This window comes from Argiope bruennichi, chromosome 11 (assembly GCF_947563725.1).
Source record: "Argiope bruennichi chromosome 11, qqArgBrue1.1, whole genome shotgun sequence".
Classification (NCBI taxonomy): Eukaryota; Metazoa; Arthropoda; class Arachnida; order Araneae; family Araneidae; genus Argiope; species Argiope bruennichi.
The window spans coordinates 81,487,745-81,631,923 of NC_079161.1; the positions used below are offsets into that span (position 1 = coordinate 81,487,745).

Sequence of the window (144,179 nt, forward strand, 5' to 3'; positions counted from 1 at the left end):
ATCTCTAAGATTTAACCAAATATCCAACAAAAGAAAAACAGCAGAAAATTTATGGGTTTCATGCATTAATTTAAATTCGAAAGTATAAATATATCAGATATTGGAAGGTCATTAAAATGATCCTGTATTCTCTGCAATGTAAAATTAGTATGTAAGTTATACTGTTTTTTATAAAGTAAAAATTTCTTCATAACAATTTTTATCAGACAGTTTTTTTTTATTTTATAATTATCACTTATAAAAGCAAATGAGGATAAAAATCAAAGAAAGTTTTTATACAAGACAATCATAAACGTATCATATTGTTGGAGGCAAATATCGTTTGCAAATTTTTTCTCCAATTTTTTTTTAACGAAATACTTCGGCAAAAAATTTCAGTGTAAAACTATTTCTCTAGCATCGATTTAAAGCTATTTGTTAGAATCTTTTTCCTTGAAGAAATACTTTATTTGCTTTCAAATAAATGCATGTTAGTGAGTTGTAGTTTGGCAGCCATGAAGCACTAAATAAATTACTGTCAATAGATTTTTGTTATCTTACTATATCATGATGTATCTGAGCATTATATTTCGCATTAACTGAATATTTGTTTTAAACTGCTGTGTGATTGTTATTTGTTATTGCTTCAAAATAAAATAAGGGCACTGCAAATAAAAATGCATATTAAGAATTCTTATTTATTGATTCTTATTATTCACATGTGAACAGGATGAGTCAAAACGTAATTAGCAAAACAAAATTCGATATATGGTTTTATCCTTATAATAATGAAAGATCTACCTCAAATTTTGAGCTAAATCTTTCAACGAGCATATTGTCTGCCAGTCTACCCATGGGTACATAAGAATTCAAAAATTAAATGGCATAGACCGAAAAAAAAATTGATAAAAGGACTTGATCCAAAATTGAAGTCAATATTAAATTCTGGATTCAAGTAAGCTGCAGGAAAAAGTACAAAATATATACTCGATTCTTTTTGCTACACTGAGACGTTTAATGTAAAGCACACAATATTGCTCAAATGTACGAGAAATTAAAAATTATTACTGAAAATACCTATTAATATCATATTTATAATTACAACCGAAAATAACAGAAATATTTTTGGCTATACTCAGAAATTAAATGGAAAAAACACTGCCTTGTTAAAATTTATGAGAAATTCAAAATTATAGCAGAAAATAACTGTATTAATATTATATTTTAGTCACTATGAATACTTGTTATCGCTTTCTTTCTCATTTATTATTTTTGCTTGTAAAAAATTAAAAATAGATGAAATTTAGAAATACTTCATTTTTAATTTTTAGGGGAGATTCATTAGTCTTTTAATTAATTATTCATTTGTTTGAGAACATGTTATTATATAAATTCCATTCCATATTAAAACTGAAAATATATAGAAAAATATACCACTTCTGCGATCCAAATGGCATGACGGTCCTGAAATGGTTGTAAATTCCTGTGAGTTGTACAGTGAATGGTTCAGTAACGGATGGCAACACTTTATTCTACACAAAAACACGATGCACATGTAATAAAGCACAGATGAAGCGGACACAAATAATTGGTAATACACAGAGATATTGGTAATAAATAATTATAACAAAAAAGAGGGATCAAAGAGAAATCGCAGGAAATGAACACTTAAAAAAGAGATATTGTTATTAATATTTACTCAGGTTTCTTAACTCAACTGACTCACTCCAACCTTCCGCCTTTTTTTATAAATTCCGTGATAAAGCATCGAAAGTTCTAGAAAAAACGCTGGAACTCGAACTCTGATAGTGTTATTATGAGATTCTCAGATATACTGGATCTTTAACTTTTATCGCCAAATTCGCCACCAAGTCGACAAAGGGTCATGGCTAGAGACATTGATTTGGCATCCATTCAACAGTCATATATTGATCATTTCCGGATCTGAAGATCCTCCACGCTTTTGTGCATGCGTTCATTTAGACAAAATGGCAGTGAGAGGAAAGAAGAAAGGAGGAAATGATTACATTTAATAATAAAGTAAACTAGAACTTAGGAGATGCATCAATTGCGGATAACTTGTAATATTGTCAACAAAAGCAAAGATACTAATTTACACGAACGAACTTCTAAAACAGTTTTTATTCGACAGACCCCCGCCCCGGGGGGGAGCACCTCAAAATGAGGATGAGATGCTTCCGGCATGGTGGTTGGATTTCGCCATCCTGGAGGGTACACAAATAGGTGGGGGATCTGACTCCTCCCATCGATGACGGGACGTACTTCCTTCGGGGAGGGTTGTACCGTGGCCGGTGATGGCCCTTAGGACTCAACTATACTTCCCGCCAGTGTTGCGGCGATCCGGTCATTTAGCCTTATGGTTTAAATCCGTGTACCTTCGTGGCGGGGCGGAGAGTCTGATGGTTGACTTACTATAAGGGACATACATGTTAATTTGCGGTTAATAAATATACGTTAAGTTATGTTAAATTATACTTTAAATTGTAGCATACGTTAAATTATGTAAAGTTATGGAATACGTTAAATTATAATGAATAAATAATACGCTCATCCTTTCGCGTTTCACCCTTTAGCGAGGTGGAATCATCGGAAATTAATAGTTTCAAGATAACAAAATGAATAGTATGTAATATCTGTTACATACTGTTACTATATCTGTAAAATTATCTTCTTTATCAGGATGCTCGTTGAACTAGGTAGGTGATATTACAAATTTGTTCAAATCAGAAAGGAAAATATTTATTTCATCTTCATGTATTCACTCATTTGGTTAATGGGACACAAATTGCAAAATATGACAGTTCTTTTTTAGTTGCTGATATATTATCGTAATAATATTTATAACTTTCCTTTCATATTATCTTTAAATTACGGCATGCGTGATAAAGAAATCGTTGATTCAACGTACCCAATTTGGTATACAATTTTAAATACATAGTTATTTCTTAAATAGTAGATCCATATTAAAAAAGGGTTAATAATTTAATCGTATTTTAACTATAAATTTAATCAAAATTTTGATATTTTCCCTCGACAACTTAAAAGCACATCACGACAATTATTCTTGCTCCGTTTAAAATTCAAAAGATAAGTTTTTCAGTGATTTAGTCAATTTTATTTCCGTACAATATTTCATTGCAATTTTAATAAGTTTTTAAAAATGTTTTCAATGTATTTTACCTTTTCCGTATTAGTTTTGATATCTTCACTCACACATATTACAGCGATATAAAATGCTTTTCTTAGTAGATTCTTTATCATTTCTCTAAAATTAAGAGCAAATTAAAAAAGAAAAGAAAAGATAGACGTATCAAACCAAAAATATTAATAAAAATAGAAGTATCAAGCCTGAAGCATTATCATGTTACAGTATTTTGCACAAGAAGCCGGAGTCTTCTTTAATTTTTTAGTAGCAAACGATATCGACCCACAACACAAAATAATGTATGATATGTTAATAAATGTTCATAAATATCAAAAAGAAATTAATAGAACAAATAACAAACATAATTTTAATATGAAAACAAAAACAATTTCTTTACAAAAAAAAAAAAAACTTTTGAAATAACAAGGCTAACTGAGTCATACTTCTGATTTGTTCTTTCATACACATTATAAGCTAATGTCCTTCATATGATTGACAACTCCTAATAATGTTCTTAAATTCTGATTATATATTATATCTACGAAATGCGGAAATCAAAATTATTTTTCTTGCTTTGTAAACAAAGGCAAAATTCCAATGTTATTTTCCCTAAACAAGGAAATAATATTCTCTAATAATATAAATAACCAGCATGAAGCAGTGCCTAATTAAGCCTTCCATAGGCAATTATGAAGTGCAAATCTCGGTCCTGTTTTCTCCATCAAACCTTCAAAATTAAATACGTTTTTATAGATATTTATTTAATTTTTAGATAGGCAATTTAAGTTAATAAACTTAGACAAGATAAAATATCAAAAACTTGATATTTTCTAAAAATGAATTTCTGTATATCGAGTATTAAAAAACTTACAATTTTACAAAACTTACAATCAACAAGTAATTTTAATCAAAATAATAAAAAAAATTAACTAAACTTTCTTACACATAATATAAATAATATCAAATTCTAAAAACAGACATTTAAAAAAAAATTTAGAATTTTTTTAGCATTTTTTAGAATTATAAAATAACATAAAATTTGCAGCTGGTAATTATTTAAGAATGTTTCTAAAATAATGTTTCAACATTATTTTCAGCAATTCTTAGTTTTAATTAGAATACGCTCGATTCATGGCCTTTATATTTAAATGAAAAAATAAAATAAAATCTCAAAATGTCTCAAAAAAAAAAAAAGACTTGAGGGCTTGAAGCTCCCTAATGTCGTGGGATCTACACGTAAATGCCTACTTTACGTATTTAATAATCAAGCCTTGCATGTAGATTCTCTCGAAACTTCATTACAGTTTTAAGTAGCTTATAAACACGGCGTTACACGAGATAAAAATATTTTCATATCTAATATTTTTAAATACAAATACTTTTGTATAAAATATTATAGTAAGCAACTTCTGTTCATCGACTGAGGGTTTTTTTTTCCAAAATGAAAATATTAATTAATTGAACCAAACTATTTTTTAAAACAACTGACTGCTAACTTTTCTAAGCAAAGCTCTACACTCTTTTCAATTACAATTTTGTTTATTTTTTACTTTAGCAAGAAATGCAGATAAAGATAATTAGAGGTTGAAAGCTGTCAATTTTTTAATATAATTCAATAAAATTTATAATTCTTTTAAAACAAATTAAGAATGTTACTAAAAATATTTTTAAAAAATAACATAGAAATGACAAAAAAATTACTATAAAGTACTTTAAAATCGCAGCGTTGCCTAGCAACGGAGTGTTTTTTTTTTCAAATTCGTTTGCATCTATTTAATTATTTATAAAAGTTCAAAAAAGCACTGCACTGAAATTAGATGCTATCAATTAAAAGGAAAAAAGTCAAATTTAAATTGATACAAAAAATATTTTATGTCGAATAATTTGACTCAAATTTACTGCGGAAAAAACAGAATTTCAATTTATTTCTGATTAACTGAGTGTTTAATAAACTTTTACACTTTCAAGTTGATAATATTCTTTCTCTTGTCTTAAATAAAAGTGCGCTAAGTTTGTTACTATTTATATATAATTTGTTACATATACGTATATCATAATGAATTTTGTTAATGCAAATAAGAATAACTGTAATTTAATGACCAGAAAATAGAACGCAATTAAAACAAAAAATCTGCTAGTTTTTAATATACAAATACATGTGTGTTTTTCATAAAATAAATGAAAACGAAAAAATCCTTGTTATCTATACTTATAATAAAGCTCAATGTGTGTGTGTGTGTGTGTGTGTGTGTGTGTGTGTGTGTGTGTGTGTGTGTGTGTGTGTGTGTGTGTGTGTGTGTTGGCGATCTACAGGCCAGACCGTTTGACATACAGCTACCAAATTTGGTACATGTATACCTTGGAGGTTGGGAATGTGCACCTGGGGTTCCTTTTTTCGAATTTTTAATTAGAATTTTAATTATTAATTAAAAACTAACTTTCCCGCCAAAAAAATCTTCCATTTTCCCCACCGCCAAACGAGAAACGCTTCAGTATTTTTTTCTCCCAACAGTAATGAGGCTAGGGTTAAAATTTTTCGGCGGATTATTTGAATCAATTCTGTTTATTTTCTTAATGTTTGATGCATTTAAAATTAAACATTGTTAATGAATCGATCTTTCAGATTCATTCTGAAGTACTTTTGAATTAAAATAAAACAGCATAAAGGAAATTAAAAATTTCTAATCCGCATAGCGTTACCCCAACTGGCGTAGAAAAAATCACGTATTTGTGTTACGTAACCGGCGAAGAAAATTCACGCATGCGCATTCTGTTCTGATTGTTGCCATGACAACCGTTATCAATGGATGATTTAAATTATTTTTGGGTTAGTTGCATGCTTTTGTAAGTAAATTGTATTTATATTAGTTATATATTTTTTGTATATTCTTATAGTTTTAAGTACATCGTTTTTTAAGTAGTTTTTTTAAAACCTGTTTTCAACCGTTTATTTTAAACGATTCCTTTTATTTTCTTAGTGTTTGATGCATTTAAATTTAAACATTGTTAATTAATCAATCTGCTCATAATGAATCTAAGAAAATTTTGTTGACCAACTCTTGAGATATTACATAAATTAAGAAAGATATTCTTTAGTGCCCATAAAGTTTAAACGCTGAGTGACTCTATTTTCAGTAATCAGATTATAAAAAAAAATGCTTTGTTTCAGTAAAAAATATTATTATATTAATTGAAGATTAATCATTTCCACTTTAATTTAAAGCATAAATTCTACGGGTGCTAACAGAAAATGAGAGAGATACATATTACGTTATGACTGAAGGCCTTTATAATATTATGAATGAATTATATGATAATCAAAATTTGAAGTTTTAAAATATTTTGATAAAGAAGCTATTAAAGTAGAAATTGCATAAAATATTTAATTATTAAAATTTTAACGAACATTAAGATTGGCGAACCGGCTGGTCGCCAAAGGCGGCTAGTAAACACATATAGAGTGGTTATTACACAATTTTTCAAATATAGGCTGTAACTTATTATATCATTCTAGAAAACGGAATATAATTTTAGATGCAGAGATTTTTAAAAATACGCTCAAACGGGATGCGTAAAACAGCAGTCAGATTTTAAAGTTTTAAATACGGTGGTAAAATGTCAAATTACAACGCCTTCTTTTAAAGCAGATTCAAGAAAGTAGAGTAATAGGTATTATAGGAATAAATACCTATTGAAGTGGTTCTTAAGACATGACTTCAAGAACGTTACTTCTTCAACTCTCCAATCGATCGCCTCCTTTCATTTAAAAAAATATATAAATTTTGTGATTTATCTGTTGCTAAAATAAGCGCACTTTGTATTAATAACTTGAGCTATAACAATAATAACCAATGGTATTTCTAAAACTTTCTTACATATACTCTAGGAGCCGCGGTGGCTTGGTGATAAGTTCTCGGCTTCAGAACGGAGGGTTTCAGGTTCGAGACCCGATTCCACCGAAGAACCGTCGTGTAAGGGGGTCTGTTGCACTTTAAATCCGTCCTGACCAAACGTCCTACCGCTGGTGTGGAGAGGGGGTGCCAGCTCAGATGTCGTCATCTGACCTTTATTCAAAATTACGAGGTCCGCCCCAAAATAGCCCTAGTGTTGCTTCAAAAACGGGACGTTAATATAACTAAACTAAACTACATATATTCTAATAAAGATGATATCTCAGAAAACGCCTTGCATGGCACTGGCATAGATATCAACTTTTGTCACAAATTTAGCATTTTTACTGAATCTATCGAGTCATCCTTGGCGAGTTTTTTGGCGATTAACTCCTGGTATGTGGTTAATAATATCTGGAAATCGGATTTGTGATTTAGGCAAGATTTTCTGAATTGATTGAAACAGACATAAAACTGCACTTATAATCACATAATGCAATACCGAATTTGATAGCTTGAAGTCACTGTGTTTTTAAATTATCGTGCTTATATGTTTCTGAATGTACTGACCGACAAACAGTCAACCTGTTGCTATACCCGTTGATAACACCTATAGTGTAGACGGGTGTCTACATATTGGAAAATTAAATCTGTGTACGGAATCTTACCTATCAGGCTCTCTTCTTTTTGTAGTTATTATTTTAACTTATATTCGAATAGCCGGACTGACGGACTTTCTCTGAACATAATTTGTTCAAAATTAATAGAAATCTGCAAATTTGGTGTAAAGACAGTATACCAAATTTCAACTGTCTAACTTAAAGGTTCTGTCTGTGACAAAGAGTTATCTTTGTCACAGACAGAAAAACGAAAAACATATTTTCCAAAAATGTGTTTTTCGAACTCGGAGAAGTCTAAAACCTGAAGATTCGACAAAATCTCGAGTTCAAATTTTTCAACGATTATTATATTTTCTCTATGTTACGCATATGAGAAAATAATAATATGACAGGTAATTGACAGATAACAGGTAATAATAATATAACAAATAATTGATTATTTGCACTAATGGGACATTTAAACCGATTCTTATAAATATAAACCGTGATTAATATGAGTAAATTGTCAGTTATTATTAATAACTGAATTCATTACTTTCACCAAAACACATGTTAATATGATAGAACAATTTTGCAATAATAAAATAACTCGAGTTGTTTTGATCACTCTTAAACAAATGAAGAATTCATTGTGGCAGTGGGATTGAGTAAAAATCTTGGTGAATATAGTGAATAGATGGCCATTCCAGTTCCAATGGAAAGTGGGAACGCCAATGAAATTTTTTATTTCTCTTTATTCCTTCTCGCCACCCTGGAGAGTACACAAATAGGTGGGGGATCTGACTCCTCCCATCGATGACGGGACGTACTTCCTTCGGGGAAGGTTTTTCCGTGGCCGGTGATGGTCCTTAGTACTGAACCATAGTTGCCGCCAGGGTTGCTGTTGCGGCGGTCCGGTCGTTCAGTTTTATGGTTTAAATCCGTCTGCCCGGAGAGTCAAATGTATGACTTCCCTTTATTCTTGTTGCGAATAAAGATAGAAAACCAATTAAAATTTCCTTGCTGTCACCTCATCATAATGAACAACTTTTATATCCAAAATTATTCCTATTACTGCGGTAGCGTAGAATTTTGAAACTGAAAATTTGATTTCCGCCTTTATAATCTGACTGCTTTTAACTTAATATATCAAATATGACTTAATTATATCACATTTGGCAAGGGATTTTGTGACTACAAATGTAATTTTGTATCAAATTTTTGTTTCAATCAATTAAGAAATACGTGTCTCAATCGCCAATTGGATTTTTGGACGCTTGCCAGGGATTAATTGTTAAATAATTCGCCAAGGATGACACGATAGATTCAGTAGAAATGCTGAATTTAAGCCAAAAATTAATATTTATTGTACGCTAATATATTATAAGGCGTTTTCTGGCATAACAAATTTATTAGAAAGTATGCGGGAACGTCCTGTAATGTCCTGTAAATGTAATCTTCATAACGAAATGCTATAAATTAAGTTAGAGTAATACCTGCACTATCATGGCACAGAATACGAAAAAAACGCAGAAACCATAAAAAAAGGACAAAAGAACAAGAGAAAAGCAAAGCATTTTATTGTGTTCTATAAAATCTCCGCTTGTGTATAAAATATTTTTACCTCCAACAGCAAAATGCTTCAATTTATTATCTTTATAGTGAGTGTGTTGTGATTTTCTAAGGAACTGCCCGGTTTTAAATACACTAGTTTTAATTTACACAAACACAGCTACGCTACAAAATTTGCAAACACACACAGACAATTAGGCTAAAGAAAACCGTACGGTGGAGGGATTCCACCGTTTCCAACCGAAAGCATTTGGCGTTAGCGCAAGGGTTGCGCATAGGGAAAAAGTCGACCTCAGGATGCAGGTCTCCCGTTCAACTGCTTGTCTTCTGTAAAACGCCACAAGAGGGCGCTCACTGCTCAAAGGGAAAAAGAGGTGCTACATCTTGAAATTTAATGAAACGTCTATTCTTCTATATGTAGTTTCTATTTCTATATCTTCTATTCCGGAATTCTATATGTAATTAAATTGATTGACAAAAAAATTTATACAATAAGTTAAATAAATTATTTTACGTCGCTCTCAATCACAAACTTTTTTTTAATGAGCAGTGCAGCCTCGCTTAATGATCATAATTCATTCTCCAATCTTACTCGTAAATCGAAACAATATTTTTTCCATAGGAATCCTTCTGACCGTGGTTCAAAATGACGAGGTCCGTCCCAAAATAGCCCTAGTGTTGCTTCAAACGGGACGTTAATATTACCAAACCAAACCAATCCATTGGAATCCACGTTAAATAGGATTGTTGGGATTCCTGGCGTAACCCTAATTACATGTAACCCTTTAGCGCATGCACGCTAACGACAGCAGGAAAAAATTTCCCATGATCCCATAGAATAACAAATGTAAGCGGAGATTTGAGTTTGGGTTGATGGTTGTGTGTTTTATAAAGAATGAGTGCACTTAAAATGAAATATATGTAAATATTTGTATATAATTATCTGTGCCTGTGTCCTCGTCCTGCAATTAAAAGTAATGATAAAATTGAGAATACTTGGATTAATGATTTCGATGTTTATGTGGCCTAATTCACCTTGGAATACCTCGATTCTATCTCATTTAGAAGATCCCGGAATGACAAGGTAAAAGTGAATTTTTTTTACATTTCGAAAATTTTGAATTTGGGGCCCAGAAATCCCAAAACGAATAATTGTTCGGTTCCACACAGAAAATTATAATTTAATTGTTCGTTTCAGTATCCTAAGACTACTACTTTTCGACGACTCTATAGTGAATAGCTTATAAGCCAGTTAACAGCTACGCTCCCCGAGCAGTTGCTTTTGTATCGTGGTCATGTTACTGGGCTGCGAACCACAAGGTCCCAGGTTCTATCCTCGCCCATACCAATCCGCTACAACTCTATCTCACTAAGGATTATTCTATCTCCAGAAAAATGACTTATTTCCGAAATTTTCCGTCATTCTTTGACCTTGATTTCCACCCTGTTAGAAACTTTTTCGCTCAATTTTTTTCTCACGTATATGTGAGTGTCGTTTCTGATTGTATTATTTTATTTTAATTCAAAATTTATTTATTTTATTTTCGAGAGTAATCCTTTTTTAGTTTATTGTTTAATGTAAACATCTTCACCCTTTATCTTTCCTCTGAACCTTATTTTGAGGAAATGAAACTCATCCTAAAGCTTGCGCAAAAACGCGGAGAGTTTTAGAATTCATTGGCAAACAATATATAATTTATTATTTACTAGCCGCCTTCGGTGATCAGCTGGTTCACCAATCTTAATGCTCGTCAAAATTTTAATAATTAAATATTTTATGTAACCCCTATTTTAATAGGTTCTTCATCAAAATATTTTAAAGCTACAAATTTTGATAGTCATATAATTCATTCATAATATTATAAAGGCCTTCAACCATAACGTAATATGTATCTCTCTCATTTTCTTTTAGCTCCCGTAGAATTTATGCTTTAAATTAAAGTGGAAATGGTTAAATTGCAATTAATATAAGGAAATATTTTACTGAAACGAAGCATTTTTTTTAAATATGAGTACTGAAAACCGAGTCGCTGAGTATTTAAACTAATCCTTATGGGCACTAAAGAATATCTTTCTTAATTTATGTAATATCTCAAGAAGTTTTTTACAACATTTTCTCAGAACAGATCAATTAATTAACAATGTTTAGTTTTAAATGCATGAAACTCTAAGAAAATAAACAGAATCGTTTAAAATAATCGGTCGAAAGTAGATTAAGCCTTCATAACGTCCGTATCCGTTGTCAAAAATCAGAACACAATGCGCATGCGTGAATTTTCAACGCCAGTTACGGTAACACAAATGCGTGAATTTTTCTACGCCAGCTGGGGCAACGCTATGCAGATTATAAATTTTTAATTTCCTTTATTCTGTTTTATTTTAAATCAAAAGTACTTCAGAATGAATCTGAACGATCGATTCATTAACAACGTTTAATTTTAAATGCATCAAACATTAAGAAAATAAACAGAATCGTTTGAAATAATCGGCCGAAAAATGTTAAGCCTAGCCTCATTACTGTTGGGAAAAAAAACTGAAGCCTTACTCATTTGGTGGTGGGGAAAATGAAAAGATTTTTTGGTGGGAAAGTTAGTTTTTAATTAATAGTTAAAATTCTAATTAAAAATTCAAAAAAGGAACCCCAGGTGCACATTCCCGACCTCTAAGGTATACATGTACCAAATTTGGTAGCTGTAGATCAAATGGTCTGGCCTGTAGAGCTCCAACACACACACACACACACATTGAGCTTTATATAAGTATAGATAGATAATATGTGCTTTTTCTAGTTGCCTAAAGGCACTTTTTTTGCCAGATTTTAAAATTTGGCGAAAATGAGAAACAGCATTATCGCTAAATGAATTTGTAAATGCATAGCTGCTGCTTTGTTAGGGTGATGTTTCTAAACATACGATGCAATAATTTCCCATGCATTCAGAATCTTCCTTATTTCCACTGTAAAGTAGTTTCTCTGACTAGTCTGTTTTCTCCTCCACCCCTGACCAAATCTCATTCCCAACTTTTTCTGTGACACAAAATGCAGCTCCATAAACTTTTCAGTAGTCCTGACTATATCCTTCAACCAACTCATCCAAGTCGTTGTTATCCACCTCTAGTCGCATAATCTTTGCTATAATCAAAATTTCATCGATTAAGGCTCCAGATGCTATGCTCATCCACTTGGTGTTCGAGAACACTTCTATGAGGGAATAAGGATTCTCTTCAAACAAAGATTCAATAGAGACTCATATCTAAGTCAGCCCCGCATGACGTCACAATGACGCTATATCAGTCCTTCTGCAAAACATCGCTCGTTAAAAGAGTATTTTTAGATTTTGTTTGCTCATTATGGGGGGAGGGGGGCTGTAATCTATCTGCTGCAGACATAATAACTAGAGATTGTTAGAGACGTTTTGCGCATTATACGAATCATACGTTATGAGAGATATTCATTAAAATACTCGAGGTATAACTGTGCCATTGCTGGAAAAGGAACGCCCTTTATTATGATTAAGAACGAAGATATTTCTACTTACAGATGTGAGCACTACAATGTTGCCAGCATATCTTTTGCACATTTTAAAATGTAATACTCATAATTTAGTTTTAATGAAGTAAAAAGCATCCATTATCGATATATTTAAAAAAAATTCTAAAGAAACTAAATCAACAAAAATTAGCAGAACGAAATAGCTCACTCAAGAAAGTTTTAAGGGCTGTTTGTTCCAACAGATGGCAGCTCAAAAAAGCTGCAAATTTCATTTTCAAAATATGGTTAAACTCCTCCGTTTTCAAAATTAAAGCAGAACTAATCATACATTTAAAAAATATTGTATTACAGATGTCAGCACTACAATGTTGCCAGCATATCTTTTCTACATTTTAAAATGTAATACTCATAATTTAGTTTTAATGAAGTAAAAAGCATCAATTATCGATATGTTTAAAAAAAATTCTAAAGAAACTAAATCAACAAAAATTAGCAGAATGAAATAGCTCACTCAAGAAAGTTTTAAGGGCTGTTTGTTCCAACAGATGGCAGCACAAAAAAGCTGCAAATTTCATTTTCAAAATATGGTTAAACTCCTCCGTTTTCAAAATTAAAGCAGAACTAATCATATATTTAAAAAATATTGTATAAACTAGTTCAACAAATGTTGCGAACTGGTAAGGAAGAACAAAAATAAACTTAATGAACATTTTACTGAAATGAAAATGTTACTGTTTTACAAATTCAAACACTGTTTCTTTTTGTACATAATTTAATAATTCTTAATTCTGATAGAAATGTCCCATTTTTTTCTACTTATTTGACATCAACCGAATTTGAATTATTGTAAAAAATCTGCAATAGCATAAAAATATTTATGCCATTTCTTCTTGCTACTCCATTTAATCTCTTTGCATTACCTCATTCTTATTTATTGCGTATTATATTGTTTTATTTTATGTGATTTTTATTTTTTAGAATTTAAATTTCTTTTTACTCAGATAAATTTAAAATCTTTTTTTTAGTTCTTAAAACTGTGTTTAATTATATCTTTTATGCCATGGACGCGTGTCTCACATTTTGTAAAGATTTATCAAAATATCGTGCACATTTCTTATTTAATAATTAATCTTTAAAATGTTTATATATATGAGGTAATAGTCTTTATTCAGTAATACATTTGGAAAATTGCCTAAGTATTTAATAAAAAAATTTTCTATGATGTGTTGCTAAGTTTACATACTGCATCATCACAAGTTAAGTATGTATAAATATTATATTCTTTATTGTGGAAATTAAATAGACTTTTTAATATTTGCATCAGTGGGGAAAAAATGTGATTATTTGTATAAATAAAAGGTATTCGACTCTTACTATGTAATTAAAAATTTCATATATTTATATATTCATCTGTAAAAAATGTCGTTGTGCAGCAGGTTGAAAAATGTTATTAAGGTACATTGACCCCCTCTTGGGGCTTTCAACCGCACATTTTGGAACTCAAGTTTTTCAATATACTATAGAAAAAAATATTAATTAAAAAAAGAAATATTAACCAGGGAAAGTGATTTCCCAGAACTTTCCCGCTTGCACTCTAATAAAGGTGTTATACATGAGAACTCATTGCATAGAATTGCCGTGCAATAGTTATGAAATATTAACCTTTGGCTTAAATTTAGTATTTTTTTACTGAATCTGTCGTGTCATCCATGGCGATTAATCCCTCACATATGGTTAAAATTATCCAAAAATTTAATTTGTGTTTTAGACACATTTCTCTAGGCTGATTGAAGCAAAGATTGAACACAAAACTGCACTTGTAGTAATGAAATCATTTACCAAATTTTATATATTTAAATCATTACGTCTTTGACTTATCTCTTTTACATGCTTTTGAAAGTACTGACAGACAGATATTCGATCCCTTATCGGATTTGTTTCAGAATTTGATAGGTGTCTACACAATAGATGTTAAATCTGTGTACCAAATCTTATCTGCCTAGCTCTTTTGTGTTTGTATTTATCGTGGGACTTATATTCAAACAGTCGAGCTGACTGTTTGAATATAAGTCAACAGTCAGTCAGTTTGAATTCAAAAATTCAACTTGTTCCGTATGGATTTTGCACAAAATTTGAGATAAATCTACAAACCATAAAGACCATATACGAAATTTTAACCATCTTGCCGAAAGTGTTTTTGAGTTATATTTGTCACAGACAGACAAACGGACATTTTCTAGAAATGTGTTTTTCAAACTCAAGGAAAGTTAGTCAAAATCTAAAGTTCGAATTTTTTGACGATTACTATACCTTCTCAATACTATGCATACGAGGAAACAAAAAGTAGCATGAAAAATTTAATAAATACTTGAAAAATAAAGAGGAGAAATACTGTGCAACGGCAGTGAAGAGGGTAAGTTTGAGAGCTCCAGAGAACCAATCAGAAGAGGGATACTATAGAAAAGTCATCTGGGCCAATCAGGAGATGGTAAAGTTGCTGGAGAGGAGCCAAATGGAGCTGGAAAAGGGAAGCAAGACGAAAATAAGGAAAATCGAGGAAAAGGAAGAAATTATGGATACGTCAAATAGATTCGAGTTACTAAATCAAATTCAGGAAAACCAAGAAAAAATCATAAACAGACCAGCAGCCATAAATTTGAAACTAACAAGTAATTACAACATAATTTTACAGGAAATCCATAGAAAATTCCCCCAAACCGAAAATAAGCTGATAAGAAACATGATAGCAATTAACCCAGCAACAGAAAATGAAAGATCCCAAATCATCGAATTCCTAATAGAAAAGAAAGAAGAATTTGTACTATCTGAAAATCAAGATGAAAGACCAATAAAAGTCATCCTGAAAGGCCTCCCAATTAATACAGAAAAAGAAGAAATTATAAAAGAATTAGAAGAAAGAAATTACAAGGTAATCAGAATATCCCAGCTAAGAAACTTCAAGTTGCAATCCCTCTACCCAATATTCCTCCTAGAAATAAAGAAGACCGAAATTGCCCGAAAAATATTTAACGAAAAATCCCTTCTTCATCTCAGAATCAAAATAGAAAGCTACAGAAGAAAAACGACTGCTACCATGTGCTACAACTGTGCTGGCTTCTTCCATGCAGCAAGAAATTGCAGAATGACACCGAAATGCATCAGATGTGGTGGTACCCACGCAACCAGGGACTGTAACATCACTGTAAAAATCAAAGATACAGTGTGTGTAAACTGCAACGAAACTGGACACACAGCTGCCTGGAAAGGATGCTCCAAATTCCCCAAACTTACAACATCCAACGGAAGAATCTCATACGCAGAAATAACCAAGAAAAACCAAGCAAAACAAGACCCAAAACCCATCTCCCCACCCAGCAAACAGAACACGGAGCCTACTTTGACGGCTAATGAAGAAATCCCATCACTCCAAGAAACCATGCAAATAATAAGAGAACTTAAAGAAATACTTCAGAAATTCCCCAAATTAATGGAAGCAGTTAAACTCGCAAGGAAAACTAATGATAAAGAAGAGAAAAAGCTGATTATTCTAAATGCGTTGATCGGCTAAGTCCCTTCAGAAGACAAGACATTCCACAGCAATAACCCAGCTCTTTGATTGGTCCCCCAGGTACAATAGTTTATCCGGTTCAGGACCCTCTTCAAGACCAAGTGCTCCATGCTTCGCCCTCTCCTACTCCCTTGACCGTCTGCTTTGCTATTGGCTGTAACTTCACACCCACTCTCCCTCATCTGCCATGCGAGTCTTCCTCCGTCGACTCTGCTTCATTTCCTCTTCTACCTTGCCAGGCTTCAGTTCTCACTTGCAACGGGAGAGGACGGTCCTTCGGACCGCTCCTCTCCAAGTAAAAGTCAATGCCATTTCAGAATGGCGTTTTCTCCACTTCACGCCATTTACAGGAGATAGCTTCTGTTGGAAGCGGGCTCTCCTTAACCTCCTCCATCTTTCGAAGCAAGACAAAGCTTTCTCAAAAAAAAAAAAAAAAACTAAAATTAGTTTGGGAGGCTTGACATGTATTTAAATCTAGCGAATTACATATTCATTCTGGAAATTTTGAAGAATTAGTCTTTAAATGCGTTATAATCAAATGCATGTTGTGTATAACAAGTTTGTTGAGACTCTACCTGAATTTCATTTCATTCAGTCGTTTCTCCGCTAATAAGATTCAAAGATGTGGGATCGTAATGTGAAATAATTCACTCGTTATTAATCTGACTCCATTTTATTATCTATCTAAATTACAATTCTATTTACATGCTATATTTATATTTAGTTGCCATATACAAAAACATACATTGGTTTCGCGCGCAGTTAATTCTGATTTTAGAGTTGTAAAAGCAAGTTATAGCTCTAGTATGATTAAAGTTAAAATTAGTTTTTAGCCAAAGGCGCTCGTAACATCCTCCCACCTTTTGATTTTTAAATTAGGAGGTTACAAAATCAAAATTAACAAAATATTGCATTCAAAATATTTAGAAATCAAAACATGAAATGCACATATTTGAAAAGTACATAATAAAGTTTAAAAGTTAGTTAAAACGTGAAGGTTTAACCACTCTTCTTCCACTTCTAGTTTTTGTTTCATAGTTGTTATTTTCCGAGCTTGGGATTTCGATTTCTTCATACGAAGCAACCGGTTCGTTTTTTCTCGCACCCACAGGATCGTCATTGTCTAATTCCAAGGGGTATAAACGTTGCACTGGACGCACAAGTTCCCCACTCGCTGTTTTTAGCTTCACTACTCGGATGCAGCCATCTTTCCCAGGAAACACTTCGATTACCAATCCCAAAGGCCAGTCTAGTCGCTTTTTGATATCACTTTCAATTATAACAATATCTCCCACTTGCACTTGTCTAGATTCCTTTCCTTTTGGCTTCTTCTGGATTAACAAGCTTAGATATTCTTTTCGAAATCTTTTCCTCAAGTCCTCTCGTAATTTTTGTTGATACTGATATCGTTTGGAGATATTTACTTTATCCAAAGTATCCAAATCGGGAACTCCTACCTTTGTAGTCTCTTGAATGAACATTGAGGGAGTCAGTGGAATTAAATCATTCGGATCTTCCGATAGATAATTCAAAGGTCTAGAATTGATGTTGGCTTCTACGTCACAAAGAATAGTGAACATTTCTTCGTAATGAAGCGATGCCTTTCCTAAAACTCTTCTTAAAAGCTTCTTCACCATCTTAATCATGCTCTCAAAAAATCCGCCCCACCAAGCAGCTGTTGGGGGGTTAAATTTCCACTGAATTCTTAAGACGGAGGCGTCATTGACAATCTTGTCCCAATCAAGAGAACCCATCAAATTATTTGTTCCAGTAAAATTTGTTCCGTTATCGCTGTATATAGTCCTAGGTCGCCCTCGTCTTGCGACGAATCTTCTAAAACCTAGAAGGAATCCATTAGTTGAAAGACTCTGTATTAATTCCAAATGAATGGCCCTATATACAGCGCAAGTAAAAAGCAAGATCCAGGCCTTTTTCCCATCCTTTAAATGAAGCGGCCCTGCTAAATCCACTCCAGTGACTTCGAATATCAAGGCTTCCCGTACACGATCTTCCGGTAGGGGCGCAGGAATTGATTCAATTTTCTTGCTCGTATATCTTTTGCATCTTATACACCTTGAGAGCACTTTCTGGACAGTTTTTCGGCCCTGCAGAATCCAAAATTTTTGACGGATATCTGTTAGGACAACTTGAACTCCAGCATGGGAAGAGATCAAATGATGTTCGAAAATCAATCTCTCCACTAATGGGTGCTTACAAGGCAATACTAGAGGGTATCTAAAATTTTCTTCATCATCTCGTCTAGTAATTTTAGTTTTCAATCTAATTAGTCCATCAGAATCATTAAACACACAGAGTGATTTAAGTTTTGATCTTGCATCTTCGTTATTAAAGGTTTCTTGTTGCACGATTTGTATCACCTTTCTTTCGGCGGCATCTAGTTCTGCAACAGTTAAAAGATCTTTCATCTTGTTAATTGGATTTCGGCAATTTTGTACAAATCGTAGCATCCATGCTATCATTCGCACAATTTTGGAATATCTTGAGAACTTGTACAAATACCAGGATTTATTCAGATCTGTAGAGTTGACTAAAGTTACGACCCTCTTTTTCCTTTCCCGGAAAACCTCTTCAAAATTGTATTCAGAGTCTGTCGCTGGCCATTCTTCTTCTGGAAGTTTCAACCACTGTGGACCCTCCCACCATCTCGATTTCAAAAATCCTTGGATTGAACAACCACGGGAAGGGAGATCAGCAGGATTGCAAGTGCCTGGGAGATGCTTCCAAGCATCCTTTGAAGAAAGACTTCTTATTTCTTCTACTCTGTTATTCACGAACGTACCCCAATGATCTTCTTTTTGAATCCAATGAAGAGCAACAGAAGAATCTGTCCAATAAAAAGTAGGTACGTCTCTCAAAGACATAGAATTTTTAATATCTGAAGTTAACCTAGCTCCAATGCAGCATGCTAGTAATTCTAGACGAGGTATTGTAATAACCTTTAAAGGTGCTACTCTACTTTTTGCCTCTATAAAATATATTTTGACTTCCTCTCCCAAGGTATTTCTCAAAAATACGACAGTACTGTATGCAACTTTGCTGGCATCACAAAAGGTATGAAGACTTAGTCCTTCGGTGCAGCCATTGATCTTTACACATCTAGGGATCTTAACTTCAGACAGCAATTTCAAATCAACAATCAAAGTTTTGAATTTTTTCTGAATGTCATCTGGTAGAATTTCATCCCACCCTAAGTTTCTTTTCCAAATATTTTGCACTAAGAGTTTTAAACATATTGTCACAGGACATAAAAATCCAAGTGGATCAAATATCTTTTGAGACGTTGACAGAATATTTCTTTTACTGCAAACATCAAAATTAAATTCTGTATTTTGTAAATCACAGAAAAAGAAATCTTCATTTGTATTCCATAACAGTCCAAGTACTGAGGTTGGAACAGTTGGCTCGTCCCGACTTAGGTCCCTTGTATATTCCCAACCTCGAAGATCAAAACAAGCCTTGGAAAGCAACAGCTTTGCTTCTTGAATGAATCGGGTAAGATCATCTTCATTGCGCACGGATGTCACACAGTTATCTACATAAAAGGAATTCTTCAATATTTCGGAGGTTTCAGGAAAGCACTGTTTACTTTCCTCTAGATGATTCATCAAAACCGCTGCCAAGAGGAAAGGACTACAAGTGAGGCCAAAAACAAGACGGCGGTGACGAAGTATCTCAAATTTTCTTGTTTCGTAATCTTTCCACCAAAGAAATCGCAAAACATCTTGATCCTCTTTTGCAATTGAGATTTGAAGAAAGGCTTTTTTAATATCAGAAATTACCCCAATGTTATTTTGTCTGAATTTTCTTAAAATGGGTGGAATTTGCTCTATTAAATTTGGTCCCTTTTCCAGACAGTCATTTAAGGACGGAACTTTCTTAACTCGACAAGAAGCGTCAAACACTGGACGTACTTTGGTTGATGAGTTTTCCTTAAAAACACCTCGGTGCGGCAAATAATAACTTGGATTTCCCTCCTCCATTTTGGGCACTTTCTCTATTATATTTTCCTCAAGCCATTCTTCAAAAACAGCCTCATATTCTGCATATTTCTTTTCATCTTTTAACTTTTGTGAAGTACGGATACAACGTTGTTCAGCTGTGGATCTATTGTCTTGTAGAATTTCTTTTGCTTCTATCCAAGGTAGCTTAACTATGTATCTGCCATTTTCATCTCTATCCACTGTTTTCATAAAATGATCCATTGCGTTTCTTTTCATTTCTTCTTTAGATTTAGTTTCAACTGGATCCATAATACCTAAAGTTTCTAATTTCCAAAGATCAGAGATAGAGCTATTTTGTATTAGCATTGAAGTCACCAGTTGAGCGGAAGTATTTTCCTCTTTTCCTCCAAAAACTTTACCCATGATCAGCCAGCCTAATTTTGTTTCATATGCTACTAATCCACATTTCAGAGCATATATATTTCCTGAGAATAACTGTCCGCAAAAGTCAGCTCCTATCAGCAATTCAATGTTCGGACAATCTTTGCCTTGATCAGAGAGTATTATATTCTTTTTCTTCAACTCCTTTTGCCAATTTCCTTTGTGGATCCGAGGTATTTTTCCGCATATAATTGGTTGATCGAGGACTTGCATATCGTAAGTGAATCCCGAATTCAAATTCTGAAGGGTTATTTCATATAGTCCATGATCTTGTTTTTCTAACGTAGATCCACCAAATACCGAATGTATGATATTTTTAACTTCAATGGGCCTCAGATTCATTTCTTTAATTGTTTTCTCTAATAAGTATGATCGCTGCGAACCACTGTCAATAAGAGCTCGTACTCTGCGTGTTTTTCCTTCTGCTTTAATATTAACTTGCAATGTTTGAAGGAGAACTTCTTCAGCAGCACACTGATTGGATAAATTGACATTTAGATTCTCTTCCACCTCAGCTGTTTTGACTTTTGGTTTGTTTGTTGGCAGATCTGGACACATCAAAGTCCAATGCCTCTTATTACAAAGCAGGCACTGTACATTTGACTTGCAAATTCTTGACCTATGGCCAGGCTTTAAACAAGTGAAGCAGCATTTTTTATTTTTCAAAATCTTTTGTTTCTTTTCAAAATCAAATTTTTTGGCATTGTAACATTCTTTGCTTTCGTGAGGGTTTTCACAAAAAACGCAGATGGTATTATGTTTTCTTTTTTCTGTACCTCCTGAAAACAAATCTGTAGCAGTAGCCACAGAATCAGAATTCCTCTCATTACACACCTTAGGTGCAAATCCTGATTTCGCTAAGCGAATTCTTTCCTCACCTTCTATTTCTGTTTTCAGAAAGAGTAATAAGTTTTTCAGTTTTTCTGAATAAGCATTGCTTTCCGGGTCATGATTTGCTATTATAATTGGATTACGCAGCCATACCCTGAATATATCTTCAGGTATGCAGGATTCCACCAGGGGGAAAAGCATTGCTGAATACTTGTCTGATGTTAAACCAATTGATTCTAGAGCTCTTAAGTAAGTTTCTAATTTATCATAAATTTGCGACGTGCTTAATTTCCTTTTAGCTTCTGAAGCATTTATTATAACTAATTTTAGTAGCTCACGAACGTAGTATTCAATAAGCAACTCATCCTTTCCGAAACGCGATTTTAAACTTTCTATTGCCTTGCAATAATTCGCATTTGTTGGAGGATAACTGTCTATAATTTCCCGAGCTCTAGTTCCTTCACTTACACATTGGATCAAATATTGAAATTTGTCTTCATTTTCTAATTTATCATCATCATGAATACGCTTAAATTGACTCCAGAAAGCCAGCCAATTCTTAATTTCACCGTTAAATTTAACGAGTTCTATTTTAGGTAACTTAAGTTTTCGTTTAATTCTAGGAGAAACAGAACCAACGCTTTCCTTTTCAGCGTAAGAAAGTTTAGTCAAATATATGTCCACATTTACTTTCGCTTCAATCATTTTTGTGCTGTATTCTTCGATTTTCATATACTCATCTTCATACTTTTCGGTATCAGAATTTTCCAGAAGAAAACTACATATTTCATTATCTAATTTGGCCAAATCCGAATAAATTCGTTCCAAATTGCCGAAAAGTGATTTAATCTCTTTTTCCTGAGGTTCATCGACCTTTAATCTTTCAATTAAAACATTATACGTTTTCGTAAAGTTAGATCTAATAGGTGATCGCTTCTTAACGGACATCTCCATTTTCATTTCACTACTTAATTCTTATTGCAAATAAAAACAGACGTACCGTATTTTTAGCAATCACGTCCGGGTTCACCACAATGTTGAGACTCTACCTGAATTTCATTTCATTCAGTCGTTTCTCCGCTAATAAGATTCAAAGATGTGGGATCGTAATGTGAAATAATCCACTCGTTATTAATCTGACTCCATTTTATTATCTATCTAAATTACAATTCTATTTACATGCTATATTTATATTTAGTTGCCATATACAAAAACATACATTGGTTTCGCGCGCAGTTAATTCTGATTTTAGAGTTGTAAAAGCAAGTTATAGCTCTAGTATGATTAAAGTTAAAATTAGTTTTTAGCCAAAGGCGCTCGTAACAAAGTTAGTGTTATGTATGACGCGTTAATATTTACAATATTCAAATCATAGATTGTTTCAGGAAATTTAAGAACTATTAGTATTATGATTTAACGCGAATACTTTCTTCTTTGGGAAAAAAAAAGCTTGGGAATTTTTTTTTATGTTGTTGAAAATATGCTTTTTATTTTTACTGGCATTAAATATTTTGAAAGCATGCCAAATGTTTCAGAAAAACTGCATCTTTAAATAGGAAGGCTTTTAATTTTAATTCAATGCTATATAACGCTAGAAAAAATATATAGTTCTGACTCTCTTGTGTGTTCGTCCTCCTAAGTAAAATGGGCACACTCGGTGAATAAAATCTTTTTAATAATGTTCAGAAGCATTGGAAATAAACGAAGCTGAGGGAACGTGGGCATTTTTTCTTTTTACACATTTACGAGCTGGAAGTTTCTTTTAATTTGATGATGCCTCCACAACTGTGGAAAAGCGGGTAAAAGTAGGCTGACCCTCTTCAATTTATGTCCGAGAGAAATGAGGTGTCTATATCACTCTCACTTCAACTCCCATTGGACAAATAGCACTAACCGTTGCCAACTGTTCAGGACAGGGTTAAGAAAAATATTTAGGAATAAAGATTAAGAACACAATTTTAAAGGATAAGAGCAAATATTAAGAACAAAAATTTAAACTATAAGAACAAAGGGCAATGCGAATTGTTGAAAAATAGCTAAAACTGAAACTGCTTTAGAAGAGGTAAGAGTCTTATTATTTTACCAGATTTGTTGTATTTATTATTTTCTTATAAATATCTTTTTTAACTATTTCTAAGATCTGGAAACATAAATTAATAATAAATGCTCATGATAAAATAGAAATGTGCATTTAATGTATTTGAATATCGTGAACATTTTAATTATGAATATCATTTCAATTTGAATTCGATATCGAAGCAGTTATAAAATACTCGTATATACGCCGTGAAAATTTCTTGTCTAATATAACAATTTTAACAGTAGGAAATAATAAGATTTTACTCTTTCCTACACGATCATTAAAACAATTACTGCAATTTTGGTATAAATTGATGAAACATTTATTCATTAATCGTACATTTGATACATATTAACTCTTTCTCTTTTTAATAAGTTAAATTCCATGAATCTTTTAAAACGGTTATTTTAGTGATAAGTTTAATAACCAGAGCAGAACAGATTGTTAATATGATAATAATGAACTTACATTGGCATGAAATATTGTGTTTGGTAATTATATCATTTAAAACTTTATAAGTGAAAGCTTTATTAACTTATATTAAATTTAAGTTTTAAATTTTAAGCTTTAAAATTATGTTTGCCATTTGTTAAATTTATAACTTACAAATTTTTTCGGTGTTAAAATTATCACCAAAATAACACGTTAATTCTTTTTATTAGTTTTCGTCAGGTAATGATAGCAGTAGTTTATTTTAAACATTCTATTTTATTTTAAATCTTCTTGAATTGATAGCTCTATGGTGCTCATCTTTCCTTAAATCCTTATCAGATTTCATACTGGAAGTTAGGAAAAACTTCTAAGATGTTGAAACCGAAGCCAGATTATTGATAATAAAAAATAAAAAGAAATTAGAAAAAGGAAGAGAAAGTACCACTTTGATGAAAAGAAAGGAGAAGCTTGCTTCGACGAAAAACAATCTTTCATAATTAATATTCATAATGTAAGAATATGTGATATTCTTATTTCAGAAATTTCTCAAAGGAACACTATATATAACAGTATTTAAAATAATTTTCAAATCTTTTTTGACGGCAACTTAGAAGAAAACGCTTTTGACATTTGCATAACGAACTTAATGACAAAAATACAAAAATATCATTTCAAAGATGAAGTACAGCATTTTATTAAATATGGAAAAAGCGAAAAAAATTTCAAACCCACCTGATATCCATAAATTGATTGTGGATGGCCTACAAACATTTCCTAACGTAGAAACAATTTTAAGAATTTTCCTCTCCATGCCAATTTGCAATGCAAGACGAGAATGATCATTTTCAGTTTTAAAACGCGTCAAGAACTATTTACGAAATACAGTGAGTCAACCGCATTTAAATGAGATTTTATCATTATTCCTTAAAAATGAGGTAATGCAAAAATTAGATTATGAAAAACTTATCGCCAAAATCTTCAAATTAAAAGCAAGAAAAGTGGTATTTTTAATTTTTTATGGCTTTCAATACTTGTTTTTCTGAATTTGTAGAAATTTTCTTTTCTTTATTTTTGACGTCTATTTCTTTTATTACTATTTATCATTTTAATACTACTTAATATATATTTTGTCCTTCCTAGAAAAATATAATTTCTTATTATTATTTTGCATTATAATTTTAATACAAGCCTATAGTGTGTGTGTGTTGTGATTTTCTAAGGAACTGCCACATTTTAAATACACTATTTTTAATTTCCACAAACAGAGCTACACTACAAAATTTACAAACACTTATTATTACAGACACACGTAGAAAATTAGGTTAAAGAAAACAGTATGGTGGAGAGATTCCACGGTTTCCAGCCGAAAGCATTCGGCGTTAGTGCAAGGGGTGCGCATAGGTAAAAAGTCGACATCAGGATGCAGGTCTGCCGTTCAACTGCTTGTCTTCTGTAAAACTCCACAAGGGGGCGTTCTCTGCTCAAGGGGAAAAAAGAGGTGCTACAAGCCTAATTTTACTTTCTGTATCAGAAAATATATGAATAAACTGAATTAGAATATCAGTGCATTTTGTGATATATTTTTGATTCGTTATATTATTTTGGAGCAAAATACATTTTTTTTATAACTTATATCATAACTTTTTAAGAACAGGACTTTTAAGAAGGAAATGTTTTTAATGGTTTGTTTTGTAGAGCTACAACTAGATAATATTTTTAAGAACTATTTTAAAATTTCTCAAAGTATTATTTTTAAAAAATCTTAAAAGAGATAATTTTATATATTTTCTTTTATTATTATTTACTTTGTCAGTAGAAAGTATCACTCAAGCCTTCAGTCAAAGAATGTTGGCACTGTTTATACCAATTCAAAGCTTTGAAGAAATGTAAATCAGAATATTTTTTCCTATTTAGTGATTCGGGATGCGCGAAGGGATAGAACATGGGACCTTGTGGTTAGCAGTCGAGTAACTAAACCATTTTACCAAAACAGCTGTTCGGGTAGAAGCGCTGTTACTGGCTTATATGCTATTCACCACACCTAATAGTTGTTGAATAAAATGTTCGTTTTATCCTTTCATGTCAATTTTTTTTTATATAAAAAGGAGAAACTTTTTTCATCTATTTGTTATACACATATAATGTAGGAATTGTTAAAAAGTAAGCGCAAAGTTAAAATTAAAAGCTAAAATAAGTTTAATTCATATTATAAATAGAATTTACCTAGAAGGGAGCCTCAAAATAATTTAGCGACTGTGACCTCATGTTGTCGAAATCCGCCACTGACTAGAATGGAGACAGATATCAATAGTATAAGAAAGATTTGAAGGTGATTTGTACAGGGTTGCATCAGTCCTTGAGGCTGTTATCTGTGATTTAGTGGGAAAATTCCACTGAGATTTCACAGTGTATTAGGATTAAGTAGTCTTTGTTTTTCCACAGCTACATAAATTTCTGCAAGAATTCCAGCAAGTGTAAAACTAGTAGAATGTTAAGAATTTACTGAGTTGACTGTAGAGATAGGATGATTCTCTGTCAGAAGAGACAATTTCTTTCCTTTCCGTTATGACTCTAAACATGAACTGTTAAATTATTATTGCATTTCATGTTTACTCAATAATTTAGTTGATAGTGAAGATTGCGGTCTGGGTGAAATGGCTTGAAGACACTTGTTGTCTTTTATGTGGTTTATTGGTAACATCAGCAACAAAAGGCACATGACGCCATAGTGTAGTAGGCCTAGAGAACTACACATAAAATTTCTCGAGAGACAGAGAGCCGAGATCACACTCCCCCTAGTACAGGAGTCAAGTTCGCTTCTGCTGGAAAAAAAGTATACTAAACAACAGGGAGACCACGTGATACATGATTGACATCTAGCTCCGCCCAGGAAGATCACGTGGTTAACTGAATTCTTAACATGAACGGACGTTCCAGACATCAGTCCATGTTTGGAGTGGGAAGGAACAAAGTTCACAATCGTAGTAAAGACAGAAAAAAAAAATCACTAAATAAATGTTGTTTGAATGCTTTGTCCATTATTAGTGAGAATAGTGTGCAAGAAATTATCTTAGACAAATAAAGTAAATATATGGGAGTATGTTAGATAAACCAGGTCAAACGTTCAAATAAGAGCTCTAAAGAATACCTCTGCTCACTTCGAGTATCAGAACCCACGAAAAATCAAGTGGGATTGTGCAGAAAATTCAGTTCATATTATTAATGACGTATGATGGATATATAAGTAATGTTATATAAATATTTTGGGTATCTTTAGTCAAAATGAAAAAATAGCCAAAAATCTGTTTTATTTTTTTTTAATATGAAAAGTGTCTATGAAACTTAAATTGATCATCAATTCTTACTTCAAGGCAAAAAAATGAAATTTATATTGTAGTGAAAGCTTATAAGCCAGTTAACAGCTACACTACCTGAGTAAATGCTTTTGTATCGTGGTCCTGTTACTGGGCTGCGAACCACAAGGTCCCAGGTCCTATCCTCGCTCATCGCAAATCCGCCACATTAGTGATCTCGGACGATGATCCTTCAACCTTCGTACAACTGTTGTGGCGCCAACCACCCACAGCAAACAAAAGTCGTCAGATTCATTTGACGCAGCAACCCAAAGTCGTCAGACTCACTTGACGCAGCAACAGCATCAGCAACCACTCATCTACACACGCTCGCCATAACGCTTGGCGCTACTCAAATGGATACAGGCGCATTAGAATCAACAGCTAATACATCACCACTGAACAGCCATATCGTTCGTCTCACCTCCGACTCACTGGAGGGAGAGTCTGCAGTGAAAGCTTATAAGCCAGTTAACAGCTACGCTACCTGAGCAATTGCTTTTGTATCGTGGTCATGTTACTGGGCTGCGAACCACAAGCTCGCAGGTTCTATCCTCGCTGATACTAATTCGACACAATATCTACATATATATAAATCTCCACATTGTATTGTACAATGTTGCTAGTATTTTTTAATTTAGCTTTTGTTTAAATTAATGAAAAAATTACTATCAGTGTTTGGAACAAAATGGTCTTAAATTTAATGAGATTGCAAGATAAATTAAATTTACGGTTTATATTATGTTTATATGTTGAAAAAACAATTAGTAGTTCAGAAACAGTAAAGTTATCATATGACTGAAGTTGAATAATGTATAAATTCGTCTAGACAAAAAGCAATTTCGGGAATATCTTTCTGAACAACTTACAATATCTCCAACTGTCAAAATTTGAAAAAAAATCTGAATATTCTAATTAGAATACCTAGAGTCTTGAGTCTTGGTTGATAAAACCCAGAGAATTATTTTTTAAGTTCAAAGAATGCAAAATTTATAAATTTATGAAATGATGATTAATGAAGAACGCAGAAGGTCTTGAGTACAAACAAGTGTAAACATTTCTGTTTTGATAATGTCTTGAAGAAGACAGCATTAGTTAGATAATAGCAGAATTTTAATGTTAACAATCAAAAAATAAATATTTTATTTAATATTCAGATACAGAGGACTGAACAAAGAATTTTTTTTTTTGATGATAATAAAAATAAATCAAACAATCACAATATATATAGTCAATTTCAGTTATATTTATTTGCTTATTGGTAAATAAAGTAAGGTAAAACTTTTCTTTTTTTTTAATTTATTTTTAAATAATGAAATGCCTCTAACAGGAAGTCTAGTAAAAGATCGTATTTTTAAATAGAAAATTTTATATTAGTATTAAGAAAATTAAGTTTCATAAAAAAAACTATTATAATTTTTTTAAATTTTGTAATCTTAATTATGGAAGATTTGCACTGTACCTTCGCGCAATTTGAATGTTGACTGTTCATGAATGATACACATATTTCGTATAAAGATATCAACTCTAAAATGGTCACAAATATTGTCATTCTCCTTCAAATTTATCAGAATTATTTTGTATATATCTTCAAGATAATAACTGTTTGCTCGTTCGAATTCTTTTTTAAATATATTACTTTCAAGAAATTTTTATTATGAAATGTTAATGTACTCTTCCATACAATAAATAACCTTTAGGATACAATAAATAACCTTTATTTTAATGTTGTTTAAATTGATTGCATAATTATTCGTTTGGTTTAAATAATTATTTCTGTGAAAATTCACTCATTTTTAGTCACAATTTTGACTGATTTTAGATTATACTATTAACAGCTTGCAACTTTTTAAAAATTGTTTTAAATATACAGATTCAATCAATTACGTATAAAATTGCTAAATATTCTGATAATTTACCATAAATAAAAAATGTGTAACAATTTAATAACCAAAAAAATTTTTTTTTAACTCAGCAGCAAAATCCAAATACAACAGTTTAGAAAATACACATGGAAACGTTACAGATATACCGATTCTCAATGAAACTTCAGAAGACATGCAGAATCGTCGATGACATATGGCCTTTACATCACGAGAATTGATCCCATTGAACAATTTCTTTTTTCAGAAATAAAATGTCAGTCAAAAATTTTAAAAATTAATAAATTAATTAAAAATTTAATTTAATTTTACATCATTTCATATCAATACAAAAATTAGTGTTTCTATTGCAGAAAACTGAGAAAATTTATAAATCCCCTGCTTTATAATCAATAAAATCAGTGAAACAATTCCAAGAAAAGCTGAAACATTTTCATGGAATCATCGTTAGACATCGGTACAATTTATCCATTGTGCATAGACAGAGCCGGCCTTCTGTACGAAGGGGCCGGGGGGCCATTTGGGACCCGCTCATGATCCTAGATTACAGTTGACAGCTTTCTCCAGTTGTTATAGCCAGCTATAAACAGTGTAGGTTAGTCATTTCCTCTTCTTTTGGAAAACAACAAAACAAAGAATGGCGTCTTTGAATAAATTAACCAGCTGCGAAGTTGAGTTTCATTATTTGGTATTTTTTTTATAGTAGTATGTAGTGGGAAATGATCTATCTTCAGCATTTTTAGCAAACACTCCTTTGTGTGTACAGGTCCAATTTTAACACAAAACATTCTAAATTTATCAGTTATAATACTTGGCCATAAACCAGGAACATTTATACTTTCTTCATCATATTTGTTATTGTCATTTTCGTCATTATTTTCTGATTCAGTCACATTTGTATAAACACACGATTCTTCAACAAATTTCACCGTTTCAACATTTTCATTGCTAGACTGTGCACTTTGCGCAGAACATTCTTCCGCAATTGAAGTTTGAATTGTAATTTCTGAAATCGAAGCAATTTCTTTACCAGAATTAACTTCGAAACCAAGAAAACAGATCTAGTTGTGACTTGTTGAAATTTAGTTTTTCTTCTTTTTCCTTTTCTGATAATTTTCTTTTTAGACACTCAGAGGGATATTTCTTTGGCGTGTACATGGTTATATCTAACAGTATTAAACAGTTTATAGAATGAATGATCAAATTATTATATGCTATACTATAAGCTATTACCTAGTAGAATAGGTAAGTGATCGTAAATCGACTTTCCTTATATTACCAATATTTTGCACACTTGCACAAGACTATAATATATACTATAAACTTCGTACATTTCAAAATCCGTCGGCATCTCTATTTAAACTTCTTCCTTAATTCTTTTCATTCCGGTCATGACCGGTGAAGCAGTAATGCAATGTGCATTGCTAGGAGATAATCGTTTAATTTATCTTCGTTTTACTTTTTGCTTGAGCAACTTAATATAAACAAACATACATTGATACACGCATAAAAAATATCACATTAGATGTAGAGATGCATAATCCAAGATTTTTTGAATAACAAATAATTTTGCTATTGTTATTTTTAAATATGCGTTCCAAATATCTGTTATTTCAATCATATTATTAAGTAAAAATTATTACTTAATATTAAATATAAAATTTATTAATTTTAATTAATACTTAATTTATTAATTTAAGTAACGCGTGATTGAGTTAATTTATCTATTTCAGCTTACTTCTTAAATTTGATTTTTTTAAAAACTATTTATTTAATTTCTTTATTGGAGTAAACCATTTTCTGAAACATTTGAATTAAATATATATGTCATTTCTTTAAAATGTTTACTTTAGTTCTCTATTCTACCAATAAATGGCGCCAGCAGTAAACAGAATATATGCAATCACCATCATGTCACAAGCAATTAAAAATGATCTTTATGGAATAGTGCATCGTCAAATGCAAATATCGGAAAGTCAAGGTCACTCCCATGAAGTGGAGCGATGACTTCGCACTTTTCATTAAAGTCACCGCTCCGATAAATTTCAGTGATATGCAATTCAATGATACGATAATTCCAAGAATAACCGGTTAATTAACTTTTCAACAAATTCACAGATTTCTCCTTTTCTGTTTTGTTCGAGAGCTTCCATTGGACAGATCGTATCGATTGTTATTTTCTATCGTGATCCAAGACCTGTAATTGGAATATCACCAGTAAGATCGTATTAAGGATTTGAATCACACCCCTCTTTGAAAAGTATTGATCACTGGTATTTGTGACTTTTTGATATTGGTTACGTAATAACCGCTCGTAATCTAATTAGATGTAGGAGATGTCCCTAATTAGATGTAGAAAAATTAAATAGCTGATGATTTACAAGTTCATTTGAACCTAGCTTCAGCCTCGACTTCTGGCCGCCGCTTGCGCCCAGAAGTCATGTCGCTCTGTCTTAACATGTCTGAAAGGGATTCCTTTATTCATAAATAAACTTTCTCCCCCTTTTTATATGTATCACTGCGATCATCGTCTAATAACGTAGTCAATCGACGTTCAGCCAATCACGTGGAAACAAACTTGTATATTTTCAGTACGTGTAAACGCTAATATTGTTCAAAACACTATTTTAATTCTTAATTATGGTGGGGCCCCCTCAGGCGCAGAGCCCCGGTGCATAACACACACCGCACCTCCCAGATGGCCGGGGCTTTGCAAAGATGCTTCTTATTTACAAAATCTACTAAGAAACAAAATGAAACATGAATTTTGAATATAAACAGTATGGAATGTATAGCGGCAAAAGCTGTTATTCTAAAATAAAGCATGTTATCTGACTAGGGATGACGAATATTTTCAGAGCGGTTATTAACCGCTCTGAACCAATATCCAATATTAAACCAATATCAAAAAGTCACAAATACAAGTGATCAATACTTTTCAAAGAGGTGTGTGATTCAAATCCTTCATACGATCTTACTGATGATATTTCGATTACAAGTTTTGGATCACGATAGAAACTAACAATCGATACGATATCACTGAAATTTGCCGGAGCGGTGACGATACGATCTGTCCAATGGAAGCTCTCGAAAGAAATCTGTGATTGGATTGAAAAGTGAACGGACCGATTATTGGAATTATCGTATCGTATCACTGAATTGCATATTACTGAAATTTATCGCAGCGGTGATCTCACCGGAAAGTGAGAAGCTTCACTGGAAAGTGCGAAGTCACCGATATTCGTATTTGATGATGCACTATTCCATACAGATCATTTTTTATTGCTCGTGACATGATTGACTTTGATTACATGTACTCTGCTTACTGCTGGCGCCATCTATTGGTAGAATATAGGACTAAAGTAAACATTTTAAAGAAATGACATATATTTTTAACTCATCTTTTCAAGAAAATGGTTCACTCTAATAAATAAATTAAATAAATAGTTTTGAGAAAAAAAATAAAATTTAAGAAGTAAGCTGAAACAGATAAATTAATTCATTCACACGTTAATTAAATTAGTAAATTAAGTATTAATTACAATTAATAAATTTTATATTCAATATTAAGTAATAATTTTTAATTAATAATATGATTGAAATAACAGATATTTGGAACGCATATTTAAAAATAACAATAGCAATATTATTTGTTATTCAAAAAATCGTGGATTATGCATCTCTATATCTGACATGATTAAAAATACATATCAATGATCGGCTATTGGCGATCATTCAGTGATCTGTCGTTTAGCAACTGGTATGGTTCAAATATTGCATTGTGCTGTATATTTACGCAATTAGTCTAAAAATGAAATTTGATGAAATAATCTTGTTTTGAATGAATGTAATATCATAGATGGTGCCAGATGAATTAAATAAATAAATTTAAAAATAAAAATAAATTTAACTATTTCTCTGCCAATAAGTAGCTGTTAGTTTCAGATTTCCTTGACCATAACGGTATAGGAAAAAAAATAAAAAAGGTGACGTCGCCGACGGTAGCTTCTAGGTGGGTAAAGGAGGAAACAACTGGGAGGTTTGATAAATGAACTTTATATATGTTACCAAGACATTTTTATTTTCTGTGTGATAAAAAAAAATCAAAGGGTGCTCATAATTTTCCAGTCCGTTAAAAAAAAAAAAAGCGGATATGTATTTCCATTTAATAGGCATTAATATTACATTGGAAGCTACCAAATAATTTGAACACATTCTTGATATCCATTCGCGTGCAATCATTTCTTTAATTACAGTTTGCATGAGTTAAATATATAAGCTGTAAAAAAATGAATTCTAACGTTTCTTCAGGTACGGAAGAAACAGAATTCAAATGTGTTGTATGTGATAAAATTTTTAACTCAAGATATAGTTTAACATACCATTATGAGAACCACACTCCAAGGATACGATTTTATGTGTGCGATATATGTAATAAAGGTTTTTATTTTCAAGGTCGTTTAAATCTTCACATGAAAGTACATAATTCAAAAAACAAGTCATTTGTTTGCAATGTTTGTGGGAAGAATTATAAAGATGAAGGAGTTTATAAGCGTCATTGTAATCTGCATTCAAAAGATAACACTTCTACTTTTTCATGTGAAGAGTGCGGAAAAACTTTTACTGAAAAACTAATTTTTGAAGTGCACCAATTTACTCATGCAGCTAAAACATCTTACAGATGTGAAGTATGCGCTAAGATATTTTTTGAAGAGCATGCCTACTTGAGTCATAAGGATGGCCATAAGCTTGTTATATTCAAATGCAATATGTGCCCAAAGGAATTTGATTCCTCTACAACGCTGAAAAGACATGAAGAAAGCCATAGACCCCGAACATGTAGTTTATGTTCAGAAGTATTTCATGATGTAGATACATATTTTAATCATTGGATTGCTCATGAAAATGCAAACACTCCTGTCACTCCATCAAAACAAAACACTTGTGGCTATTGCCATGAAGAATTCAAAACACAAGATGAGTTGAATGATCATGTAAAAGTTCAGCATAAATATTGGTGTTCTGTATGCTCTATAGACTTTCAAACTGTTACTTCATATAAAAAACACATTGATATACATACAAAAGAAGGCCCTCTTGAACAAGAGAAGACTGAATCTATTAAATTCACTTGTAACATTTGTAATAAGGAATATAAAACTGAATCTAAATTTGAAAAGCATATGACTGTGCATGATCCCAATAAACCATTTGGTTGTGAAATTTGTGGCAAATTTTTTGATGATGAAAACTTTTTGAAAACTCATCAAGCTATCCATGTACAAAAAGATCTTCAAAAATGTGACATTTGTGGTAAAGAGTTTAAAGAGATGTTGTTTTATAACATACACCGACTGACTCATTTTGAACAAAAACCCATTCGTTGTGATATCTGTGAAGATGTATTCACTGAAAAAATTGCCTATATTAGACATAGAAGAAATCATAAAAATAGAGAGGAAAAAGAAGCAAAGCGATTTCTAACTATGCGAGAAATGTTGAAGCAGAAATTAGAAGAAAGTGAAAAATCACCTGAAGATGAAGGAACTGAAGCTGAAATCATTTTGAGTAACATTAATGATGAGACTGGTGAAAGTCAAAGTAACACTAGTGCATGTAGTTCAACTCTTGATCCCAGTAAACTCTTTCATTGTGATTTTTGTGGTAAACTTTTTGAAGATGAGCAAGTGATGAAAAACCATCGGGATGGTCATGTTAAAAAGAAACACCAAGTTTGTGATATCTGTGGGGATATATTTACTGAAAATTATTTGTTTTTGAGACATAGGAACAGTCACAGGAGAAGAGAAGATAGGGAATCCAAAAAGGGCAAAATGAAAAGAAAACTAGAAGAAAGTGAACTGTCTTCTGAAAATGTATCTGAAGATTGTGAAAGTAATAGTAATGAAAATGGTAACATTCAAATTAAAATTGAGAAAGTCGTATCTATTGGTATCAAAAAGAAAACAAATTTTTGTGATCTTTGTGGGAAAGTTTTTGATGATGAAGATGCAATGAAGAGTCATCGGAATGAACATGCACAAAATAAGTTAATTGTTTGTGACACATGTGGGAAAGAATTTAAAGAAACACTTTTCTATGAGATACATAGATTAACTCATCTTGAACAAAAACCTTTTCGTTGTGATATATGTGGAGATATATTTACTGAGGAATACTTATTTAGTCGACATAGGAGTCTACATAAAAATAGAGAGCAAAAACAAGCAAAATGTATTTTTAATATGAGAGAAATGTTAAAACAAAAATTAGAAGAGAGTCAGTAATTTAAAGATAAAGAAATTTGAAATATAATTTAATTGCACAAATAATATTCATTATTAAATTATTATTACTCTTTCATGTTTTAGTGTTTTCCATTGACACAGCAATAGCCAAGATGAATGTAAAACTTGTCAAATGCAGTAATTTATGTCTGAAAACAGAGAGGTGGGGAATGTTGCTACCCTTACAACAATAGATTTCTGTGCTGTTAACACTTTCATGGGTGTTGTGATTAAAACAAAAAAAGACTTTTTTGCACCTACATTTATGTATGATCACATCTGTAAAGCTAATAGAAAAGTATCTGTTTGTTTTGTGAATCTTTAAATTCCTTTTTTTTTTTTATGTCTAATTGTTGATTAGAGGTTCTTTCAAAAAAAAGTTTAAGAATAGATATATGGTATGCATTGTTTAATTCCCTAAATGCAGTTTTTATAAATGTGTATTCATGTTATATTCTTTGAACTGCATTTAATAATTATGTTTTTGCTTTAATAGATTATCATGATGCATTTTTAATTAATTATTCTCTGCATAACTTATTTGCACATTTTTTTTTATTTATGCATCTTTATTTTGCAAAATATTACAAAACTCATTTTTCTTCCTTCTTATTTATGCATGTGATTAAGTAATATGTTGGAATTTAAACAATTATCTATAAGTCATTTTTTTTTATTGTTGTTCATATCTTTAACATTGATCTCAATTTATTATCTTATAAATTATTATACATCTGGATTTGCTCTATTTTTGCTTGAATGAATTTTTGAACTATCTATTGATAAATATGTATTTATTTTAAAATCCATTCTCATGAAAATTTTATCTTCAATGATAATAATAATTCTAAATACACTATATTAGTGGAAGTATTTTTAAAATTTTTGTCATAAAATTATGGAATGTGCAGATTTGAATATATAGGAAAAGTGTGTTGGTATATAATTGAACCTAGTTAACTATTATCCAAATGAATTTACTAACAATTAATATATTTAAACTGAATTTAACTTTAAAAATCATTTATCAGTATTGCGAAGTATGAAACTATATATAAAGTTTAATTTCAGTTAGCTCTTTCAATGATATTGGAAACATATTTTGTCATTCACTGGCAATGCATTTGCAAAAAACTATCTGAATGTTGACAGCCTGGGTTGCATCTACCTAAAACATTTGGCTTAACCTAAAAATAAAATAATGTCTGGTTGCAGAAGTTAAATTGTTTTTAACCATCTCTCACCAAAAGTGACAATTCGGATACTATTGTGTTCATACAGATTGGTAATGCTTTTGGATAGTTAACACAATTTTAATAGGATTGGTGAGAAAATAACATACTGTTCTTATTCAGCATTCTGCGACTTCAATATGGAATTTGAACGTTTTACTGTAAATTTTATTGGTTTTCTTTATTTGTGACTGCTTTCAGGTAACAAAACCCTTTTTTTCTTTTCTTTTTCCCCTATTTTACTTGGTTACTGTAAAGCCTAGCAGTATGTATATCCTTGTTTTTTTTTTTTTTTTAATTTGTTTCACACATGATGAAAAATGTTATTCAAAATTGATACAGAGTTAGACCCAAAGTAAGGGTAAGTTTCAAAACAATTCCAATCAATTCATTTGTATTTACATAATTTTTTTATAACATAATTATTCAAAAAATTTAAAATTCTTGTTGTTGTTAAATTTTGTATAAAAATTGCATTATTGTTGTTAAAGATATTTTACATAATCATTAACTTTCATTTAATTAAAAAACTATATTTAGAAGTTTTTATTAGATGATAATTTCTTTGAAGATGTCCAAGATGTTTTTTGGCAATACATTTCAGATATCTGTAATTTAAAATATCTATAATTAAACAGTATCTTAAAGGCACTGTAATTTATAGGAATACCTCTTCTTAAGTAGAAAAGATGTGTCTTTAAATTACAGTTCAATTCTTGTAATTCATTACTAATCAAAAGGTTTGTCATTAGAGACCTTTAAAAGTGTCTTGCTTTAACCAAAGCCAAGAACTCATTTAATATTCTCATCACAGCAATATAAAAGACTGTAGGAATTCATTCTGAGCTTATAAAAGGAAATTTTATTAAAATCTACGCGAGTAAACATTTTATTAGCCATATGGTTTCCATTTGGCTTTTCAACTCAATATGGGACAGTTCCAGAAATTTTACTCTAGAAACATGAGAAGGTCAAAATGGAAATAAATTAACACTACTAAGAAATTAAAATGCTTTTTTTTTTTCTTTAAGTTTGAATTCAAATGGTTTAGAAACTAATTAATTTTAAGAATATTGATAAATTGAATTTATTTCATGCAATTCATTGGAGCTGAAATTTTCTTGCGAAATGTTATAATATTGATTTTTTTAATGGAATGTGTTGTTTTCTTTTTGAATGTACCAGTTAATCAACCTTTATTAAATGTAGAAGTTAAGTTGTGTATTTCTATGTTTTATTTTATTCAGTCACTTACACCTCTTAACTTTAGTATATTATCAACTTGAGAGTTGCCACTGTCAATAATTATGTAAATAAGTAATTCTAAAGATGTATGACCACTTTATATTTGATTATAATCCATATATCATGTAAAATTGAATATGCTTCATTTGTTTCTATTTTTTAAAAAAAAATCTATTTTAATATAAATTTTATAACCGTGAATATATTTATTAACAATTATTTTTATACTTCGAATCTAAAATTTTTTCTAAACTCTATAGAATACTATGTATTTTTGACATAATCTTTTATTATAGCAATAAAATACTATCACTGATTATAGTTGTTTATATTTCTTGCAGGAATCTCTGCAATAGTTTCTTCAAGGTGTTTATAATTTATATTATGCTTTAAAGCAAATATATGCCTTATATTGCTTATGAATTTAAAAAGATATCCTCTTGATATTTTTGGTAAGCAGAACAGTAGTCATACCACTTGCCAAATAAATCAACTGTTGGTTGAATTTTGAAATTCCCCAATACTTAATATCAACATGCCACAGTTTAAATTCTGATTTTTAAAGGTGGTTTTTTTGAACAGTCTTTGCTTTCAGCTCTTTTCACATGTCCTGCCCGCAAATTTAATTTCTTCTGTTGCATGACTAAGTCAAATAATGAATCTTTGAAATAAAAAAATATGGCCTTTTTAGATAATAAATAGAACTGTTGTCTAAAAAGGCCCTTTTTTTTGTTTTCATTTTAATTGATACAATGTTAAACTTTTTTTAATCATAAAAATTGCTTTTGAACTAATAATAGATTATTCAATTTTTACTTTTACGATAACCAGCAAGTTGTCTCTTTGAAAATAATATCTTATGAATTTGACAAAGATATAAAGATTTTCGAGACAAGCCTTCATACAAAATTGGAGTAGTCTTCCTGCATTCTTGCTATTATCTTTAAAGATCACCGAAAAAAATCACTCAAGTTTCCTCTTTTTAAAAAAAATGGGACAGTTAAAAAATATGAAATTGTAATTGGTTCTTAGTGTTTGAATATTCTTTTCTCAGAGACTAAATGGCTGGAAAACTATGATGTCTCGAAATTCATCTATTAACTTGTTATAATTTATGCAATGAAATATAGAAGAAATTATATAAGTTGACTATTATAGAGCAGGAAGAGATGGTAACCTCTTGAGTAATTTTTCTGTTCAGGTGTATAAATTTGTGGTGAATTTTAAAAAAATGGAGTTTTTTTCCTATTAAAATTACTTTTAAACTCAGTTATCCAAAATAATAGAAATTTCATATTGTTAAGCTAGTACAAATCTTCTTCCATATTTTAATGGGTTTTTTTTATTGTATTTTGACTATTTTAATACAGTTTATACTTCACATCATCCAATATTTTTGGCAACCATTGATATAGTATGAGGCTTTTCTAAATGGGACACAGTGTGACTCATTTTTCGATTTGTAGATGATAGCAATGTCTATATACTTATATAATTGAAAGGCAAAGAACTAACATTTTATTAATCCTGCTGTCCCAGAGTTACACTACTGTTGGCAATAACTGAAGCTTATCTAAGCAATTATCTTATTTATGCTCAATTATAAGCTCTCTGCAAAATTTTGATAACAGTTTTGTGTTAGTTACTGATAATCAAATATAATATGATTATTTCTTAAGTTAACATGTGTTGATAATTTATATTTTCAAATACATGTTCTGTGCTTTCAAAAATATACACCAGGTACCTTAAATAGTAATAGTTTTTTTATACTATAAATAAATAGGAATAGTTTTTTTTATACTTATATGAAAGATATGTAATTATCCAATATTTCTTTTAATATCATTAAAAAATTACTCATTTAAATAACTGTTGACTGTACAAATTTATATGTTAAAAGTTTTTATACCTATTTAAAATTGTTACAAGTTCATCTAAACTATCTGTTTTATTATATATTTGTTAGATTTTTCTTGAGATCATATTTTTTTACATCAATGTTGCAGTGTCTTTGTGTTTTCTGTTGTTAAAATATATTAAATTAGTTATAAATAAAGTAGAAATTTTTTTTCCTTTGTTCAGAAAAGTAACAAGCTACTTCTTATATTTTTATATCGCTATGTGACAATTGTGTATTCTGTATGGAAAATAAATATTATTTTACTTGTTGTTTTTCTGAGTGGTTATTTCCATTTTGTTTAGAAATTTATATATATATCAAATTTTTTTTTATCCTGCACTGGAAAAATTCATTTGTGTAAAAATTCATGAATTTTTAACCCACTTTCAGATTAAACTTTTTCTTATACTCTAATTTTGATATAATTTCATCTGATAACTTTTCAAAAAATTTTCTTCCTTACTAGATAAAAAATAAATAAAGACTGTTATATCCCATCAGTTATAATCACTTAAAAAAAATTGACAAATTATTGTCATAAGTTGGGAAGAACCAACATACTCTAATTGTATAGTGCAAAAAAAAAAAGTGAAAAAATATTTAATTGCACTATTTTTAAAGCTATAATTTTCTACACTTTCATCATTCAAATGAATAGGATTTATAACAGAGATTGAACATTTTGTATTGATTTTAAAATTTAAGATAAGTTGAAACCTGTAAATTATTCAAAAACTTGCATATTAACAATTGAATATGACAGACATTTTATTTTATGAGATTCACATTAATTAATCACCCCCTTTCAAAAGAAGTTGATAATTGCAAATTGAGAGAAGATAATTTGAGTTTATTAAGCTTCGTTAAACAATATTACTAGAATTCAAAATAATTATCTTGGTATTAAACTGTTGCCTATCTTGTAAGAAGTCACATTGCACTTTCCTGAGTTAATATTTTGAAAATGATTTCAACAAAAAAATATGCATGCAAGTGTATTCTATGTTATATTTAAACTTTTCTACTGTTAATGTATGTTTAAAAATTATTGTTTTTAAGCTTTATTTATCTCATTATTCAATAAATATAAATTCATTTTAAGCAATAATGATTTACACAAAAAAATTATTAATTTGATGTGATATTAAGATTCAGAATTGTTCAAATTTTTAATGTAAAAATAACTTATATTTGCCTTTAATATTACATTTTAATTAAAAAAGTGTACAGCAACTTAAAAAATATATACATTTTTTTTTTTAATGAAGCTAATTACACAAGTAAGTTAACAAGTGCAGTTTTTTATAAGCTTTCATATTCATACATTTTTTAAAAAATAATTTATACAATGCTAAAAAAATTGATAAAGCAATGGAATTTTATTTTAAAAATGACAATTTTCACCAAATATTGTTTTATTATTAAAAATTGCTAATTGAATTCCATTATTTATAACAGGAACTGCATCTTTTTCTCATAATAATACTTATATATCTAAATTAGTGCCAATATGGAAAATAAGACAACTTTATCTATAGTTTCAGAAACATGGACTAAAGTATATGAAATTTGAGTAATAACTTGAAGGGAAAGGAAATAATTTCAATGTCATATTTTGGCAGTCCACTTTTATCTTTCTGTTAAAAAGTTCCAATTATTAAAAATGAAAAATATGCTGTAATATAATTTTACACCATCTCATATTGATCACTCATTGAATTCACAACACTTAACAGACCATATTTAAATCCTATATTAGCATAACTATATGTAAAATGCTATTTTTTATGATGAAAAAATATATGAATGATTGATTATTTCTAATTATCAGCAAAAATAGGGGGGGGGAGAAAAAGTAACCATTGATTTGATAAACATTGATTCTCATAGATAAATAGGCTAGCTTCACTTAGAAAATTCTCATGAAACATTATAAATTTACAGAATATGTAACTTCAAAATAAATATTACCCAAGTAACTTTTGAATTACAATGAATAAAACAGGTATAAACTTGTGAATTGGATTAAACATTAGGGCAAAATTAAATTTTAAAATTTATATATATATATATACATACACACAAGTATGTATCTAGTTGTTTGTAAAAGCTAATAAGTTAATTTTAATTCCTTGACATAAAATGAGATCCAGGAGGCATCATTTCATGTGCCATTGTAGACTTTGATGTCAAAAACATGTGTCGATAATGTTTTTGTTTCAAATGCTGAAAATTACCCTTACCTTCTCAATATATGTTTAATAAAAGAAATATTCTGCAATATATGCAGAAAAAAACTACTATGGACAACAACAACAAAAAAAAAACAACCTAGGATTGTAAAAAGTATCTAGTTTTTTCACATATCTAAAAAGGTTTTAAAATATATCATATTATGCAGAAGTATTAATTTATTATTTTATAATGTTAATTATTGTCCATTAACATTTTATATCCATTTGATTAAATTTTATATAGCAATGCAAATTCAAAACAAAATGTACTATTTCTAAGCTTGCATAAAACTGCTCAGATGAATCAAATTAAATAGTATTTTACGGACATATAAATTCCGTTTTATTTGTATGTCAAAGTAAATATATATAATCATAATTTTTGCTTTCTATTCTTATTTTCAGTTAATATGAATTATTGAAATGAATTTAAAATCTATAATAACTAGTGATTTATGAAATATATCTCTATATGCAATTTATAAGCAGAGAAACAATTTAGCAACAGTGTTTATTTAATACTGTTACACATGACATAAAAATTTCTTGTGCCTATGATGTTCATTATACCTTTAAAAAACAATGTTCATTTCCATCCTTTATTAGCATTACATCGAGCCATATTACAAAATAACATTCAACTTGTATATACACCAGTCCTACACAACAGGTTTTGTTGTAACACCTCTCCTAATCATTCCCCATCCAATCAATCTAAAAACAAAATTTAACAGTTTTATCAAAAAACATTTTAACAACAGAGAAACAAAATTAAAGTATCATTAAATATTAAAAAGTTCTAGAGATGAGTTTGTACATATATCAATATTTCAGGAAATTATCATGAATTAAAATCTAATGATTAAATAACTAATAATTAGTTATTTAATAATGATATTAAATAACTAAAATAGTGTTTATATAGGTGTAAGGCAATATATAAATGAAAAGACATATACAAAATGTTAATAAGCATCTGATTATTTAAGAATTACTTGCTTTTGACTACCTGTTGGTTTGCTTGGGATATAAGTTATATTTAAGTTCGGTTAAATCATTTAAGATATAACATAAATATTTGGTTCACCTATTTTCTAAATTTCATGATAATGTAATTCCACTCTTTTATTCATCTTGTAAACTGCATAGATAATTTTAAACAGAAACTTCTACTTTAACTTTCAACAATGGAAAAAAAATCAGATGATTAAACATTTGACAAAACAATTAAATGATTTGAATTTTAAAACAACAATATATTCTATTGTTGAAAATAGCATTTAAAAAATGCTTTTAAAAATTGCCAAAATATAGGAAAAAAGAAAAGTTGTTATTTCAAGTTAATACCAAACATTCTAAAGATATTTCTAACAAAAAATATTTAATTAAAAATCTATCATAAAGGTGAGAAAAATTGTATATTTACTGATTAACTAAATATTTCTTATTTTATATGAATTATGTGCATGTAAATAGGAGTTTAAGTAAAAATATCTTTAATCACTGTGTGACGTGCTAATTGACTGTATGTATTAAAAACACTATTATGAAATAAATTAAGTTCATAGAATGCTTTTCACTTGCATTTTGACAAATAAAAGTTTTCAATGGAAAACAGCATCTTTAAATGAAAGTAGAATAACTCTTTTTTTCTTTGCTTACATTATCACTAGGGAATTTCTCTTTTATTAATTCAATTGGGAATATTTTGAAATCATGATATCAATATGACAGTTTCCTACTCCTCAAAAAAGACCGCAAAACTAGCGGGAAAATTGATGTATATGTAAACACACATTTTCAAACAATTTAAATGGAAAAGTAAAAATAATTCTTAAAAATCAATTTATGTCTTACTGCTACACTTCACAGAGTTGCTTATTTTTTTCAGATTCACAACATTTTTTTAAAGTTTAGCTTGTATTTTTTAAAAAGAGGATGTTTAAGAAGCATGAATAATTAAAAAACGGCCCATAGAAAGAGCTTATAACAACTTATGTAATTTAAGAACCTATCTTCAGAGGTGTTGAACGATAGGGGGAGAAGAGGCAGTATACAAATGTCCGGGAAGCCACTCTCAGATAGTGCCATACAGACAAAACAGTATTGTGTTTATGCTTCCTTTTAAAATAAAAAAAGATGGAAAGTAAAAATAAATAAATAACAGCATGCACCAGCATACCAGACTATTTGCCCATACAAAGCTTATGGAATAAAAAATAAAAGACTTGACATCAGTATCACTTTTGTAATGTTATTGTGCATCTATTTAATAAATTATGTTCTAAAATATTAATCATAAAATAAAATTTCTCTCAGTAGGGTTCACAATGATTTTTTTTATCTAAAAACTTTACAGGTATTTTTATTTAATTAAAAAAAATTAACAGTCTGTACAACAATTTAATTATCAATAATCAAGCAAGCAATTGTCTCTAGCACAATAATCATGTAATTTTTTAATGATATATTAGCATTAAAACTAAATTTCAAAAAAGATGAGTATATTTCACAAATTTAGAAATTTTAGATTTCAGAATGTAAGATAATCAGGAATTTAGGACATATCTGAATAATAATAATCTCTAAAGTTCGCAAACATACCTCCAATGCTTATCTATCCTACGGCTAAGAGCAATTTTTTCACCCACTTCTGTACATACAGGGTTTGTCAAACTAATTTTTGCTAAATCAGCTTTAACTGCTAATACTCTTCCACCAGTTGATAAAGAGCCAATGTTCACCATCAGGATTTCAGTCTTTGCTAGCTTTTGAACCTGCGGGAAATCACAAAAGAATATTCAGAGAAAATGCAAAAATAATAATTAAAAGTCAATTTCATAAATGTTCCATTCCAGAATTCTAAAACTATCAAGTAAAGGACCAGAGTATAGACTTAATTAACCATAATACAAACTATTTCTTTGAAACCTTAACAATACTGATAACTCTTTGCAAGCATTTTTTTTAAAACTTCCTTGTGGATATAATTAATTTTCATACAATATTTAGCAAAAAAATTGCTACCATTAAAAAAGTTTTAATAGTCATTGCTCAGTCACATTTTATAACTTACATCTGAATGAATTTGCTGCAAAAACCATAAATTCTTTAAAGAAAAAAAATATTTGACTATTATTATTTAGTTTTAATATTTATAAGTTTCCTTTAAAAAAATTTTAAATATGGATGTAAAAACCAGACACTTTTACAGAGTAACCTTTAAACAATTTAAAATTTTTACTATATACAAATCAACTGTTAACTTTAATACATGATAATAAACTTTTGTTTGTAACCTTACATTAACTAGAATAATTGTATCAAATAACATGAAATTTAAATAATTTTTTTGTTTTCAAGAAACAATTACAATTAACCATTTAATTTATTTGTTTATGCATCATTTTGTATATACAATTATTACATAAAGGAAATTGCCTAATTTTAAACTGAAAGCTCAACAATAAGAAACAATCCAAAATTTTGAATTAAAAATTAACTGGGAATAAAAGTGCAGCAAAAAAAAAAAAAAAAAAAAGAGAGAGAGAGAGAGAGATTGAAAAATTAAAAATAGGAATAAAAATTCAGTAATAGTTATTGTAATTTTAAAACTACCAATTTAAACAAGTAAGTAACTTTAAAGAATAATTCATATAAATTTATTTGAATATTTAATAAAACTTCAGGGTAGGTTTGAAATATTTAACAACAGTCAAAAGTATTTGAAATTAATATTGTATATGTATGATAATTTGAATTCTGATTTGCATTAAAAAAGTAAATTTAAATTAAGGATATTTTATTAATAGAAAATTTAAAGAACCACACACTTGTGCACATAAAATGAATAAAGAGAGTTTGAATTAGTAACATTCCACTGTATTTCTAAACTCATAAAATAAAATTCATTTATTAATAAAAGATATAATTTAACACAAAAAGTTCATGGAATCTATGAACAACAAAGTATTCTATGTTCTCTTAGAAAAATAAATAGGGCAATCATTTTTAAAATAAAAAGCACTGTCAAACAAAGAAAATAATTAGTGATTAATAATTCATTCAGTTTTTATTATCAGCTTCATTTCGTTCAGCTTTTTAAATAAATCAAGAAATAATGAAATCAAAATTAATTAATGAGGAATTTACCTTTGCTCCCTTTTTATCTCCTTCTGTACGAACACCTAACAATCGACGCAGCAAGAAATATGAAATTTCAAGTTCTGTAAAAATCTCAGGCAAAGCACCAACAGCTCCCAATACTTGACCAACCATTCGATCTGCTCGTGACAATGTTGGGTCAATTTTTGTTCCTACACCTGAAAAAGGGCAATAAATATGCATCAGATGACAAGAATTTTCATTATCTATAGAACCAAAACATAGCAATATAATCTAAATTATTAAAAAAATATATTTTAAAAAATTTTAATAAGATATGTCAAAAATTAATTTGCAAATTGATTATTTTTCATAAATTTTTATAAGTGTTCAACATAAGCCATCCTTCAACAAATGTGGGATGAGCTCGAACGACATCAATATTCTTTGTGTTTTTGAAGACTTACATTGTATATATACCCAAGATAAAGAAGTCCAATCATTCCAAAGCAAATATACAGGTAATTTATAAACAGTGAAGCGAAAGTGCAGTGGCAGAACAAATCAGCAGAGGCTTTCCTATTCACTGTATCTTATAACTTCTAACAGCATTATATTTTATCGTAAAATATAATATAAAATTTATATAAAATAAGAACTTGGAAACTACGAAAATTACAATTATAACAGAATTTTAAAAGATATACATGGATTTTAATAGTAGGGCTTAAATACAGTACACTCCCAAATATCCAATTTTCGTACTATCGGCCTATTTTTCTTTAAGTATAATTAAATGAGAAAAGCAAGGCATCATCAAGGCAAGAGAGAATTACCACGGCACTGGTAGTGGATGTCTACTACAATCCTCCTAAGTGACATGTACAAAATATAAGTTGTGACAGGGAAAATGCAGTATTCTGCTCCTTGTTCATTGTTTCATCAGTGTATAATGGACCTCATTTGTTGCTGCTGTCCCTGATTATATCTGCACAGTACATACAGTATTCATAAATTGTTCTTCAGGAATACTTAATATTTTTTTAAGTATATCACAATGAAGATTTCAAAATGGGTGATAAATGAAAAAAAGTTGTAGTGACTATGGAAGAGAAATTATACACTTTACAGCGACTAATCTCTAGTGTAATAACAAAAAATATAACTTCGGAGTTGGGAAAAGTAGAGTGGGGGACAGGGGGGAAAAAAAGCAGAAATTGAAAAATGCTGTGTTGTATATAAAAACTTTGCATTGGTAGGCAAAGAAATGAGTATATAGAGCTCCAGTCTATGTGGCTTTTTTTGTTATCTGGCCTTCCCTTCCACCATATTAGGGTGGATGCTCGGAAGTGTACTACTCAGAAAAATGCTGTGTTGCATATAAAAACTTTGCATTCTGATATTGGTAGTCAAAGAAATGAGTACATAGAGCTCTAGTCTATCTGGCTTTTTTTGTTATCTGGCCTTCCCTTCCACCATATTAGGGTGGATGCTCGGAAGTGTACTACTCAGAAAAATGCTGTGTTGCATATAAAAACTTTGCATTCTGATATTGGTAGTCAAAGAAATGAGTACATAGAGCTATAGTCTATCTGGCTTTTTTTGTTATCTGGCCTTCCCTTCCACCATATTAGGGTGGATGCTCAGAAGTGTACTGTAGTAAAAAATGGAAATAAAGTAAAATGCAAATAATAAGCATAAGATTTAAAATAATAACAACAGTATGAGACAAATAAAAAAAGGAAAACATAAACAAATATAAAATGAATTATCCAATTAAAATAAGCAATAAGTTAATAGTATAAATAAAAGATAATTTAGACAAAACATAACATTGTTCAAAATCTCAATGTGTATGCAATGTATTATTATGTTAAAGAGTCTCCAATATATTTCGTACAATGTTCATCCCAATTTTTGCTGAAAAAAATACTAACTTCATCATTATAATTCCCAAAATATTTCATCGCTCTCATTAAAGCATGTTGCAGTACATACAATTGTATTAAGTTTGAACTTAATAAGTATGATTCTGATTTTATCTTTAATAAAGCCATTTATTGTCCAAGAAATGATATTTTACCACAGTGGAATATTGATATTTGCAGAAATTTGCAAGTCATTGTAGTTTATTTCTCTGCCATTTATTTCCATTGTAACTCTTCTAATAAAAAGATCAAATTTTCTTATTTCTCCTTTTACAATGATATCTGGCTAATACTTGGGCTGTTTCAAATGGAACTGTTTGGTATATCTTTGTTATATTTAACAGAACATATCTTTGCACTTGATTAAGTTTTTGTTTGATTCTAATAGTGTCTTTAAATTGAATTTCAGTGCCATACAGTATAATGTTTTCTGTATAAAGAAATTGAATGAAATTTTTATAGATTCCTTTCAATATCTGGGACTTGACTTTCCATGTTCTCTCAAATATCAGATAATTTTGCTTACAATTTCAAAACTTTTTCTTTAATACTATCAAAGTAGGGATTACTTTTTATAACTTTTGATTATTTTATGATCAAAAGTTATTTGAAGGTATTTTAATATTTTTGAATATCTACTACCTCTGTTGCAAATATTGATAGAAGGAATATGTGAAATTTCTTTTCTGTAGTGGAAGATAATAAATTGAGATTTATTGGAATTTACTTTTAGGTTTTATTTTTTATCCCACTTTCCTATACTTTAATTGGAATTTAAAATTTTTTCATAAATCTATTTGTAACCTTTTCTGATGCTAATAAAAGGATGTTGTCACCAAATAAGCTACTGTCACAAATTGACTTACTCTCAAAACTTGTTAGCAATTGACCCTCAATAATTAACCATAAAACAGGTCCTAATCATGAGCTCTATGGAACAGCCTTTCATTCAATACCAAATATTCAAAATCAATATCAACCATTTTCTTTTTGAAAGTAAATCTCTAATTATATAAATTAGGTATTTAGAGATTCCATCTTCTTTGAAAGTATTAATAATATCTTGTCATTCGATACTATTAAACACATGTCATATATCAAATGAAACAGCTAGGGTAATTACTTTTTCTTTTTTGATCTTTCAATGAATTTACATAAGTAGTCCAATCTCAGCGCAGTACTCTATTCCCATCTAAAAACTGATTTGCTAAGAATGTAACTTTTCCTTTTTCTCAAGTTTGTACATAAACCTTTGATAATTTTGCCATCCTACCCCATGTAAGAAATAGGCATATTGGCTTGTAAGAAGTTTCACCTTCAGTCTTTGCCTAACTTTGGTTTTAAGGCCATTCAAGCTCTTTTCCAAATATCCTAAAAAATGTTCTTATTTAGACTTTCGTTTAATATGCCAGAGAACCAATTAGAATTAGGGAAAAAGATGACTCATACAATCTCTATCATGAATTCGTCTGGGACAGGACCTACTGGGATTGTGATAGGGAACGAAAGCATACAATCCAATGGAAAGTTTTAAGACGAACTTGGCCAAACCAACAGGAAAATGAAATTCTTAAATCCTAATTAGACTTTCCTTGAACACTGTCGTATAATTATCATAATCTTAATGATTGTTATACTTTTCCAAAGATCATTACATTGTCATTAATCATTCTATAAATGGAGTCAAAAGTATTGGTTTTAGCAATAATTAGATTAGAGAGTTCTAAATATATTTAATTCAGCAGCTGAACATTTTCTAGTATATTTGGAAAAATGCCTTTATGAAGACAAGTTCTTTATTTTTTTCTTTCATTTTGTACATTGGTCGATAAAAGTTGGTAATCAATATACCCTTTATTATGTATTTTCCCAATGCGCAAAACAAAATTTTTTATTTATAATGTTAGTTATTTAATTTTACAAAATTGTTCCTGTTCTCAAATTTGTAGATTATATCATCCATAGATAAAGCATGGTTTGTAGCTTTTTATGAACTATCAATTTGAATTGCTACAGATTGCAGATAAAGATACACTTACAGATCCAGAAAGAAAATAAGAATATATAGCATCAGTGAATTACTGCATGGCTAAAGCTTAGATAGTATAACTCATACAAAGAAAAGTTTCTTTTTTCCATATTTTCTGTGATAAATTTTCTAAATAAATGAAAAAAAATAATAACAATAGTTTTACAATCAGGAAAGAGAAACCAATAATAAAAAGTCTTTTGATGATTTCTAGCATTAACACCCTTTGAATTTATCTCTAAATCTGACAAGAAGCTGTTAAGTATTGCATGATGAATTACATTTCATGAAAGCAGGATATGCATAGCCATTGATATATATCATAAAAAATATTAATTAAAGAAACCTTATGTACATTAGTTAGAAGAAATTAAGACTTAAAAACAGTACCAAAAAAGTAGCTATAAACTCATATAAAATATCATTTTTATTATTACATAAATATAATATGCTCAAAATAAGAGTAAAAAAATAATGTTAAAACATATAACAAAGAAAGAAAATTACTAAAAGGGCTTTTAATAGTTCATAAAAAATATAGGATCATAAATTTGTAGCATATTTTCATCAATTTTAAAATATCTGATTTGCTGATTGATAAAATGTTATATTCCAGTGAATTATCAAAATACATAAGTTCTTTCAGCAAACTTGATAAACATTTGACAAATCATGCACAAGATACTTTTTAAAAATTGATATAGAGAAATTACCATATGAAAAATTAAACTTTGTTTAATTAATTTAAAATTACTTACCAATTAATCCACCAGGTACGGCAAACATTAAATCATTCTGCTCAGCAAAAAGAGACACTATTTTTGATTTAATAGGCTTACACATAAGTTTCCCTTCATCATCTTTAGTAACAATACCAGGACGAACTTCAATTTCCATTCCAACCTTAATAATGATAAAGTAAAATGAATTTCTCATTTATTTAGCTAGCTACGAAAGAGTAAGACTATTAAATTTTAGGAAAACTTATTTTTACTTAAAATAATTGAAAAATCACAAACAATATTTTAAATGAAAGCCACTGACCCTTAGATACTTCATCAAGGGCCTTATGCTCCCACCATTCACCATTTCTCAGGAATATCATAAAATAAAATTATGATAAAACCAGAACTTGTCCATTTTTCCCAATTTTATTCACCACTTTGCAAGCATCACTAACCAATAAGAATACTGTTTATTGCATATTTATACTTTGTTATTCAGAAAAAAATGCATATCACGAAAATTGGTTAATATGTCTAAATTAATTAAATACTATTAAAATGGTGGGGGAACAGTCAGACACCAAAGGTGAACAGTTGCTTTTATTATTAAATGTTTCGATCTATAGCAAAGTAATATTTAATGCTGAAAATGGCAAATTACTTTTTCTGTTATTAATTTTGATATAAAAAAATTCCCATTTATAGATATATTTTTGTTTAAATTCCATTGTTAAAATATTTTTAGGATTTCAACAATATGATTACACATTTTTAAAAAATATATGAAACTCATTACTTACAGCTTCTTTCTTTTTAAATAAAATAATTAGCAACCTGGAGAGTTAAGTTCTATATTAACTAATGTTAATGAGTACTAAACATCAGTCTACAGAAATAAAAGCTTACAATGATAACATTTAAATCCTTCATCCTAGTTTTAATTATTAAAATGCTTTTACATAGGCTAGAATTAAATTTTAATGCAGAACACCTACAATGTATTTAACCATTTGCAATCCTTTATTTCTTGAAATCTAGTTCATTAAAAATCAAAAATGGCCGAAAATAAAGATGAAAGAGATAAGCATTGATCTGCCCTTAATTGCAATTAAATGTTCATTTGTGTCTTGGCATTCTTGTAATGACATGTTTCTAAAATCCAAATCATGTTGAATGTTGAGGGATAGTGTACAAATTATGACAACACTTTATAATTTCAGTAAAAGATTTCCTAAAATTTTCACTTTTTAGCATTATATATGATTATAATTTATTTTACTTCAAACTAAATGCAGAAAACTAATTTTAAATTTTAATAACCATGTGGGTACCATTTTAATCTACATAACTCACTGTAAATATTGTATTATGCTTACTTCTTAAACAAATCCATTTACAAAGTAATTGCTTTGATTTATTTATAAGTATCTTAAAAAAATCTAGAGCTTAAAACTTAAAATATAAATATTGATACATAATAATAAAATAAAAATTCAATTATTTCAGTGTAAATCACCAACATTTACAAAAAATTTCAAAATTTAACAATAATAACAACAGCACAAGAGACAACTACGAATAGATAAAATTTACTTAAATAAGATATTCTCTTAATAACTGCCATTTACTATTTACTAATATTGTAGGCATACTACTACAAGAATCCAAATCAAAACCTTTTTTTGCAAATGAATTTTATAAGCCCACAAGATTTGTTTAACATAAAATGTAAATGCTACATAAAGAATGTCAATGGGAATTGCCATTTTTTTTAATTACATTCTCTGACCAAAACATAAACTGAACTTGTATTTGGTAATGTTGAAATTATCTATAAGAGTTTTAAAAGTACAAATTATAAATCATTGTATTTAAATTATGTCTGTTTCAAGCAATGATAAGAAATAAGATTGGACTGTAAAAGCATCTTATTACATTATACACACAATTTTCAATATTATATATATATATATATATATATATATATATATATATATATATATATATATATATATATATATATATATATATATATATATATATATATATATATATATATATATTACTTTGTAAGACTTCATTAAGTACAAATTAAAGTTATTGTATCCACAATTAAAGCCTTTTAAAGTTAATCAAGTACTAGTGAGGAAAAGAATACAGCTTTGAAAAATACTTCTTTTTCTCATAGACACAATTTTCTAAAAAAAAAAAAGAAAAAAAAAGTATTTTTTAACATAATTTTTTTTATTCTTACATATTTCCAATAATTTTATATTAATAATATTTCTAGTAAAGCAGATGAAATTACAGATTGAAAAAGTTTTCAAGTGGTGAATTTTCTATGTTCACTTCTTAAATATAAATGAGATTCATAGATATCATCACTCAATATCTTAATGCCCCAAGCATCAAGTATACTTGCTATGCAAATGATGCAGCACATGCAAAGAAACCCAGATATTTATCTAACAAAATTAATTCTTATTTACAAAGTTATTATAGCACACAATCTCACACAATAACAAGGTGAGCATAGCAAACACAAAATTCTAGGAATATCCTGTTGGAAAAAGTATGCTGAAGTAAATTCAAAATTTTTCTTTTGGATAAAAATCTTTTTAACAGATAAGGAATGTTTAAAATAGAAAGAACAGTTGCTAGAAAAACATTCATGCATCAGATCAATATTATATATACTAACTACCTTCAACACGCCTCGAAGAATACTTCCACCTGCTACACCTCCTTTAAGATCCTCGACTTCGCATCCAGGTTTATTCACATCAAAAGATCGAATAACTAAAACAGACAATTACTTATTAGCAAAATGATTCAAATAACCTTTTTAAATTAAGGAAAAATATATAAAAAATTCAAATTTATTTTTGTAAAATATTAAACAAAAACTTCAAGAAAGGTTGGAATGCATTTAAAAAGGATTTGTTTGTTTTTCAGAGCAATAAAAATGAACTCTCAGAGATGAATACTGTGAATATCAACAAAGAGCCTCTGTGACTTCACTATCTGAGCAACAACAATAATTTTAGATCTTTACATGATGCATTATAAAATCAATATATATTTGAACATTTAAGAAACTGAGTCCATTCAATTTTACATGATGATTTAAGATGAAAATGAATGTGCATGTTGGACTGCATGACGTTTAACTAAAATTTAAAAGGATGCTCATGATAAATAGTGCCAGGAAAATGTCAAAGGATTCAATTCCAAGTGCTAAAAATATAACTATGGTGTCATAACATTTAATGAAACATAATTTTACACATATGTATAAAAAACAAAATAATTGTTTAAATACTAAAAAACAAACGAAAGGAAGAAAATTCAACAAACATACAAAGAAAATTAAATTTCTTTGTAAAATCTAATCATTTTGGAACTTTGCTCTGAAGGATCAAAGATAAGTGAATGTAGATTTGTATATAATAGATTGTCAGATATAACTGCCGAACTCAGAAAACAATGTCACAATAACCTTCATATTGACAATATAAGCTAACAGGTGACACTTCAAATCACGTATTTGAGGGGGGAAAAAAATGATTTGATGAGCCATTTTTTTTATTTTTCTGTCTAAATATCTAATAATTTTCTACAGTTATTAAAAAAATAAAAAGATATCATTGCTTTAATATTAAATGTTACTTATATATGCTGATACTAAATGTAAATATTTTGAAAACAATGAAATCTTTTATTTCATTATTAAAGCATTTTTGTTTATTACTTAAAACTTTCACTTCTCATCTGCTTATTTTCAATAAGTTACAATGTAGATTTTAGAAACAGATCATATTTAATAAATGCAGACTTCACATACAGTAGACCTTTTGATAAGTAACATCACATGCAGCATACAGTGTAATACAGCCTATCTAGTAATACAGTGTTGCCACTCAAATCTGGAAAAAGTTCTTGTTTTCCCAGTATATATATGTAGTATAAAAGGAATCATATGAATAGCACTCATATGCTAGATATACATACATATCATAATATAAACCATTTAATTACTTAACAAAAAAATTACAAAGCAAAATTAATATAATTTACTTATTTTCACCAATTTATATATTTATTATTTGTCACTTCTGCAAATTTCTTAGTCATCAGTTTCATTTTTGCTTTTGCAATAATTTAATTTTGCTTAATTTCAATTAAAAACTTCATGCAGCATATCAATTAAATTATTTGATAATAAAATTTCTAATGTGTCATTTATTTTTAAGTAGACTAATATCATATACAATATTATATAATTCAGAATGATGACACAATGTGTATATGTTAGGAACTTAAGTTGCTACTGATAAAAGTAAAATTAATAATTCAGATATAAATTTAAGCAGATATTCAGAAATTTACTAATTAATAATTACCGATAAGTCTTGGTTCTGATGTGAAATCTCTAACTGGAACAGGTATCTTTTTTGCAATGTATTCGCAAACAACTTCGATATTGTACTTGAGTTGAGCACTAATGGGTATAACTGGAGCACCTTCAGCTACAGTGCCTATCAAGAAAAGAAAAAAAAATGAATACAATATTCAAATTGGACAAACAATCTTTTGCTGTTTCGATTTACAGTACTAATAGCAGAATGTGAATGTTATGCTCTATGCACATAACTTAGCAACAAAATTTAACATAAATATACTTTGATAAATGAGAATATATACCTTGAAGATATATATATATTTTTTTAACCAAGCAAAACATTTCAAATTTTTTATTTTTTCCCCCTTGATAACATGCAAAATTGTTACAGCACTAAAAGTATTTTTGTCATTTGAAAATTCAAAAAATTATTGTTTCTGTGATACTATTTCAACTGCTACAGAATTAATCGTTAATATAATTTAAAAAAATATTTTTAATATTTTTAAATACTTTTTATAATTGTACAAAAATATAAATTGTCTTCATTATTACTGCAAATATTTTACTTGTTCATATTCATGGTATGAAGATTTGCCCTCTTCCCCTAAACTGGGTAAGCTTCTATTATTAATAAAATTGTAAACACTATGGTTAATAAAAAAGTATGGTTTAATAAAATTGGTAAACACGGATAAGATTTTTTAAAAGTTAAGCATGGAATAATTTTATTTGCTATTATTAATTCCAGCATATTGTCCTAAATATGTTTTGATTTAGCAAGCTAGTTACTGGGCTAGTAGATGTTTAATCATCTTCCATTTCATAATAAAGCTCAAATTTTAGATGAGATGATGAAAAATTGGTTGATGAACAGCACAAGGCTTATAAAAGAATAAAACGGAAGTAATACTTCTAAAATAATCTTCATTAATGACTATCAAAAGTTGAAATTGAAAAATAACTTAGAGAACCATTATGCCCAAGCTGCCCACATCTTATTTCATCAAAATTTTTTGAATGAAATAGTACAAACAAACAGTTGAATAGAAACTAATGAAATATGCAAACTATTCCAAAATAATTTACAGTTGAGTCTTTTATAAGTGTTATAACCAAGAAAGAGCAGTTAAAATTTAATATACATGTGAATAATTAAAAGAAACCTTTATGTATCCATAGAACCTTCAAATCACCTACTAAAAAATAAACATTTTACAGAAAAAATTATATTTTTTTCATGAGATATGTCTTATTATAAAATGTTTTGAAGATAATCAGTAACAATATTGATAAATGGAGCGACATCAGCTTGAAATATTTAAATAAATGTCCAGCAAGTTATCTGCAGATAGAAAACCATGGAATTATAGAATGGAGCAAATAACAAGATTTGTGTTTTTGTCAGTATTTGTTAAACAAGAAAAAACTTACATAACCACTAGGGTTTTGCATATTAACTTATTTGCTTGTATTTCAATAATCATTTTATTATTATTTGCATAAGGCACAGTTTCAGGACTCTCAGGTTACACTTATAACAAATTTCAATATAGCCAGGATAATGTTTATGTTTTATTTCATTTTCAGATCTATAAACTAAGGGTAGTGAATATTTGGCTGCTATAAAAGAGATTATTCATATCATATTAGAACCACTAAATGATGTTATACTTTTTTTAAAGTCAAAATTAACATTACATTTTGTTTATATTAACAGCACAAAAGAGTCAATAGGATATTTTAATTCAATTACAACAGATAAAAATAGAAGAACAAAGAAAAGTACAATACTTCCAATACAGAAGGGGATAAAAAAAACTATCCAAAAAGATGCTACATGTAACACATTGGATAATTTTTTGAATAAGAAAAGACACTGTAAAAAGTCATGATGCTAGAAAATTCAAAATTTCAAATTTCAGGCTCGGAACAAAACAAAAAAAAAAGCCGAGTTTCATAATGTAATGAATTATGCCAAACATAAACACCAAGAAGTACAATAAATATATTTATTTAAACAATAAAATGGAATAAATTTATATAAAAAATCCTTGATATTAAAAATATTACAAAGTTATTACATAAAAGATGATTAATCCATCTCGAAGAATGATAAAATTCAACTTTGAAAAAGCTGAAATTTCCTGAAATGCTCATGTTTGAAATATAAAATGTTCCAAATGCAATGTCACTGTTTAATGCCAAGTCCAAACAGTTTTATGAAATTTCATGCCTTAGCTTACATGAATAGAAGTGAAAACATTGTAAGCTGTTGTTATTATAAAGTTACAAAATGAATTCATTGTAATAAAATGGCTAAAAACTGGAATTTTTTAATTGTTAATTTGTATACTTAGGTTTATAAACATTGCATAGTTATTTTATTTTATAATATGAAAAAAGTGCAGCTCATACAGGGTTAAAAAATGAATAATGAATATTTAAGGGAATTAATTTTACCTTGAACAAACTTCAAGATTTGTTGATATTGTTCTTTCGCTTGCGATTCCTTAACCAAATCAATTTTGTTCTGAAGAATTAGAATATGGTTGAGTTTCATAATTTCAATGGCTGCTAAATGTTCAGAAGTCTGTGGCTGAGGACAGGATTCGTTTCCAGCTACAATGAACAAAAAAAAAAAAAAAAATTGATATAATTCTGAATACTTTGTATGATAAAAATATCAAAAGTAATAAATAAATAAAAAATAAAGCACAATATAAAAAATTAAAGCAGTTTTGAGCATAGAAGTATAACATTTCTAATATCATTCTTTAATTATAAATCCATTTTAATTATTATGATCACAATCATAAAAAGTCTTTAAAGAAATGTTGTTCATTATTTACAGTTAAATAAAATCAAAATGAATAATTTAACTGATAATTAAAAAAATACTAATATTGTATCGTTTATTTCTAATTTACTAATATTATATCAATATCCTGAGACTACCACTTATTGATGGTTCAACACTGATAAGAGGCGAGAGTCGAAAGGATAGCCATATTTCCCGAATTCTTCTACCTTGATTTTGGCCCTATTGGATACTTTCTCATTCACATTTCCCCCCGCTTGTATATGCAAGTATTGTGTCATTTTTGACTATTATTTTGTTTTAGCTTAAACATGTATACTGATTGTTCATATAGCTAATTCAAGCAATAAAAAAAAATAATTCAAGAGTGGCACTAAGAATATTTTACATAATATCATTACATATGACCAATATTGTCTAGTATTGTTATCTTAAAATGTTATCAAAAAATCCAATAACAAATGAAAAAAGAATTGTTTTAATATTAAAAAATATATATATTTTAAAGAAAGCGAATTGCAAACTTTAAGAACCTAAACCTTTTATTTATTCATCATAATTTAATGCATACACTGCTCTTACACTAAATAAAAATTGCTCTAAAATATTTTATTGTAAATTACTATCTTTTACCAAAATGTTGTGAATTATCCACAATTTTCACACCTCCCAAATCCGCAATTAATATGAGTTCACCTTATTGGTAAATATAAACATCTTCTCCTTTCATCTTTCTTCTCTTCCCTATTTTGTAACTAAATAAACTCATCCTGATGAATGTGCAAAAGCGTGAAGAATTTTCGAACACGAGAACAAACAGAAGTTAGTATTAATTACTGTTATTCAAATTATAGTTTATTGCAAATTATATATATATATATAAATTATAATATATTATATATATATATAAATTAAATTATATTATATATATATAATACAAATTTCATTTAACAAGACAAAATCGAATGAATGTAGATGAAAGAAACATGTATCTGCTTTCACTCAATTAATACTGAAAAGACATTTGAAGCAAAATCTTGCTAAAAAAAATTTGTCCAAAATTGAAAATACTTTTAATATAAAAATGTTGCATTAATAACATGGATTTTGATTTCAGGATGAAACATATAAAGCAAGAAAAATTGCTAGTAGAATTATTAATATTTGCAGCACTTTATTTTCAACTAGTATATAATAATATATTTCATCCTATCCAGAGTGATACAGATATTATTCTGAATAAGATGTAATTAAATAAGCAAATAAATCATATTCAGACTGATAATCTGTTGTTATAATTATCTGTTTACACAAGAATCAAAAATAGTACTAAATAATATGCAAGGTATAAAAATTTTAAGCAAAATCATTAATATTTTATTTTACAAAATGATTCATACATATATTGTCATCATAGTTATGAATAAAATTAATTACATATTAATGATTTTAAAACATAATTGAAATTTTAATATTTTAATTAATATCAATGTGAGATTATAAAAATATTAAAATGTACCTATTAAAAGAAGAGCCGCGTCCATTACAGCAGCACCGTTAAGCATAGTAGCCATAAGAATATCGTGACCAGGACAGTCAACAAAAGACACATGCCTATAAATAAAAATTCACTGACAATAAAATAAAACAATTTTATATTATAAAGAAATTAGCTAGAAACTAATTATTCAATAAGATTAATTCGATTTTAAAACAAAATAATTTTCAACATTAGATATGCTAAATTACACAGTAAATGCCGACAATTGACTGCATTCAGAATTAGTGATGTAAAATATACAAGTATTTAATTTTTAGGGTAAATACTTAAAATGGGTTTTATCTGGGTATTTATGTTTCAGTTAATTCTATTTATATTAAATGTCCACAATTGATGTGTAGTATGGTAATACTATACATTCACAAAATATTAAGTTCAGAAAGAAAAATTATGAATTCTTTAGATATTAGTTATATAAAAACTTTTAAAAAGTCATCAGAAAAAACAAATTTAATACTGCACTGTGTATTTTACATTAAAATCTTTGTTTGTATTTTCTTTATTCATTAAATCTAGTTTTTATTTTTTTCATTTCATCAGAGTATAAAAACTTCCACTCCTATGACACGACATATATGTGAATTTAGTTGCTCATTTAGATGTCTAACAGTTTATTTAATATTTATTTACTATGAATAAAACTGAAAACACATGAAACTTATTCAGTTGCAGCAAATGCAACAAGCTCATTTAAAATGCACAAAGCAATTTTAATTATAATACTAGTACCACAACAATTCATCTATTATAATAGCACTATATTCTCTAACCATTTCCACAATATTTTCATTTCACAAAATCCATCTTTACTTTCTAGTAAACAAAATCTATCCTCAGCTGAATGCTACTCAATTATATTTCTTGTCAAACTTCATAAATGAAAAATAAAAACTCAAACAGGTCAGATGGTTTCCAATCAACTCTTAGTGTCACTAGAATCAAAATTTCTACTACAGGAAGAATTGATACTAGATTCATTAAACTTCATTCAAACCTATCATGTATTAGCTTCTTGTAAAAGAGACACTTGAAGTAGTTCTTATAAGAAATTTCCTTAGTTGTTGACAAAATGGACTTATAGATCATTAAACTTAAGGCATATGACTAACTTTAATAATGGTCCCAAAAAACAAGTTAATTTTCAACATAACACAAATAATGATTAAAATTATCATACCAGTACAAGTGTCATTGTTTCAAATCAGAAGAATTAAAATTATTCCCCTATTCTATTTCAATTCTATAATATTTTATTAGGGATTCTAATAGTAATTTTTTTATAATGAAGTTAAATATTTAATTTTAAAAATATATAGATTTGATACAAAAGCAGATTACCTATTAACTCTTTGCAAATATTTTATTTTACAAAAGATCAATTTTTAGATAAGATAAATTAACATCAGTTGTTAAATACCCCCAAACATATTACGTATTTATTGAGTATTATTTATCTACCTCCATATCTATCTACTAATAGTTTTTGCTTATAATTCAAGAGTTATGACAATTAAAAGAAAACAAAATCTTTACATTTTAAAATAAAGTTAATATTTGCTATTAATAAAAACAAATATGTGCTTGCTCTCATTCTAACAGACTGTTATACTTCAAGATAATTAGAAAGATATAAATGACCATAAGATGTTCAAAGTTAATTAATTAAAAACTAAACATTTTGGTCTTTTTTGTTGTTTATTGTCAGGTTCCCAATATATTATCAGTTAAGATAATTTCCATATCATCTAAAATTCAAAAAAATCATATTTCCAATGAAATCAATTTATTTGTAATCAGATATTTTTTAATTTTAATTCACTTTTAAAAATATTTTTATGCATAATTTACAATATGGTTCAATGTTTGTAAAGCATTTCAAACTATTCCCAGTGTTTCTACAAATATTCGTTTTTCTCGTCCATTGCTAAAATCTAAAATCACATCCAAATAGAATTTGCTTGCTTCATTTTATCAATTTTGCTGTGAAATCTGTTGAGTATAGTATGAATATTAAGAAATGTATCTATAGTCACTCCAATGAGTTTCTTCAATAATGATTGAAATGTAGAAAGTCATTATTTCTACATTAAAATGTCAATATTTATAAACTCAAAGATTATAGTTGATATTTAATTTTTATAACCATTATTTAATGCAATTAACATACTGCTGGGTATAAAATATGTTGTACTATTTTAAAATCCTTATGTATACATTAGGTCAAAGATCAACCATTACCCAGCATCTGAATGTAGAAATAATGACTTTCTACATTTCAAACATTATTGAAGAAACTGATTGGAGTGACTATCTACATTTCAGACAGCTGAAATATTAAAGATGTTTATGTAGCAATGAATATAACAACTTCAATGTTTCTACAAGCACGTCTTAAAATTCTTTCTCAATCTATAGCTTCAAATTAATTTTGCCAAAAGAACCATGAATGTCAAATTATACATAAAAAATTTAATCAAAATTAAATAAAATTAATGTTTTCAAGGAACAAGATAATTGTTCAAGATATACAAAAGAAAACACTTAAAATATGCATGAAAAGCATTAAAAGATTAAACAGAAAAAAAATTGCCAAGAGTTAATCCTTAAAATTTAAGTACTGTTAAATATATTAATAGTCTATTTTAATAAATCAGATACGGCTTTCCCAAATATGAAAGACATCATTACCTGAGAAGTCTAAATCTACCAGGACATCCTATCCTGTCACAGGGAAAATCATCTTCTTTGCTACTTCTTGCAGATTTATAACAACCTGGTCGTGGACAATTCTCATAATCACACTTATAAATCTAAAAGAAAATCAAAAGGCATTTCATAAGAAAAATTGTTATTCATAATAAGTTATAAAATGTAAAAACAACATTAACATAAATGCATACCTTTGCATTGGCATAACCCAATTTGATTGTAATGTTACGTTCCAGCTCATTTTTGAATCTTACAGTCTGAAAATTTTTTAATCAATATATGAATAAACAAAAAATAATCTTGCAAGAATATATATAATCAATAATAAAAAGAAATGATAAAAAAAAAAGAAATAGTCTTGATTTCCATTTAAATTTCATGGCAATAGAGTTTTGCTCAAGGAATAGTGAATATTTTTTGGAATAGATTATAACTGCATGAGTTGACAACAGTAACTTCAAGAATCAATTATTTCTAAATATTTGTATACCTTTTTAAGATTTCATCAGTAAGATCTTCTTGAAGTTTCACAGTTTAGATTACTTATAGAAAAAGTAGTGTTTGTCTATTTCTAAAAAGCTCACTTTTACGAGTTTCAAATTATTAGATCAAAATAAATGGTTGTGCAGGAGGGTAAATATATACTTTATAGAGAAACATAATTAAGGCCTAAATAAGTAGTTGAGATTAAAAATGAAAAATCTTCTTTTGATAAAATTTTGACTAATGGTCTATATAAAATTGATATACAAATAAGAAAAAAAAATGATCTATAACAGAAATCTATACAATTTACTTTATTGCTTCAATAAAAACTACTGCATCAAAATAAATAATCATTACAAATTACATTTTGACACTTTTAATAATTTGGAAACAGATTTTGCATACAGATGCAAAGCTCAAGATTTCAAATTGTCTTAAAAAGCGTTTAAGACTTTTATTATTTTTAATTTCTAAGAAAAGGATTAAGCAGTTATAACAAGATATTAAAATAATAAAACTGATTATTTTTTCCTGATTTTTGGCTAAATGATATTTGCTGTGAAAGATGATGAAATAATTACTTTTTCATAATCAGTTACTAAATAAATAAAGAAAATAGAGAATTAATGAAAATATATTTTCAATAAGGATAAGAATCAATATAATAAGTCATAAGAATCAACATACTATATACACATAAAAAAAAAGAGGCAAAAAATGCTCAATATTTACAACAATAACATATTAAAAACCAACAAAGTTAATTTTTTTCTTAATAGAAATTATTTGACTTTTGAGTTAAAAAAAAGGGAGTGGGGCAACTTTCTTATACTGAAACTACAACTATTTCAAATAATCCCAGTTATCTGGCCCTTTCACTTCCACTGAATTCAATAAAAAGATAATTTAATTTAAAATTTGAAAAAGGGAAAAAAACATTTATTGGCTGAAAATATGCAAAAATTATTAGTAGATGCACTAATAATAATGGTCTGAAATTCAAGAAACATAAGAATAGAAAATAAATTCTTTAATAAATAAGTATATATATTGCAATCCTTTAGAGAATATTTACCTGTACACCAGATATTGCTTTAACAACAGTTGATTTGCCATGTGCTACATGACCAATTGTTCCTAAATAAAAAGTATTATTTATGTAGAAAAGGGTATTTTTATGATTAGCAAATCACAAAAAATATGGCAATTTTATGACATAAAAACAAAACAAAAAAATATGGAAAAAAATTCCAATTTCTATTTAATGTTTATTCAAACTTACACTTAAAGTAATATTCCTTAATAGAATGAAAATACAAACTATTCCGTTAAATATACTTATGCAAAACTTGGGTTAAAGAAACAGACAATGAATTTTTTAGCTTTTATCAAGATTTTTTTTTGTCCGAGTCGAGAAGAGACTTGACAAAACAGAAAACTAAGTATATAAGCAGAAGGATGAATGAAGATCAGAAGAAGGCATTTCAATCTTATATTATTTTCGAAGGAATTTCCAAAACTCAGCTTTTTTTGTTTTCTGTCTAACAACTCTGAAGTTAAAGTTATAATGAGGATGAAGTTCTCAAGATTAGGAAATTATTTTAAGAATTAAGAAATTTTTAAATTATTATATTTACTTGAAATATGTATTATATTATTTATAATATATTTTATATTAAGTATAATATAAAATTATATTATACTTAAAATATGTCTTCTAAACAAAAGATGAAATTCGATTTTAAGTCCCTTTTTATTTAATGTCATCAATCTCATTTTAAGTATCTATGCAAGTTTTAGAGTAATTCTAAAAGATTCCTAAAAATGTATTAGATAAAATTAAAAAGAAAATATAATCAAAATCAGACTGATCTTGAAAATAAATAATATCTCAGCCTAACTTTTAAAACATTTCACAATTTAAAATATTAAAAGATATTATTTCAGTCCTTATATTACAATGAAAGAAAAATACAAAAGAAAGAAATTTAATAAATAAAAAAAAATGTTGGAATATATAAACATAATTTACCAATATTAATTGTTGCCTGCCGACTGATTACTTCTTCTGTTAATGGCGTTAAGCTATTTATATCCTAAAAATTGTAAAATATAAATTATTTGATGCTTAATACCATACTAATATTCACAGTTTCAATTTAATCAATAAGATCACACAACTTTTAATGATAATATAATGGCTATCAACAAGTGCTACATGGAAAATTAATTTCTTTATAAATAGGTTTAAAATTCAAATCATTAATGGAGGTAAAGATTAAAACCACAGGTGATGATATTGATTAGTATGTATTATCCAATATGAAGCATCTAAACAATCATCCATTAGTTGATATGGATAATTATATATTATTTAATAGAAAAATACTAGTTGATTAAATTCAGTACATGTTTTTCAATGTTCAACGGTGAGTCACTGCAATATATAAAGCAAATAGTGCAACTGAACTGGTATTACATTTAGCTGACAATTCATTCTAGAATAAATCTCATTGAAATTAAACATGTTGCAGAATGGTCAATAAAAAAATATTATAGTATATATAAATTAATTTTATAAGAATTTTTACAAGATTCCATAGATAAAACAACATTAATAAGGCATTGTGTCATTTTCATTATATTGTTTCTTTTTCCTTTCCCACAAGGATTTGTTGAGAAAAAAAAATCTAACAATGCTGAGTACTTTTGCAATATATAAAATTAGCCTTTATAAACTGATACATATGACTATTATTACAATAACCAAACTAAATAAACTTGAATACATAACAGCTGGAATTCAAATAATTATTCAGGTGTTATAAAAATAAGAAAATTCATAGTCATTTACATAGCAAATTAATAAATTTAAATATGACAATTAAAACAAATTAGTTTGAATCTGATTACTTCTGTTGAGTTTTAGATTTGGCATCTGTTCATTAATATATGCTCCAATAGATTTTGAATAATAGAGTGTGATAAATAAGGTAGAACTTGATTTTGATTAAACAATATATAGAAGAATTTTGCAATTTTTAAGTAAAAAAAATTAGTAAAAAGTTAAAAAAAATCATAAAGATAATCAAAAACAAAGAGGAAAAGCTAAAATAAAAACATATTCAACAGAAAAAGAAAAAAACCATGAAAGGTTTTCTTCTTGCTCATTGTTTATCACTTCTCTATAGAGTAAAATTACTCAAGAGAAATAAGCATGGTTTTTGAAGACAACAATAAAGATTACTTTCAAGTTTAAAACTCTTGATCTACATCTCACAAATAATGAAAATTTGTTAGTAGGTTTCTTCTAATCATTAGGTAAAAAAACTGAAGAGGGGATAAAATGTTTAATGTCTACAATATCATTTCATAATCAACAACTTTTAGAACTGGTCATCAAAACTTCTATTTAAAGAAAATATCCATTTAAAAAAATGGGGAAGGGATTTGCAATATGTGGGATGTTTTAAGCTACTGAAGAAGAAAATCAATAAATTTTGCATATTATTACAGGTTCTATTCAAAAGCCAAACATGCAGCACTTTTTTCATCATCTTTTTCTTTGCCAAGCAGTCAAAAGATTAATTTTTTTTTAAAAAATCGAAAAATAATAAAAATTAATCCGCAATAATTTTAGCTTATAATTGAACAGGTCCAATTGCGTAATCAAAATAAGAAATCGATCCGAGAGCTCTCCATGTATTGCATCATCCATTTGGGGATATTGTAATCTAATTTTCGGTCATTTCCTTATTGTCGATGCTTAAAAATTGGAAGTGTATTATTTGCAATTTTAAAACAGATGAATTTCAACTAAATATTGTTAAAATGAGGTTTTATGCAAATAAAAAATAATTACCAATTAATGTTAGCGCATATATTTTCAATCTAATGAAAGTAACTAAAACACTATTAAGAATAAAAAAAGAAGAAATCGCAGCATGCGATTACGAGGAATTAAAATATTAAATTCTAACAAATATAGGTCAATATATATCTAAACTTTCGACCGGCATGATAACCATACTTCAAGTTACACTGGAATCACCAAAGTCATATTCTGTTTGTATACCCAATATCTTCAATTTTTAATGCATTCCAATAAAAATAGTCGCAGCGATTTTAAATTAATTTAAGTATATAAAATAAAATTAACAGTAACTTGATAAAACGTGGCTACTGTCACAGAAAATCAACATACAATTGCTCTTGCGCTAGTTTATCCAATTCGAATACATCCCATACATTTTAAAAAGTTGATTGTGTCTTACTAGAGTTGACAGATCTTGCTTTTTAAGCTGAGGTTGTCCAAGTGGTACATTATTTTCAGCAGGCGGCATTTTCAGTGTGTAAATAAGAAATCGTACACACACAAGTTCACGCTAATTCCATAAGTAAGTTGCAGTCACGGTTGCCAATCTCAAATAGCAAAATAAGAAACCATTTCGCGCTTTCAATCATGGCCGTTGAGAAATAAGGCCTCAATGCTGCTTCGTGACGTCATCATCGATTTATGGTGCCTCTACCGATTCGGGAATGGCGAACTTTTGCATAAATTGTTTTGTCTCCATTTCAGATGGTGATTCGGTTCCTTTTATTTTCAAAACTTATTGGGAATTTCATTTTAAGTTCAAAGGAGATATACTAAAACCATAACATTCCCTTTTCATCGCTATTAAAAATGATAACTAAATTGAAGTACAAACTTACGTTGAACTTTTCCAAACGTTAAGTTGGGCTTTTTTTACAATATATCTTTAATATACCGATTGTTTAAGGAAGAGGGTCTATTTTTAATATGTTAAAGTAAAAATTTATGGTAAAAGTATCTAAATTGAATATGATAAAAGAATATAAATTGTGAATCTTTGAATGCATTGTAGTAATTTTGCCGGTTTTCTTGAGGAGGGAATAATAAATTTCTTCTATATCAATTACTTAATTTTGCAACTAAAAATTATTATTAATATTTGTTCTATTTTATTATTAAAGTTTTATTTGATTTCAAGTGTATTTTTTCTGAGAGAATATTTATTCATAAATTTGATAGGCATATTTAAAATATTGGTGATTAAGAGTCAAAATCAAATAAAGGACCAAGATCTTAACGCAAAAATAACAGAAGTGTTTGCTTACATTACCCTTCTAAGATGCTTAACAAAACAAATCCCACAGTTTACAAACTATAAGATCATTACATGAATGCAAACTCTATATCTCCCTATGTCAAATGTTATGCCTTAAATAATACATAAGTGAAAACTTTTACACCATAATTTTACTAAGTTCAAAACATCAGTGAAAGATTTTAGATTTGCTTCTTGATTTTAATATAAAAAACCTGTCTAAATTATTTCTAATGTCGACATTTCTTTCCCTTACGAACACAAAGTCTACAGAGACAATCAGTTAATCTAACTTTTTACTAACTTGTTTAAAATATAAAAGTAAATCAAATAAACCCATTTACTTAAATTTCTTTAAAAAGGAAATTCAAACATTATACACAAAGTTTTATTGTAAATACAATCTTTATTTAACTGTTTTTACATTTCACATAAGTTTATAGTTTATAATATAATAAGAGAATAAAAATTCACAAACCTTTCAGAACGCCAGAAACTTCTACTCAGTATTTGAAGATGACAATAGAAATTATAAAGTCATAAAAGACTAGAACTAAAGTGAAAGCCAGATATGCGTGGTCTAACACTTAAGTTAAATCTATTCAGTATCACCATTGGGACAACATTTCTTTTAGCATCATATAACATATGCAAAATAGAATATGTAACTACAAGTATCTCCTGAGTAAAAGAAAAATTCACATAAAAGGCCTCTCTAACTTCGATATCCTCATTATTGACTTGAATATTTGGCCAAAATTAAAGAATTATACTTTTTCATCTACATCATCATATCTTGTAAATCATTATTTGTAGTTAAAACTTGACCAAAAGTTTTGGAAAGTATACCCAATTTTAATAAAGAACGTATCCTAATCATTTTTCTGTTTCAAGCAGATGTCCCATAAATATATGAATAATAAAATATAAGTTGCTTAGTAAAATATAAGTAATACTTAATAAAATATAATTAATACAAATCTTAAAATATACTTAATAAAATATAAGTTGTCGATACATACCAAACCCACTTTCTAACATTATCTGTTTGAAATTTCCCTGGTAAAATAAATCCAAACTCTTCTTTCCTGTAAACAGCTATTTCTGTTATAGCATTGGTGGTTACTTTCAAGGCATTATGTGTTTCTTCCGATAATCCATCAGCCCATTTCTTTCCATTTATTCAACAAATTTAAAAATTCGTCAATAAATTGAACTTTTTCATCATTAGCCATGTATGAAAAGGGCTGCTTAAACTTATCATTTTCCCTTAAACCTATACTAGGCAATTTTGCATTCATAATCTTCCACCATTATTTTATCTGGAAAATGTAGCATTTCATATTTATTACTAACCTCCTGCAATGCCCCAACTGTATTATCATTAAAAACCTGTAAGACAAGACTGACATTTTGTTCTCTCAAGACTAAAAAGATATAAAGCTTTTAATGTTGATTTACATTTATGTTTTACTAGGTTATTAGTGTCAACATTATGTAATTTCCTACCTGATGCAAAAGAAGCTTGGCGAAAACCTTTTCCTTCTTTTTCTTCAAAATTTAGGAGGGAGGGGGGGGTGAATTACCATCATTTTTTGGTTCAACCGATTGTTTCGTACACTTTTAAGTGAATGCACTGAATCACTCATATAAAACAGGGATTCTTTTTTATCTCATGGATGAAGATAAACCATTCGAAATAGTTTTTTTTTTAATCTATCTGAGTATCGAATTGGGGCATTACAATTTTAGTAATCGAATTCTTATTACTAACAACAGCGAAGACAAAAAAACCAAGGTTTTCTAATTTATTTATTATTTTCCTTATCATGCAATGCAAATCATCATGTTTTATGCTTTGAACTGGCCACACAGGTACAACATCTTTATAAAAAGAAGTCACATTTGAACATAATTCAATAAATAATTCACTTCACATATGAGATCATAAATACATGTGCTGAAGTAGCCAATTGCCCATTATTTTTTGAAAGACCAACAATGTTACCTGATTTACAATCAGCATATGGTTTTATTTGAATCTCATCAAACTGCAATATAACTTTTTAAAAATATCTAAATCACATAAGGAAGTAATCCTCTGATTTAAATAATTTTAAAAGGTATTTTTCATTTTGCTCTCAGGGTTAATGTCTGGTGATGAGCATAGGTTATGAATTGTTGTGGGGTGGGGCAAAATAAATGTACTGCTTTTTCTAATAAATTGATATGCATTCGGAGCCAAGCCATATAAAAGTGCACAAAACACCAACATCTCTGGGGAATATGTTAACTTTCGCATTTCTTTTAAACATAATTGCTCGCATGTGAATTGGAAAAAAGATCCTCATTACTACACATCATATTTGCTTTCTTATTTATAACAAAGGGCAGACCATTAATGATAGCATCCGCTCTGACAGTTCTATTGCAACAGACAAAAAAACAAATTGTGGCCTTTGTAATTTAAATTTTTTTTAAATATTATTTTATTTTAAAACGGTTATCTCTGGCGAGATACTGTTTCATCAGCTACGTCAACAGTGAAATGATTTCACTACATTATATATATTTAATACAGTGCGCAAATATTTCCAGTGGTAATATGTGATATAATTGCATGGCACTTTTAGAAGCGGAACGATGCGGTTCTAAATTTCCCGATACTGCAACTATAAGTTTTTATTCTTATTCTAAAAACCACAGATAATAAACAAAATCCTTTTTTTATTTAATTAATGGGTGAAAATAACGTTATTAAATATTTGACGAAATGATTAAAACGGCTTTGACTTTTAGAGCAGCAGTGTAATGTGTTGTTGAAAGTTAAGCAAAAGATATTTTTGAAAAAATTGCCAAAATGTAAAAAAAAAAAAAAAAAAAAAAAAAAGGACGACCTTTAATATTTTAAAATGAAATAAACAAATAAATATACAAAATCTCAATGAATTATCAGGAATATAAAATATAATCAAGATAATCGAGATATTAATAAAGAAATTTGTGTATTGTAAATTAGTCGCTTTTGACGACCAGCTGGTTTTAAGGATTTGGTTACATTTCATTTCAGATAAATCATTTCGATGTAACTTTTAATTCGTTATTCCCACAAATAACCAGGTATTGAAGCCATGTTGTTCTTATTGTCTTCAATAGGTACAACTCATTCTGTACATGGACATTTCCGATAGAGACTAGTTCCGTGACATCATAGAGCTAGGAAAAATGTAAATGTTTAGTTCAACTATCTACTGTATTTTGTAATATTCTTACTCCACTTTTTTATGCGTGTTGGACTGCATAAATATTACACAGAATTCACTTTCTTCAGCTGCGGACCTAGGAAAAAATTCACACGATTTGAAATTTCATGATAATGACGTAATCAGTTGCAGGAAATTAATAAGAAAACGTTTGGAATTTTAAAATGATGTAAAAATTTATTTTGGCGCTATAATATTTTTGGAACTTATTGTGGGAAAATGCAAAAAATCAGTTTAGTTCTCAAATAATTAAAGCTTCAAAAAAAAAAAAAAAAATCGCTCCGAGGTTTGTATTTCCATCAAGATATATATGTCTCAAATTTGGTAGCAAAACAGTCTGGCTTGTTGAGCTACAATACATTCACACACTACATCTCTACTATAGTGCAGATTAATAATCAAATCGTTTTGCCTATATTTTTATAATGCCTATATTTTTTTCGTTTATAATAATTTATTATAAATTTTATATACTTCTGAAATTAATATTTTAGGTTCATTTGTCAGTTTGTTAGATATGTAAGAATCTAAAGTAGTCAAGTAATTTTAACTCAGCTTTGTCAATATTAAAATAGTGTAATGTCATTATTAATTTACAGTTGTGAATCAATAATGGCATTATTGACCAAGAAAAACAGCAATTTAAATTAATTATTCAATCGTAATGTTTAAACTTTGGGGGGGGGGAACTGTCCAAATGAAATGAATTAATTGCAACTGACTTAAATTTCCGTCTACTAATATTTAAAAATACGGATCTATTTCATTACCACTCTATATAAGGAGTTATTTATTGTCATCTATACATAGTATAAAATGAAGTCTCGATAACATCTGCATGTTTGAACTCTAAGAACTCGAGATATATATTATTGATATTGGAGATATTTCTACCGTTTTGTACGGCATTTATTGGAGAAGGTTTTAATATATTGATATCATATCAAAATTAAAAAAAGAGTTTTATAATTGCGATTTTAATTATTTTCCAGCCAAATGAGTAAGGCTTCAGTCCCCCCCCTCCCCACGCTAATGAAGATAGGCTTAACATGTTTTTGACCGATTATTTCAAACGATTCTGTTTATTTTCTTAATGTTTGATGCACTTAAAATTAAACATTGTTAATTAATCGATCTTTCTTATTCATTCTGAAGTACTTTTAAATTAAAATAAAACAGAATAAAGGAAATTAAAATTTTTTAATCTGCATTGCGTTACCCCAATTGGCGTAGAAAATTCATGCATGCGCAGTTTGTTCTTATTGTTGACAAATGTATTTTCATTTTAATTAAGTTTAAAAATTACGTTCATTATACTGTTGTAACTATCTCACTGTCTATCGATAAATAAAATAGACTTGATTTTAAAACAATACGGACTTGATTTGAATCTTCTGCTAGCCCGACTCCGCAAGGACCGCAATATAGCTCTGGCTGTAGCTTCCTCGGACATTGCTGCAACTTTGCTTAGTGGTGGTCGGACGGCACATTCAGTTTTCAAATTGCCGCTTAATCTTGCAAGCAAAGATATCCCAACATGCCACATCACCAAAATCAGCGGCCATAGTGTCCTTTTTCAGCAGTGCAAGTTAATATTATGGGACGAGTGCACAATGTCGCACAAGCATGCATTAGAAGCGTTAAACCGCAGCCTGCAGGACATCTGCGGCAACCAGGCGGTGATGGGTGGCGTTGTCGTTTTGCTCACAATGACTTGTTTGTAATTTTAGTGAGCACTTGCGGACTATCAAACCACCTCCAGCTGTGAGATAGTCACAAGGACGCTTTATCAGAAGATATCGTGCATAGGCGGCACTCACAGTGATTTAATCATTTACGGAGCTTAGGTATTGATTGAGGCACAAGATACCTAGGTTTTTCTTTCAAGTTTGTAAAAAGTTGTCACAAAGAATTTTTAATACTTTTTGTAATACTGCAAGTTAATACTGATGCTAATTTTGTAATATTTTTTTGTTACTGTAAGTATGATCGTAAATTTATTAAAAACAAATGATGTTGAAAAAAAAAAAGAGTCTGAGAGTTAGTGTTTTATTACCCTAATCAATAAAATTTAATATCCTGTGGAGTTAAAAATATGTGGACAGAAAGATTTTTATTTTAAAAATAATAAATATTATTTAAAAAAATTAAACTTGCTAAATTGCGTCTAAATCTTGAATGAATGCTGCATTAAAAAATGTGATTACATTCATTTTATGCTTCAATTTATATTTCAAATTTACTATTAAGGTGTTTTATATAGAACAAAAATATGAGAAACGACAAACTGATAAAAATGCGAATTCATAATTGCATTGTTTGAAAATGGATAGTAAGAATTTTTATTTTCTTGAGTTTTATAATATTCGTGAAAAAAAATTTATAGTATACCTAGTTATCTTGACATTGAAATGTGAGCTACTGTCTGTCCACGACAAGAACTCTGCTAGACAATCGTCTATGTTTATGGCGGGCGTTATAGAAACAGGTTACTGTAGGAAGAGTTCATTTCACAGAGGTAGAAATTCATTCCAGTTTCTTATGTTGGCACGTTTAGAGCGAAATTGGCGATATTTGGTATTATTGCATTTAATTCTTGAAAACAAATTAAAAAAGTAATTCACTAAGCTGAAAATCATTTGCATGCTCGGAATATTGAAAATATCTGATATTCCTGTCATATGTATACAAAGAACAATACAAATCAAATAGAAAAACTGAATAATTATTTTAGGTCTAACGATTGCACAAGAAGAAAAAAAATAATTAAAAAGTAAAATCATGCATGACAAAACATTAATCGTCTTCATTTCATTTGTTTTAAATTTATATAAGTTATTAATATCAAATTCTCCGCAGCAAACGCGAGGTAATCTGTCTAATTTAACATAAAAGGTTGCTTTTATTCTGTTATAAAGTAAAATGTCCATTGTTAAATATGCTTGAAACCTTTCCAAATTTATATTTATTTATTTTTCTGATGTATATGCTATTTCCCGAGACATTAAATTAACAATTACCATACTATCAATTTTCCGATTTTTAAAAATCAAACTTTGATTTGTAACTTATTTTCAATATGCACAAGATTTTTACAGCATAATTAATTTCGCAAAGTTTAGATGTAAAAATATTCTGAATTTGAAGATAATTCAAGTGTTCATTCATACACGTGCCAGATGTAATGGACTTAAAGGAACCCAACTAAATAAGCCTAACATCGCTTTACATTATTCTACGAAAAACGCGGTAAAAGTTTATTTTTGTATTCCAGATTACCATTTATTAATTTCCCCCGGCTTGGAAAAGAAATACAATTATTTCAAAGAAAATTTTTTCTCACGAATTGTCAATTTAAATAATAGAGTGATAAATGAACTTTTACTTTCAATGTATATCAGTAGTCATGAGCTCGAAGCAATAAAGGATCCAAATTCCTGCATGCATTTTATCATTTCGGGTTGGAAATTCTTCACATTTCTATTCAAAGCCCATCAATGCCGTTTGAGAATACTTATCTGCTACCGTTTTATTATCACAATCAGCGCACCTGAGTAGAAAGGAATCTCGTTAAATACTTTAATCCTTCTAACTCACATTAACGTGCATACATTTTTAGATTCTTGGAATCATAGTTAAGAAGGAAAGCTATTGAATCAACAGGGAGGCGAGAAAACAAGCCTGAACAAATGACTATTTTTCTTTATTTTATTGAAAAAAAAAATAATGCGCTACCTATAATATAATATTTTCTTCATACCATTATATAGTTGAATAATATTTCGCAATACAAAATTAATAGAATTACTTCTTAACAATTGCATATACTCATTCAATTCCAGAAAAGAAATTAAATCGTTTTAATCTCTAAACATTTTCATATAGCATAATAGAATCACTATTTTTAATTTCAAAGTAATTCTTTTTTCTTTAAAAACTATAAATACAATTTCTCATAATTATTATTTAACACTAAAAGCAAAAGGTTAAAACAACGTGTTTTTTTTTTAAATCTTAACAATGATTGTGATAGGAGATAACTGAATTAATTATACCTGTAGATTTAAAGAAATTATTCAATAATTTCGATGAAAATAAAATACTGAATTGTAAAGTATACTTCTTTAAAAAATAATGAAATTCAAAGTTCCCTGCAAGAACTTTTTTTTAATAAATTTTCAATACACTTTTCAAATAAAAAAATCAAAATCAATTCATTTTACTCATACAAACAGCTGAGTATAATTTGCTTTAAAACTTCCAATTGTTCATTTTTTATAAATATGATCTGAAATGGATTTCTATATTTCCTAGTTCCATATATCGATCAATTCAAAAGGTGATCTTATTTATGTTAAATTCTAATTTATGACAATTATTTTATTAAATTTCAGTTTATAACATTAAATAAAAGTTTTTGATCCAGAAAAAGCTATAAAAGTGTATATATATATTAAACTCTAATTTCAATTTAATTAATTTCCAAGGTTTTATCTTAATTTAGCCCATAGTAACTTCATTCTAAAATATTCTATTACTTCCTGATCCAATTCCACTGTCTCTACTTAATTAATTCAAGATAAGCTTTGTAAAATCAATATTAACCAAAGAAAAGATTAATAAAATATAAAAGTAAGCTAATCGAATATAAAGATACGTGCAACTGCGACTAAAGCGAGAAGACGAATGAGCAACAGGTTTTCTTTTATCGCTTTCATTGATGCCAAGAAAAAGAATACCCCCCAGACTTCCACCCATTCAAAATGGATCGTCCCTAACGAAACCTGTTTCTATAACGCCCGCCGTAAACATAGACGATTGTCTAGCAGTGTTCTTGTCGTGGATAGACAGTATATCAGCTACGAAAAATATAACGCAATTCCTATTAAGTCTGATCTCCACAAAGGGCGACACCACAGTACCAAACACTTTCGCGAAATTAATTTCCATCGGTGTACGTAAAAACTTTATCTCTATCATTCTCATCCAGCAGGGAAAAATCAACCTGCGTCCTGGAAATGTTCCAATCAGTATTGGAAGCCATACAATTACACACAGAGCAATTTAAAATTTCCTATAGTGTGACTTTTTATTAAAATAGTGGTAAATATTACTTTTAAAATTTTTGATGTCTTCGAATGAGCAAACTATTGCTACATGTCTATTGTCTTCATGATAAAAATGTCTTCTTAAAATCAATATATTAAATAAAAATTAAGCAACAAGCATTCTTTATAATGTTTCTTAAAACAGAGTGATCAGTATAGCTGGATTTTTTTTTTCTTTTGATCATCACAGTAAATTGTTTGCAATATATCCGCTCTAACAGTTATATTGCCACAGACAAAAAGAGAAATTAAGGCCTTTGTAATTTAAATTTATTAAAAAAAAATTTAATTTAAAACATTGCTTGTGACTGGATGCTAATTCCTCACAAATGGTTTAATTTTTGCAATTTCATTACTTTATATATACTTGATTCTTTGTGCATACATTTCTAGTGGTAATAAGTCCTATAGTTGCATGGCACTTTTGCAAACGGAAGTATGCGGTTCTTCCAAATTTCTCGATGCTGGAACTACACGTTTTCCTTCTTATCCTAAACCACACAGATAATAAACAGAATAGTTTCTTTTTTAAATTTCATTAAAGGATGAAAACGCTTTATGAAATATTTGGTGAAATGATGAAAACGGTTTTGACTTTTAGGGCAACAGTGTAATATTGTTCAAAATTAAACAAAAGCGAAAAAAAAAAAAAAAAAAAACCAAAAAAAAAAAAAAACGTTTTTTTCACTATAAGGTCTGCAATATTTAAAAACTTCTTTTAAGCTTATTTGAACAGCAATTTCATGCTGAAGCGATAAAATCGCCAAAGCATTAAAATGATGATGTGTAATATCGCATTTATTATTCTTAAACTATTCAATGCTAAGGTTTGGGGCAGCATTTAAATTTGTTATTAAGTTTATCATTTTGCTTATTCTTGCTTTTTTGCCCAAATGGGTAGATATTGCAGAAAGGAAGACGGTGTTCACCAGCTTTACCTCATTTATGTGTGCAATCAGTTAATATGCAATCCTAATTCATGTAATAATTTAGTATCAACGCAAGGTATTTAAAATCTCTGTGCAACAGGTGTTTATGAAATAATAGAAACCATATTGAAACTCAAATTTGTTCCGAAGACAGTTACCAAATTTCATCTATGTAGCTTCTTTCATGTCTGCATATACGTGTTTACATTTCGGGGGAGGGAAAACAAACAGTTCTAATGAATTGAAACGACTAAGGATTGATTTTTGATAAAAACTAATCGAGTTGATCTGAATTTAAAAAAAATGTAACGATTTAAATTACTTATTATTTAAAGAATTGCAGATGTGAATCTATATTTATCATGTAATAATCTTTCACTTCGTGGAAACCGTGAAAATAACAGGAACTCCTAACAATGAAAATTTTTTAAGTTTAATCGAATTTTTTGGTGCAATTTATATGTCTAGCCTGTCCTACTCTTTTAATTAATTCATGATAAGACTTCCAACAGTATATATTGTTAAAAAAATGGATGTTGCTACTTTTTTATTTCTACATCCACAAAAAAGATGGGAAATTGTACAAAAGCATTTAAATATTTCTCTTAAACCCTTTTGCGATACTCTTTGGGAAGCCACACAGTTTGAAAAAAAATTTGTAGTAATTATTAACGCAAATAACAATAACACACCAATATCTGAAGCTAAAAAGTCTATTGGATTGAATAAAAGAAATGCCATTTATTTTTAACAGTATGATGTGCAATATTATACAAAATTACCATTCCAATAAACTACTTCAAGCAAAAACAGTTGTTCTTGATTCGGCTTTTAATTAGTAAAATTAAACCTGAAATCCAAAATTTAATACAGTTTTAGACGTAGTAAAAGTGATAGGACGCAATTTGAATATTTTAGAACATTTTCCTAAAAAACGAGTTCAAAAAAGAAAAAGATTATATTCCGAAATAACAGATGAAGTTATAGAAAATCCGATAACGGAATTTAGGTGCTAATTTTAACCATAGAATTGATATAGAGATGAACAATATTTCAATTCTATGCTTTTTAACACAGTAAGTGATACTGTTATTGTACAAATAGAAGAATTTAAAAGTATGTCGAATGAATCATTGATATAAAAACTTTAGAAAAACATGAATTAGAAAAAAGCTCTAAAGTTGTATAACAGGACGTAGGTGAAAACATAATCGCTGAAATTGGTTTGCCAACAGGACTTGATTTTGAATGAAAGGGATAAAGCACAAAATATATATTACACCACATATTAAATAATAATTACAATGAGTTATTTCTAAATGTATTAACAGTGTTACAACGTTTCTTATTTTTGCCAGTTACCGTAGCAACTGCTGAGCACTATTTCAGCAATTTAAAATTAACGAAGAAAAGTCCTTGGTTAGGTATGTGTGCAGAATCCTTAAATGAACTTGCATTACTAAATATCGAAAAAAAAATTGCAAAATTTTTTAATTTTTCTGAAGTAATTAATAGAGAAAATCACGTAATAAATGTGGTAAATTAACTCCGCGAGAGGGCGCTGTGCACTCTTCCGGTGATAGCCAGCATTCGGAGGGCAGAGTTCACTGGAGAGAGACAAGACCTTCGAAAAACAAGACGTCACACGAATAGGATGATTGGATGAAGCGAGCAGAATCCCGTTTTCATCCTTGATGTTTATGTATATTTTAAATTCACTCAAAAATAACTTATTATTAATATTAAGACATTTACCTTGCATAAAATTCAAAATTATTTATTTTTTCCCTGTGTGAATAAAAGAAACGGCATGGTAGAAAATCTTAAGGTCCTCTATAACTTATTGACCATTTAATAACATTCAAACTTCATTTAATAACATTTAAATCACAATGTAAATTTATTAGATATATATATTGGAGTATTATTGTTAGTTTTTCTTGTTTTAATGAAGATTTTCGTTTTTATTTTATTAAAAATCGTTTTGTTTTTTCCCTGAAAATATTTTTTAAAGATTAAAATTAAATTAATACTTTTTAAAGCTTTTGATAATTTTTTTTTATTGTAGTGACGGGTAATACATGTATTTTATAAGTTAACATAAAATTGTTTACTTCTCAAATTACTTATGAACTTTCAAATAAAATATTAATGTATTTATTTTAAAATTTAAATTTTACACCAACTAATTCTGTTGATAAAAAAGAATTACTTTCACAGCTTGTTTTTTCACATGAAGAATTGTTTTCATTTAATATATTAGTAATTCATACAATTTAATAAACTAACTTTTATTATATATCTGATTGTACAACCTTAGGAGCTTGAGAAGTGCCTAGACAAAAAGTATTTTGTTTGATTTTTGAATTATACTCCATGTATTAGATTTAAAGTTTTTAAATTTTAAAATTAAATCAGAAAAAGTGTTGATTTTTTCCATCTCCTCTCTTTTTACTATGTTCTGGAGACTGCTATTTAAAGCTGCTTTTAAGTTTTCCCATTTTTTTTGTGTGTTGCCCTATCCATTGGAGTTTCTCTTCTTGCTTTTGATTCTGAGGAAAGGTATGAGGGTAAATGAGGGAAAATTGAAGGTACAGCATCAGGTACAAGCCTAGAAAAAAAGATTAAAAAAATTAGTAATTTATTAAAACTTAAAATCAAAAACAGAATAGATATTTTCTTAATACATAAACTAAAAGCTAACGTATGTTGGACAGTATTAAATAAAATCATATTGAGTATTAAAAAATAAAATTTAAAATCAACAGAAACATTCATTCATTCAAAATAAATACCTAGTTCAATATTATGTTGGAATATCTATAGTAATTATTTATACTACCATTCAAGTAATACAATATTCTACATAAATTAATCAATTGATTTTACACGGTATGAAAAATGGATTTAAAAACGGTGAGGATGAAACTTAAATGCCATGTGCAAGAAGTACATGGCATGTGACTTTTACGTCACATGAATTGACCCCATTACGAAAAAACAGCGTGAATTGCATTTTATTTTTCCAATGTTAAGAAATTTTATATACGAATTTAGTAATGCTAAGAATACAGAGCCATTAAAAAAAGATATACTCTGCAGCTTAGATTCAAACTCGTTCTTTAGTATTTAGAATTGATTTTATTTATCTTGTTATTACAATTTCATTTCAAGACTTGTCTATGCACAATATCTTTCGTGTTTAATTGACTGAAGACATTGTAAATTCAAATATTTTCTTTCCACCCAGTAGGAGGAAATACGGTGGAAAGTACTAAGTATACGTAAGTCGTCATCTTGAATTGTCTTCATTGATGATTTTTCATTTAAGAATAGCCGCCTTCGGTGACCCGCTGCTGTGATTTTATTTGTTGTAGCCATTCAATGAAATAATCGAAATTTAACTTTAAAATAAAGATACACAACGAACGGTTTTAAGCTGAAATATCTATTACTTTTAAGGGAAAAAAAAGAAAGAAAAGAAAAAGATTAAAACGAATGAGAACAATTATTAGAAGAAAAACGTTTAATCTCCAAATATATTTCATCTTTTCCTTCCATAGACTGTATATGGACAAATATATTCAAGTGTTCCAATATTACGTGCGAATTTTGGCAACTCTTAGTCCAGCGTTCTGCCTTGAAAAACTGTTTCATTCATCACATATGTCACAATATACAAACACCATGTCCGACTGTAAACATTATCATGTTAAAAAGTTTCTAATATATTATTCTAGCCTAAATTGTTGCCCGATTTCCTTTAGAATCAATTGTCACCAATCTGTCGTTTATTCCATTCTAAATCTATCAAATTTTTAAATCTGAAAAGGAAGGAGAATTATTATAATTTGTTTTAAATACTCTAAAATAATTCAATAGTAAAGATCACACCATCTATGATTCAGAAATATAAATTGTTAACAAATTGTAATTTTCTTACGTGGATTTATGAAGTGGGGTCAAGTTTTTCACATTTGCAGATTTATTCATGAGAGAAAATACTTGAAACCACTCGATTGTCACTTTTCCAACTGTTTCTGGTGGAAGCACTGTGAGGACGAATGTAACGGTGTTTCCCACATTTCTCAACTGCTACAGAGCCGCTTTTTCTGATACCAAAAGTCGCATTTATATGTTTGCTTGAACTTGCTGCAAAAGGTAAATTATTCTTTTTAACAATATTTTCATCCTGTTTCAAAATTTTCTGTTAAACTGAATTTTAGAGAAAAAAAAAAAAAAAAAATCCCACACACTCAACCTTTTTTTTTTTTTAATTACACATTACTTTGTTTTGTTTCACCCATCGAAAGCTTTATAATAGATGGCGCTGTGGTCGTTACATTTCTGGCTGATTTCTAATGGTTAGGTTTACAAAGGGGAAAGGGCGCAAAATGTGACTGAAAAAATCGACTGCAAGCGCAAAGTAAATGTTTTAGTAAAGAAATTGTATATATATTAGATTAAAGGCACACAAGCAAATTATCATAAGCACATCATGATTTCAGAAAATACTGTTACGCTCATCTAGCCTTTTGCGCTAACTAACAATAGCTACATTTTTTGCTGGTTCTTTTTTTACACTCTAGGTGGTGTCAGCATGAATATGTCTTGGTTTAACAATTTTTTAAAGTTAAATATCTTTTTTCAAATAGCTTCGCAAAACTTACTACAGTTCTTTTAATCACCTTAGTGTCAGTAGATGGCAGCACGATGATTTGTAAGTCTATTACTCTCTCGCAAAAAAGATTAATGTAGAAGCTATGTTTTTATACGAAGAAAATTATCTTTACTTTATTCTTAAAAACTTTGTTTTACCATTCAAATTACTTTTTTCGTGTCTTTTACGTTAAAAAAAGGCCTCAAAATTTTGATGAAAACTATATTTTTCTTGTTATATTATATACAGAAGGAACTAAAACAATGGTTGATTTGGGGGTGCGGGATGTGACTATTTTCTTTTAGCTTCTGATTTTTGAAGCAATTATTGCTTTCAAAATTTTTAAGAACAAAAATTGTTTATAAAAATTGGTGATAATTCATTTGATTTGAATTTTTTTTTTTCTGTCCAGTCGCGAGAAAGTTTAGAAGAAATATAAATTTCTACTTCCCATTACTTCTATCCCCTTTGATGTGTGCAACCTAAGCAGAAATTTGGAAATGATATTTATACTTCCTGGAGCATATCATTTACCGGCTCAAATCGAATCAAACTCTATTTTCTATATTCCCGAACTAACCCGTTATACGATCGAAAGCGCCCTCTAATGCTTCCTGATTGAACTTCGATCATACCTTCGATTTGTGTAATTTACTATCATAGAATTTGAAATATCTTGTAACTGACTCTTCTAAAATATTATTATATAAAAAATTGTACTCTTCATTCTATAAATAATCTTTCTCTCAATGTAAAGATTTAAAATTTAAATCATTTTATTCATTAATCGTCTTGTGAATGATGATGCCACTTCAACTTATAAAATGCTAAGTACCTTTGGATACTAATAGAATTCGTCAAAAAATTTCCTGATTAAAAATCATATCTAAATATTTTGTCAAAAATATCTTAAAGAATTTCTTGGTAAAATATTTTTTAACTTCGAATTTATAAAACTATAACTTACACTATTTTAGAAGTCTTATAACTGCAACGCTCAGTTCATTGCGCTATTTCTTTAATTTTTTCTATATTTATATGATTTTTGTCGATATCTTTATACATTCAATTAAATTACTACAAAAATCAGCAGCATTTAAAAATGGGCGCACTTTAAAAATTCTTCACCCTTGCATGATTCTATAATAAAACTTTAAAGTACAGCAAAATTTCAGAACTTCTATTAAAACTACACCTCATACTAGAAAAGTCTCATGCCTCATTTAAGAATCTTATCTTGATAACCAACAAAGGAAAAAAATCAGGCTGTAACTTATAATTTATAATGGCTATCGCATTCTATCTATTTTCTTTTATTGGACCCTGTTGTTTCATAATTGGACGAAAATTGGAAGACTTTTCCTGAAATTTTTAATACATTGCATTCCACAATATTTTTTTTTTTCTATTTTATTCATTTCAGAATTACTATTTTTCGTTTCTTTTTAATTTTCAAATATTAAATTGTATGAAAGCATATTTGAATTTTATTATCTAATCAGGCTACTATTAAAATTCTAGCGCATATTTAAATTAAATCAATGAATAATACTTTAAAAATAAGAATACAAATGTATGTTATATATATATATATATATATATATATATATATATATATATATATATATATATATATATATATATATATATATATATATATATATATATATATATATATATATATATATATATATACAGAATTAATTTTTCAATAATTAGACTTTAATTATCAAATTCGAGTTTGATTAAAACTACTTAATTATACTAGTTAAAGACATTATTACATCTTTTATTTTTATATTTTTTTTATGAAGAACGAAATTGATATTATTTAAAGCAGCAATAAAGAAGGTAAATTCTTTAAAATCAATATTTTATTGAAAAAGCAGAATCTGAAGCGGAAATGAGCATATTTTTTGATAATGACGCATTTTACTGAAGAGTTTTTGACACAATTAATTCGTATTTATTTTTATACAAATAAAGCATGAATATTTTTATTACCTTTTATTTGGAATCGATTTGATTAGTCAGTATGTAAAGAGATACTCATTATAATTTGTAATAGTTATAAACAGATAATGAAATTACGAAGTATCGAGAATTATCGATATATCGAGTTGTGGAAGTTCAATCATCGCCCAATCCTAGTGGTAATTTTATATTAGTAATTACTAGCCAAAAAAATTTGCCACATGCATCGTGCTACATTCAATAAAAGTGCTAAATTCATGCCATTCAATCTTTCATAATTATTGTTTACCAGGTTTCGTGCTTTTAATATAGAAGTCCCGTTTTTTTTTTTTTTTTTTTTTAACTCTATTACGAGGCACACAAACCTCATGTGCAAAATAAAATTCTGATCATTGGACTCATAATAATTCACAGGCGCCTCAATCTCAGGAAACACCCGAGCACAAGTGGAATGTGATTGGTTAGTTCGATCACATGACTTGAAAACCGCCAAATTTGTTTTCCGCCAATTTTACAGTAACCTATTTTTATCTGCGAAGCGGTAAGCATTGTTTCGTATTGCAAGGATAAGGAATAAGCATAGAAATCAAATGTGCGTTATGCGGTGCTGAAATTTATAAATAAACACAGTTATTTTAAACGCATTTTATAAAAAAACAATTCATGATATTTTCTTTTCAAATATAGAAATAAGAGCTTCTCCTTGTCAAGTTATTGCCTTAAGTTCCGAACACATATGTTAAAATGGATCCAGTGAGAGTTTTGTAGATCTGTGCATTTCATTTTTATTGAAAGACAACATTTATAAACCTATATACAGTTCATAATATTTTCTTTTCAAATATAGAAATGAAAGCACACTTAGAAACATTTAGCAGACCCTGATTTCTTCTATATCAGCTTTATTATAAAACAGATGTGAGTGTAAAATTTTAATCAACTGAATTACAAAACAAAATACTACGGTACTGATATCTATTCCCAAATTATTTTCGCCAAAATACGCATCTAATTGCCAAAAGGAAAGATAAATAGCCAACAGAAGATTTTACATGACTTATAGTTTGAAGTCATGTGATCGAACTAACCAATCACATTCTACTTGTGCTCGGGTGTCTCCTGAGATTGAGGCGCCTGTTAATAATTCGTAGGGCTCATGGTCTTGCTCAAGGTGTGACTATATGGAGAGAGAGAGATACACCTTTACTAGAGAAAATGTAAGAAAGTGTCGAGGAAACAACACCAGCAGATTTTTAATTAACTATTTTTTGTTGTTGCTTTAATTTCGACTTTGGGACCTGGATGTGTTTCAGGCGAAATAAAACTGGCATCGTTGGTGATATGAAGGATTACTCTAAGATATATTTCAACAAATTTAGAGATACTAAAGGAAAAGTACGACATATTTTGGTTCATTAAAAATATATATATATAAGTATAAATCTTCAGAAATTTTTTAAGTGATTTATCTCCCAATTCCGGTTTAGATTTAAAATAGCTGACAACTAGATTAAAGATTAATGTCCTGTCGCCAAAATCGAGTTATTTTGTGCCAATTTCTCGCCAAATTCTATCTTATCATTTTTTTTTATCACAACTCTGAAAGCCGTTATCCATCCAAGATGGTGAACTTTTGGCATATTTATAGATGGTTGCACAATTTTTGTCATGACTGGCGAGAAAGGGGACACTAATCTTACTCAGCTAAGATCAAACAGTTGTTGAATGTTACGCCAAATTTGTGACAAGAGACATGACCATAGCGTATCCTTAAATTTGATCCATCTTTTATTATTATTTATCCGATCCAAAATATAAAATTTTTATGGATTTACCCTGAAGTTAACTGTTCTTTGTTGATTAAAAATGGTCGCATCTCTCGATAAAAAAAAAAAAAAAAAAAAAAAAAAAAGTCTCCAATTTTCGGAGAAGCCATAACTAAGGAAACTTTTCTGAAGCAATATTTCAAATTTACGATATAAAAAGCGACTTATATCTCCACAGTTAGAGCAACATAACAAGAACTGTGGATATCTTTAAACATCAACAAATTCATTTAAATACGATTTGATTGGTTAAAAATATGGTACAGTTCTAGAGACGGGTACCATTTGGCGATTTCCCGCCAAATTTTTCTCGCCAAGCCCCGCGGACGCTGTAATCTTCAGAATTGTATTTCTCAATATTATGACTATTTTCAAGAGATTTTTTTCTGAAGATTACACCGTCCTTGGGGCGATGGCAGGAGAAAAATTTGGCATGAAATATACAAAAAGAACAAAAATAAGAATAATTATATTTAATAGAATATTATAATATTATATTTATATTTAGAATATTAGAATATTATAGAATATTAGAATTTAGAATATTATAATTATAAAATAAGAATAATTATATAAGAAATAATTAAAAATAGCACAATTTGAACAATGTTAAATTTAAAAAAATGCACAAAAATAACAATACAAATTTTTTTTAACTCACCCGATTTAACGATGTGAATTTCGTTAATTTACAATAATGCCCTTCTCTTCTACAAACCTTTCCTTCCTGTTAATACCATATCCTGCCCGCATTCACCACACTTCCATCAGCAATTAAATCCATTTTCATGCACCATTCAACACACGCTTTCGCTACCAAACGTTCTAAATCGAAAAAACACCTCAATTTAAGGGATTCCTCATTTGTCACATTCATACCAGCCATTTTACACCACAAGAAAAATCGACGAAAGTAAGAAAAAAAAATACTTTACAAGCAGAAGAAATCAGAATAAATCCAATCGTCAATTAATTGAATAGAAAATCTTGAAATTCCCCACGAAAAGCTGCTAGCACAAGAGAAATCGAAGAAAGTAAGAAAAAATACGTTACAAGACTTGGGGAGCAGTAGAAATTAGAAATTCCCCGCGAAAAGCTGCACTTATATCTAATTGGTTGATATTCAAAGTCAATTCATACCTGATTAGTTTATAATTACATCACCGACATCACCCCATTCTCTTCACAGGGTTGCCATACATTGCAGGCGTAGAGGGGTTGTCATATTGGCAACTTTAGCCTTAAAATTTGGCGCCAAACTTGGCGGTACCCGTCTCTAGAATTTAGCCAAAAATATTTTTAATTAAGATGATGTTATTTCGCAATTTGGCGCTCAATAATCCCTTCAGATAAAATAATCCTTATCCCTTTCGATTAAATCGTCGAGTTTAACTAAAACGAAATATTTTCCAAGACCAAAATATCCTGCTTGTTTCAGCATTGATCACTATTCCCTTTTCCTCAGTCGTCATCAAAAGAACTAATTATAGCTAAATTAAAAATTATATTACACTGTAGTTAATTCTATTTGGTATAATTTTTGAAGATGTTTAAATTTCAAATTTCCTCTTTTTATGATAAAAATGTAAAAGATAAAAAAAAAAAATGTATTTGCTATATATTGATATACTTGTTAGTTAATATCGATAGTATCGAGAAATTCAGTACTCTCAATATTTGTTAATATTTCAGGCAGATTTCTTATAAAAGATTATTTATTGCAATGGTTAACACAATTTTGGCAACATTTCTTCAGATCTTCACCGATCAAAACCAACCTCAGTTCTAAACTTTATATATATGCCAGGTAAGTTTGCTCAATTCTGACAAACGGAAGAGGATGATAGAAATGGCCATAGGGATAATAAAACAACAAAATGCAACAAGCCTGTCCCGTCTCCAATCGTTTGAAGTTATGGCGGATATTATGATTTCGCTCAAAATCGTGAAAAAAAAAATCTAAATTAAAAATTTTTTAGCCACATCTTTACGCAAAATAAGCACATGTTCTAAAAGAACATTTAAAACCCTTTAAATTGACAACAGTTTCATGAAAATACATGGATTTAAAGCTATAATATGCGCAAACAAACACGAGTTTTTAAGTTTTCTGTTGTAAGCTTCTTTTAGACCACAAGGTACATTTTTGTACTAAATAGATAATTATACACAACTTTATAACCCCCTTTTTTTTTCTGTGTACCGCTTTAGAAATTGCAATACTTTATTGTTTTTAACATATGACGCTGTATGTGGTTTCATCTAGCAGCGCATAGTCACTTTACCATACTTAGATACCACTTTTTTGATGATAGCTGTAACCATTCGATAGTTGAGTCAGAAATGACATTATTCATCATAATGACCTTGCAATTGAAACAACGCATGAATTTACCAAGCGATCTTTGTTCCAGCTCACGGCAGCAGTTGAGAACATTTCTTGACAATAATGGGAAAAAAGCCTGTCCATCTTCGATAAAACGGGTTTAAGTGACTTTTCTCCTAAAACCCTCTTAGGTGAAGCTACCACTATTTTTCAGAATCATTCGGATAACAATCAGTTTAAATTTAATTAATCGTTGTCTTTATTTGAAATCACTGATTTTTAAATCTTTTGAGACCTAATCAAACATTTCTTCAGCTTAACAATGTGTACTTACTAAGGAGCTGGGCATCATTGAAGTTGCGCCCTGGAGGCCATTGCCGTTCACAGTACAAGGTATTCATTCATTTTTCCTTTTTTTCTCATCTAACTAAAAAAGCAATCAAATGTACTGGAGTCCTCAGAAAAATAGTTTTAATTAATAAATATGAAAAAAAAAACAGCATATTTTTCACATAGTAACTATCATCGCACAATTCTTAATTGAATTGCAGCAGTATCTATCATATGTAATAAGTCTGAAATAAAACAATTTCAGAAGAAACACAAGCACTTCGAAATTTTCGAATTTTATGACAAAAAGTATTTACACTATGTATATGTTACGGTCAATGTGGATTAATCGATTATTATTAATACTAACTAGTCATTATTAATAATAACCAAATGAGTAGGTTAAAGTGAATAATTTATGTGCATTTATCACATTAACCGGTTATTATTAATAATAACCAATAAAGTTTGGTCAATGTCAGTTTTTTTCGTTTTTTTAATGCGTTGGCAACAACTAGACAATATCATTTTATTGTTTATTTTACAAGTTAGCTTCCAGATTCTTTCGTTGTCAGTTTTTGGCGTTTATATTATTGTTTTTCACAAATTAAAATAGTTATTTCAACAAATTTTACTACGACACAATGGATGACGATTTAGAAGTCACAACAACCATTTAGACATGCTCAAACAAAAAAAAAAAGGGGGGGACCCTCAATCATTTACAAGAGAAGAATATAATTCATTTTATTATCGTTAATGTTAAGGAAAACAAAGAGAAGACTTGTGTCAAAACACCAGAAGATTATCAACGAGCAAGTTTTAAAAACATATTCAAAGAGGCACACTCATGTCCCAATTCTACATAAATCGTTTAATTTCAGTGACCAAACTTCGTTGGAAATTATTAATAATAACCGGTTAAACTGAATAATTTGCGATATTTCTCATTTTCACCAAAGGAAGAGATTAGAATCAATAATAACCAATTATTCAAATTGAGCGTAACATATACAAATGACTACAAGAATGTTAATATTATATCTGAAATAGAATAAGTTTTAACAGAACTTATATATATATATATATATATATATAGGGTGTTCATTAATTATTGTCGGGGTTTCCGTACCTCATAACTTTCGAATAAAAAATATTACGCAAAAACCGATTACGTATTCGTAAATTACAACTCAAAGAATTTTATTAATGATATTAAAGTGCAAAACTTGCACAGTTTGCACTTTGTAGGCATTCAGCTGAAGGCGATTCTTTAAGTTGTACTTTACGAATACATAATTCTTTGAGTTGTAATTTACGAAAACATAATTCTTTGAGTTGTACTTTACGAATACATAATTCTTTGAGTTGTAATTTACGAAAACATAATTCTTTGAGTTGTAATTTACGAATACATAATCGCCTTCAGCTGAATGCCTACAAAGTGTAAATTGTGCAAGCTTTACACTTTAATATCATTAATAAAATTCTTTGAGTTGTAATTTACGAATACGTAATCGGTTTTTGCGTAATATTTTTTATTCGAAAGTTATGTGGTACGGAAACACCGACAATAATTAATGAACACTCTGTATATTTGATTAAGACAAAAATGTAACCAGCTTTTAGAAACCTAATAATATGAAACATTCCACTTCGTTCTCTCCAGCTTCCTGGCATTCTTTGAATTTTGTTTCTTTGAGTGCCATGTTTACCATATAAGCTGAATGAAAATTCAAACCTCGATTATATTTTAATTATTAATTTTACAACATGAGTATTCTAATGAGAGCCTATGCCTCTTCATCATACGAAATGCAGCTATCAAAATTCATTTCATGAAAAAGTAAAAATTCAGATTCTTTGCAATGAAAAAAATTTTAGAAACTTTGGTCTTCATAAATTCTAACATATCATACAATATTGAAGGAAGACATTTCTTTGAGTTCTTTCATACATGTTTTCAAAGTGGAAACACTTGTTTGAACCAGAAAGTTGAGATACCATAAAGTTGAAACAACTCGAGATTACAGTTACGTTAACCAATAAACTCTTGTATACTCTCTTGAAATCAAAACTAGAGGCCCGTCCCATTGAACAATCGATCCAATTTAAAATGTCAATGATTTATATTTGTTTTTCTTCTTTATATTACGGGGGGTGGACACAGTTCCTTTGATCGCTAGCAGCGGATATCGCCCAGGGGGAATAGGATCTCTTGCAGATATCGATTATGGAGTTTTTCTGTGATCAGGGAATATATTTCTTTTTTAAGAAAGTCGAAAAGATGGTGAAATATTATCGAAGTATAGTAGCAAGTAGGACAGAGGAAATATCCGCCGTTTTAAATAATATTCAAATCAATTATTTAAATAATTTTATAATCCTTTAACTTAAAATTATTTCACTTATATATTTAATGCAGTTGGCAAAACCAGACTACAAAATCCCCAGTCCCGATCAACGGCCTGTTTACACAAATTTTCTTTCAAATAAAAGCACATTTTTTTGAAGGGCCATCAAAGGTCGCACCAACTTTCATTTTTTAAGAGATATCAAAAAACGAAACTTTTTCCAAACTTTTCCACTTCTTTTCTTGTTATCAACAATAGGCAGATTTCGTTCAATTTTATTCGCTAAATTAATATCATTAATGTGCAAACATAGCGAGCCAATTTCAATACTTTAATGCGCAAGTATAATTCAAAATATTACTTTTATGTTGGTTGAAGTGACTAAATTAATGTTAGGAGAGCGAATGTTTATCGAAGGAGACTGATATACGTTAGAATTGTGCAACTTGACTTCCTATCATCCATTTACCTACAGGAAATATACGAAGAATGTAAATTATTTTCTTTACAGTATTTTCAAATACTGTTTGGTAATAGTTCATTCATCCTCACCATTTAAGTTCAATCAAAGCATAAAGCAGAACGACGCACTCCAACATTTTTTCTTCTTCTTCTACTAAATAGATTTCCATTCTTAACGACAGTCCCAAACCCATTATTACCTCAGACGCTTTTTCGTTCCCTTGTGAATACTTCGGTTAAAAGCCAGCTTTCTCTTTCTCAACGAAAGGTTAAGCCTTTATCACTTTTACATCGCAACAAACTGTTAAACAAAGAAAAGAATGGCATTGGATTAATCGGAACGAAGAGGCCTGGACGCATTGATGCTTTAACTGACGATTTGATTCGCTATTTTTTTCCTTCATTAAAAAAGATCCTCGTTGACGAAATCAGCCGAATCAAAGAAATTGTGAGAACTATACTGAAGAAGTAGATTTCATGCATTTGACTTGTGCGGAATCATCACAAAGTGATAATAAAAATCGAGTTGTGAAGCCATCTCAAAAAAAGCTAGTGCGCGAAGCAAGCGCCAACCTACTCGCCAATCAAAAATGCGGCAGTACGAGGCTAGCCGCAAGACTGTAAGCAAGTAAAACCTACCGACTGCGAGATTTATTTATATTAAACTTGTGAATATAAATATTGGCTAAAGGTGTGTAATTGTAAATGTAGTGTTTTGTATAAGTGTTTGTGTATTAAATTCTCTTTTAAATTGTTAGAACCCGTTTTATTGCATTACTCTTACAAAAGTGGCGCCCAACGTGAGGAGCCACTTTTGTGGAATTTAATGCACCATTTATATAAAACATTACACTTATAATCACATGCATTTAGTCAATATTTATATTTACAAGCTTAATACAAATAAATCTCGCGTAGGTAGGTTTTACCTGCTTACAGTCTTGCGGCTAACCTCGTACTGCCGCACTTTTGATTGGCGAGGAGGTTGGCGCTTGCTTGGCACTCTGGCTTTATTTGAGAGAGTTAGCAGTTTTTAAATAAATAGCAAAATTTCCTCTAAATTTTAGGGAATTATCCTTGACAAGATGATGCTGTCAACCCTAAGAAGCAGGATTGTACTTTAGGAGAAACTTTTATGTTCTTGATTCTTGAGAAATCTTTGTAAACTGAGGATCGAAGGTTAATTGTCACATAAACAGTTAGATTTATTCTTGGAATTTAAGATGCAGGGTTGCAAGGGGGGGGGGAGAAAAAATTATTCAGAGGAAGAAAATTTCATTCGTTTGATTCTTGAGGAATTATTCCAAACTCAGGATCAAAAGATTGTTGCTAAAAAAATAGTTCAATTCCCACTGAGTTTTAGACAATTATTACTTTCTTGTATAAGAAGTAGAGAGAAAGTATAGTAATCGCCGAAAAAATTAAAACTCGAGATTTTGACGAATCTTCACATTTCAGATCTGCCCGAGCATTTTTGCAAAATGTCTGTCTGTGACAAACATAACTAAAAAATGATTTGAGCTAGAGGTATGTGATCTTTACACCAAATTTACAAAATTGCAGAGATTTATTTATCTTCATTGTAGTTATAATAAAAATTTAAAAAATATATTGATTGTAATATAACTTGAAAACCTAAAAAAAAATGCATAGTATTTTTGGTTTTAAATAACCTCTTCAAAAAACAGGCTTAACAGGCATCTTATGCTTATGGAAATGTAGTTTACAATTTTATATGGTTGAGGTAAAAACGATCTTATCTATTCTTAATGAAAGCCCCCCCCCCAAAAAAAGTGTATTTTTCCTTCGCAACAGCGTTTGTTAATTACTTCTATTAATTTTCGGTTTTTAGTTCACGGCCGCGGTGACTTGGTGGTAAGGTCCCGGCTTCGGTACCAGAGGGCTTCCGGTTCCGAAGTTCGAGGCGCGATTCCACCGATGAATCGTTGTGTACGCGAGTCTGAAACACGTTAAATCAGTCGGGGTCAAACGTCCTCACGCTGGTGTGGTATGGAAGCTTGGATAGGAGGGTGTCAGCTCAAATGTCGTCTTCGTCATCTGCCCGCAGCTCAAAATCCCGAGGTCCATCCCAAAATAGCCCTAGTGTTGGTTCAAAATGAGACGTTAATGCAACCGAAAAAAACGGAAACTTGGATTTTCCAACATATGCATTTATATATGCATTTTCTTAAGATTATACATTTCTATAATCAGTGTAATATCACTTACTTAATGAGATAAACCTTATTTATTTTCTCTCTGTCTATCTCTTTTGTTTTAAGGTACAAATTGCCTCAGTTCTTTTAAGAACTTTACAATCAAAATTGCTGTACAAAGAAGAATTTCCAAATATAAAAAAACAACAGTATCTTTCAAAATAGTATCCTCTCACACCACAAAGAAGTCCCAACACTTCCTGAATTTACCAACCATGAAACTTCAGTCTTTTTCATCGTTCAAAAGGTTTTTTTCCCCTCACCAACGTTTCTCCACTTTCATCTGTTCGCGTGAGAAAACCTTTTCATGATGATTGCATTTCAGGTTACTTGAAAAGAAGGAAATTAAAACTTCATGAAATGTAGTGGAACCACCTGCAATGTGTGCACGCGTTGTCTTCCCAGTACTTCACTGCCGTAATGGTGTGTCTCGTGGTTAATTGAGAACCCGACCTTTGTTCTAAGGGTTTCAAATTATAGGAGTCAGATGGGGTGTCTAATAAGAGGTTGTGTCATGCACGTATGAGCATGAGGGTAAGCTACGAAATGATTTCAATTTTCAAGAAACGAAAACGGAAAATGTAATGAATCTGATGAGTAATAGCCTCATATGAAACCTCAAAGCTCATTTTGGGTTCAGAATTTTGAACAGAGGAGACATATGCTTCCGTCAAAATTAATTCTTCGAAAGTGCAAATATATTTGTAAAAAGAAATATCACCAGCTTGAATTTTTTCTAAGCGGAATTATTAAAATAAAACGATTGTTATTTTTTATTCATTTCTCTTTGAAAAAAAAAATACTTTACTTTCTCGAAATATCCCAATGTCCCTTTCAGTTCGCCATTTCCTGCTGTTTTTGAAAAAATTCCTCGTCTTTCGTATGGCATAGTCTTTAGTGCACAGCACATGCGAGTTGCTGAACGCATTCAAGAAAAAGTCGGCAGTGCTTTTCTTTGTAGTAGATAATTTACAAGTATGCCTGTTTTTGAGAGGGGTCAGCTGTTAACATCGCAACTAAAAGGACTTTGCTCCTCAAGCCTCCTTTATGTTCACAAATTCATGATTCGTTTGACGCAGCATAGCTATATTTGGCTTTAGTGCCATTAAAATCCAACTCCAACCAATGAACCCGCCTCAAACCTCCTTAAAGCTGCTTCTATCTAAATTGAATTTTTGTTCACCTGCCTCATTCATCTGATCGTCTCTTCATAACTGCTATCTTTTGCTTCATCGAAAATCCTCCTCACGCAGTCTTCTGACCAAATCTTAAGCGCTAAAAGCATACAGCTCAGCTCTTTTGTCCCAGGTTCCAAAGAACCCTATACTGAATAGAAGTGCACAAGCACTGATATTTAAAAAGCTATTTAAGGTTAGTCAGTGTACGCGAGTTCGCAAATTGTACAGACTAAGTCTATGGCAAAGGATACCGACGTGCTCTGCTTCGTTTAAGCCTTGGCCATACCGAAATATATTTTTATAAAAATAAATAAAATTTGTGAATTTATCCCCCCCCCCCCTATTTCTTACGGTTTACATGCAATATTAATTTTGGACACATATACAGCAGAAAATATCAAATCCTGAAACCTAAATTCAGGAAATATAAAAATTACAATTTATTAAAAATATTTTTTTGTGTGTGTTTCTTCTTAATATTATTTTGATATAACTAAAAAAATTAGCTACGAAATCACATATTCCGTTAAAGCTTACATATTTATACATTTTGGGCATTAAGTAATCATCTCCCCATATGTAGTGGATGGGAAAGTAACAAACGTTCAGCAACAAATTTCAATGACTGCATAAATTATCTAATAAAGGCACGAAAATCATAGAAAAATAAGAATTATTTAATTGCTGCATCATATGTTGAGTAATTACTTTCATATAGTTTTTATACTTCTGTGCATAAACAACATTAGTTACTTGTATTATTAGTAATATTTATTATTATTATTATTCATTAGTATTAGTATTATTACTAGTAATATTTAGAGAAAACAATTATATTAATAAAAATTAGATCGTGTTGATATTCACTCGTATCTTCCATAAAGCTAATGAAAAGTACAAGGTTTGAGCCAAATAAGCGAAAACTACACTATTATGAGTGCAAAACATTGCCAAAAAGATGCCAAGGCTTAAACCAATCAGAGCACGTCGGTTTCCTTTGCCATAGACTTAGTCTGCACAATTTGCGAACTCGCTCAGTGTACTGCTCAAAAATTATTTTCAGCAACGTGCCATTTTGTTAGCAATTCAGTAAATGATTTGTTTTGCTTCAGCAATTAAAAAGATTGAAAACCGAAATAGGTATTTATTATATTCACATTGTACTTCTATTTAATAACAGAGGTATTTAAGATCAACATATTTTTGATTGCAATGCACATGACAGATATTATCGTAAACATATTCACCGAGTTATCATTACATTTTTTGCAATCAGAAGATTTATGATCAGGTTACAAATATTTTCTTTCCTGCTCACAAATTTGTGGTGAAGCCGATCTTTCCATGCCCGTGCTTACCTACACATTTTAAGTACGGCGGGTGGTATTCTGTTAGTCATTGAGTAAATGAATGGCTTTGCTTGAGCAATTAATCGCATGCAATTGAGCATGCACATGCATGTATGTACAAGCAATTCAGCCGGAGGCAAAAGCGAAAATATAACGAATTTTCCTTTATATATGAGAATGCTTGAGTGTGAAAATGAAAACTGCGAATAATAATTGTGAATTTTAATCTCAAGGAATCCTTGTTGCTTTTATTTCTGAAGATTCATATTTAGTGATTAGACAAAGGACAATCAACAACCTTCTGATAATTGCAATTATTTTTTCATAAAATCTTTCAAGCATGGTGACTGCTCTTCGTACATTGTTTATATCAAAATGTTTAATGCTTTGCGGTTTGTTGTTAACCAATTTATTTCAAACATAACCTTTTTAAGGTACAAGAAAATACTGCCTTTGTTTTACAAATAAAAGTGACCCAAATAACAGATATTTTATTTAACAAAGCAATTCAAGAAATGAATCGTTCAGCTTGAGAATTGTGAGAGATGGAAAACAATTAATAAAACAACTCATATTATATTAGACAATTTTTAATAATAATAGTGGTATCTAAATACTTCTTTCCGAAGAGCGTCGGCTCTCCTTTAGAAAATATATATCTTACCTAAAAGAACTGCTAATCAACAACAAGTACTTTAGTAATATTGTCAAAAGATTTACTTATTTTAAAAAAAATCGATCTTGATATGATTGTCAGCAATGTATTAGCTAATTTTTCTAATAATTGCAAAAAAAAAAAAAAAAAAAAAAAAAAATCAAATTATGAATTGAATAATATTCTGAAATTGACAGAGACATAATAGAATTAAATGATATTGATTTATTCTCAAAATACCTTTAACATTAACAAGATATAGTTAACTGTCCAGTAACACAAATAAGAGTAACAAATTTCAAAATCTAATGCTAGTTCTATTCCGAACAAATATCTCAAAATCAAAGTTATTTGAAAAAGTCTGACATTTTTTTCCTGACTAAGAACACTTTTTAAAAAAAATATGATTTTCATGAATGCTTTAAATGAGCACAGAATTTGATTTCATTTGGATATGTGAGGAAGAGTACAAATTTACCCATTTAAAGGACCGACAGGAAAACGAGAAAAACAAATGAAAAATATGCATTAATGTTAATAAAAGTAAGAACAAAATTGTTTTGTCATAATGAATGTCTTTCTACATTGCAATGGATGTAATTCTGAAAAAGCGATATAATAACCGATATTATCGATTATAATATAGATAGACTCTAAAGTAAACAAAAAGATAAGAAACGTGAATAATTCTAATTAAAAATAAGAGTACATAACGCAGAATTTATTACTAATAGAAAGCAGTTTTATAAAATAAAAGATAAGAGGATAAAATAACGAACTTGTAAGTCGATTTTTTCCCACATTTCTTTACATATAAAGTAATTTATTTCTTTTAACTCAAAATCCTGTGAAATAGCAGTCTCGGAATCTGCACCAAAGCTATGTAGAAAGGGTTTGTGCAGATCCATTGTGCCAGTGATTATAATGCACAACAAGAATCATGAGATATTGATGTGAACATATTAAATACCTTATCATTAGGTGTTTTAAAATAGGAAGGTTTATGACAGTGAGCTTAAATGCAGCCCCACAGATGCTTTGGATTTGTTTAAGAAACGGAAGGATTGAATATTCCTAATTTAATTATGTCCCTGTTGTATTATTCATAAATTCTTTCAAAACGAGGTGACTACTTTTCTTATGATGCCTATGTAAAATATCAATGCTTGCGGTTGTTTTTAACCTATTTATTATAGAGCGTATATTTTTAATGGTTAAAACACATCTTTTAATGTTCAACGTTCTTTGATGTTGAAGAAACGGCTGCTTCTAGTTGGAAGCCATCTGCTGGAATGATGGTGATTTAGAGAAACGAGTCCATGGCTTTGATGATTGGCATGAACTGTCATTCCTCTTTGAAGTCTGATGAATCCTTTATGTTCCTTAATCATTTCATAATATATATATAAAATTTCTATTTAATATTAGTGACTTTTAGATGCATCAATGACAAGACTATTTTTCTATAATTTATCAGAATATCATTTACTGTTACATACTACACCTCAAAGGACTGCTAATGTTAAAATATTGTTGAAAGCTTCATTTAATTAAAACTGAGTAACTTGGCAAGATACAGTGTAATTATTGCAATAAATGCTAATTTTTTAAAAATTATAAATTTAATAACAAAATGTATTTAAATAAACGTATCAAAAATACAACCTAATATTTAAGAAAAAGATTTTTTTAAGAGATCTGCAATTAACATGTACATGTTAACTTAGAAAAATATTGATTCGCTCATAAAATACCTTTAATATTAATAAATATATCGTTGCATGGCCTAATAATATTTTTTTTTTCAAAATTACTGAGATCTCATATGACCGTACTCAATTTCAAAACCTTGAAATGCCAATTCCAATACTTCAAAACCAAAATTATTTATTCTGTCCTGATATATAACTAAAATAAAGACAATATTCTCATGACTATTTTAAATTAGTACAACGTTTGGTTTAATCTGGTTATGCTGAGAAAGGAATACATGGTTAGCAGTTTAAAACGCAAACCAAAAATTAAAGAATTCGAAAAAAAAAAATAAATAAATAAATAAAAATAAATTAATAATCATATGGAATGTATTTCTCTGATCATAAGATGGGATATTATAAATCGGCACTAGATTGGAACCAATGATGTTATCAATATTTTTTCGAATATCGGATAGTGTTTGCGATTGATTCAAGTGTGGGGCAGAGTGGTAGTTTTAAATAAACGTATTCCTTTTATTTTTTTGTAAGAATTTTTTCAAATTATAAACTTTGAGGATGAAAGTAAACTGTTGCAGAGTGAGGACAATGATCGAGTTTCGTTTTCTCTTCCCCTCTGTTAAGCAGATTCTTGTGTTATTTGCGGCATAGATATAACTGATCGTATTCAAATCATGGATTGATTATTCCATGCACTGAGTTTCGTGTCGCCAGATAGCGCTGTAGACGCTGACAGCAACTTTGTAGCGTGGGATGAGATATAAATGAAAAACAATGTATTAGGCATTTACTAAGCGTACTATTACTGTAGCACTATTTTTATAGCAAATATGCCATATAATATATACTTTGTTAAGTGGTATGTCTAGAAATGCCCAACACGAAGCGAAACAACAGGTTCTTCTCCAGAGCTGATAAACGCTCGCAGCGCCCCTCGGCAGGAAGCAAGATGTCTCAACAAACTTCAAATCCTTACTGAGAAGTTAATAATAAGTAATGTTATATCTAAGAATTATAAAATGCTTTATAAATTTTTGTATATTTTCGTAAGCATGTAATGTAGTAAAATGCCTTTTGTGGACTATTAAAAGGATAAGATGTTATCTATAAACTGCTACATGTGTGATGAAAAAATCTAGAATCTATGGAGTAAACCATTGGATACTGAGTTATAAAATATAGTATGTAATTACTTCTTGTATAGTAGACGTTCATTAAGAAATGACAAAAACTTGTAATCAAATTTTTAATTAAAAAAATGAAAATTTTTAAAGTTTTATTCTGAATAAGTTAGGGGCTTATAAATGCCCAAATACATTTTACTTCACGTTCCCCATCTTCCTTCAAATCCACTTACGTTTCTTCTTATTAACACAAAGATTGAAGATACCATCTGTTGACTGGATAGTGTACATTTTCTTGAAGTGTAAAAACATTTGATCCCTTGCTGCATAACGGTTTCATCTTCAATCTAATAAACATCAACTTCCCCATCCCCTTGAATGAAAGCATCATAAGTTTTCTTAAAGACTAGAATCTTCAAAATGAAATCTGAGAAATTAGCACAAGCACTCCGAAAGATTCTATATCATAATGTATATATTTTGAAGTGCAAAAATATTTGATCCCTTGTTGCATAACGGCATGCATGAAATGTTACATGCAATGAAATAGCTTCCTCATTAATTGAGTTACAAACGTTTTAAAATTAAGTCTAGAATATACAGTAAAGCTTTTAAATATAATATTTAGAAAAAAGCAATGTATTGGTTTGGGTATTCATTGAATGATTTTAAATTTTTACAATTATTCATTATTTTATTTTATTATGATTTTTTTAACGTTATGAGTGTAATATCACTTTCTTTTTAATAATATAACTTAAAAGATATTATCAATTGGTCAATAAAAAGATGTTGTCAAAATGGGTCAATTAGAGAAATTGGGGAAAAATTGCATTTACTTGAATTTAGTGTGAACATATCCAATGGAAATAAGGTTTATAATTTATGTGAGAGCGTAACAGGTTTTGGAGTGCTCAGTAAACACTGTACTTTTTCTGATTAATTTATTAATTAGCCTTTATTATAACAACATCCATATTTACCACCATATGCCCTCGATTACCCAAAGAATACAGGATAATTGGGTAGGAATGCTGTAGCTTCTGATCACAATGCAAAACTGATTTGAAGAAAAACATATTTGAAACCACTACTTATTGCTTCAGAATTTATTTTACAGCGCTTTTAAAACTACTCTACAATCGTAATTTTTTAAAAACAAATATATATATTCTCCTTCATAGAATATTATATATAAATTATCACAACCATTTAATGTTTTCAGTTTGAGGCAATTTATAATAATTATATGTCCAATCTGCTCTTTAAGAATAAAGCTTTTAAATTATGAGGTATTGCATTTGATTCTTTAATGTGTACAATTTGAATTATAATTTGATTCACAGATTTAGCCTCTAAAGATCAGATTTGTACCAACTTTGGAGCTAAAAGTGGTTGACTCTCTGTTGGTCTCATTTATATATAAATTCGATAACTCTAAAAAGCCATGACTTAAATTAATGAAATTCCTCATGTGATGGTAACTGTAGTTCTGTGGCAAATTTTGGTTTCAGTCAGTCAGAAAAAGGCTTCCAAAACACAGATTCGCGCTACAGATTCAGTAAAAATGCTCGATTCATGGTAATATTACTCAACTACTGGTCGCCAAAGCAACCATCCAAGGCCATCCACTGCCACGATCCGCTAATTTTTGCAAAGTTGGGAGAGTAAGACGTTTATTGGAAGGTATGCGAGAAAGTTTCAGGGAAACTTTCCTAAAACCTCCCTTCTGCTGTTTTTTTTTTCTTTTTTTCTGAGTTGCCTTCTGCTAAGCTTTTTGCTTTACAGATTGGAAGATGGATTTATGATTTTATAGGTAACTTATTACGTGCTATATATGTGGATGCTACAGTTTAAAAATTTCTTCAGACAAAAAGACAAAAATCACAGACAAAAGACAGTTTTCACAGTCACAGGTTATATTTATTTCATGAAGAGCAAAGCTCACTTCGCTTTATTACATATAAAGATAAAATGTGGTAGTACTGTTGGAGACGTGTAGATGTTATTCAGATGCAGTATTCCAAGAATTAGTTTGTCACAAGCCACCTTATTTCATACCACATACTCGTATTTCTCACATGGGATTTATTTAACTCTTCTATTCAAGAATTCAAGTTTAATTTTGTATACTGTGGATTAGTATCTTCTCGTGAATGCAAGTCTAGCTTCTCCGTATCGCCATAAGTTGAACAATGACACATCAAAACATGGTAGAGCGCCGTTTTAAAAAATAACAATTTCCACCTACATATGTGGTGTCTAACAGCGATTTTCAATACCCAGTAGAACTACTTATTTGAGATATTATGTACCAACTACAGATAAATAACCGAATTTAGGCGCATATATATATACTTAAAATTTAAGGCAAAGAGTATAGGATACATAGGAATGACGATAAAAAAGTTTGGAATATTCTGCAACTAATTATCCAATCGATGCCAAAATTTGTTCTTTTACTGATAATATATATGCCGTAGGATTGAATAAAACTATATCAACCTGATGATAACCTTTTGTGTATCAGGGTACGCAAAACTAATGCAGCATAAGGATATCAGGTACTCAGCACCAGTTTTTGTACTTGATTGATAATCTCCACAACCTCATTCATTTGTGACAGTTTGATAAATCAATCTGATCCGATACAGCCCAGTTCGCCGTCCTGCCTTGGAGATGCTATTAAAATGCGCCTTTTTTTTAACTATATGTATTTTATCGACCCCTGTTACTCCCCTTTGCTCTTTATGGTGTCCATGCCACTGAAGAATCCGACCTTCTCTTATACTATATTAACCTAACCCTTTCCTTCCTCTTTTCATCCACACATCAGTCAGTGTAAAAATCAAAGTCAACGTTAAATCTTCACCAGTGTCTCTTCCAAAGAGGCGAAACCACAATTTGGAATCATATTCTTAAAGATTGTCTGCCATCAGTCTCGGTGGAAAAGTGAAAACCGATACCAATGAATACGTATTCGAAAGAAAAAAAGGTGCAGAAATATCAGGAATTGAATTCAATCGGATATGAGTATCAACCTGTACCTGATACAGCAAAACCGCATATTATCCTAATTCTAGGAAATGGGATATCTCCATTCGGGACTCTTAAAACGTCCTTGTCGTCGTGAATCTGTTTTTTTTTTTTTTTTTTTTTTTTTTTTTTTTCTTACGCTTTCTGCTTCATAATTTTAGTAGCAAAGCTTCCTCTTCTTATCCTTAGTATGTCATTAGCTCACTTTTTGCAATGGTCATGGTACAGATTCACTAATAATAACATCGAAAATCTTTTCATCTTTAATTACTCAAGTTAGTAATAAATGAATTTATGGCTTTTTTCAGCGATTGCAATTAATGTAAAGACTCTACGACGCAATATCTTTTTGCCTAAAGTTACTTATACATGCACTAGACAACATTGCCGACCACCTTGTTCGCCAAGATTGTTGATTTTTTGAAAAGTTATTAAACGATTTATATGGAATGCATTTTTTAAGCTTTCAGTTTATTTTATGCGACTTAAAAATAAGAATTTAACTGAATCATTCTGCAAGAAATTATTGCGGGTGCAAATTAAAAGGGTATCTATTATGAAATATAAGTGAAAGTGAAAATCCTATTTCGGAATTAATGATAAAAAACTCATTAAATTTTAGAAATTTTCTAGCAAAAGCAGTTTATTAAACATAAGTAAAATAAACAGTAAAATAAAATTTAATTAAAACGAAAAAAATTAAAATGAAATCTACGATCGCAAATTTCAAGTTATCATGTGAGAACATTATTATTTGTCAAGTCATTATTTGTCTAAATTAATTTAAATCATTAACCAGTTTAAACCAGTTTGAAACAATCACGAGACTTCTCTATCGATCTCTATCCCATCTCTCTTTCTCTCCCCCCCTCTCTCTCTCTATATATATATATATATAAAGCTGACCCGGCAAACATTGTTCTGCCATATAAATTATTTCTAGTGAATATTTTGGTTGTTAATTAAAAAATAACGAATGTATTGTAAGGGTGAGGAGATGGGATCTATGACAGAAAGAGGAATGGAGCGCTGTAGACAATAATCGCCGGTAAAAAAAAAAAAACATTTATTTTCTCAATACAATGTATTTTATTAACGTAACGAACATATACATTGTTTGATCTCTTAAAAGTTAAACGTAAAGTGAAAAAAGTAATATATTTTTTTGTCCTAAAGTATAAAAATGAAATAAAGACAATCAATATTCATTTCGAAGAGCAATTGAGTATACGATATTTTTTCTCAGTCCGTCTTTAGCCAACACAAATAAGCTCGATAGTTTGCCCACTCGAGAATATGCCACCTGTGAAAAACATGGTGTGCCCAAATCGAAGCCGCAAACAGACATCGTTTGGCCTTGCGACTTATTGATTGTCATTGCGAATGCCAATCTAATAGGAAATTGAACGCGTTTGAATTCATTTTAATTCGTGGCAGCAAAATATTTTCGCCTCGGAATTTGCCATTCAAAATGGTACCTCAATAACGTTTCTCATTTTTCATCAATTTTTTAATGACCAATCGCGTGCCATTGCACAACCGTGGTGAGTTCAAATTCCGAAATAAAATAACCGGAGACCCAAATTTCAGTCGTAGAAGGTGTGGTGACATGCCTGGCAAATCCAGTGAGTTCACAAACTCTGTTGGATAATTTACAGCTTCGTTAGTATTGCAAAACTGTATCGATCGATCAACGATAGTGCAGAAATAAGTGGGCGATTTTATGCATCCAGTTTTTTCATAGACAGCAACTTTTCCATCGCCGATATTTAACAAATGGTCCGAGAATGTGTCAGCAAATGGATCTTGTAGCATTTGAACGCACATGTTTATTTTTAGCTGGACTTTTTCAACATTGCGCCACAGTGGCGATGATTTACGCCACAGTGGCAATGATTGATGAGCAAGCGTTGATCTCATCAGCGTACGTTGAACGCGGAATGACGGGAAGTGTTTGTCTGAAATCACCTGAAAGGAATAACAGCTCCGCCTAAAAGTTTGTTTTTGTTTTTTTGTAACTTTGAGTGTTCTGTTCAACGCCTTAAGAGAATGTTTGTGTGCCATAGTACAGGAGTTCGATGAGGCGGAGTGGATGTAGCGCCATCTGTCATACAACATATAAATCATTTCATTCTGTTTGAAATACCAACGGCGGGTTAATTATGTGGATATAGTACATATAAAAACACTAAAACCACGATTAAAAAATGGGGGGGGGGTAGGTATTAGGGTGAAAATTTGGGATTATAGGTAATTTTTAATGCCAAATAAAAAAAAAATTTCAAAAAATAAAATTAAAAAAATATGGATAGGGACACTCTAATTACATAGCGTTATGAAATATACCTTACGACATATTCTCATACCTACCAAATACACATAAAAAATTTCATAAAAATCAGTCGAGCCGTTCCGGAGGAGAACGAACACAAACACCGTGACGCGAAATTTTTGTATATATATATATCCATTCCGAGAAAGCAAAATTATTTACAAGCAGAGACGTGGACAAGGCACGTCCACCACAGCGCGCTACAAAAGCAGAAGTAAGAAAAGGCGAAACAAATGATCACTAGTCTTATACAACATGGGATTTCCGGCCACTTGGCGATTGAATACACGTGTTGACCTTGGACGAGGGCAACGGAGGGATCATTTTGGAACTGATACGTGGAACTGATTGTGCAGTAATTTTTACACAGCTTCAGTTGAATTTAAAATGGTGTGAGATCAGGAAATAAGAGAATGAAATTGGTATGAGCTGAATTAGGCTAAAAATTTAGGAAATTAGTTAGGATTAAATTAGATATTAATATATATATATATATATATATATATATATATATATATATAATTTTTTAAACTTTCATTTTCAATTTTTCTAGCTGGCAAACAAAGTTTTGGCGCTCGACCAATTTTCGGATGAAATAACAGCAATGATGTCATAGCTCTACATCAACCTTTTAAAAACGCATCTGCTGTCAAAGAAGCATACGTAATAATAAAGCAATGCTGGTTAAAGCAGATCAACCTTTTAATAACGTATCTGCTTTCAAAAAAGCATACATAATAATAATGCAATACTGGTAAAAGCAGGAAAAAATGTATGCGATTAAAAAGTGATGTTGAAAGTTGCCATTTATGATTTATTCATTGCGTATGCGATTTCATGCTTAAATATTCATTGCCTACGCGATTTCGAGCTTCAACCCCCCCAACCAAAACAACATCATGTTGTCACATAATAATAAAAAAAGCAATTTTTTATTATAATTTTAACATTAGCGAAAACACGCCATTGAATATTTTGATGGATGAACTTGAATTTCATAGCATCAAAAAAAAAGAAAAAAAAGGATTTTTTTCATACCAAACTAAACCAAACCAAACCTAACATTAAAAGCACTGTAACATTGTAAAATAAACTTGTAAAATTTATTAAAAGTAAAGAAAAATAGAAATTAAACCGACATCATTAAACAAACATTTTTTTATTATTTTTAGTTTTAAGATAATGCAAAAAACCTTTTTGGGAAATTAATAGTTTTCAAAGTCATCTATTTCCAGTAGGTAAGTCATAGCGAGTATCCAAAATGATGGTTAAGACTCTCGATTATTAAACTTTCCGATTAAAGTTTATTTCTTAATTTCTTTCATATCCTTCTGACTGAAAGAAATATTTGACTCGGCGAACAGCATTTATAATGCAATAATTTTATTTAATTAAAGAAATGCTGAATTAATTGTAGTTGTAAAAACATTGAATAAAGCAGTCTGCTGAAACTTTCGTGCATTGATATGTTTACATATCGTCGTCGGTTCTGCATGAAATTTAAAAATTATATCAAATATTAAATTTACAAATTACAAGATATTTTCATTAAATTTGAATCAAAGGTGCATAAATAAATTTTCAAAATTCTACATTTCTTCGAAAGCATATTTAATAATAATGGCTTTAATTCAAATTTATATGATGAAAGTCGTATCCACGTTTAAACATGCTACTTAATTTTTCAGTAGTAAATGAATAGTCAACTATTCTATAACAAATTTGGAATACTTGAATAAAGTGAAATAGATTTTCAAGGATATAAAATTGATCTTGTTGAAATGCTAATTTTTTAATGTGGTTTAAAAATAATTTTTGTATGATAACATTATCTAAAGTTATTGAGGGAAAAATTTTAAAATATCGAAAAACTTTTAATTAAAAAAATTTTGAATGTGAAAAAAAAAAGGTAGAAAAAAAAGAAACATTTTTGTGAGGAGCATTTACTAACACAAAATCTAACTAACGTGTTGAATTTGGTAACTTTAAGTTCAGCGATCTTCCCCATGTTGTATTTCGAACAATTTTTTTTTGTATCATACATTAACATAAATTCTAAAAGACCGTCCGTCCAAAAATATTATCATGTTAAAAATAACTTGGACATACAAAAGATACTTGTATGTCCATGCATAATATGTAAAATATTATATAAGGCAGTATAAAAGTTTTCAATGAAATAATGAATTGTTATTTTTTTCCAGTGAATATGCCTCATCATTTTCACCATAATGTGTACTTCATCATTCATCATAATCAGTGTGTTCCAACATCATTCAAATTTCCTGCAAGTCCAATCCAAGCACCCTATTCAAAGTCAAAGCAGACTTACTAATGTTCCAGAAAACAATAAAGATCGTTGTCGGATTATCTCAAGCCATTTTTCTGTCCATCACTTGCTTGTCAGCATGTGTTTCTGAAAAATGCCTGACTCAATTTTCCCCGAGTTTTACACGCACCACCACCAATCCACCGAGATCTGATTGAGGAAGCTAGCAGTAATAAAAATCCCCAAGTACCCCCTTCAAAAAGCCACCCTCTTCAAATCCCCTGCCTGGAACGTTTTCATTATCGTCTTCACAACAACATAACCAGCGAGTCCAGTCGAAGAAAACCTACAATCACGCGAAATAAAATTCTTTTTGCACCTAGGATCAAAGGCACGGATGTACCGTCTTGTTAAGAAGGGTGGACTTACCTGATGCGACCCACCTGTTATTTAGTGGGAGGGGCATAAGGGATGACGGGCAACATAGTGTTCCTCGGATCTTGGACATGTCAGTGATTACCTTTTGACGAAGAGTGCGTTGAAAGGCAGTTTTACTCGTTGAAAAGGGATGCCATCAACCCCAGGCGCTGGTTGTGGTCAGTCACTGAAAACTGATGAGGAATAGGGTTTGAGATGAGTTTCCAGAAATGCCCATAGGAGTGCAAAGCTCCCCTGGAAAAGAATTTCGCACAATCATTGAGTCACAGTGAACTTTCTGTCTTAGCATATAAAAAATTGTCAATATTTAGAAACCTTTCGAATGTCTCAGCTTTTTCATTTATTAATTTTTAATGGCATGGGGGGAGGGATTATACAAAGAATGATGATTGTATTATGAATTTGAAATCCACTTTCAGTACAATAAATTTTATATTACATAAATTGCTGAAGATAATGATAACGCTAAAAGGAGAATTGTTTTGAAAATTGATGGTAAAATATTTAGTAAAATTTTTTTTGAAATATCTCTAAAATTCATACAAAGAATGATGACTGTATTATGAATTTGAAATCCACTTTCAATACAATAAAAGTCATATTACATAAATTGCTGAAGATAATGATAACGCTAAAAGGATAATTGTTTTGAAAATTGATTGTAAAATATTTAGTAATATTGTTTTTGAAATATCTCTAAAATTCATACAAAGAATGATGACTGTATTACGACTGTACCACTTTCAATACAATAAAAGTTATATTACATAAATTGCTGAAGATAATGATAACGCTAAAAGGATAATTGTTTTGAAAATTGATTGTAAAATATTTAATAATATTGTTTTTGAAATATCTCTAAAATTCATACAAAGAATGATGACTGTATTACGACTGTACCACTTTCAATACAATAAAAGTCATATTACATAAATTGCTGAAGATAATGATAACGCTAAAAGGATAATTGTTTTGAAAATTGATTGTAAAATATTTAGTAATATTGTTTTTGAAATATCTCTAAAATTCATACAAAGAATGATGACTGTATTACGACTGTACCACTTTCAATACAATAAAAGTTATATTACATAAATTGCTGAAGATAATGATAACGCTAAAAGGATAATTGTTTTGAAAATTGATTGTAAAATATTTAATAATATTGTTTTTGAAATATCTCTAAAATTCATACAAAGAATGATGACTGTATTACGACTGTACCACTTTCAATACAATAAAAGTCATATTACATAAATTGCTGAAGATAATGATAACGCTAAAAGGATAATTGTTTTGAAAATTGATTGTAAAATATTTAGTAATATTGTTTTTGAAATATCTCTAAAATTCATACAAAGAATGATGACTGTATTACGACTGTACCACTTTCAATACAATAAAAGTTATATTACATAAATTGCTGAAGATAATGATAACGCTAAAAGGATAATTGTTTTGAAAATTGATTGTAAAATATTTAGTAATATTGTTTTTGAAATATCTCTAAAATTCATACAAAGAATGATGACTGTATTACGACTGTACCACTTTCAATACAATAAAAGTCATATTACATAAATTGCTGAAGATAATGATAACGCTAAAAGGATAATTGTTTTGAAAATTGATTGTAAAATATTTAGTAATATTGTTTTTGAAATATCTCTAAAATTCATACAAAGAATGATGACTGTATTACGACTGTACCACTTTCAATACAATAAAAGTCATATTACATAAATTGCTGAAGATAATGATAACGCTAAAAGGATAATTGTTTTGAAAATTGATTGTAAAATATTTAGTAATATTGTTTTTGAAATATCTCTAAAATTCATACAAAGAATGATGACTGTATTACGACTGTACCACTTTCAATACAATAAAAGTTATATTACATAAATTGCTGAAGATAATGATAACGCTAAAAGGATAATTGTTTTGAAAATTGATTGTAAAATATTTAGTAATATTGTTTTTGAAATATCTCTAAAATTCATACAAAGAATGATGACTGTATTACGACTGTACCACTTTCAATACAATAAAAGTCATATTACATAAATTGCTGAAGATAATGATAACGCTAAAAGGATAATTGTTTTGAAAATTGATTGTAAAATATTTAGTAATATTGTTTTTGAAATATCTCTAAAATTCATACAAAGAATGATGACTGTATTACGACTGTACCACTTTCAATACAATAAAAGTCATATTACATAAATTGCTGAAGATAATGATAACGCTAAAAGGATAATTGTTTTGAAAATTGATTGTAAAATATTTAGTAATATTGTTTTTGAAATATCTCTAAAATTCATACAAAGAATGATGACTGTATTACGACTGTACCACTTTCAATACAATAAAAGTTATATTACATAAATTGCTGAAGATAATGATAACGCTAAAAGGATAATTGTTTTGAAAATTGATGGTAAAATATTTAGTAATATTGTTTTTGAAATATCTCTAAAATTCATACAAAGAATGATGACTGTATTATGAATTTGAAATCCACTTTCAATACAATAAAAGTTATATTACATAAATTGCTGAAGATAATGATAATGCTAGAATGAGAATTGTTTTGAATATCTCTAAATAATTTTTATTGAATATCTCTAATATCTTAAAATATTTAGTAATATTGTTTTTGAAATACTCTAAAATTCATACAAAGAATAATGACTGTATTATAAATTTCTTTAACTGATAACATGTAACATATAAACATGTTTGCATTATGAAGTATATCTTTTTCGATTAATTCTATTTTTAAATAAAAATTGGAAAAAATGTAGAAAATGTAGAAAATTTGAAAATTGTACTGCGAAAGGTTTATTGCTGTTATCTGTATGTTCAAATACTTATCTAAATATTGAGAGAAAGGGCGAAATAAGGATTGAAAAGTATTCATAAAAATAAATGATGTAGAAATAAAATAAATTTAGCGAGTGAAAATATTAACAAAAAAAAAAAAAAAAAAAATCTAACCCAATATATGTATTTCTATGAGTAAAAGAAGACCTAAAAATATTTTTCCTTATATAAAAGGAGGAAAAAAAAATTACAATACACTTTTAAAAAGCTTTAATTAAGACCAACTTTTTATAGCATCGTTAATGTCAAGTTTATTATAATGTCTTTTAAATAGAAAAATACATTAATATTTACATATTTATCATTCATATTTTTTGTTGGAATATGCTTAAAATTTGCTTTCAAGGCAATAAATTATCTTATATGAATTTCTAAAGATAATGATAAGATAAGAATGAGAGTAGTTTGAAAACAGAAAATAATGATAATATCATAATGAGTATAGTTCTGATAGCTGGAGATAAAATATTTTCGTAATGTTATTTTCGAATATCTCTAAAATTCAAGCATTTTTCACTTATAATTCACTATCTTCTGAAAAAAAAAATTCTGGAAAGTCATTTTTTTTTTCTTTGGAAACAGCATTCCTTAACGAAATTACCTATCGTTTGTGTGTCTTTAACGTTTTAAGTTACAAAAACTATTAAATTTTGGTTTAATATTCTTTTATAACAGTTGTTAACTCCATGCCTTTTAAGATCAGCTAAAATTTTGAGAATTTCAGGTATACAAATTTAAACGAAATTATCTGAATTATCTGAATAAAATGTAGAGAAAACTAGTTACAAATCAATTAAAAAATTTGAAACAAACATTTCCTTTACATTTTCCCTTAATGATTTCCAAAAATAGTTTTACTTTTAAACAGGTATATTGGAGTTGGTTCCAAATTGTACAATTAAACTTAATATAAAATTATTACGATTAGAAGGATGCAATTTTGTTCTTGTTTATATGAAATATAGAAGGAGAAATTATTACAATCGTCAAAAAGTTCGAACTCGAGATATTTGACAAATTTCTACGTTTCAGATCCCCCCCCCCCGAGTCCAAAATCATATTCTTAGATTATATTTGTCTGTCTGTGAACACAATGATAGAAACGCAATTGCAACTAGACGGATGAAATTCGGTGTTAGATCCCAACTTCTGTCAAAACAAAAATTATTGAGTAAAATTCATTAAGAAGAAACGTGTCTGTTTGTCCGTCCGTTTTAATATAAGTTAACACGATAAATGCAACACAAAGACAGTTTGATAGATAAAATTTGGAATGCAGGTTTAATTTAAAAGTGCGGATATGTATGACATTTGAAACTAAAATGTCAAGTGATTGACCATCTGTCTTCTTGTACTTTCACATATATGTAAACACGATCATTCAAAAATGCAATAACTTATGAATATGAAATTTGGTAAATAACTTTGTGACTATAATTGTAATTATTTGCAAACTTTGGTTTTAATTGTTTGGAAAAAAGGTATTCAAAATACACATTTGATTTTCTAGTACTTGTAAATATATTAACAAATACCCAGTGATTAAGTGCAAAAAAAAAAGAAAAAAAAAACCCGTCAAAGACCGTTTTCTATCAGTTTCTTTCATAAATAGTTTTCACCAAGTATTTTTAATAATACACCACTACATTTATTAGAGAGTATGTAAGAAAGCTTCGTGGTGACTATATCCGCTAGTTTTAATTAAGCTTTTAAACATCAACCTTACCCTCAATCCTTCAAGCTTTACAGTATAACATTACTCAATATTAATAGTCTGTGTTGCTTATGTGACATCTGGAAGGAAGATAATAGCAAAAGGAAGACAATTTAATTGGTAGAACTAAAAGTAAGTTGAAAGGATGATTCAATAAATTATTTCTAAAATATTTATCAGCATTCTAGACTTATATCGAATTTCGGATAGAATATGCCTATGAAAACTATTTTGTCGATTTATATATTTATTTGCATGTGTATTTATCATCAAGTGCAATATAAATATTTTCTATAACGTGATAATAATTTTTATTACATATTTCACACAATACTGGTAAAACAAACCTCAAATGTCATGGGTCAGGTGACTCGCTATCTACCAATCACGAAGAGAGAAAAAAAAACTGCAATGTTTACAAACAATTTTTTTTGTATAATAAATAGATAATATATGCATATTCGTCAGTTTAGATGATGCCAAACTTTTGCATCAGCAAGAAGGTTACTTTACCTCAGGGCACACCTCGAAGTTTCGGAACAATTTTGATAAACAGTCATTTTCGCCAAAAAAATAGTTTATCGCCAAATTTTAAGAAATGGCTGAATCTGGCGCGAACGGCAGCAATAGCATAATGGTATCAAAAGCGCCACCGAAAAATTGCCAACCTAGCAAAGAGCCAACTGACTATATATTAAAGCTTTGCCACGATTTCTGTCGCTCTTATCCAAAGCTTTCAAAATCCTGCAAAACTTTACTCCACATTTAAAAGTTATGTAATGTTACGAAAGAAGAATTCTCCCTGCGTACGATGGTGAAAAGCTATTCAAGTAAAAAGCTGGTATATATAATAAGACTTTTTCATCATTCAAAACCTCTCTGTATCAAATGAAAACCATGTCTAAGTTTTCCTATAAAAATTAGAAAGAATTATAACCATTTATAGTGTTTTCTGATCTTATTCTATCTCTAACATTAGTCCTATGGGACCGTCAAAGGTCGTTCTATAGTGCCAATGTTTACTTTTGCTCAAGCCAACACTGAAATTTCTCTATAGAATCAATACTAAAAAATTGGCATTGTTGAACTGTCATTTGGCGATTTTCTCGAATTTTCGCCAAATTTGGTGAGAATTTTGGCGACATTCTAATTTTTCAAATTTTACAAATCTAAAAGATTTAACCAATAGTTAATGCATTACAGCGACTTTGATTGATGTCGCTTACTTCCAACACTAGCAATACCCGCACAGCGTTATCCGTGGTGTAATATCCAAGTGGAAAAATTAGCTTTAAACTTAAGTCTAGCCTCCACCCGATATGACATGGGCATGCCACACAATATCAAATAAACATAAAAATGTATTTAGAAATCATCAAAAATAACAACAAAATAATTTTTATAGCCCACATTTAGAAATATGTAGATTGTTAAAAAGGTAAAAATATGATATGTTCATAGACAAAACATTTCAATAAAAATTTACAATAGAAAAGCAGTTTTAAAATTTAATTATATACAAATAACTCATTGTACCCTCTGTTCCCCACTTTTTTCATTAGTAGTTTATTACTAAGAAGTGAATGCAATGGTTCAGGAGAGGAAAGGATTTCTTCTAATTTAATTTTCCCTTGTAAACAGCACATACTTTTTCATTCATTTTACCATTTTAAAGCTGAACAATATGGTCAGACTATAGACATTATTCCTATTGAAATCGAAGCATCATTTCTGTAATCCACACATCGATCGTTCCTTTTAGGATCAATTATCAGGAACGTTTGTTCTTTCACTTCTTCTCTGTCTCAAATTTAAATGTTTTTCTCTATCAGCAGACAGGCGATCACTTCGCTCCTCATGAAATTCGCTCTGTCTCTGTAATTCAATTGCAGTGCGATTTACAGAAAGACGGTTACTTTGTTAAGCAGAAGACTCTCTTTCCCTAAGTGTGGGCATTCTTTCTATGATATTCGCTAATCGAACGTTTCTTTCCTCTACATTTTCATTACCGCGTAACAAACAAAGCGTTTTGGCATTTAATGTGCTCCAGCCAAGGTGGGATTTCCTTTTTTTGCATAAGAAGTTTTGAATCGCTTTTAAAAATCATACTTAAAGAAATGTATCGCATATGCATACCACAGCTCTTGCTATTTGCGCACTCGCAGTGTTGAGACTCTACCTGAATTTCATTTCATTCAGTCGTTTCTCCGCTAATAAGATTCAAAGATGTGGGATCGTAATGTGAAATAATCCACTCATTATTAATCTGACTCCATTTTATTATCTATCTAACTATATACAATTCTATTTACATGCTATATATAATTTTAGTTGCCATATACAAAAACATACATTGGTTTCGCGCGCAGTTAATTCTGATTTTAGAGTTGTAAAAGCAAGTTATAGCTCTAGTATGATTAAAGTTAAAATTAGTTTTTAGCCAAAGGCGCTCGTAACATCCTCCCACCTTTTGATTTTTAAATTAGGAGGTTACAAAATCAAAATTAACAAAATATTGCATTCAAAATATTTAGAAATCAAAACATGAAATGCACATATTTGAAAAGTACATAATAAAGTTCAAAAGTTAGTTAAAACGTGAAGGTTTAACCACTCTTCTTCCACTTCTAGTTTTTGTTTCATAGTCGTTATTTTCCGAGCTCGGGATTTCGATTTCTTCATACGAAGCAACCGGTTCGTTTTTTCTCGCACCCACAGGATCGTCATGGTCTAATTCCAAGGGGTATAAACGTTGCACTGGACGCACAAGTTCCCCACTCGCTGTTTTTAGCTTCACTACTCGGATGCAGCCATCTTTCCCAGGAAACACTTCGATTACCAATCCCAAAGGCCAGTCTAGTCGCTTTTTGATATCACTTTCAATTATAACAATATCTCCCACTTGCACTTGTCTAGATTCCTTTCCTTTTGGCTTCTTCTGGATTAACAAGCTTAGATATTCTTTTCGAAATCTTTTCCTCAAGTCCTCTCGTAATTTTTGTTGATACTGATATCGTTTGGAGATATTTACTTTATCCAAAGTATCCAAATCGGGAACTCCTATCTTTGTAGTCTCTTGAATGAACATTGAGGGAGTCAGTGGAATTAAATCATTCGGATCTTCCGATAGATAATTCAAAGGTCTAGAATTGATGTTGGCTTCTACGTCACAAAGAATAGTGAACATTTCTTCGTAATGAAGCGATGCCTTTCCTAAAACTCTTCTTAAAAGCTTCTTCACCATCTTAATCATGCTCTCAAAAAATCCGCCCCACCAAGCAGCTGTTGGGGGGTTAAATTTCCACTGAATTCTTAAGACGGAGGCGTCATTGACAATCTTGTCCCAATCAAGAGAACCCATCAAATTATTTGTTCCAGTAAAATTTGTTCCGTTATCGCTGTATATAGTCCTAGGTCGCCCTCGTCTTGCGACGAATCTTCTAAAACCTAGAAGGAATCCATTAGTTGAAAGACTCTGTATTAATTCCAAATGAATGGCCCTATATACAGCGCAAGTAAAAAGCAAGATCCAGGCCTTTTTCCCATCCTTTAAATGAAGCGGCCCTGCTAAATCCACTCCAGTGACTTCGAATATCAAGGCTTCCCGTACACGATCTTCCGGTAGGGGCGCAGGAATTGATTCAATTTTCTTGCTCGTATATCTTTTGCATCTTATACACCTTGAGAGCACTTTCTGGACAGTTTTTCGGCCCTGCAGAATCCAAAATTTTTGACGGATATCTGTTAGGACAACTTGAACTCCAGCATGGGAAGAGATCAAATGATGTTCGAAAATCAATCTCTCCACTAATGGGTGCTTACAAGGCAATACTAGAGGGTATCTAAAATTTTCTTCATCATCTCGTCTAGTAATTTTAGTTTTCAATCTAATTAGTCCATCAGAATCATTAAACACACAGAGTGATTTAAGTTTTGATCTTGCATCTTCGTTATTAAAGGTTTCTTGTTGCACGATTTGTATCACCTTTCTTTCGGCGGCATCTAGTTCTGCAACAGTTAAAAGATCTTTCATCTTGTTAATTGGATTTCGGCAATTTTGTACAAATCGTAGCATCCATGCTATCATTCGCACAATTTTGGAATATCTTGAGAACTTGTACAAATACCAGGATTTATTCAGATCTGTAGAGTTGACTAAAGTTACGACCCTCTTTTTCCTTTCCCGGAAAACCTCTTCAAAATTGTATTCAGAGTCTGTCGCTGGCCATTCTTCTTCTGGAAGTTTCAACCACTGTGGGCCCTCCCACCATCTCGATTTCAAAAATCCTTGGATTGAACAACCACGGGAAGGGAGATCAGCAGGATTGCAAGTGCCTGGGAGATGCTTCCAAGCATCCTTTGAAGAAAGACTTCTTATTTCTTCTACTCTGTTATTCACGAACGTACCCCAATGATCTTCTTTTTGAATCCAATGAAGAGCAACAGAAGAATCTGTCCAATAAAAAGTAGGTACGTCTCTCAAAGACATAGAATTTTTAATATCTGAAGTTAACCTAGCTCCAATGCAGCATGCTAGTAATTCTAGACGAGGTATTGTAATAACCTTTAAAGGTGCTACTCTACTTTTTGCCTCTATAAAATATATTTTGACTTCCTCTCCCAAGGTATTTCTCAAAAATACGACAGTACTGTATGCAACTTTGCTGGCATCACAAAAGGTATGAAGACTTAGTCCTTCTGTGCAGCCATTGATCTTTACACACCTAGGGATCTTAACTTCAGACAGCAATTTCAAATCAACAATCAAAGTTTTGAATTTTTTCTGAATGTCATCTGGTAGAATTTCATCCCACCCTAAGTTTCTTTTCCAAATATTTTGCACTAAGAGTTTTAAACATATTGTCACAGGACATAAAAATCCAAGTGGATCAAATATCTTTTGAGACGTTGACAGAATATTTCTTTTACTGCAAACATCAAAATTAAATTCTGTATTTTGTAAATCACAGAAAAGGAAATCTTCATTTGTATTCCATAACAGTCCAAGTACTGAGGTTGGAACAGTTGGCTCGTCCCGACTTAGGTCCCTTGTATATTCCCAACCTCGAAGATCAAAACAAGCCTTGGAAAGCAACAGCTTTGCTTCTTGAATGAATCGGGTAAGATCATCTTCATTGCGCACGGATGTCACACAGTTATCTACATAAAAGGAATTCTTCAATATTTCGGAGGTTTCAGGAAAGCACTCTTTACTTTCCTCTAGATGATTCATCAAAACCGCTGCCAAGAGGAAAGGACTACAAGTGAGGCCAAAAACAAGACGGCGGTGACGAAGTATCTCAAATTTTCTTGTTTCGTAATCTTTCCACCAAAGAAATCGCAAAACATCTTGATCCTCTTTTGCAATTGAGATTTGAAGAAAGGCTTTTTTAATATCAGAAATTACCCCAATGTTATTTTGTCTGAATTTTCTTAAAATGGGTGGAATTTGCTCTATTAAATTTGGTCCCTTTTCCAGACAGTCATTTAAGGACGGAACTTTCTTAACTCGACAAGAAGCGTCAAACACTGGACGTACTTTGGTTGATGAGTTTTCCTTAAAAACACCTCGGTGCGGCAAATAATAACTTGGATTTCCTTCCTCCATTTTGGGCACTTTCTCTATTATATTTTCCTCAAGCCATTCTTCAAAAACAGCTTCATATTCTGCATATTTCTTTTCACCTTTTAACTTTTGTGAAGTACGGATACAACGTTGTTCAGCTGCGGATCTATTGTCTTGTAGAATTTCTTTTGCTTCTATCCAAGGTAGCTTAACTATGTATCTGCCATTTTCATCTCTATCCACTGTTTTCATAAAATGATCCATTGCGTTTCTTTTCATTTCTTCTTTAGATTTAGTTTCAACTGGATCCATAATACCTAAAGTTTCTAATTTCCAAAGATCAGCGATAGAGCTATTTTGTATTAGCATTGAAGTCACCAGTTGAGCGGAAGTATTTTCCTCTTTTCCTCCAAAAACTTTACCCATGATCAGCCAGCCTAATTTTGTTTCATATGCTACTAATCCACATTTCAGAGCATATATATTTCCTGAGAATAACTGTCCGCAAAAGTCAGCCCCTATCAGCAATTCAATGTCCGGACAATCTTTGCCTTGATCAGAGAGTATTATATTCTTTTTCTTCAACTCCTTTTGCCAATTTCCTTTGTGGATCCGAGGTATTTTTCCGCATATAATTGGTTGATCGAGGACTTGCATATCGTAAGTGAATCCCGTATTCAAATTATGAAGGGTTATTTCATATAGTCCATGATCTTGTTTTTCTAACGTAGATCCACCAAATACCGAATGTATGATATTTTTAACTTCAATGGGCCTCAGATTCATTTCTTTAATTGTTTTCTCTAATAAGTATGATCGCTGCGAACCACTGTCAATAAGAGCTCGTACCCTGCGTGTTTTTCCTTCTGCTTTAATATTAACTTGCAATGTTTGAAGGAGAACTTCTTCAGCAGCACACTGATTGGATAAATTGACATTTAGATTCTTTTCCACCTCAGGTGTTTTGACTTTTGGTTTGTTTGTTGGCAGATCTGGACACATCAAAGTCCAATGCCTCTTATTACAAAGCAGGCACTGTACATTTGACTTGCAAATTCTTGACCTATGGCCAGGCTTTAAACAAGTGAAGCAGCATTTTTTATTTTTCAAAATCTTTTGTTTCTTTTCAAAATCAAATTTTTTGGCATAGTAACATTCTTTGCTTTCGTGAGGTTTTTCACAAAAAACGCAGATGGTATTATGTTTTCTTTTTTCTGTACCTCCTGAAAACAAATCTGTAGCAGTAGCCACAGAATCAGAATTCCTCTCCTGGCACACCTTAGGTGCAAATCCTGATTTCGCTAAGCGAATTCTTTCCTCACCTTCTATTTCTGTTTTCAGAAAGAGTAATAAGTTTTTCAGTTTTTCTGAATAAGCATTGCTTTCCGGGTCATGATTTGGTATTATAATTGGATTACGCAGCCATACCCTGAAAATATCTTCAGGTATGCAGGATTCCACCAGGGGGAAAAGCATTGCTGAATACTTGTCTGATGTTAAACCAATTGATTCTAGAGCTCTTAAGTAAGTTTCTAATTTATCATAAATTTGCGACGTGCTTAATTTCCTTTTAGCTTCTGAAGCATTTATTATAACTAATTTTAGTAGCTCACGAACGTAGTATTCAATAAGCAACTCATCCTTTCCGAAACGCGATTTTAAACTTTCTATTGCCTTGCAATAATTCGCATTTGTTGGAGGATAACTGTCTATAATTTCCCGAGCTCTAGTTCCTTCACTTACACATTGGATCAAATATTGAAATTTGTCTTCATTTTCTAATTTATCATCGTCATGAATACGCTTAAATTGACTCCAGAAAGCCAGCCAATTCTTAATTTCACCGTTAAATTTAACGAGTTCTATTTTAGGTAACTTAAGTTTTCGTTTAATTCTAGGAGAAACAGAACCAACGCTTTCCTTTTCAGCGTAAGAGAGTTTAGTCAAATATATGTCCACATTTACTTTCGCATCAATCATTTTTGTGCTGTATTCTTCGATTTTCATATACTCATCTTCATACTTTTCGGTATCCGAATTTTCCAGAAGAAAACTACATATTTCATTATCTAATTTGGCCAAATCCGAATAAATTCGTTCCAAATTGCCGAAAAGTGATTTAATTTCTTTTTCCTTAGGTTCATCGACCTTTAATCTTTCAATTAAAACATTATACGTTTTCGTAAAGTTAGATCTAATAGGTGATCGCTTCTTAACGGACATCTCCATTTTTATTTCACTACTTAATTCTTATTGCAAATAAAAACAGACGTACCGTATTTTTAGCAATCACGTCCGGGTTCACCACAATGTTGAGACTCTACCTGAATTTCATTTCATTCAGTCGTTTCTCCGCTAATAAGATTCAAAGATGTGGGATCGTAATGTGAAATAATCCACTCATTATTAATCTGACTCCATTTTATTATCTATCTAACTATATACAATTCTATTTACATGCTATATATAATTTTAGTTGCCATATACAAAAACATACATTGGTTTCGCGCGCAGTTAATTCTGATTTTAGAGTTGTAAAAGCAAGTTATAGCTCTAGTATGATTAAAGTTAAAATTAGTTTTTAGCCAAAGGCGCTCGTAACACGCAGTTTGAGGTTTTCATACATGCGCGGATAAGTGCACAGCACAGATGCTGCTGTTCAACGCATGTGCGAATCATAATAGAGAAATAATTAAAATCGTAATTGAAAAACTTTTTTTATTTTGATATGACTTCAATATGCTAAAACCTTCCTCAATAAATGCCCTACAAAATGGCACAAATATCTACAATATCAGTTAGGTATTTCTGGAGTTTTTCTCTTTCAAACATACGGACGCTTTCAGGTAATTTCATTTTATACTATATATAGATATAGATGCTTGAAGATAATCAAGATTTCAAGATTAATGACGTCACAATTATTCGCGTTGGCATCAAATGACCGCCTTTTTGGAAGGCTAATCCTGCATTGTAGTTTGTACAGCTTGAGGCACAATTTGCCTTGGCCGGAATTTCTGTTGATGATACCAAATTTAATTGTTATTTCTACCGCTGATTCTGAAATTTAGAATTCTGTTAGTGACAATATCTTGAAACCGGCGTATAATGATAAATATACTACTTTAAAAAAAACGTTTGAGTGAATCACATTGAATCACTTTGGTAATTTTTGAAGCCTTGCTTGAAAAATTACCAAAGTTGCAAAAGTGCATTTTATTTTGGATCTAATAATGAAAAGGTACTCTCTCTCTCTCTCTCTGATTTAAAAATCAAAATTCGGATTGAATATGCTTACCAAAACCATTTTGTCGGTTTGTTTACTTATTTGCATGCGAATGAAGAAAACGAACGCGATATGACGAAAATGAAAATATTGAATAGTGAAGTGTAGTCAGAACCTGCCTTCTCTATGAAGAGGCCCGTGTGCAAGAAACCAATTGGGACCCTACATTTTTCATTTTTTGCAAAATGGAAAAATATACAAGTACGAACACAAATTACTACTGCATGTTTATTCAATGCGTGATGCTATTAATTACTTCAGGAAAATTAAAATTTTTTTTTGCAATTTTTTTGATGCATTAAATGCAAATGCATTAAGCTTGACCGAAGACAATTCTTTATTAATTTTAATTTGTTGAAAGAGCGCTCAGAATTCATTATAGTAACTGCCAATGTAAAGAAAAGTTTTCACACAGTTAAGACATTTAAAAATAAGTCATTATAATTATTATTTAGCATGCATTGCAATATGTGTAGATCATCATTTACATCCGTTTCATTCAAATTCAAATACCATAGCAAAACAATTATTTGATTATGTTTCCATCTGCATCGTTATTATAAAACATTACAAAGTTGTGGGAACATTTTTCTAATTCATGTCTTTCTAAAGTTTTTTATATCAGTGACTCATTTGAAATACTCTCAAATTTATCTTCTATCTGTACAATAATAGTATCAGTTACAGAATTAAAAAAGAACATCTAAATTCCTCAACCGGCTATTTTATAATTTCATCTTCCGCTGTTTTGAAATTTAATTTTTCTTTTTTTTTTAAATTCGTTTTTTAGGAAAATGTTCTGAAAAATTCAAATTACGTGGGATCGCTTTTGCTTCGTCTAAAAATGAGTTAAATTTTGCTCTTAAATTCTGGATTTCAGACTAAATTATTGACTCAATATTGACAAATTTATTGACTTAATTAAAAGCGCAGTTGAGAACAAATGGTTTTTACTGGAAACAGTTTATTGATTGGGCTCATTTTGGGCAGTATTGTACCATATTATTAAATATAAAATTAATGTCATTTCTTGTATTCAATCCAATAGACTTTTAGTTTCGAATACCGCTGTATTATTATTTGCATCAATAAATTCTTCTAAGGCATTACAAGTTTTTTAGAACTGTATATACACTGCTTTAATCGTATCTAGTTTGACTTCCGAGTGTCACATAATGGTTTAAGAGTAATGTTTAAATGCTTTTGTTTGGTTTGGTTTTTTGGCACAAGGGCCACAGATTTGGCCATGCTGCGCCAGACTACGTAAAATTCTTTCAAGTTAAAATTTCAAATTCCTTGGTATAGGAAACAACGTGGAATAAAAATTAATAGTAATACTTAATAATTAATAGTTTCAAAACAGAAAGGACAGTAGATTAAATATGTGAATAAAAAACCAATTGATTTTAAAAAGGGTAAAAGGTTATCATGTGGAGTTTTTCCAAGTAAAGTAGATAAAAATATATTATTAGATTTTAAAAAGGGTAAAAGGTTATCATGTGGAGTTTTTCCAAGTAAAGTAGATAAAAATATATTATTAGATTTTAAAAAGTGTAAACACTGTGCATAAAATTGTGGGCATTCAGAAAGTATATGTTGGACGGACATAGTGCAGTTACACCGAGAACACATTGGAGCTTGTTCTCCTAACAGCAGATGACGATGAGTATATCGGGTATGACCTACTCGCAATCTAGTGAGAACCGTATCCGCTTTTCTGTTTATTTGAGAAGGCCAAAGTTCTATGCTAGGTTTAATTTCATGAAGTTTGTTTTCGCTTTCAATATCCCACTCTCTTTGCCATTTATTTAAAAGAAATATTTTTATGTGCTTTTTCAAGTCTGTCAAAGGTATAGTAGTATTCTTTGTGGCAGTCGCCATGTGCTCTCATGCTCTCACGCCTAAATGCTTTTGTAGAATTTGCCATCTTTTTGTAGAAGCAGAAAATAAGCAATATAAATGTTTCAATATCCAAAAAAAATTACTACTGGTAGCGGCATCATAACTTAATAACTTAAAAGAATGTCATAGGTTATGCACATAAATTGCATGAGGGTTTAAAGCTATTATTGTAGATTGTACTCCTTTATGTTCATGCCCTTTTATGTTATTATCGTTGTTGTATCCCTGTCCACTACAATCCATAATATCTAAATAAAGCTCACTTAATATTTCCAATAGAGCTTTTGCTAGTCTTTTTTCAGTCACATCAATAAACCCCATAAATGACTCATCTAGACTTAATCCTTTCTCTTCAGAATTCACATGCCTGATAAAGATTGAAGTTTATTTTATATGAAAAATATCAGATATAGAATCCACTTGGATACTGTAATACATGGCTACTTTCGTATCGTCTTTGATTTTGTTAAGAACTTCATTTCCTAACGCAGGACTAATTTGTACTTGTGATGCATGCGCTGTCATGCACAATTCTATTTTTGGAAATTGCTATTCTATTTATATGATCCATAAGAACAGAGCCGTATTTACTTAATGATTCGATACACGTAAAAAAGATTCCATTATTATTCCATGTTTCCTCGAAATGGAAGATTATTGCATCCTAAAAATCGAATCATATCTACACTTCTTTGAAATAGTAATTTAAGTCATTCCGTTTCCTTATTTATATTAACTTGATTTTGTTTTATCAATAATCGAATATAAATTTAATCGGTTCAGTAACTCTTTCCAAGCAATAAAAGAATTAAGTAAGATAGAACACTCATGATTTTCAATTATAGTTGACAACTTTCTCCAGTTATTATAAACACTTATAAATCATGTATATTTTTCTTTTGCACTGGGGGATAATATACAACTACAACAAAATACCGAGTCTTACGTATTAGAAAAAATCAGCCAGCTGCGAAGTTGCTTTTCACCAATAGGAACATTTTAAATGATCTACCTTAGCATTCTTAGCAAAAACTCCTTAGTCTGTTTTTAACAGAAAACATTTTAAACTCATCAATCATAATGCTTGGTCATAAACCTGAATCACATATATGTACTTGATCACATTTGTTATAGTCATTACTTTCAGATTCAATCATATTTGTATAAAAATAGGGTTCCTCAAAGATTTTCACAGTTTCTACACTTTTATTGCAAGATTGTGTGGTCAGTGCGGAACTTTCTTTGTCAGTTGAAGCTTGAATTATAACTTCTGAAGTCGAAGCAACTTCATTACCAGAATTCCTTCATTGACAAGAAAACAGATCTACTCATAATTTTTTGAAATATAGCTTTTCTTCTTTTTTCTTTTTCCGTTAATTTTCTTTTTTGAAACCGAATTTTGACAGCCAGAAGGATACTTTCTTGGCATTGAAATGATTAGATTTAACAATACTAAACATTTTAAAATATGAATTATCAAAGTAATCTATGCAATTTAATTTAGTAGGTGAGATAAATGACCATATTTTATGCTAATAATATATGTTGCACATTTGCACTAAACTGTAATATATCTGTAAACTTCATATATTTCAAAACCCATCGATTTTTCCAGTTAAATTTCGTCCTGTCTTCGTTCCATACCGTTATGACCATTCAGAATATTATTTTAGTTCTTGATCACGTTGGGGCCCGGTGCATAGCATCTGCCGCACCCCCCCCCCATATGGCCGGTCCTGCGTATAGTGTTTGGTTCTTCTCAGCGAAGTTACAGAAATGCATTATATTTTGAACCCAATTTTTGAAAGGGTATAACTTAATACCTTTTGTCATTTTTTTTTCATCTTAATACGATCCGCGAACAGTTTCATGATGAGATATCTCATGAGAAAAACAAAAAGAAAAATACACCTTTTGGTAATGTTTATAAAACTTTAATAATCAATCGACAGCAAATATTAAAGCTTTGACCTGTTTTGTTTCCCCTCAAAATTTGTCTTGTAGTCAAAATTGCAAATCATTATCATTTTTTCAAATCTATCAGCTGAATGGGTGAAATACAAAATTTTTAGTCTGTAGTGAATAGCTTATAAGACAGTTAACAGCCACGCTACCCGAGCAATTGTTTTTGTATCTTGGTTATGTTACTGGGCTGCAAACCACAAGGTCCCAGGTTCTATCATCGCTCAATCCAATTCGCAACATTGGTGACCTCGGACGATGAACCTTCAACCTTCGTACAAGCTGTTGTGGCGCCATCTGCCAGCAACCAAAGTCGTCAGATTCAATTGACGTTTGACGCAGCAACACAAAAAGGCTGCAGCAACCCAAAGTCGTCAGAGTCACTTGACGCAGCAATAGCATCAGCAACAACTCACCCACACACGCTCGCCATAACGCTTGGCGTTACTCAAATGGGTACAGGCTCATTAAAATCAACAGCTAATATCTCACCACTCAATAGCCATATCGCTCGTCTCACCTTCGACTCACTGGAGGGAGAGTCTGCAGTGGAAAGCTTATCAGCCAGTTAACAACAACGCTACCCGAACAATTGCTTTTGTATCGTGGTCATGTTACTGGGCTGCAAACCACAAAGTCCCAGGTTCTATCCTCGCTCATCGCAATCCGCCACAAGCTTCATTATAGGAAGGAGCATGAAGCATCTGTTTTGTTGCCTTCTACGAGAAAGTAGAAGGGAAGTAGGTTATCTACAAAATTTTGAAATTTCACAGTCGGCATGTTATAAATAGAAAGGAATTTTATTCAAAAACTGTATTCGAAATATTATTATATTTTGGTTAAAAGGAAGAAGTCCAAATTGTTTATTCTATTTGCTTCATTACAAAAAGAATCCATATAAGTCCTTATTGTGTAAATATATGGGAGAGTCAAATGGTCAATATATCTTACGGTTTATTTTCAGAATTTTAAAATTACCGGATCGGCATTTATTGAAAATTTGATCTGCAACGGAAATTCTTTTTAAGAAGAGACTTCCGAAATACGGTATTCTTTTCTCCATTTTTGTGTTAGCGTTAAATGCGGAAACCGTCATAATGTCATGAGAATCCAGTTGGGAACAATGGAGTAACAGTGCTTTTGAAAACGATACGCCTTTCTTTATTCTTCTCGGTTCTTTCATTTTGAAGCTTTGATGAAAGGTTTTCAAGATACCCACACTGCGCGGTTGGGTGGTCTCTTTGCATGGGCACAGAGGACTGCACATGTCAATGCATATTTCTTATTTTTACTGGAGGACTTTATTCTATTGAAGAATTTTTTTCCTTTTTTATTTCACTATGTATTGCCACTGACCATGGATCAAGACATATAACTAAAGCGAATAAAACTTGAGATTCTTTTTTCTCTGGTTTTCAAAGAGATTGCAAAAAACATACAACATAATTCAGAAATTTTCAATGGAACAGATGGACAAATTTAGCACAAATGTATAACCGGCTTAATTCCATCAAGGGAAGAACAACGTATCAACATTCTAAAAATGTTTCTGTTAACCGTATTAAGGGTGATTTTTATATTTATCAAGTATACACTGGACATGGTGTATTTTCTGTACATCAAAGTCGTTTCTTTGACAAGTTCGATTTGTCAGTGTGGCTCCAACGAAGGAACTATAAATCACGTTACCAAAGTCTGTGCACTATGGCGAGAATATAGATTCAGATGGCCAAGAAATTGGATGTCTCTTCACGTCGAAGAACTGATAAAAATGCCAGCCATTAAATCTTCTATTCGGAACATTTTGTCAAAGCTTTGGACATTAGTTCTCACCTAAGGTAAAAAGTTAAAGCACATTTAACGTATTTTATGCATCTTTAATGTGTCAAAATTTAATATGTAATATAAAATGTAATGTTTTTTCTATTCTTTTTTTTCTGTAGCAATATGCGTTTGCTCTAGAGGGTTCTTTGTTGTTTGCAGATGTCCAATGTCATCAAATGTCGTTTGTTCCTTCATGCTGGGTTGGGTTGCTCATCGGTGGCTCAAGTTTCCCGCATGGCCTATGGCTAGGTCGAGGTATTGCTTGCATATTCTCAAAATTCTTGCACATAATATAATCAGTGATACTTGAAAATAAATAAAAACATCACAATTTTTTAGTTACAAATGTTCAATATCTGAGTCTTGTAACATGAAAAATCAAATCTGTAGTCAAGTTCGTTTCTCGTGGTTTGAAGTATTACACTGTCATTGATGATTCATGCTGCATCATTGCATTCTTTATATCCATTGACTGTTTTCAGAAATGGGGACTTATAACTCCTGATGATGATGATGTAGTGTCCGCGTTACCACGAAAAGGGTTGCAGTAGCTTCTGAGGGTAAAGACCCCTGAGCACCCAAGGACAGAAGTCTAACTTCTAGCTCATATGAAGATGAAACTCGTACATTCGCTTGCACAATCCCGTTTTACAGGGGGGCACATTGACACACCTTACAGATAGAACACAGATATAGAAAAACCAAGCCAGAGCCAGGACTCGAACCCAGGACGCACAGATCACGAGGAAGAGGCTCTACCCCTATGCCAGGAAGGCGGCCCTTACAACTCCTCAGTGCCATTATAGGTTCATTAGTATGTGATGCAAGCCCATAAAAGGAAATCACATGGTGTAAGATCTCGGGATCTTGGTGGCCTTTTAAAGAAGAATAAATCAATGTTACCTGTACGTATCCAAGTCAGCATTGTAACCTATACATGTCTACCTGTATGGTAGGAATTTCCAACAGATAACGGATACTTGTACATTGTGATGTACATGACTCGGTCAAATAGGATGGGGCCTATCTTGTTGAAAGAATAAAATTTGCTCTATCCCTATATAGTTGTGGAAATAACTGTATTTCAAATATATCCAAATAAAGGTCACCTGTTGATCCATGTTAAAAATAAAATTTGGGACATTTTTCTTTATTTTCATATATAATTATTTAGACCATGTATAATAATTTCGAAAATGTAAATTTAAAATCAGGTAATTCATTTATCACTCGTTCTGTATTTGAAGCGTTTGAAGCAATTAGTAATCAGTGCTATAAATAACGATTTTATACCTGTAAATAATGCTTTATCAGCCGGTTTTATAGCTCGAAGTACGATGTACATCGTATATTCTACACCTACAAATAATGTTTTACCCGCAATTACTTTGCCTGCAAATAACATCTGAGCCTGCAAGCAACGTTTTATCCGTAGATAGAGTATCTGAAATTACTGATTTATCTTCATGTATTGCATATCATGTATTCTTGTATCTTCATGTATTGCAAATAACATTTTATTCAGAAGTACTGAGTATAAAAACGATTTTGTATCTGCTAATAACATTTTATCCACAAGTTCAGCGTATATAAATATTGATTTATCCACTTGTTTTGCATCTGAAAATTATATTTTATCCTCAAGTTATGTGATTGTGTAAATTGATTTACTCTCATACATTGTACTTACAAATATAATTTTATCTACAAGTAATGTGTCTTTAACTAGCGATTTACCTTCAAGTATTGTATCTCCAGATAATGTATTTATCCATCGCTACAGTACCTGCAAACAATCTTGTTTAGAATAATTACATTCTTGGTCAGCAGGGTTTTTATTTTTTCTGTCTTTTATTTCTCATTTTTGAGATCAATGTTAAGTCTGTCTTTCATGATCACTTCTCTTCATGCCAATGGAGTGGCGGCAATCTACAACTGTCCAATTTGTTTAGCCCAATCAATCTTGATGACTCCCCGCAAGATTCACTTCAACTTCCCCGGTCAACACTTTGCCAGATTACACTTCATTCCTCCTTCTTTTACGCATCCTAAGCCTCTGAATTCCCACCTCTATTCAAATCCAAACGACCCGATATAATTGAATTGATTGGAAATCAGAATAGCTTGGATATCCAACTTTCCTTCCATACCATGCCAATTCTGACCAGTTTTGCCCATTGACAATATATTTCGATCCATTATCACTATAATGGCGTAATGTGGAGTCTTTGGCGTTAAAATCTGGATTAAAAAAACAAAATTTGTGACAATTTTGAAAAAAAAAATTAAAATTGGTGAAATTAATAGAAAAATAATAAATTTAGTGCCAATAGTAAAAATTCCAAAATATTATAAAAGAGTCTGAAAACAATGTTTCGAAACAGAAGTTTCTAATTAAAATGGATAGACTAATTCTGATTCCAAGTGTTAAATGCTTATAAACAGTTGATTTACTATATTATATAAAGCATCATTCAAAATGCCATAAAAAAACTTGAAATTGTGAATTTTCTAAATTTTAGCTTGTGATAGGAAAAATCATTCAATAAATTTCCCTTGTTTTTTCCTTTTCATTTTATATAAATCTGTCTCTTATCTAGCGAATGGACAGAAACAGTTTTGCTTGAATCAACCCGACGTTTTCGATTAGCATTAATAGAAATTGTCTAAAAATTGCGAAAATTAATTTAATTCTATGCTGCTTTTTGATTTCATAATTTTTATGATGCTAAACAAGAAAATTTTTGTTCAAATATTTTTTTACAGGCTTAGATTAATTTTAAAAGTTGAACCACGTCAGTTCGATTGTCGTGCCTATTTTCCCCTTTGATCCGCTTGTTACAGTAATTTGATTAACTGAAAGAGCGCAGCAATGCATTACTACATTTTGGCATAACATTTTTCCTGGATGCAGTCGTCAACTTTGTGGTAAATAAACATAATGATTAATCAGCGGGAGTGGTCTCTATAAAACCATCTCGCAATAAAGGTGTTATCTCGGGAGCATCTTGCATAAAACTGGCTTACAACACTTACGAAATACCAAACTTTGGTGTGTATTTAGCAGTTTTTCTGAATCTATCGTGTCATCCTTGGCGAGTGTCTTGGCGATTAACCCCTGGCGTGCGGTTAATAGTAACCGAAAATGGAATTTGCATTTTAGACACTTTTTTTTTTTTTTTTACCCAATTGAAACCAAAATTTGTCACAAAACTACACTTGTGGTCATACAATCCGATACCAAATTTGATATATTTAAGTCATTGCGTTTCTGAGCTATCGCGTATATATGATTCTAAAAGTACAGATGGACAGACAATCAACATCTTATTGGATTTGGCGCAAAATTCGATAGATGTACACATATTAATTCTTCGTGCCGAATTTTATCCATCTAGCTCTCTTCGTTTTGTACTTATCGCGTTAATTTGTATTCGAACAACCGGACAGGCAGATTTTCTTTGAACGCATTTTGCTTACAATTTGATAGAAATCTACAAATTTGGATAAAGACAACATTTCCAATTTCATTTAGCTAAAAGCATTTTTGAGTTATCTTTGCCACAGACAGATCTAATTTTCCAAAAATGTATTTTTCGAAATTAGGGAGGTATAGAATATAGAATTTTCTTCAAAGTCTCGAATATGAATTTCTCTATATTGCGTATACCAGAAAATTTAAAATTATTGGTTGACTGTGAAATTAACTAAGATAAATCTGACATGGTTTTGATTCGCGTAAAAAGGTGATGAAAGAATCGAATATGTATCCATAAAACAAAAAATATCGTCCCAAATTTTTGATTCAAAAACTTATGAAAATCGACAATTTTTGTTCAAAAGAGCACATCTCCCCATATAGCTTATTGCGCTGCTCATTTGTCGGGTTTCCATACGATATAGTGACATATTTATGAAAACATTTTCTTTTTCCAACCTAGGTAAATTTAAAGTGGGGAGATATATTATTACATGTTAAAGATTAAGAATTTGAAGAATTGCGCAATTTTTTTCATGTACGAAAAAATAAAATAAATTATAAATCGCTTTTTTTTGTTGCTAATTTTGATTTTTTTCCCTGTACAAAAAAAAAAAAAATGTACTTTTTTTTTTTTTTTTTTTTTTTTTTTTTTGATAAATTCTGTTTTTAAAATCAAAATTGGCTTTTGCTTTAGTTTGAAAAAACTTTTTCAAACTAAGTTTTTCAAAAAAGTTTTTTTTTTCGTTTCAAATAAAATAAACATGTAAAGTCACTAATGAAATATTGCATTTTTGAACATAAAAATACTTTCTCTGTATATGACGCATGCGTGAAAAATAAACTTATATATATAGTAACCAATCTAAAGTAAGAAAAAGTTTGAAAACGAAACTAAAATGAAAACGAAACAAAACAGTTTCGAAATCGCAACTAAAATTTATTACCTATTTAAACTAAAACCAAAAAGGAACTTCATAGTATTTAGAGAGCGCAATTGCAGCTACTTCTAAAACACAGATGAATTGATACAAAAGTATTAGAATCAAGTTAATAGGAAAAACAAAAACCAAATAAAAATTAAACCAAAAAAATTATTAAAAAATATTAAAAAAGAATCCGGCCTGAAGACTTTTTCAAGGGTCACCCTCAGGCAGGGATTCAAATAAAGGGATTTTTTCTGTGAGGACATACAGACATTAAGTCTAATAATGATTCCTCGTGACCCGAAAATCCCCCGAAATTATGCTCAAGAGATATACCATTTTAACAGAAAGGAAATACAAAATAACAAATTAGAAAAAAACCACAAAGTAAAAATACAATAAAAACAATAACAATAAAAACAAAAACAGCATTAAAATTAAAATTAAAATTAAAAACGAAAAGGCCAGAACATACCATCCAACAGTGAACGAAACTTATGTAACATAATTACCGTTAACTTTCAAAAACAGGAAATCACAATCGATTGTTTAAAGTTTCGTTCACTGTTGGATGGTATGTTCTGGCCTTTTCGTTTTTAATTTTAATTTTAATTTTAATGCTGTTTTTGTTTTTATTGTTATTGTTTTTATTGTATTTTTACTTTGTGGTTTTTTTCTAATTTGTTATTTTGTATTTCCTTTCTGTTAAAATGGTATATCTCTTGAGCATAATTTCGGGGGATTTTCGGGTCACGAGGAATCATTATTAGACTTAATGTCTGTATGTTCTCACAGAAAAAATCCCTTTATTTGAATCCCTGCCTGAGGGTGACCCTTGAAAAAGTCTTCAGGCCGGATTCTTTTTTAATATTTTTTAATAATTTTTTTGGTTTAATTTTTATTTGGTTTTTGTTTTTCCTATTAACTTGATTCTAATACTTTTGTATATATATATATATATATATATATATATATATATATATATATATATATATATATTGGGCGTTGTCTAAATTTTTTTTCAAGACTTCCTCCCCATCCACCTCTTCATTCATCTTTTTTTGTAAGTGTCAAATTAGGATCAATTTTTGATTTAAAGTAAATAAAATAAATTGGATTGAATTAAAACTCTTAACTTTCCATTATGCTTATACTGACCGATTTTACAAAAATCAATTATTTTTTAATTATATCCTTATACAATATCCTGAGACTTCTTTATTACAATTATTTTTTAAGCAAATGTGGAATAATTTTAAGTTTGAGTCTAAACAGCTAAATTTCAACTGTATCAAACTTACAGAAGGCCTGCACAAACTTATAGAGCTGGTATATTTATTAAAAATACTAGAAATTAAATATACGCTATGCTTAACATGCATGCAAATTTTGGTGATCTGATAATATTTCAATATATTTTATGCTTATGGCAATTTTACTAGAATAAGGGAATATTATTTTAAATTTTCGAAACAATGACACAAACTTTAATTGATAGTTTCGAAAAAGTGGATTCTTCTAATAAGTTGTTTTTTAAAAAATGCTTTATAAAAAATGTATTCATTTGTAGTGACTTTGCGTTTTAGTAATTTTTAAAACTTATTTGAAACATTTTGATTTTTTTTCTTTGAAATTTTATTACTAAAAACAAAATTTTTAGCATGATGACTTCGAAGCACGAGTGAAAAAAAAAGTGCTAGAATTTTCCGAGGAAAAATTACTTCTCAGTCTTCACATCAGATGGCGCTATTTCAGATGTCCTTGTCAAGTTCAGACGAAGACCTTGAACTAAACCGCAGTGGGTCGTCGACCTCAAAGGTGGAAAATTTCCACTGTTGCGGCTGAAACAGTGACATCGGAATTTTTAGTGGCTTTTTAACTCCGAAAATAAACACCGAAATGAAAGCTTTCCGAAGAAAAAGCCTCGCATTTATTGCTTTTGCAATGGATTAATATCTACTGAGGATTTATTGTAATGCATTAAGAGATTGCATTGGGGCTGTTTTAAAAGCTATTTCTATAGGACAAAAATGGTATATTTTTTTTTATCTAAAGAGATAAACGTCGATGATGTAAGATTTATTTTCGCTTTTTAAATCTCGCTATACAAGAAGGGAGAAAATGCGTTGAGATTAAATGATGTTGATATTTTTATTGTTTTTAAAACTTTTGAAATGAAATCATTTTCATGCATTTAATTTGGTATTCCTTAATTGTTTCCAAACTCTTTTTTTTCCATAGCAAGTTTAGTTAAAGTAGCTTTAATTAACTAAGTTTTTTCTTCGAAGATGAAATAAATCACACATTTCTTGCTAATGTTTATCAGAGCAAATCTTTTCCCCTGAACTTCTCACAAATAGTGTTTTCTTGACTGCAGTGGTTGCGGTCGTTAATCTGAAAATGTTAAGAGAAAACCCTAATCGCAAATAAAGCAACGATTTTTTTTTTTTTAATTTTTGACACTTAGAAAAATATGTGCTTTTTATTAAAAAATAAATACACAGAAATCCATTGTTCGTAAATCCTAATTATATTTATAAACTCCTTATTTAAAAAAAATAAAAAATTCAAAAGCACTTACATTGGCGATTTGTCTCATTTATCGATCATTTTGTGGGTAATACGCGGAATTCACTTATTTACGATTGCCATGCTAGAGCTAAACGCTCAATTTGACTGTTTTACCCAGATTGTTTTTGTATATTTGTATATTATTTTTACTCCCATGGTCCCCCCCCCCTTTTTTGCAATCAGAACTTTTTTCTTATACTTTCGTTATTGTATTTCCATTATATGGAGTTTTAATAACTAAGCCCTTTAACAAAAAAAAAAAAAAAAAATCTTTTATTCCATTTTCTTTCAAATTACATTAAAAAAAAGAAGTTAATATAAAATGAAAACTTGTTTTGAATTTTTTAAAAATTAGAATTAATAATTATTTTTTAACTATTAATAATTGATTCACAAAAATTAATTCCATTGAATTTGTAACATTTATAGTAGGGAGTTCAACATTTAGATATGAACCAAAACTAAAAATCCCAACGGTTAAGCAGAAATAAATTTAAACAAAAAAAATGAGAATTCTCAAAAAATGTAGAATGCAAAACAATGAGATTTGCCGTATACTGAAGAAATTCCAGCATGCTGTATAAAATTGGATTCAAAATTAAATACAAGTATTACAATTAAATACAAGACTACAATTTATATTAAAGACTTCATATTAAATTACATTTATCAATATTTTTTCTTTCGCGTATACATAATATAGGAAAAATATAGTAATTTTCAAAAAATTCGAACTCGATATTTTAACGAATTTCTACGTTTTAGACCACTCTGAATTCAAAAAACACACTTTTTAGAAAATGTTTATCTGTCTGTCTGTGACAAAGATAGCTCAAAAACGCTTTGATCTTGACGCTTGAAATTTGGTATACGGCCTTTTTACCGAATTTGTATATTTCTACCAAATTTTGACCAAAGTCCTCTCAGAGGAAGTCTATCTGTCCGGCTGTTTGATTATAATATAACACGATAACTACAAAATGAAGACAGCTAGATAAATAAAATTTGATATACAAAATTCCCATCTATAGTCTAGATAAATTTCAAATTTTGAACCAAATCCGACGAGGGATTGACCATCTGTCGGTCTGTACTTTCCGAAACGTGATAACTCAAAGTGCAATGTCTTAAATGCATCAAATTTGATATGAGATTTTGTGACTACAGTTGTAGTTTTGTGTCATTTTTTTTTTTCTTCAATCGGTTGGGTAAAAAGTCTAAAATACAAATTAGAATAGCGGATACAAATTAGATTAGCAGCATGTGAGAAATTAATCGCCAAAACACTCGCCAAGTATCATTGTTTTTAAAATTTTTGAAATAATTTGTGAATCTCTCTTTTTAAAAATAAAAAAAAAATTAAATAATTGTAAATCTGCCGTTTCAGGGGTGGTACTGCCACTAAGAGAAACTATAATTAAAATTTCATGACAGTATGAACACAATAGCTCAAAAATACTCCGAAGTAGAAAAATGGAAATTTGGTATATCGTTTGACTTAGAGAATAATAGATTTGTAACAAAATATAAATCAAATTAAATAATGAACTGCATGTCTGTTGATTTGCTTAATCGAATGTATGTTAAAGTTATTATTCATAAGCCCAGTAGTCTAGATAGATGAATGCCGGCGTCCTGGCATAGGGGTAGCGCATCTTCTCCGTGATCTGGGCGTCCCGGGTTCGAGTCCCGGTTTGGGCATGGTTGTTCTTCTGTTGTTCTATCTGTGAGATGTGTGAATGTGCCCTCCTGTAAAAAGGGGTTGTGCAAGCGAATGAGTGATGCGTGAGTGGCAAAGTCGTATTCTTGGCCCTAGTTGGCGCTGCTATAAAAAATAAGAGACGTTCCCCTCAGGCTTAAATCGCTGTCTTCGTAACAGCGGGATTGTCAGTGGCAAGTGCCATAAGAAACAAACAAACAGATAGATGAATTTTAGGATTTTTAACCATAATTATAAAATTGTATCTATTTTTGAATTAAGTCTCTCAATTGATAGATTATATATTTATTTATTTATTTTGCACGTGTATTAGTGAATACAAGAACTCAAAAACTTAAACAGCAGGAAAAAAAAAGAAGCTGGTTGACCATATTCACATAAAAATGATAGATTTATATTAAAATTTTGTCCTTCTCAATGAACGAGAGACCCTATTTTTCCTATCATTCTAATTAATATGCTAACAGTCTGGACATTTGGTGTTTTCTAGAATTCAAGATTAATTTTTTTTTTTCATATTACGAACCTAAAAAGGAAGTGTGTAAATGCATGGGAGAGACGAAAGCGTAAAAATCTCTAATTTATCTTTCAATAATATTTGTTTCAATTGTTCAAAATATTAATGCAATACGAAATTAAATAAACCCACAAAAATAAAAAATACCAACATTTTAAAATAACGTGTAAATAATAATAAATTACTATAATTCAATTACTTTGAACTTTACTTTTCATTCAATTACTGTAAATAAAATTAATGAGGTTCATAAAGAACAGTGTGGGAAAAATCATAGCAAACAGCTAGAGTCTCTTTAAAAATTTCTTCTTTTGATACTTCTCTGTTTTAAAAACTGGTTTTAAAGATAATAATTTCAATTTTTCAAGCTTTAATTGCTTTTGAAACAATTAGAGTAGACAAAGTTTAAATTATGATATTGCGTATTTTAAGAGATTCATTGGTCAAGATTGTAAAAAAAAAAAAAATATTTTAAAACAAGATACCACACAAATAGTTACTATTGTTTCCACACTATAACAACAAACATTGCAAAAAAAAAAAAAGTTAAATAAATAATTGCGCTACATAAATTTTACAAAAATTTTTCAAACGATTTTTTTTTCTTTTGCAATTTATTTTGAGAAAATCAAATTGAATTTCGTTTATCGTTTGGTCCAGTCATTTTAATAAATAAATAAAAAAAACATGGCAGCTGGTTGACATGTTATTTATGATACAGCTGAATAAATTTATGTTGTAGAGTGTCGTCATTCTTTGAATTTATGGTCGTGTTTTCGCGCTTTACTTTAAGCGAGAGTCTGATAACGCTAAAGTATAAATCGTTTGCAATAAATTTAAAAGTCGACTTTTGACATGAAATGAATTTTTAATAAGAAATAGAATCAAACTGTTTATTTTTTTTGTTTGTATGGTAAACTTAATGCATTGTATTTCTTTTTTATTAATAACATATTTTCATAAGTAATTTTTTTATGTTCTATTCTTCGAATTAGTAAAATATCAAACAAAACAACGCTCCTTTTCTTTCCATATGAAATATACAGAGAAAGCATTGTATCTGTCAAAAAATTCGAATTTCAAAAAAATAGATAATAAAATTTTGAAGATAATTCCTTCACGAACTAACCGGAGTGATCTCTCCAAAACGTTCTAGCATACTTTGTACTAAACTTGTCATAACCGACACCTTGCTTGGCATTCATATACAATAGTTCCGAAATATTAACTTTTGTCATGAATTTAGCATTTTTATTGAATTTATCGTGTTATCTTTGGCGAGATATTTGGCGATAAATCTCTGTCATGCGCTAATAGTATACAAAAATCGAATTTGTGTTTTGGACACATTTTTCTCACCAGATTGGAACAAAAATTTATCGTAAAACTGGATTTGTGGTCACAAAATTCCATACCAAATTTCATATATTTTTGTCATTGCGTTTTTGAATGATCACGTTTACATGTTTTTGAAAATACAGACCGACAGACAGTCAGTCCGTTGTTGGATTTGGCTCAAAATTTGTCAGCTGTCTACATTACAGTTTTTAACTGTGTGTACTGAATCTTATCTATTTAGTGCGCGTTGTTTTGTAATTATCGTGTTAACTTATATTCGAACAACTGGGCAGATGGACTTATTCTTAAAATATTTTATTCAAAATTAATTGATATCTGCCCATTTTGAGTAAAGACAATATACTAAATTTATCTTTCTAAATTCCTACCGTTTTTTGAGGTAACTTTGTCACAGACGGACAGTTATTTTCCAAAAAATGTGTTTTTCGAACTCAAGGAAGATTAAACCGTAGATTCATCGAAATCCAGAGTTTGAATTTCTTGAGGTTTACAATACTTTCTCTCTATTATATATACGAGAAAGTAAATAGTATATATATATATATATATATATATATATATATATATATATATATATATATATATATATATATATATATATATATATATATGTGTGTGTGTGTGTGTGTGTGTTTATTATCAACAGTTACAGTAATCATTTGCCCAGATTATTTAACTAATGTTATAAATACAAGAACACTCTGAAGTATCTAATAAGCATTTCAGCTGCACCAAAGTGTTTTCTCACAGATTCGAAAAGAATAATTTTCTTTCTTTCGCTGGTCGAGTTTATTGAACTGCGGTTCGGAAACTCAACTGACCGATTCTTTTATCTTGGGCAAACTCATGGTTGAAATATCAAATACAAGGACTTCAAACACAAATGTCCGGGACTTCCTGATCGTCTCGCCGCTTTCGGTTCGCTAATCGGATCTATTTATATCAATCGCCTTTTTTTTCAATGTCGCATGATAAGAGAAAGTGGATGGCAAAGCACTTGTTTCAGAGATAATTCTTGATGAGGCAAAAAAAGAATGCGTTCAAACATTTCGATCCATCTGTGGAACGATGGTAAAATGTTATATTATTCGAACACACGTGGTATAGTTGAAGGATCATTAAATGCTTTATTTTTTTACATTATCAAAGACTGCATCTGATCTTCAAAAATTATAACAAGCGATTATAATAATGATTTACACAGGAATCACGAAGTATTATAGATTACTTTTCAAATTTCCTTTCTTCTTGGAACAATAAAGACAATGAGTCATTTAGGTATTATGCGGTCTTAAGCAGAACATATCATGAGGTCCATCTTTTAATAATTTCAATTCAATTTAGTTTCACACTTCAACATATTTTCAATACTTTAATGATTTATTTTAAGTCAACATTTTTTTTTTATTTTCTAAGTTTTGTAAATAAGTTTGATAATGATTCTAGATTACCCAGCATCTAATTTTATGCACCATAATATTGAAGCAGATGTATATATAGAAACCTGACAAATTATTGTTGATAAAATATTGATGTTATCCTAATATTTTATCATTCATAGAATTAGTCCTTTATTTTAGCAAACTTTTGTTTGGCAACTACAGAAACAAATGTTATAAATATATTTGAATATGTTTTATAATGATTCTAGATTGTCAGGCATCTAATTTTATGCACCATATTATTGAAGCAGATGTATATATAGAAACCTGACAAATTATTGTTGATAAAGTATTGATGTTATCCTAATATTTTATCATTCATAGAATTAGTCCTTTATTTTAGCAAACTTTTGTTTGGCAACTACAGAAACAAATGTTATAAATATATTTGAATATGTTTTATAATGATTCTAGATTGTCAGGCATCTAATTTTATGCACCATATTATTGAAGCAGATGTATATATAGAAACCTGACAAATTATTGTTGATAAAATATTGATGTTATCCTAATATTTTATCATTCATAGAATTAATCCTTTATTTTAGCAAACTTTTGTTTGGAAACTACAGAAATAAATGTTATAAATATATTTGAATATGTTTTATAATGATTCTAGATTGTCAGGCATCTAATTTTATGCACCATATTATTGAAGCAGATGTATATAAAGAAACCTGACAAATTATTGTTGATAAAATATTGATGTTATCCTAATATTTTATCATTCATAGAATTAGTCCTTTATTTTAGCAAACTTTTGTTTGGAAACTACAGAAATAAATGTTATAAATATATTTGAATATGTTTTATAATGATTCTAGATTGTCAGGCATCTAATTTTATGCACCATATTATTGAAGCAGATGTATATATAGAAACCTGACAAATTATTGTTGATAAAATATTGATGTTATCCTAATATTTTATCATTCATAGAATTAGTCCTTTATTTTAGCAAACTTTTGTTTGGAAACTACAGAAATAAATGTTATAAATATATTTGAATATGTTTTATAATGATTCTAGATTGTCAGGCATCTAATTTTATGCACCATATTATTGAAGCAGATGTATATATAGAAACCTGACAAATTATTGTTGATAAAATATTGATGTTATCCTAATATTTTATCATTCATAGAATTAGTCCTTTATTTTAGCAAACTTTTGTTTGGCAACTACAGAAATAAATGTTATAAATATATTTGAATATGTTTTATAATGATTCTAGATTGTCAGGCATCTAATTTTATGCACCATATTATTGAAGCAGATGTATATATAGAAACCTGACAAATTATTGTTGATAAAATATTGATGTTATCCTAATATTTTATCATTCATAGAATTAGTCCTTTATTTTAGCAAACTTTTGTTTGGAAACTACAGAAATAAATGTTATAAATATATTTGAATATGTTTTATAATGATTCTAGATTGTCAGGCATCTAATTTTATGCACCATATTATTGAAGCAGATGTATATATAGAAACCTGACAAATTATTGTTGATAAAATATTGATGTTATCCTAATATTTTATCATTCATAGAATTAGTCCTTTATTTTAGCAAACTTTTGTTTGGCAACTACAGAAATAAATGTTATAAATATATTTGAATATGTTTTATAATGATTCTAGATTGTCAGGCATCTAATTTTATGCACCATATTATTGAAGCAGATGTATATATAGAAACCTGACAAATTATTGTTGATAAAATATTGATGTTATCCTAATATTTTATCATTCATAGAATTAGTCCTTTATTTTAGCAAACTTTTGTTTGGCAACTACAGAAATAAATGTTATAAATATATTTGAATATGTTTTATAATGATTCTAGATTGTCAGGCATCTAATTTTATGCACCATATTATTGAAGCAGATGTATATATAGAAACCTGACAAATTATTGTTGATAAAGTATTGATGTTATCCTAATATTTTATCATTCATAGAATTAGTCCTTTTTTTTTTTTTTTTTTTTTTTTTTTTTGCAAACATTTGTTTGACAATTACAAAAATGAAATCTGTTATAAATATATTTGAATATGTTTTATAATGATTCTAGATTGTCAGGCATCTAATTTTATGCTCCATATTATTGAAACAGATGTATATATAGAAACCTGATAAATTATTGTTGATAAAGTTTGAATGTTATCCTAATATTTTAACATTCATAGTATTTGCATTTTTTTCAAATTTATTTGTTTGGCAACTTGGAATGTAAAATATATTATAACTAAATAAATGTGAGCATGCTTTATTATGACTCTAATCAGCTAGACATCTGATTTTATACACTTTATTATTAAAGCAGGTGTATTTTGTTTTTAAAATATTTTTATAACTTAGGGAGCATAATGAAACATGTAGAAACCTGACGACTTATTGTTGATAAAAAATCAATGTTTTCCTAATATTTTATCATTTATTGAATTTGCATTTTTTGCAAACTTATTTCATTGGCAAATAGGAAAATAAAATTTTTAAACTTATATGATTGTGTCTCTTGGCATTTGCTTAATTAGAAATCTGCAATCATTAAAGATACAAAGAAAAATTGCATAAATCATTTCTATCCTCAATGCCTCTTTGCCACCTGTAAAACAGTTGTATTAAGAAATTTTACGTTTAACATCTACAATTTCATATTAATTAGCATTGGTTATTAAGTGATAAATTTTTAAACCACCTTCTTGAATTAAATATATATAATTTTATATCAATATTGCGTATAATTTAAGAGTTATTTCAGGTTTCAGTTTTAATAAAACAGATATAAACCTTGCATTAAGTATTTCAAACTTTATATTACTTAGTATATTATTTCCTAATTTTTTTTTCATTTAAAAGCAAAATAGGAAAAAAAACAACTTAAGGCTGCATATTTCAAATATTATATCGGTATATTACCTCCTCAGTGATATTTTTGGCGGAAATAAGCATAAGTGAAATTCATATCACTTAGTATGGCTTTATAAAGGACCTTGGCATTGTGATATTAAGACATATGTGTAAAGAAAAGTTCACTTGATGGATTTTCTCAAAATAAATAACCGTAATGTTAAACAACAATGATTAAAATTAATTTCTAATTTTATGCAATAAAGTGGAAAATTTCTCATTTAAAATAACATTTTTATTTTCGTATACACAGAATAGAGAAAGTATTGTAACCCTCAAAATATTATAACTCAAGACTTTGACGAATTTCCATGTATTAGACAACTAGGAATTCGAAAAACACATTTTTGGCATTTTGTCCGTCTGTCTGTCTTTCTGTGACAAAGATAACTCAAAAACGCTTTCAGCTAAAAGGAAAAAATTTGGAATATGACCTTTACATTAAATTTGTAGATTTTTATTGAAGAAATTTTGAGAGAAATCTATTCAGAAGAAGTTTAAAGATATACTTGTCTGAATATAAGTTTGCATACTAACTACAAAACGAAGATAACTACCTGGGTTAAGATTCGGTACACAAATTTAACATATAAAGTATAGATATCTATAAAATTTGGAACCAAAGCCGTCAAAGGGAATGTTGGTCCGTAATTTCGTAAGCAAGCAAATGCCATAAAAAAAAGGAATGACTAATTATATGAAATCTGGTATATGATTTTAGCTACAGATGTCGTTGTGTCAAATGTTGGTTCAATCGGTTGGAAACAAAGAGTCTAAAGCACTGATTTGATTTTCAAAAACCTTTTGAAAATCCAGGGATTAATAGTTCAAAATATCGCTAAGGATCACAGGTAGGTTCTGTTTCTCGCCAAATATCAATATTTCGTATCAATATCTCGCCAAATATCAATATACCGTCGTTTTTATTCGCCAATGCCATGCAAAGCATTCGTGGTCTTATCAAAGGTCCACAACTTTATGTCGATATAGAGGGGTAAATTTTTTTTATTAGAGAATATGCGAGAAAGTTTGGAAAGAAAGCTGGGTTTTTACATCCTCGCATAAATAAAAGTCCGATTTGACTAAAAGAAAAGACAGGCATCCTTTTCTGGAATTTACGAACAGACCAAATTTATGTCTGGAACAATTTTCTGATGAGACATGTTACGTAATGATACTGTACCTAAATTTCACATTTATTTGCATCAAATACATTATCATAAGTTGAATAATAAAATGCAGAACTATTATTCTTTTTTTTTTCTTTTTTTGTAGACTTCCCATTTACTATCTGCCAAAAAGTTGCCGCAAATGATTTTCACTTTTAAGAATCAAAAATCTAGATTACACAGCGTCATGTGTCATTAAACATACCGTTATTACGTATATAAACCTGAATCATATATTGCATAAAACAAGTATCGTATCTTGAAGGCGACCGTCGTTGGAGCCTTCTAATGTACAAACTTTGATAGCATGTTGTCAAATGGACATAAACTTCATCAACTAAAGCACACTCAATTAGCTTGAGACATATTCATCGTCATTATCATTTACAAAAATTATATTTTGCTGTTATTATCCGTATATTTCAACAATAAAAACTTATGGTTTCAGTTTTTTTCCCGTGAGGCATAGATTATCATATTGCCATATTTACCGGCGTTGAAGTATCGGAATAATCTTTGATTCCTTGCACCGGTAGAGGAGCACTGGTGCGTTTAAAGGCTAGCACGCAACATGGTTCTCAAAATAGCTCCTGGTCATCACGATTACAATATGGTGGGGAGGGGGAGAAAGAAAGGGGAATTATATTCCTTGATCTGCGATTTTCATGACGGAAATGCTTGTCGAGATATTTTGGTAAATTCTGCTGTAAAATTCGCTGATTCGTTTATGCGATGTAAAAAAAAAAAAAAAAGAAAGAAAGAAAGTAAATTCTTTGAATTTCGATGAAGATTATGGACTTTGAAATGGTTCTAGGGTTATCACTGGATCAGAAAGGCTTGATTGAATGTAATGGAAAGATAACATCCTTTCTAAAGTTATAATTTGGAACTGTTATACATATTTTGGTTTTGATCGAATGAACCGATGGAGTCAATTGTATATTTAGGTATCATAAAAATGTCATTGGTTTTAACAATCGCTCTTAACGGCTTCGTGGTAGAGGGAAAATGCTGATCAAGATTTAACAATATTTTGTTAACTTTTTGCAATTTCTTGTTTTATCCTTAGAATCATATTATTAAAAAAGTTATAAATACTTGTCTTTTAAACATACAGGCTTTTATAAAGTAATATAGTTTGTAAAACATCTTTGGGTTGTTAATAAATCTATTCTTCTTTTCTATCGAAATCCAAATCATTAAAAACATATCTTTCAAATTTTTCTTACAAATCCTGTGAAGCACAGGAAAGTTGTATGTAGCGAAGATTGAATTAATGAATTATTTAATAATTAAAAATTATGTTTCATTTTGCATATGTCTAATATTGTGCCGACATGGTGGCGGCAAAGT

At 29.6% G+C, this 144,179-nt stretch overlaps 2 protein-coding genes across 2 annotated transcripts; one reads left to right on the forward strand and one right to left on the reverse strand.

Moving 5' to 3' along the window:
- The first annotated feature begins 15,181 nt into the window (after positions 1 to 15,181).
- On the forward strand, positions 15,182 to 35,727 carry LOC129956708 (zinc finger protein 260-like). Its single transcript, XM_056068642.1, has 4 exons — positions 15,182 to 15,365; positions 16,325 to 16,559; positions 33,928 to 35,315; positions 35,618 to 35,727. The coding sequence occupies exons 1-4, from the start codon at positions 15,182 to 15,184 to the stop codon at positions 35,725 to 35,727; spliced, it is 1,917 nt and encodes a 638-aa protein (XP_055924617.1).
- A 6,912-nt stretch (positions 35,728 to 42,639) lies between these two features.
- On the reverse strand, positions 42,640 to 67,343 carry LOC129957536 (eukaryotic translation initiation factor 2 subunit 3, Y-linked). The gene is made up of 13 exons (XM_056069885.1): positions 67,187 to 67,343; positions 64,945 to 65,008; positions 63,988 to 64,049; positions 62,618 to 62,683; positions 62,406 to 62,527; positions 59,676 to 59,770; positions 57,799 to 57,957; positions 55,337 to 55,471; positions 53,638 to 53,732; positions 50,967 to 51,111; positions 46,300 to 46,469; positions 44,752 to 44,924; positions 42,640 to 42,861 (listed from the first exon to the last, which is right to left on the reverse strand). The coding sequence occupies exons 1-13, from the start codon at positions 67,253 to 67,255 to the stop codon at positions 42,807 to 42,809; spliced, it is 1,410 nt and encodes a 469-aa protein (XP_055925860.1). The 5' UTR covers positions 67,256 to 67,343; the 3' UTR covers positions 42,640 to 42,806.
- Between the last annotated feature and the right edge of the window lie 76,836 nt (positions 67,344 to 144,179).

Excerpts from the sequence above, each read along its gene's own strand:
- LOC129956708 (XM_056068642.1), top strand. The coding sequence starts at position 15,182 with ATGGTAAAGTTGCTGGAGAGGAGCCAAATGGAGCTGGAAAAGGGAAGC. Across the intron at positions 15,366-16,324 it reads CATAAATTTGAAACTAACAA|GTACAATAGTTTATCCGGTT; the intron begins GTAATTACAACA and ends TTGGTCCCCCAG. Across the intron at positions 35,316-35,617 it reads GTTAATTGTTTGTGACACAT|TGTTTTCCATTGACACAGCA; the intron begins GTGGGAAAGAAT and ends TTCATGTTTTAG.
- LOC129957536 (XM_056069885.1), bottom strand. The coding sequence starts at position 67,255 with ATGCCGCCTGCTGAAAATAATGTACCACTTGGACAACCTCAGCTTAAA. Across the intron at positions 46,470-50,966 it reads CGTACCTGGTGGATTAATTG|GTGTAGGAACAAAAATTGAC; the intron begins GTAAGTAATTTT and ends GCCCTTTTTCAG. Across the intron at positions 42,862-44,751 it reads AGGATAGATAAGCATTGGAG|ATTGATTGGATGGGGAATGA; the intron begins GTATGTTTGCGA and ends TTTTGTTTTTAG.